This window comes from Falco cherrug, chromosome 10 (genome assembly GCF_023634085.1).
Source record: "Falco cherrug isolate bFalChe1 chromosome 10, bFalChe1.pri, whole genome shotgun sequence".
In the NCBI taxonomy this organism is placed as follows: domain Eukaryota; kingdom Metazoa; phylum Chordata; class Aves; order Falconiformes; family Falconidae; genus Falco; species Falco cherrug.
The window spans coordinates 8,533,239-8,646,484 of NC_073706.1; the positions used below are offsets into that span (position 1 = coordinate 8,533,239).

General features: G+C 45.4%; 1 protein-coding gene across 5 annotated transcripts; it reads right to left on the bottom strand.

Moving 5' to 3' along the window:
* Positions 1–6,668: 6,668 nt before the first annotated feature.
* Positions 6,669–107,868, bottom strand: NFATC2 (nuclear factor of activated T cells 2). Of its 5 annotated transcripts, XM_055722457.1 has the most exons (11): positions 99,685–100,232; positions 90,336–91,362; positions 88,817–88,985; positions 71,575–71,777; positions 69,397–69,569; positions 58,728–58,868; positions 43,907–43,962; positions 42,851–42,977; positions 40,565–41,260; positions 16,830–16,917; positions 6,669–12,430 (listed from the first exon to the last, which is right to left on the bottom strand). In XM_055722457.1, exons 1-10 carry the CDS (start codon positions 99,821–99,823, stop codon positions 16,874–16,876), a joined length of 2,775 nt encoding a protein of 924 aa, XP_055578432.1. In that variant the 5' UTR covers positions 99,824–100,232; the 3' UTR covers positions 6,669–12,430; positions 16,830–16,873. The 5 variants fall into 5 exon arrangements, with proteins under 5 accessions (XP_055578432.1, XP_055578435.1, XP_055578430.1 ...); XM_055722460.1 differs by lacking the exons at positions 16,830–16,917; positions 99,685–100,232 and adding an exon at positions 107,785–107,868 and having other exon boundaries at positions 90,336–90,845; XM_055722455.1 differs by lacking the exon at positions 16,830–16,917 and having other exon boundaries at positions 99,685–100,231.
* Positions 107,869–113,246: the final 5,378 nt, after the last annotated feature.

The following is a 113,246-nucleotide window of genomic DNA, read 5'->3' on the forward strand; positions in this document are numbered from 1 at the left end:
CATAACCAGATGGACTGTCCTGCTAAATAGTCACAAGCACGTGACTGTCTTCAAAAGAGACATCTTAACCTGCAGCCATTCTCTCATTGCTATGTCTAGAAATACTGTTTCAGTGTTCTTCTATTTCTGTTGCTCTTGGATTCCGTTGCCACTGAAAAAAGCTCTGGGTAAAGCGATGGCCAGGCTGAATACATAAGTCTAACTTTCAGCTCCACGGGTCAGCCTCCAGCTTTGCTTGCTTGTAAAACACCCAGCAGATGACTCATGCAGAAGTGAACTGGCCTCTTCATCACCCTCAGGTGGTTCTGCTCCTCAGAGACGAGCCAGTGAGCCACCATCAGGTGCTGCTCGTTGCAGGCTAGAGGCGTGTGGGTCTCAGAGGTCTCTAACATCTTTTCTAAGAAGCCCTGGCTAATTTTAAATGTTTGTTTCAGAAACTAAGAAAACCCCCACGGGCGTAGAAGAGATCTCATCAAACACACGATGGGCTCCAAGTCCCCAGGTAGGTCTGCATCTGTGTTAGAGGTAGGTTCAAAGGTTTTGAGCAGCCAGTTTCTGGATGCCATGCCTTGGAGAGTCAGCCTCTGGAAAGTCACATTCAAGCTCAACCCTATGAATCACATATTTGAACCAAAATGTGTCATCCAGGTTTGGAGGAGGGAGAAGCCTCATTGTTATTTCTGTTGATACATTTTTTTCCTACTGAGTCATGATGCTTACCAGGCATAATTTCTGGGAAAAAAAAAACCTAAAAAGCAATCCAAAACACCCTTGTCCTCAGACTTGCTGTTCATCCACCAGATCACTCTTATTTTCTTAAGTTCTCCTGATGGAGATCTCACTATGGGTAAAACAGCTAAGCCTTTGTCATTAAACTTATTTCAGAGGGCTTCACTTTGGCCAGCAAGATCTGGGTTTGTCTGACACAACTTTAGGAAAATGGATTAGTCCTGGCCTGCAACTAGCACAAAATGGACCTTCTTTAGATGCAGCTCCTCAGTTGTAAAAATTACATGTTTAGTTTAACCTGTTTCTAAAGAATGAAGGGATAATTAAAACAATGGTTAATTGTTGCCAGACCCACTCCCTGTCATGTGAACCAGAGATTTTGTCATATTCTAGAGGGTAGGAATCAAACCATACAGGGGCCAACACTCCATCCTTGCTGTGGTCTCCGTACCGGCTCTGGGGGTGGTGGCTGGTCCCGGGCCGGCTCCTGCTGTTTGCCAGGTAGGTTTGATGTGGTTTTCCCAGCTGTGAAATGGGGCAATTGGCTCTTGGAGTCAAAACCAGGAGTGTGCAGTGCTGGGGAATGAAGAAAACGGCTGGGAAGTCATGTAGCTAATGCAACAGCTGTGCAAATACTGGTTTAATCCAGGGCTGCTGTGATTAATAGAAAAGGTGTCATCTACGGTCACCATCCACTGTCCGGTGCATGAAACGGTGGCAGAGATCAGCCCAGCAGAACTCCCTGCTTTCTTACAAGGGAACTGGGCAGCACAAGGTGAACCAAGCTGCATGGAAGACTTGGAAAACAAGGGTTTTCCAGGCAAAACAGTTTTCACAATCATGAAATGCTTCCTAGTCTTGGCGTAGCCTTGCCAGAGCTGGGGAGAGATGTCTGGGAATCCCTGGAGGGGAGGGTGGGGGTGTCTGCCTGCCTGTGTCTCTCTCTGAAAGGCTGGCAAATGGCCCCATGCTTGGAAAAGTGCGAGTGTGTGTGTGTCTGTCTGTTGGGGGGTCAGTGCTTCACCTGGCGGCGCTTCTTGCTGCCTTTTGGTGTTGGAGTAGGGAGGTCCAGGGGAAGCTGCAAACTCCTTGGCCAGCAAACGCAGCCCGGTCACAGGCCAAGGCTGCAGTGGGCAAGGATGTGGCGTGCACAGGTGTGATGTGCAAGGCTGTGGTGTACAAGGGTGAGTGTGCAAGGCTGCGATGTGCAAGGCTGTGGTGTACAAGGGTGAGTGTGCAAGGCTGTGGTGTGCAAGGCTGTGGTGTACACGGGTGCAGTGTGCAAGGCTGCGATGTGCAAGGCTGTGGTGTACAAGGGTGAGTGTGCAAGGCTGTGGTGTACACGGGTGCAGTGTGCAAGGCTGTGGTGTGCAAGGCTGTGGTGTACACGGGTGCAGTGTGCAAGGCTGCGATGTGCAAGGCTGTGGTGTACAAGGGCGAGTGTGCCGGGCTCTGGTGTGCAAGGCTGTGATGTGCAAAGGTGCAGCATGTGGTGGTGCCTCCCTCTCCCCTAACTGCTGAACCCACCTGGGAAGTGTTTTCCATGGCCAGGGTTTCATGCTGCCTGCGGTGCTGCAGCTGTGCCTGCGCTCTGAGGGTCCCTGCGGGTGGCTCCCGCCGCCGGAGCGGTGCAGCAGCGGTGAGCCAGCCCTCCCTGCAGATGGCAGTGATATCCTGTGCTGCAACAAACCCTTTGCTGAATTTCCCCATACTTTTTTTCTGGCTAAGGGGGGGGGGGGGGGGGGGAGGGAGCGGAAACCAAACCACCAACCCTCCATGCAGCCTAAAGAGCAAATTTTACATAAACTTTGCTTTGTCCCCAGCCTGCAGCTTAGAGGGAGCAGTGCCGCTGTGAGGCAAAGTATTACATACCCCGATTCCCTGTAAAAGCCTAGAAAATGTTAAGATGTGTGGGCATGGTTCAATTACATTTATTCTTTCTACTTATTGCTTATGTTAATGGCCTTTTTAAAGGTAAATGAAGCCAATATGGTTTCTTGCAAGAGCCCTGTATAGATAACTAGCACAAATCCTGATTTACAGAACTGTTTGAGTTTAGAACTGGGAAAAAGAAAAAGTGTAAGGGAAGAAAGGCACCCCTAAGCTAACGGTAGGCTGAGCTAGTCACTGGAGACTTCAACTCAGAAAAGAAAGGTTTCTCCCCACCTTTTCCTTTAGTGAAGGCTAACATGAAAAAGCTTTGAAGTTAAACATCTGTTGGGCTTAGGTTTCAGTGGCTTGCTCGTGCTGATATAATCAGGCAGCTGAGAAGGCTTTCATGATACTGCTCATCTTCAATAAGGTTGTATAAAGAGTCCATGAAAAATTTACTCAAGCCACCTCAAACCTTCAGGACTATCCATCTCACCAGTGATCTAGCCTCACCGAGTATTTGACATATCAGGAGTATCCAGACAGAGCGGGTCAAAGCTAACACCTTAGCATCACTCCAAGGAAAAATAACCTGCCAGTCAATGAAGCTCCACTTTGATTCGTAGCCAGTGGCATAGAAAATACATACATTCCCATGAGTGATGTGTTCACGTGCTCTTACCTAGCAGGATGCAGACGCCGGCCGGCCGGTCATGCTCTGGGGGGCCCAAGAGCTGTGGTCGGCTGAGGTCCCCGTACAACACCTGAGCAGACCGCTGTGCTGCTGGCTGGAGGCGTTAGGGATGCCTGCGCATTGAAGCCACTTTATATATTGAAGCCTCTTCATACATCGAAGCCACTTCATAAATAAGCCCGGAAAACTCTGGGAATTAACGGTAACATTTCAGAGCTCTCACGGTAAGTAAATGATGCTAACAAGGCCCCATTTCCCATAGGTGTTTTTCTTATGTGGGGAACCCTTTAATTTTAATTTAGGATGGGGAAAGTTTGCTGGGAGTTGCAGTCCTGCCCCTTCACTTGCCACGCAGCACAGGTGTGGTCGTCACCACTGACTGCTCATCCTTCTCCAGCCAGTTTGTAATTTTTCTTTCAGCTAGAGGCAGATACATATTTTGGTATATAAAGGGCAGTGTTAGAGGCTTCAGCTGTAGTACAAATCAGGGCAAACTTGGCAAGGAATCAGGCAATAAGGCATAAGGAGGTCTGTTCTCGTAAGGCTGGGTGGGGGTCACACATACTTCTGAGTCTTTGATGGCTTTCGATGCCTTGAGTTCACCTGGTGTAAAAAGTTAAGGCACACGGGTTTGTGACAATTTCTGACATCATTGCAGAAAAAATGTAAATTAAAGGGGGGGAAGCACAGAGCTGGCAAAATGTCATTGATATTATCTGTCAAAACAAATGTGAATCAAACTTTACTCCTGTGATTACTCCTAAGCTATCATTACAGGCCTGCCACAAAATCACAGCGTGAATCTCTGCTCTGCTCTGCAGGGGCAGAGGCTGTAATATTTTCCCCTCGGCTGCGCGCTTGCTGCTGCTCCGATGGCCCCCACCAAGGGCCGGGAGGGCACGTGGGTGCAGGCAGTCACTGTGGCTTTCTGGAGAGAGGTTCCGAAATGTGACGTCCTAACCCGCTCCAAACCTCCAGCCGTATTTCTGACCAGGCGTTCCCAGTTGCTGCTCTCAGCAAAAGGTGGTGGATGACCCGGGCTGCTCCCGGGGGACCTTTGAGTCATGTTTTCTCTGCTCTTTCCTCGTGGTGCTGCCGGAGGAGAGGGCTCAGGGGGGTGATGGGGCTCCCTGCGTGGGGCCAGCACTGACCGGGCTGTCTCACCACCTCACCAGAGGCAGGGAGCCAGGGTCAGTGTCAAATGCAGGGGCTGCAGAGTTCAGCTGCAATTACTACCCGGAGCCCAGGGCACAGCCTAGCCCTCGGAGTAGTTACTATCACCTAGAAATGGCTGCTTGACTTGCACACCGTCCCACAGCCATGCCGAAATGCAGCAGCTGGCTGAGGACGGGCTGGTACGTGTTTAGCTGTTTGCTGAAGAACACAAGGCTGGTGTGGTGAATGCTGGGGGCTTGCTCCCCGTACCCCACCCCTGGCCTGAAAGTCCGTTTCATCAAAAATTCCCGAGCAGAGCTGAGCTCTCACAAGTAGTTAGCTAATAGACTGCCATGCTCAAAAAGAAAAAAAAATCCTTTTACTATTTATATTTTTCTATTTCTGAGCAACAGATAGAGAACGTTTGTTTCACATGCCTGCCTTCCCTGCTCAGCTCTGCCTCCGTGCCCTCCCGCTTGATTTCAGCTACAATTTTGGGCCTACAGTCCACGGAATAAAGAGGTGCCTTTGTGCTGCAGCCACCTCTAGAGCCTGGATATGGCCAACTCGTTGACAGCGCAGCCCCTGCCCACCTCTTCTGCCTCCCCCTTCCCTGGGCTTTTGGTTCCTCACAGCCTCGGCAATTTTGCTGCACCAGCAGCCTTGCCCTTCGGTTTAGGAGGAGCTCAAATCCTGTGCTGTGGTCTTCTTTTCCCTAAATAAAAATAATTCAAGCCCCTCTACAACATGAGTTCACGCAGGTGATAGCTGTTTGCAGGAGAAGATGGTCCGGCTAAAGCACAAGGTGAGCAGGGATCGGGAAGACGAGGACAGCATTGGGTGGGAGCTCATCGTCCCTGCGAGGCTCCCTTCGCAGCAGCCCAGTGGAGCACGGCCACCTGAGCAAGCCAGTGATGATGTATTCAGACAAGAATCTGGTATGAAGCTGAAATGCAGCTTCTTAATTTAAGTAAATTACTTTTGTACTTAAATAAATAATAAAAAAAAAAACCAACCAAACTTGTAAATCGCGTATTTACACAATGGAGCACGCGAGCAAGCGAGTTCTCACACGAAACCCAGATGTTCATTAGAAACACGAATTTTTTCTTCCTTGCTGCTACCATGAAAAGTAAAACTGGGAAAAAAGGCCAGCTGTGTTGAAGAGATATAAAGTAGTCAGTTAAGTCTACAAAATCCAGGAAATTTCCTGGGTTGGGGAACTGGGGTGCTGTTGTAGTCTTTTCATTTGGACCCAAGACATAAATTAAAGCCAGAGTATCAAGTCAGGTGCTCAAGTTCTCAGCCCTTAGCTGTGGAATTTCCAGGTTAAGTTACTTAAATTTTCCTGTGGCTGAATAAAGCTAAATTCCTGTGTGCCATATATTTGCTCATCATAAAATGTTCTCTCCTAGCCAGTAACAGCTTCTTTGTTGGCGAAGCCTGTCTGGTTTATGAGCTTCCCAGCCTTTGTACAGTGTACTGGGAGTTAAGAACTTCCACATGGTGCTTGCTCTGAGGCTTTTGTGAATAAGCAAAGCAAAGCAAAGCCCTTGCTCTGTGTCCAACATGCATCAAGTATGGTTTTAATTCTGTGTTTTTAAATGCAAAGGATAATATTGATTCTGTTAAGGTAAATGTCTTTAATTGTATGCTATATAAACTCGACTCTTACTGAGACATAATGGGCTCTGGGCTTTCTTCCAGCACAGCAGTATGAAAATGTATCTGTTTGTGTCTCCAGTAGAGAAATGCAGAATTAAGCTTTAGATGAACAAAAATTAAATGGAGTCCACACCCAGTCTCCAAAAAGCATATATTGATACAGAAGGACATTTGCACAGATAGAAATTAATGCTACTAATTAAGCCAGGTCAAAACTCTGGAGTACCTGTTGATGCGGATGGTTTAGTGCTTTTTATTTGGGTGGTGCTGGCGGGAATAGAAAATTCGATGAGGGAACATAGTAAGAGAAAGTGAAGAAGTTCATAAAACTGTCACTGCATGTATCAGTCTATCTCATCTACAGAAATGGAATGGGCTCTCGATGCAAAGGGGTACTGGGCATCTCATTAACAAAGTGGTGCTCCATGCTCCGAAATCCTTATGCACACCCCTCTTGTGAGTATTTAGGAGGGCGATGAGGAATGAGGACAAGATGACTATATTAGTTTATCAAAGGTGATAAAGGTATTTAAGAATAGACCAAACACTCATGCAGCAGATGATATCCTTTCATTTATTGCTAAACTACCATAGTACAGGCAATATATAAAAATATTTTACAGATAGCAAAAAATCATTACATTGGAGGTTAACATTGTTGTTGTAGGAATGTGAATGGTATAAAACCTTTTCCGATTCTTAAAGTTAGGTTTCTGAATGAACAGCTTGATTAAAAAGACATCTGCCAGGATGATTTCAGCGACAATTGCTCGCTCATATTTATTAACATATGGTTTTACCTGAACATAAAGGGTAGAACTTCAGCAAGGAGGCTTGGACTTCTGTGAGGAGGGGATCACTTCATAATTACACATAATCATACACACATGTACACACAAATATGTAAGTCCCGATTAGGCCACCATTATTAAGACAGAACTGTAGCTTGATTCTCTGTTGCCAGGTCTCACCACACTACTTGTGTAGTAAGGTACTGATCAGCATCAGGAAAATAAAGACAGTTTAATCCTGGAATAACTGATTATTCCAACACCACATCCATGGATTTCTGGGCTATTACAGACACATAAATCATTACTCATTTTTGTGAGTCAGTCATTCTAGAACTTTCTACCCGATTTTGCTATTTTCTGAGAGTTATTGAAATAAACCTCAAATTACTAGCTTTTCCCAGATAACCACTCATCTGCAGCCTATACGATCTTACACAGTACCAGCACCTTCATTTGAAATTTATTGCAATGTGAGTTGGGTACCAATATTATATATATTTTTTTGTACCCCAGGAACAATGAAAATGGCTAAACAAATCTTTAACAGACTGTAATAGATTAGATACTGGCTGGTAGTTGAGCAAATAGCTACCAGCTGTCACCCACTGCAGTTATAAAGTAGCAGACATTAAAGACAGATGTCAATCTTATGTCAAACATTCAAAGAAGTGGATTACTCCTTCTGAACTGAGATGAATAAAGAATTATAACTTTCCAGGTGTGATGGCAAATAGATGCCTTACATTTACAGGTAAGAAAACACTGCAATGTAAACGATGAGGAAAACAGTTGATTTCTGGAGAATTTGGAATTCACCCAGTCTAAATCCAACATTGGTGTCTCTTCCTATTGCACAGGAATACATAATATAAATAACAAACACTTAGAATAGCAGATAAACTGGAACATCTGATGATTTTAAGTGGTGCAAAATTTATGAAGATCTGAATCAACTTACAATTTGAAATTAAGAGAGTAATTTTCTTGAATCCCATCTGGCAGATAACTGTTCCTTATTAAGTAGCAATTTGGAAAGAAATGCAGTGGGAAAAGTCAGATTGAAATATTTAGAAACATATTTCTGAAGCATTTAAAGCTGTCTTTGAAGTCTTTGGAAAATTTATCAAATATTTCTTTTTAGAACAATAACAATTCAACAACAATTGCATAGAAAATTAATACACTTAGAAAATGAAAATTGATCCTTTATAAATACTATCCTTAATCCAAAAGGTGTTGCATATTTGGTCAGACAAAAAGCATAGACACTTTTTTGTAAAGATATGGATTACAAAATATACTTTTAAAAACATGCTAGCTAATCTGAGAACTGTTTTAGATACGTTATTAAGCAGCAGTATTTTATACAATAGAGAATAACATAGTGCTGGTTTTGGAAATATTCTACATTCAGAAAATGCTGTATTCCTACAAGAAGAATGGAAGTGATACATATTTACATGGATACAAATAAAGCAAGTGCAAAAACCATGGCTCTTCTACATTCTTTCTACCAATAAAAACACATACATTAGACACTTCGTTCCATCACTGTTGTTCAGATCTTACATTTTGCTCATTCTCATGGAGAAAAACAAAAACGGGACTTCATACTTCATTGCAAGTATCTTCATGAGCAATTACTCTCCTGCCAAACTGTACTTCCAACGCTCATAACTGACAAAAAAAAAGTCATCCTGATATCTGTCCACTCCCATTCCACTCTCAGACTGTTTACATATCATGAATGATGATTTTATTCTACGTATTCATATATTTGATGCAGAAGTTTATAGAAGCTCATCCTGTATTTGCAGCCAAAGCTTGGACGGAAAAATGGAAGTTAAAAAAATGCACACACACACACAAAAAAAGAAAGAGATGAACTTTTGAGTTCCAACGAGCCCCATGTACTTTGCATGGTATAACTTTGATGGAAAAATGCATTAGAGTTGTTCACCCTCTAGACAATATATTTGGAGGCCTTTGGTACAATGGCAGGAAGGCACTGTGGTGAAACATTCAGATAACTGAGGAAAGACAGTATTTCCTCATGTGCAAATATGGCTATCTTCCAGATAAAGTGAGAACAAATTACTCACAAAATGGTATTAACTCTTCCAAGGTTAAGCTAATGCTTCTACAGAAAGAGCGCAAATAAGTTGTACTAAGTAACAAAATATTAATACTGGAAAAACACTGCTCAGCAAGAACAGGAAATAATTTAGTACTGTATATTTTGAAGTTCTTCAGCCTAGCTATATAATTTTAACATACTGGTTTTCTTTTTAAAAAGAGACAGCAATGCATAACGCTATGTCTGAGGATACTCCTTTTCTCCAGAAATAAATATAAAGTTGGTTAAAGCTGTATTATTTGACTAACAGTTGCATGTAAAAGCAAATAGAGTAGCACAGCCTGACCTCATGTAGCTGTAAATAAAACCACTAAAATGTAGTCTATATTATATACATCTTATGACCCCCTCGATCCAGTAGCTGGCTTCATGTGCCTGCAGACAGCTGGCTGACTGGAGCCAGTTATAGGATCGTGACTCAAGTTTGTAATGGGGTTGTGTGTGTTCGTATATCATCATATTTATATAATATAGCCATATAGGTATATATGGTTATATTATAAAAATATGCATGTATATGCACCTACACAAACACACATACAGATTAATACCTATGCATTAAAAATGAGGAAGAAATACAGCTAATGCAAGCACAAGTAAAGCACTTGTAGCACATTTTAAAAAAAATAAAATAACCCTCTCCCCCTCTCTACAGCAAAGTGCCCAAAGGGACACAAAAGAGCAGTGGAAATTTTGTCTTTTGGTTAAAGAGCGCATGTTTCATGGGTGCATCCTGCAAAGTAGCTTTGCTGGAGTGTTCCAGGGGCTCAGGAGCTTCCCTGCCTGGGTCCCTTTGAATGCTGAAAAGCCTTTGCTATAAGTCCACATTTTTCTTGTCTGCTATGCACATTTATTATGCCTTATAGTAAAAAGGGGAGAAAGATGCTTAAATGATCAGTGGGGGATAGTGGCAAAAATTAAAAATAAACATGAGTCCACATCACGAACATGCATATTGCAATTGCACATTGCAGGAGGACTGTGAGTGGATTTGGTGTGTGGTTATCTGACTTCAAGATCAGCCACTTATCTGTATACAGAGGACTATTGACAAGCAGTTGCTATCGACAATCACTTAATAAGCAGCAATATTTTTAGATTACATCAGTGCATCTACAGATTTGAAAAGACGTTCATGTTCTTCTTTGATAATCTATTTAAAATCCAGTAAGAGAAAAGCTTGTCAGTTATTTGGGGTTTTATGTGAATGGGGTTTTTTTAAACTTCTCCTATATGTCACAGGTTTCATTCAGAGAAAACTAGATGTTCATTTTTGATACTTCCAAGCATGAATTCTGTGAAACCGGCAGACACATTCGGTCTGTTCTTTTACTCAGATGCAGCAAAGAACTTCTGACAGGCAACTTTTGGCCTGAGGAATTGCTCAAAGTGATGCAAAACACCAGACTGCATTAAAAATCCATAGTATATGTCAGATTCTGGTGAAGTGGCAGTTTTAAAACAGTCCAAAATAGCTTATTTGAGGCATGTGAGCCAGTCAAAGTACTGTATGAGTGCTGTTTAACAATCAATAATTCCCCTGTGCAGAAGTCATTTCAGCTAGTCTGAGCTTCAGTTTTGTTTCCGTAAAAGTCAGCAATAAACCTGGCCATTTTCACCTCTGCTGGTAACAGGCGGTCAGGTCAGGTGTTCTGGGGAGTCTAATGCTTCTGTCTCCCACTCTAAAACTGACAGATGACCTTGCAGAACTTAAGCACCAACTTTTAGCGGCAGAAAATGTATTTTTCTCAATGCTCCTGAAATGTTTTCTGTTGAAACGAGCACATACTCTGCAGGGTTTGTGCAAGATCTTTCTTGCAATATTGGGGAACCAGTTATGCAGCCGCTCTGCTGGTCTGCTGTATTCATATAACCTAATTCCTGCTGTAAGCATGTGGACACGTAGGTATTCAGCAAAGTTTACTGTGAAACAACTGAAAACAGCATAGTTTCACTTTTTTTTTCTAGAACAGAGCTCAGGCTCTGCACTCTTAAAAGTATCAGCGTTCCTCATTTACAAAATTAGGAAATATTACTATGTATTTACTACCATGTTATGGATATCCTTTCCTGTACATTGATTATCCATTCACGATGCCTTTTTATCACACTGTGGGAGCAATGACACACCAAAATGTTATAAACTTGCTAGCCGTACAACTGCAGATGGCAGCGGTTATCTTTTATCATGATAAGCATGTGTCAGTACAGTATATTCTAACACATGAAGCAAAACATACAAACATACTAACTCACATGGAAATTTAACCTTTCCAGAAATTGCTCGTAGCTTTGCAAAGCTAAAGAGACAAGGTGAATATAAATAAGCGTATACTTTTTCTGGAACATATGGCTTCTGTAAGATGCAATTATTTTCTTCTGCAGCTTGTGTGGTTAAATATTACAGCTGCTAAATGAGTCAAGTTATGAGCCAACAGCAGGTTCTATACGACAAGAAACAGCAACAATTTCTTAGAGAGAAAATAACTAAAATGTGTTCATACACTGCCTAAATATTAACAAGGATCAATCATAAAATCTTTGGATTTACTGTGACTCCTATATATTAATTTCTGTTTTATCTGGGTTTATTTTACCCTGGGACAGGCGTTACAACTGCTGAATTTCTCTTTTCACTGGTTATCTGTGAGCATCCCTCTCCTTCAATTCCTACCCACTTGGACAAGAAAAATGAAGAAAGCTCCTGAATTCAGCTGACATCTACTGTTTGAAATACTGATCACAGTGCTCAGTCAGAAAAAAGTGGCTTTTGATCCCAGGTCGGTTAAAGGCCAAGCAAGCTTGGGTTGCCTCAGTTTCCTACAACTTCAAAATTTCTCAGAAGGGCTTAAGAGACCTGAGGGCAAGTCATTGTTAGTGAACCACAAAATGTCATTTTTCTTTTATGGAATATATTACTCTTTCTTCCCCCGTTTCCCACCCCACCCAAATAAGCACTAATATATAACCTCCTTTGCTTTGTGCAGTGTTCAGGAGTGACCTATCACTTCTCCCTTATTACTAAGATAGATCGATACATAGATAGATATTTTGCAGCAGGCTTGAAGAGTTTCCTCAGACAGATGCTCTGTTACATGAGAACAATACGATCTTTGGACGAAAGGAAGGGTGTCCTTCTTGATGTTTACAGAGAGAGGTGGCAAGTTGCTTAGTCAAGGCTGTCAGCTTGATGCCAATACATTGTTCCTTGCATTGAATTGGTGCCTTGAGATGAACAGTTAAGGAAGCAGGAGGTTGCAGGGGCATTGGAAGGATCTAAGAGGTCAGTTATGGAAGGATTCAGTAAAAGTTGTCTCACAAATCTCTTCTATGTCTGATTTCTGGCAGGGAGTCCAGAAAATTCCTTCCTGATAATTTCATTAACTGTGAAATAAAAGAAAGAGGAAGAAATGTTAGAGCACTTTCAAAATCACAAGAAGTAAAAGCAATCCTTGAGCAGTTTGCTGTTAAGCTGAAAAAAATCCCCTCTGTATTGGTAACACAATATTATTAAAACCTAAGACTTTAAGTCCTATTGACCCAGATTACACGTTTTTTGAAGGCAAGGGGGAAGAAGCGGAGAGAGGTGGTTTACACTGTGTTCAGCGTGCTTTAAGTACCGTAAAAACACAACTGAGAGTGTACCATGTGTCCAGTACATGCCACATCCTTTACATACACAACACCTTCCCTCTTTCACAGACACTTCCTTCACCCGAGGTAAAAAAGAAAAATCTGTACATATCTAAGCATTTTAACATTTTCATTAGGCTGAAATAAGAGTATTTTGAAAAGAAAAAGGTCAGGTTTGGAGAAAATACAGTGGACAGTGCTGAAAACACAGAGATTGTAATTCAGGTGAAAAAGTGTTGACTGTTTTGTGTTTGGTTTGTTGCTGTGTTGGGGTTTTTTTGTTTTGTTTTGTTTTTTAAATCTTGCTGTAGACTCTATTTGCTCTAATTTTTATCCTAGTTTGTTTGTAGATCGTAGCATAAGCCAACTTCCATGCACCGCTATGATACCCTGAGAGGCTGGGACAGGCCTGTTAATAAAGCTCAAGAGACGACACTGAAGAATTTTGATCTCTGTTCAAAAAACCAAAACAATATTACATGTTACATACAACAGCCATTCTCTCCTGTCTGCCTTTCACAGTTATTTGCCTAAAGCACCCTTTGCTGTCTCCTGGAACAACAATTCTGTAAAGGCTGCACTTTCATTAGGAGAGACCTAAAACATGAGCGTTTTGGTGCAGAACTCCAAAACTGCCTGTTTTGGGGCTCCATTTCACATGCAGGTCCTTGGCACTATATTCACCAAGGGGGTCCACAGTTTTGAAACAGTCTGTCTACTTTACAAATTTGCCTTAAAACCAGAAGACCAAATTTTCTAAGGTTTCAGACCCCAGATCTAAATGATTTCTCCCTGTTGACATTTAAGGGCTAAGACAAGGACTAACTGAAACCGAAGATGACCCTCATCCAAGACTGATTAATCCTCAAGCATGCAGCTGTAAGACTTCTCCATATTTAGGCCCATTTCTAACACGAAATATGATAAATATGAAAAAAAAAATAATTAGCATGGTGTTTCACCACTTCCCACAATTAAAAAAGCTGATGCCCAATCTCTTATTGCTTCTGGGAAGGGGAACACATGTATTAGTGTTCAATAGTTACAACTAGTAGTTTGAAATCTCCCTCCACTCTATGTGCAATGGAATTTATCTTTGAGAAAGTAAAATCTATGTTCTGTGCAAAGCTCCACCTTATTACTGTACGGATGTCTGTTGTGGTGGGATATACTTCTCAAGAACTTAGTATTCACACAGAGCGTGGCACAGGTGCTTGACGGGAGGAGCAGGGAGGCAGCCCTCTGCATGTCCGCGTACAGTGAAATCTCCTGAAGGGACAGTTTCCATCCCTCCGTGCTCAAAAATCCCACCACTGACAGCCCAGAGTTTAACTCTTTCTAATTCCAGACAGGGAATGCCTGATTTCAACCAGACTGGTGCCTCTTGGAGAGGACAGAGGCAAAAAAGCACCACTGACAGCAGAACTCCTGTCCTCTCCTGCTGCCCAACTTTCTACTTGCCACCATCACCAGCTGGCTTCTACCAGCCTTTTGGGCTAGTTCTTGCAAATAAAGCACATGTGGCGTTTTTAATGTGTTGCTGCTCTGCAGTGTAAGCAAACAACCAGTGGGAGGTGAGGTTGGTCCACTTTCAGGCAAAAAAAAACCTCCTTCAGCTCAGCTAAGAGCTTCCTGTTTGCTCTACCCAGGAAATGAGAGGAGCAGGTCTTCAATGGAAATTTTTCACAGCCTCAGCTAAAAATAGCAGTGAGGTAAAAGAAGTGGGCACCCACTCTTACAGGGTCATTTCCTTTCTAAAAACAAGTGGGCTGAGACTGAGGGCCGCTTTATTTATCAACACGTTTGTTTTAGCAGCCAGTGTACCAAAAAATACTGTGCACGAGTTTCCTTTCATTTAATACAGCCACCACTCATGGAAATATCCGAGCCAACCGTCACCTTCATTTAGGAAGGGTTAAATATAAAGTGAAAAATGAGAAGATAATTAAATGGAGTTTACTAAACCGACAGTCTTTTGAGGGGTCCAGTTCTGGTTCTGTTTCCCTGCCTGAGCTTTAAGCAAAGTGGAACCTGTTGCACAGCACCAGCAGAGCAGGAGCCAGCGCAGGCCCTCTGCTCGCCAGCCCCAGGCAGCTTGGACGGCGTGGTAAAAAGCTTACTCAGCCGCAAACTTCACTTTCCCTCCTTATGTGTTGCATGGGAGGTCAGCAGTAGGGTTTGTGGGCTGAAGTTACAGGGGCATTACAACCTGCCAAGCCTTAAAAGTTGCGGGGGGAACAGTATGAAACATTAACCCTATAGACGGGCTGCAGGACTGTGCTCAGAGAGCTGGGCTTTCTCTGTGCCAGCTCTTATGGGTGGCAAATGGGGTTTTTGTTGTAAACCTCTGGATGACAAGAGAGCTCCCTCTCATCAGTTGGCCTGTAGCCACCCTGAATTTCACCTAAATTCAAATGGTGAGGGAAGTTAGGTGCAGTTTAAGCTGGGCAACATTAGTCTGGCAGCTCTAAGGGCAAGATGTGTAAGTCAATGATTGTCCCAGCACAAAAAGCCCTCATCTACAACCAGAGCCCCTAAATCTAATGAATATGTAAATGTAACAGGAATAGATTCCAAGGCAAGCATCTCTCTCTCAGGTCAGAGTCACCTCCGGACTAAGTCTAGTGAAATCACACACCTTTCGTGATCTGCTCCAGATTTGGGAGCACATAGATCCAGATCCGGGTGTAATCTCAGTGATCTGGGTTTCAATAGTAGGTTGAACAAAATCAGCAAACTGAGAGATACCTAAACTTTAGAAGAAGCCGAGATCATGCGCTGAACTTGCTGTTCTGAACTCCCACCTGTCTTTTTTTGGTAGCATGGTTAAAATGTATCTCAAGCATCAGTTCTCATTATTTGCTCATTTCTAGCCCAGAGGAAATGGAGATGATGTGATTAATAAATCAAAACATTGTTATTTAAGGTGCCTAGCATGCAGCAGCTCTAGAGCACACTGCTATTGATCCATTTAATGAGAGCAAAATGATTAAATGGGGCCATAAGGCCATACACAAAGATAATGAAAGATTAAATCATAGAAAAGGATATTGAAATTACAGCTGACGTCAGCTATCCGGACCAAGGAAATGCCTAGTTAGGCCTGAATCCCTTCAGCGTATCTCTGTTAGATACTGCTGTCATAGTATTACAACTGCCCCAGTGCTTGGGGATTCCCAAGTTAGCTGAATGCAAGAGGCTGGTTGAAATCATGGGAGAATCTCTGTGTTCCTCTAATCACTCGGCTTTGATGGGTTAGAGTCAGTCTCTCAGGCTCCAGTCCTCAAAGACATTTAAGACTCTAATTCACATCCTCTCAGATAGAAATCTGGAGTATATTCACTTGTGGGATGATAGTGGGTTGTATTAAATACCGAGCTCCAACTAGTAGTCCAGAGACAGAAAACAGTCTCCAATTTTAGCTGGCAATGAGTCAGGCTCTTTGTTATTGATTATATACGTGCACATACACTCATATGCATGCGTGCACACACATACACACACATGCACTGGAGTAACAACTTTACTAGTGTTATTCCACATATGTATCTGGAATAACACCAGTGAAGTCAATGTTGTCACAGCACTATACCCATGGCAGTGACTGGGGTCTTGTGCCCTTTGGGGATCCTGCAAGGCTGAGGGGTCTTGTCAGAGGAGGCAAAGCTCAGCTCCAGCGGGCTCCTCCCTGCACCGGGCAGGGATCCTGCAATATTCCATGTTTGCTCTGCTGATGCAGCCAAGAAATGTTTTTACATGCAGAGCAAACACGAGACATGCAGGGAGGAACTAATGGCACAACAGGGACTGGGGAGGAAAGTTGAACCCTGAATTTTTAGTGTGCCCTCAAAACGTGACCAGGCAAACCATGGTCTTAACGTGGTTCTAGCTGCTGCCTGGGAACGTCAGGATGCTTTAGCCCAGCATGCACAACCCCATCTCTCCTTCCCTGCCCACCAGCCCCCAGCTACTTCAGGACAGCTCTGTGGTACACAAATGGGGAAGAAAAAGAATGAAAAAATTAAATCAAATAAGATTTTAAACCCTTTAAGCCAAATAAAAAGGGGCATGACTTTTTAATTGAAAAAAAAAATAAATAAAGGTTAAGAGAAACACACAGCTGGAGAAAAGGCAGAAAAATACCAATTACCTTTCTTTTTGATTGCTTGGATCAAAGATCACAGTCATTCTTTTTCATATAATGTTTTGTATCCAGCTAAGGTGTGTATCTATCAGCTCTGAAAAAGATTTGCAAAACCATTTTTGAGAAAAAAAGGTAACCTTTGACCTATATTGCAAGGCCAAATGTTACAGTTTTCAGCTACTCTTTCATTTTCTGATTTAATTTATTAAAAGGACATTTCAGCATATACAATACATAAGGCAGAACTTAACCGCTGACCTTTCTGTTTGCTCAGATCCAGCACTAGATTTACTTTTCCCCCTCTTTCCTCAACTGATGTTATCTAAAAATAAGTACACAAAAAATAACACTCCTAAATTGATCACAAAACATGCGAAATGCTGATAATTTGATCTGAGACTTCAGAGTCACAGGAGGTCCATGCATCTTGTAAGTCAGGTCAAAGACTAGTCACTGCCTTTTGCAAAATGCAGTTATATTATCATCTTAGTGGCCCAAATAAAACATGACACATTTATGCCAGACTAAAAGTCAGTCCCTTTTAAATAAGAGATCTAACCACAGTGGCCATGTAAATTAGACTTCGCCTTAATTGTAAAGAACAGGAAAGGTATGTGCAAAGAAAGTGTGAAAGTTACAGTCTTTGCTTCAAACACAAAAGGATGACATTTTTTTCTCATAAAATGGCAATATTTAAAATGCTGTTTCATTTTCTTTCTGTCTTTTTAGATTTCTTTTGAATTCACCGTGAAAGCATTTGGCACTTCTGCAAAACCATATGGAAATTTTAAAAAGTAACTACAATATTAAGAAGGAAAAAGTGCTTCTTAAAAACTAAGTTAGTTTTAAGCACAAGATTCAGAAGTGTCTTTGCTGCTGGACTTCAGGTGACTATATATAGAAAAGAAATATTTTACTTGGCTCCCAGAGATTGTGCAGCCACGTATCATACACTGGAACCTACCACTCAGTACACAGCCTATTTTATATTCTGCATCCTGGAAAATCAGCTTTTGCACATGCAAGCAGAGCAACTAATTGACTAGTAAATACAAACGTAGGTGTATCAGGCAGAAGGAGCCCAAACCCAACAAACTGTGCTGGGGAAAAATACTGTGTGTGTGTGGTAGGGGGTTGTTTTATAAATCAACAGCAATGAAAGGCTTTTTTTCTGGAAAATGGGGATGTATAACTACTAAGAGGTTCTTAGCTGTAAAGCCTTACTTTAATTACATACCCAAAAAAGATTTTACTCCTCCTTATTGAAATAATGCAAATAGATGCACCCTGCAACTTTTCTTCCTTGTCCTGCTTGTAATCCACGTAGCCTGGGTAAACTATAAACCTCTTCAACACCATGCAGCCCAACAGCAACCAGGTCATCTCCATTAGTTAAGCAAACTCTTGGAAGAAGTCACTGATCTCCAACTAGGTGACAATTCAAGTCCCATGATGCATTTTTGCTATAGTAGTTTCAATAGACCCAAAACCCATCGGCATCTTTCCATGAATTTAACATCATAATATAGATATCTGATGGAAAACAGAATTTAAATAAGATGCATATTCTTGGCTAAAGTGTGTCCCAATTGAAATCAGTATCTAAACTTGTGATTCACAGAATCTGGATTTCATTCAAGACATTTAAATATCCTTCCCTTATATTTCAATATAGCTCCAGAGTGAGGTGCAAAAATAAAACAATCAGTATCTGTGGTACTATCCTACCCAAAATCTTTAACAGGAAGCTGGGTGTGCCTGTAAGAAAAGAGCAGAAAATAAAGATAGCATTTCTGCTAAAAAAAAAAAAAAAAATCCATGTCCTCAAAGCACTATACATCAAAACTATCAAGAAGGGAATACTCAAAACACAAATCGCCTGTGACACTACCCCAGAAACGTTAAGGATTTTCTAAGTACTTTCATTATTGTCAGTGTGCTTGCAGAAAAGATCAACAGCCTACCACTACAAAACAACTGCGTTTTTTTGCAGGAAAAAGCATGACCTAGTAGTTAGAGAAGACGACTGGATAGTGGGATTCCAGAGGCTGGGCCTCTGCTATAACATCATCTTGCCATATGGCCCTGGCCAAGTCCAATTATCCCTGCAGGACCAGATTTATTACAGGTTTGCTTTGGTCTGAAAAATGCAGAAAGACTGCGAAGGTCACATCCAGGGAACCTCAACAATGCATGCCACGCTAAAAGAAAAAACCCTGAAACGATGATGGCCTGCAAAGAATGAGCCTATACTAAGAGTGTGGATGTAGTAGAGAGCAGTCATTTTCAAAAGTCCTTATAGGGATGTTTTAAAGTCCTTTAGGTAGTTTAGATCTCAAACTACCAAAGGCATGAGGTGCTGAGCTCACTTAGGAACTCAAAATCCTAGTAGGCAACAATTTAAGTTACCAAGCTAAAACCTTTAAACCTATATATGTCAGACAATGTTGGAGTGCCCAGTACCTCTAAAAATTATGTCCTAAGTATTTCTATTAGAAAATTGAGCCAACATAGGTAACAGAGACCACTCTGAAGACAGTGACCTGTTCTGACTTTGCTGAACATCTAAAGTCAGGAGACTAAGGAGCATCCATCAGCCCTGGGGATGCTTTGTCCTGGGAGACTCTGCGGTACCACTTGTGACAAGCTGCACAGATGCTCTTTCCACTGAGTGTGTGGGAAGTCTGGGACTGGTGTCCCCAGCCAGTTGGTAGCTTGAGTATTTTCTTTTAGACAAAGAAGCCTTTGCTTTTGTTTATTCATGCATTATCCTCAGACAGAAATTGTTACTGCAGTTCCTTCCAGCCAAGCTCTCCTCAGTGATACAAGTGACCACTTACAGAAGAAAGAAAACAAAGCATTTTGCAGCAGTGGAGATAATGCGAAACCTGTGCTGCTCTCCCAGTACTACCTGCCATGCACAGAGCTGTTGAGTGCCTGTCCTATTTTGCCACGCTTCACTTCAGCTTGTTACACAAATGGTTACAATCTTGTAAATCAGTAATAAGTTGCACCTGAACCTGTAAGTGATTAGTAAAAAATCCTTACACTTCCATGGCCAGAGGACTTTCACATAGTTAATCAGTTAAGAAAAGAAATGGGTGTTAACTGGTTGTTTAATTCCCTGGAAGACCAGTTTATTGAGACCAGTAGCAAAACGACTGAAATCCAAAGTGCAAGCAATATATGGGAGAACTATATTGCTTACAAACGACATACTCCTGTAGAAACAGGCACCAAATGTTGCCCTAAAGTGAGCTGAATGGAAGAATTCTAAGGCTGAGCAGGTGCTGTTTGTGGTGCTTTCAGTTATTTAATCCATTTGATCCCTGTTTGAAACTAGTGGGAATCAATGAGTTAAGTTTTCTAGGTACCTTCTCCATGAGGCAGGAAAGGGGATTATGTGATATTTGCAGGACACACATGCGCACATGCATGAGCTTTCTCATCCTGGCCTGTTGACTGGAACAGCAAGAGAAAGAGCAATTTTTGCTCCAGAGTGTGATTTCCTGTTTGGTTGATGGATCTAAGCATTTGGTTGTTAACGTTTTATCAGAAGATTCTCAGGTAGGTGCAAACCCTGCCTATGCATCCACTGGAGGAAGAATCCGCACCAGCTGGCAATCTGGAAAGTGCACCTTCAGGCATAATTTCGTGCCCTTTCCCTCCTGCCCTGTTAGGCTTCAGCATATCACTGTGGGAAGCCCCTGGAACTCATCTGCAGGCTCAGTCCCCCTGCTGTAAACAATCCTTAATTTAGAGGAGTTGCATCTTAGTCACTGCATGAGTACAACGGGAAGAGACACCCCATCAAACTGGGGCGTTTCTTTAAATCTCATTCTCAGAACCTTTTTCCTGCCCGGTCCACAGCGCTGCACATACTGAACCAGAACCCCAGGGGTGGCAGCCAGGGGGGCACCCAGTGCCAGGCACTTCCAATCTCATTCATGGGTTACCTGACAAAGGACTGGCTCTGAATATTAACACTGACACTGTCGGGAACTATATGAATATGAAGCAAAAACCCTTGTTATTATCAAATTTGCTAAGATGATGATAAATACACTTTATTTATTAGATAAACCCTTTAAGTCTGTTTAATTGCTACACATAAGACATAAAGGGACTGCAACAAGATGTGAGAGCTTTGTGCAGTTCTACAAGTCTTAGCAGCAAGTTTGGGAAGGATACCTTGAAAGTGGAAAACTAGATCAGCCTGGGTGTGATGAGGAACTCCAGGCCACCGTGGATTTGGTTTGTAGTAGCTTTCCATAACAAAGTCTTTTTTTAACTGACTGACTTTCTGCTCACATATATTTAGATATGACTTTCATTCTGCAGTACTTTGATGCCAGATAGTTTTGGCTGAAATTGTAAGGGAAGGGACACGTGTTTGAGTCATGAAGTTGGCTCTCTCTAGTTGATAGTTAGCAAGTTACTGAGAAAAGATGAAGTTTGTATTTAGTTTCAGTTAACATGCAATGAGACCGAGAAAAATATTCTGAGTAGAATATGCACATAATAAATAAATATACAAAAACTTATACCAGAAGGGTATGGAGTACATTCTCTTCAACCACATTAGTTGGCTAAACCAATACAGAACTATTAGGCTGATAAACTGAAGCTTAAGAAACACAAGAAGAGTCTTCATTTTGTCACTTCTCACTCTTAATCTGACACTGCAGCAGCTGCTGCTCCTGCAAAGCACAAGGGTGAACTGTGCTCGCATCTATTTTTGTGTGTGTGGTTTGGACCTTACGAATTGCTGCATAACTGCTGAGATAAGCAGTGCCATTTGGTATTAAGACATACTTCTTCTAGATTCAAAACAGCAAAACCAAAGGAGGCTGGTGATGACTCTTTCTTACAGTAGCTTGCACCTCATGGTTTGAAAGCTAATGAAATTGGTAATAGATACCACAATGCCTCTGAAATAGTAACTGCCAGCAGGAAAAGCACACAAGCGATAGCACTATTTATTCACATGTCACTTTGCAGTTTCATCATTCTCCTAGACTTAACCTATTTACTAAGAGGCGTTATGAGTCATTCAGCACAGTGTTTCAAAAACAGAGAGAGAAAAGAGAATGGATGGGAGAAAGCTATTTTTTACAGGAAATAATTGGGGGGTAGGAACCAAAGAACAGTTACAGCATGTTCAGGATTAGCTGAAAGTAACAAGAATAGGCAATGGCGCTGCTTTTTTTTTGTTTCTGTCACAAAGGAACTACCAGAACAAATATTTAATTGAGGGGAAACAAACCATTTAACAAATACTTAATTAAGGGGAAACAAACCATATTACCCTTCCCTTTAGGCAGTTTTGCAGGGGATGAACAGTCAATAATGTAATCTATTTTCCTCCCCTGAGCACTAGCACTTATGTCTATTAATCCACAAAACTATTTACTGGCTCTAATTCTCTGGCATCTTATCTTCTGCTGTGTCTTAACTTCGTAAGCGTCCCCGCTGAAGGGCTTGTGGATTCTTGCAGAACCCAGGCCTCTCCGGCAAACCAGGTTTCCCTCCAAACGTGTCTGAACTGAATTTTGAGCCTGGTTCTCAGGAGAAAAGAGCCAGCAGAAAATCACTGTCCCAGGGTAACAGGGAAGATGCACAAGTGGCCTACGAAGAATTCTGCCAGACAAACCAAGCTCTCCTCTGCAACAGGCATGCAAATAACCTTCTGCTTGCAATTACTCTGCTTTCACAAACAACTTCAGAACAGTGGGCGCAAAGAAGGCATATGTTTCTTATGTGCTTCATTTTACAGAGGGCTACAGCCAGTAGGCACACTGTTCATAGCAAAAAACCACTGAGCAGGGGAACACATGAAATCACTTTCGTGCGGTGATTATTTTTCTATCATGACTCCGCATCCTTCAGCAAATGAATGTTTGGGGCCAGATTCTTCCCTGCGTTGAGTTAGGCACTGAATGGCGAGGGCTGTTTTAGGAGCCCTTGTATCAGAAACGGCCTCTGCAGGTGACAGAAAGCGACAGGCAGCGCTGGAGTGCTCTGCCCGTCTTGGCAATGGGAGTCCAGGACAGCTGAGCGCCTAAATCTGGGGCTACAGTTCAGGTTAGCTGGAAAGACTCCAGACCATTAAATATTTAAGTGGTTATTGACAGAGTGTTACAATGCACATGTAACAATGTCGAGGAGGTGCCACATACAAGATACTGCGCGTCTGCCCACATCCATCTGTTTACTTTTATTTTGTACTTTGACTCATTAAGTCCTTTGAGGCAGAAACTGCTTTTTTTCCTTTGGAGTCAAGACAGCATCTGCCACAACGGAGTTCTCATCCTTGCAGGGGTTTCTAACATAAAATAATGTAATAATAAAAATACTACATAATACTACAGAGTATATGTATAAATTGGAGACCATAATGAACTGAGAGAGCGAGCTAATTACCAGAGACACCTATAACTAGAAAAAGGAGTGCAAAAGACCATGGGGAGCAGATATTGTAACTGACTGCATCTCACTTCAAGATGGTCAGGAATGTCTGACAGTAAATAGTTTAAGAGAATAAGAAAAAGGTATATGCATCATCCAAAGACTTCAAACTTTCAATCTGAGTCAATGGCACAAACGAGAAAACTTTTGTTCTCAGTATGAAAAGAGAAAAGAAATGGGGGGTGGGGGGGGATATAAATTACCAGAAATAGAACTGAGCTCTTCAATGTCCAATAGCTGCTGAGGTGACTATCTTGAGCTGAAGTGCAGCCGGTGCTATTGAGGTTGGGCAATTCCCAACCTCACCACAACAGCAATAACCTACATTTGTTCAGAAATTAGTCCTCAATTATTTCCAGACTTCCCATCCCAGTTCCAGATCAAGATGTAGGAACAACCACCCAAAGAGACTGCCCCAGGGAATCCTTCCCTGGATTTAATGATGAGCCATCCCAAATTTTTTCAACTGTGAGGTCTGAGAGCTGTGTGTATCCCCACGCAACCCAGGCAGGAGGCAAAATACTATGCTCCTTGGAGTGTCTCAGAGGCATGCTACAAAATGCTGCAAGTACCTAGCAAGACCCTCCTAATCACTCCCAAGTTCTCATCAGCTGTATGACAACATTCTTCTTTAAACACGGGTTTGCACAGCCAGCTCACGAGCTCTGCAATTGTAGCTCATATTGAACCTATTAGTTTGCATTTAACCATCCATCGCTACACTTCCTGGGTGAATTCCAACCAAACAACGAAGGCTTTGGAACCACATCATGATAAAACAGCCTCTTGCCTAAAATAAAGATAAAACTTGCTTACGTTTGATATGATCTCATCTGACTACAGAACACACTCGGAAGCAATTGGCAGGCCGTCCCCTCGGCTAGGAACGCGGATTGAATGGGAACACTGTTTGTCCTGCAGTTGGGGAACTAGCCACAGACAGCTGGAAGACACAGCAGTAGCAAAGTTGAAGGCCAAGATCACCATAACTCTTTCTGAACAGTCTTGGAAGGAGAGCGACTGCCAACACGAATGAAATGCCCCAGCTAACACACACAGCATAATGAAACTGTATGAAGCCACCAGATATCTTCCAAAAGGCCAGATTTTTAAAGGTATTTTGGTAGCTAACTCTCAACTAAATCGCTGTGGATTAAGCATCTAGCCACTTTTTTAAAAAGTCAAGTACACAAAGAGACAAGCACGCATCACCTCTCAGAATCTGGCTTAGACCTTTGCCCTGATAGACAGGATGGAACAGGTGTTGGGGAACACCAACAGAGGATGTCCTGCAACAGGAACTGAGGTGTGTCCTTTAGGATGCCAAGAAAAGAATGGGAAGTTTTTGTATTACTAAGGGCTGACTGGGGAGGCAATTCTGATGCCTTGCATGCTCCTTGCAGCAGCAGCATGAGGAAGGCTCACAGTGTGTCTTTGCAGCACCATGATGTGACTTTTCACCATCATCACCATCATGGAGCGACACTGCACAGTGCTACTGTAATCTCTTCTCTAGGACATGGGAACAGCTCTGATGGCTGACTACCACCAGCTCCTGTGCTTTGCCACAGGCTCAACATGGAGAGGAAGGACGGTAGAGCAGCCATGGTGGGGAGACAGCAACAGGACAGCTGCCCATCGTAACCTGCACTGTCCTGTAGCTTGTGAGGATTGGAGACCTGGCTGTGGGCTGCAGCATGTGCTGCAGAGCCTGTCCCAGCCAGCTCCAGCTCTCACAGCGTTACTCAGCACTGCAGGACGGCCTGGCAGTGAGTGCAGGTGCAACACTTCGAACCACACTGGAATTACCTGCTGGCCATGGCATCACTGAGCCCAGCAACAGTGAAAAAGGCAAGTTCCTGGTAAAGGGAAGGGAGTATTCTAGGTACTACAAAAGAGCCACATCAAGCAACCTAAAAACAAGCTCCCCCATTTTGAGCTGACAGCAACCAATGACCTTGGGAGATCCCTGTCAAGCAGAGATCAGTTACGTCTCACAGCCAAAGCCACAGCCAACAGCCCTGCCGAGCCTGTCGGCATGAAGGGTGGGGTGGGAGCAAGCTCTGCCCTGGCTGAGCCACAGGTCACACAACGGGGCTTTCCTCTCGGGGGGTCCCCTTGACATGACTGTAATCAACACCAAAAATAACAGCTCAGTTTATATTTGGGCTGGAAATCACCACTGTTAATAGCAACAGTCAGCAGAGTCTCCAGAGAAGGTTTGGTCACTGCTGACCCTGGCTGAAATCTGAAGGATGATCAGGACTGCTGCAGCCTTTTGGCTGCAGAGACAAAGGCATTTTTTATGGTTCATGAGGGTGACCATCTCCAGCTGGCACTCTCCCCCTTCTCATCACCTGTGCTAGGTGCCCCAGAAACATCCCCCCCGGCTGCATTTCTCCTTCACCCACTTGTCTGAGGCGCTCAGCCTGGCCCTGCCGCTGCGTAGGGGCAGCATTGGAAGGAGGCTAGAGAGCAACATGAGAGCGGCTGCTTTGGTTTGGCCTTCTGGTTTTTTTTTTCCTGATTCAGAAATGTCATCTGCATCCAGCTGTTAGTATTTTGGAAATCTGCTGGGTTTTGTTTTCCTCATGTGGTTTAGTGTGGCTGATGCTCCAGCTGCAAAACCCTTGGCAGCCAGTGAGCCTGCTTAAAGCAACTATACATGAAAGCCCGTGTCCCGGCCAGCACCTCCTCTCCTGGGAGCACCCTGGGGCTCCCCTTGGGCAGCCTCCTCGTCACTCTAATGGGAACAGGGCTTAACTCCATCGCAGCCACACCAGATGAGAATGTGGTGATCAGGAACTGCACAAATAAGTACCTACATCAAATGATGTGGCAGAGAAAATATTTCAGCTGCAGCCAACAGCATCCTGACCCCAACTTCTGAAAGTATGGCAATGCTTACACTGTGAACTGCAGCATAATAAATACACCGTAAATCAATAAACTTCCAAAACACTTTGGCATTGCTATCCACTTTTAGTTTTTTTGCTTTTTTGCAGAGTTTGTTTTTTAAAATCCCATACTGCCATGAGTATAATCTATGTTATCTATAAAAAGACTGTGATTCAGCAACAAGGCAGGTTATACATGAATGAGGGTAATGCCTTTACCCCTGCCATTTCAGCCGGTTGGCTCTCTCTCGAGGTCACAACAATCCCCTCTTCTTTCCCCTATCCCAGAGCAGACACTCCTGCTAGAGGTGGAGAACAGCTGGATCCAGAGTGCCTTGAAACGGCAGAGGAGACTACAGCATGTTATGAGGAGGTAGGGCTTGCTGAGACTTGTTTCCAAGGAAAAGCTTTTAATGGGGTGTGGGTTATACATGTGAAAACACGATGATCAAGTAAAGTTAATGGACAGGGCTTTATTATTTTAACAATCCTTCCATTTGTCAGCTGAATCCCAAGTCCCCCATTTTTATCCACACAACTAATTCCATGCTCAGTTACTCAGTGACACGGACAAACTCATCCATTACTGAATAGTCAGGTAAATACAAACCACCACTAAATGTAGCCTGATCACGTAATTGGCCTTTACATGTCTTTCCCATCCCAAACAATGATGGAAACAATGTTGGGTGAATTAATAACCCCTGATGATTATATTTACCAAATAAGCTATAAAAGAAAGTATATGCAATACAAAAGTATATGCAATACAAAATGCAGCAGAGGTGTTCAGTGCCATGCTGAGGGGTGCTTCCTTGGCAGGGGCAGGATGCAGGAGGCAGTGATGCAGTGCAGGGCCATACTCCTGCAACATAGCCTCTACGTGCCCAAAGCCCTGGGAAAAGGGGTAGATAAAATCTTCTTTAGAGAAACCCTAACTCCTGCAGATGATAAGCACATTGTAGCTGAAGTTAAACAAAGCAGAAAAAATATACAGTGTGGGCTGCTTGTAAGGTCACTAAACCAGTGGAGAAGGGATCACTTTAATTTCCCTTTTACCTGGAAAGAAAAATAAACTGAAAAAAACCCAAAATAACTCTGCCACCTCTTTTAAGGGTTGGAAAAAACCCGTCTGAGAAGGGAGATAGTTGAAAATGCTTCATTGAACACACGCCGTTTTCCATCCCCCATAAGCAGGCCTTAGTGTGTCTTTTACCGCAGCTGGCCTGGATGCAGGCACTTCACAGTGCGGGAGAGACGGGGCGAGGAGCAAGAGGACGTGAAGTTTGCTGTGCTGTCCAGAAGATGAAAACACTAGTGCTGTTTATAGAGGGAAACCCAATTCGTCAGCCCAAATGAATTCCTGTGCTAATCCATGCAGGCTTCATGTTTTCCACCAGCCCCAGCCACTGTAAAGACTATCTTTAGGAGGCACTGTGTGTTTGGAAAGGAGCAGCTGGAAAGAGGGGACGTTTATGCCAGCTTGGAAGGCTTTTTGGTATGGAAAAAGAGGAATGCTCTCTTGGGTCTCCCCACAAAATTAAAGCATCTTCATCCAGAGAAAACCAATGCCAAGCACAACAAACAAAAGCGGCTTTCCCCAACTCTCCTGGGCAGCCTCTCTCCAGGGTTCACAATGGTTTCCATAGAACTTGTTTTGCTATCATAACAAATTCGATCTATCCAGGCGTGATGGTGTGCACTGTTTTCTAAAGACAAGAAAATTAATTTCCTCACTTATTTGTCTGCCAAAGCATTTTTGTCTAGGTGCCACAGACAGGGACTCCCCAGATAACTAGTGCATCTGCCTGTCAGTTGAATGCAGCGTACATCTTGAAAAGAAAAAGCCTCGATAGGTTTTGGTCCATGCGGCACAACGCAGGTTACCTTTGCTGCAGAGGCTGGGGGAGAGGCTGCCTTGGCTAATCACTCTTGTTCCTCAGGCTCTGATCCTCCCAAGCTGAGCTAGCCTCAGCACAGCGTGCCTGCGTGTGGCAACACCAGCTTCCTGTAATAAACCAGCCATTGACTGTGTGCATCTCTTGTTGCATACATGGGAGGAAATGAATGTCTTGTTATATTGACCACAATCTACCGAAATGTTAGTAAATGTTACAGCCTAACTGTGATTAAGGACTAGATTATTTGCATGTCCAGGACATGCTCCCCGAGAGCAAGAGCTGCACTGGAATGTCACACGCAGGAGGAGGTTTCTTCCAGCCTTTCCACAGAGACACTCACACTCAGCAATGGTTTCTGAAAAGCAGAGATGCTTTTCTGCATGACAGGAGAAGTTGGAGGGGCATTTAATGCTATATCTAAACAAAGACCATTATCAGAGCAGCCTGAATGTTTGGAAAGGCTTAATCTTGATCTAGAACTTCCACTATTTTTGAAGATGCAAAGAGCTATGAAATGTAATCAAATAGAAAACAAAGGTCCAACAATATTAATTTCTAAAACAGACCTAATAATAGGTTTGTGTGCTTTTTAAAATAATTGCCTATAAAATATATACTGAAGATTATTTGTATTAAAATCAATGGCTTTTTTTAAAAAAGGGAACATATCTGAAAACACAGTATAAGTTATTTGAAGACATACAAGTTGCAGGATAAGTTCAGGAGAAGAACTCTCACGTGACCCAGCATACCTAGCTGAAAATCCACCCTAGAGTTTGCTTGCTGAAAATCAGTATCTTGGGATGCTTTCCAAGGAATAAGACTGCACCCCACTCAAAGCAAATAAACATGTGTGAGAGAGAACCCAGACAAGAAAAAAAATGTAATTGTAAGGAAAAAAGACCGATACAACACAATGCAATTAAAAAATACAGCTACTCCATTTTGCTTCCGTTCTGGTTTAAACCAAGCCAGTTTGCTCACTGGACCTGGCCAATGCCTAGAATGGGCAGTGTTTGCAAACTATTTCCAACCTTTGCAAACATTGATTTGCACAAAATTATAGTTGCTTCCTATCAGGTGAGTTGAACTGGGGCACTTCCCCAGGTCCTAAGGACAGACTCCTAGGCTGGTGACCATCTATCTATAGAAATGTCGTGCCTTATTTTTAAGGAGCTTTGGCAGACCTGTGAAGGTAAACCAGTGCCCCTTTCCCTGGGAAGCAGCGGCTGGAGGCGCTGCCTGCAGGCAAGCTGGATGCACCCCACCACACAGAGTGTCTGAGGGCAGGTGGCTTTCAATGTTAGGACCTTCACAGACACTTTCAGAGAACAGCCTTGCTGCCTCCTGATAAGAATCAGAAACCCAAAAGTGGCTGATGAAGACCCAGCACGAGCACCGGGGAGGTATTTGACCATAAAGGGAATGCAACATCTGATGCATCATCCAGCTTCCTCTGGCCTTGTGGCTATGGAGTCTCCTGGAGCTGGGCTCTTACAAAATAACTGACGCTGTGTTGCTCATAATGACAGATACTTAACCCAGGGAGGTTTAACTGTCACAATACTTTCACCATTGACTCCCATACTTCTAAAGTGGCTCCCCCTTCATTTAGTCATTCTCACTCTTTCCAAAGAAACTTAGAAACCACCTAAATAAACCAGCACCCATTGAGACATTGCAAATGTCATAAGAGTCATTCATGTGTCTCACTATTTGTCCTACATTTGACTCTACTCATTCACGGATGATGAAGTCATTCATCATTAAGAAACCAAATGAAACCACACCACAATTTGGGAATCTTTGACTAGACTCTCCTGGCAGAGATGATCAGAGGGAATGATTGCAAACTCACACTCCTCTAATTTACTGCTGCTTTTGCCCTGGCCCAAATTATTCTTTGCATGTTAAAAGTGAGGGTTCAGAGTCCTTGCAAAAAGGCAGAGTAACACGTAAGCACTGAAAAAGGGCTAAACTGTGCTGTCACTTTGCTGTGATGTCATCTGACTGTTTCTGCAGGACCTCAGAGTTTTCTGGTCATGCAGTGCACACCTCTTTGGTGCACAAACAGTTTTGGGACAGACCCGCTGCACCACCAGCATCCCCCCACCACAAGTCACAGCATGCCCAAATGCACACAGCTGGGTGGAAGCAAGGGACAGTCCACTTTGACCTTCGCTTCCACACCTGACAATTATCCATGTGGAAAAATTCTCCTTCAGATGCAAACTTATCACTCACTTCAACATCCACAGGCAGAAGTCAATAATACTTTTCTCAGTACATCTAGCTGAACTACGATTTCACTCTAAAGAAATCATGTTCAGCTGACAGCAGAGTTTAGCCTATGTTTTGGAGTGTAAAGTTTCCAAATTAAAAACCCATAAGAAGACATGTCTTGATTAAAATGGGAACTGTGTGGATTAGGAGAACCTGCAGGAAGATGGAGAGTATTAGACCAGTTTCTCACTGAGTGAATTAGTGTTACCCTGCTGAGTCACATAGGCATCATTCTTGAAGCCCTCTGATCCTCAGTGGTTTTACTCTAGTTAACAGTAGCTGAAGATTTAACTCTTATACCTAACACTGGTTAAATCTAACTCAAGACCAAGTTTTCAAAGTAATTGTTATCAGACCATTAGTCATGCAACTATATAGAGATGAGAGATTTAATTGCCAGACACTAGCATTTCTAGTAGATGCACACCTAAACTGGAGGATATGAGTATTTTCAAAGCTGGGAGTACTTGGATTTAGGGGTTTTGTGCAGACCACTTTTAGAAAGAGGATCCATCTGTGAAATTCACAGCTGGATGTATGCCCACAGCTGGATGTATGCCCAGATTTCTGTGCTTGCAAAACTGAAGCATGGGGGGGGGGATACTTGGACCGATGATTCAGACACAACTGCATTGTTTATACATTTTAGGTTGGCTCTTACCTTCCTCTGTTTTTTTCTTGGTAAACACAGAAGTTATATTACAGAATGAAAAGGAGTGTGAAGGCCAGCAGCTGGTTGAAAATTCAAATTAAGAGCTAATAAGCTGGGAAAGGAGTTTTATGGTCTTCAAGTATTTTCTCTTCTTCCCTCATCTCTGACTCTCCTGCTGGCACGACTACAGATGTGCTGCTTATTTTTCAAACCAGAGAAGTAGGAATGACTGATCAGGTCATCTAGTACCTCTTGTAGCTAATGCAAGATTGTCTTCTTGTCCATTGGTCCAGTCTGCTTTTAAAATTCCTCTAAAAACATACTGCATCCAAATTAGAGCACAGAAGTCTCTTGGAAGTGGTGAGTAAGCAGCACTATAAAATGATCAGGGAATATCAGGCCATACCATCTTCTGCTGGGCAGAAAAGCAGCTCCCACTACTTAGAGTTCTCGTAAGAAAACTAACTTTGATGGGAAGTTCAGATGATTCAGCCTTATTTTTTTTTATTTAAAATTGGCCAGTGATCTACAAATTATAATAATTATATTTTTGTAAGAAATGCCATATGAAAAGCAGGTGGAAGAAAAATGGATTTTAAATTCATCACCTATAGGGCTTCATTCTTGTGAGAGAAAAAATCTATACAGACAAAAGTCCCCCATCAACTAACTATCCATGCTGCCTGGCAGGATGTGACCTTAACTGGTAAAGTTCTGCTTATGTGAATAATGCTGAGAATCCAGCTATTTTTCTGTAGTAGAAGTCTTTATAAATGGCTTTCAGTTTGCACCATAAAGAGACTATATATCTTTAAGATGGTTATTCTTGCCAGGCATTTTATTTCACAATAGTTAAAGAAATGTGCAGATGTTGTCCAAACTTTTCAAAGCAGCAGGGCTCTTCGCAGCTGCTTGCAAGATTTCAGAAGTGCAGTTCAAAAATAGCTCAAGCTGCCTTTTCGCTAGCCATCACAGGAGCAGATGAATGCTCCCATGTATTATATTGAGCTTTAAAGGGAGAAAAGACCCCTACCCTTTTCTCACCTTTGCACATTCTTAACATTAACACGGTTCATAACAAATGAAACTGTGAAGAGCACCAATGCCAAAGCCAGGCATTCAGCGTTCATGAGTCAGGCCTCTAATAATCATGAGATTGGTTTTTAAATCATGCAACTAACCCCCGCCCCCAAAGTTGCATCATTTTTGTCTGCCTGGATTTTGAAAGACCAAAACACCAAGGTTCATATTTTTAATGTTTTCGTTTTTCTTTGATCGGACTCAAAAATATCACTAAGAAAAAAATAACTCTGGTATTTTGCTGCAGTCACCTGCACAGGGACTTTTACATCGCTATAAATATTCCAAGACTCACAATGAAATTGCAAAGAATTGCCAAAAGCTTTGAGCTGCCATGGGGATGGGGTTATACTTCTTCAATTACACTGTGCTAATTTTAAAGCAGAGATAACAGGAGGACAAATACATACGTAGCTGCAGGTTCCCTATATAGTTTTAAGGGAGGGTACAACTACTCTCATCAAAGCATCTTTCTAATGAATGAATCCAGCCCATTGCATCACCTCTGCTGGAAGCTGCTAACGCTAGGATTCATTTTGAGGTGGTCAACATAACAAAGCAAGCAGGCTGAGCTCATGCAATTATTGCCCATGTGAAAATCCCTTACATTACATCAACTGTAGCTACCCCTACAAGTTTAGCCAGCTTAGCAGCACTGGCATTGCTGGTGGAAACCCTTCTTCCAGTGCAGTGTCATCCCAGTACAAAAGGTTTTCAGTTAAACAGCTGGTGGTGGTTCCCTGACTTGGCATAAGCTGTGCTGATTCCAGTGTTTTTACACCAACAGAGCTGTGTCTATACAAGGGCTTTTACCATAATAGGTGTGTTAGCAAAATAAAACAAAAAAATCAACCACCTTAACCAGCACAATTATGTGGTAAGCTGCCTAAGTGTAAAACAAGCCTTGTTAAAGGTTTCCAGAGAAGGCTTCTCTGGTTCAATGCAAAATGGGGAATCTGGCTCCAGGAGTTAACCCCCTTTTCTGCTTTGCACAGTTTTGTTATAAGCCATTTCCAACCCACACATTTCTTGCCCCTCATTCCAAGGCCCCACTTTTTAAAAATGTCAAAACAATTATTTTGACTGAACTGAAAGAATTTCTGTGCAAAACACCCAGCATCACCCCTAGTTGGCAGGAAGACCACCTTCAGCTTCCTTACATCCTGGGCTTGCTCTTGTGACAGCTTTGCTCCGTCTCCAGACTTTGCCCTAAGAAGCCAGAGTGTTTCTAATAGACACACCTGTTGTCAGTGACAGGTGGAGTATTACTAGCCAACAATCGATCATTCACTTCTAGAAAGCAAGTAGTATTCATTGATACGTACAGTATGAAAGGAGTGAGTCCAGTGGAAAGCCAGAAAAAGGAAAGAGTAGCTCTGACAATCCCTCCCTCTAGTGCAACATGTTAGAGAACATGCAGCTGGGGGGACCTGGCAGCCTGGGATTCCCTAGGCAAGTTACAGTTTTACCAGTGACTTTTTGCATCAGGTGGTGCACCTCACTTAAAAGCTCTGTGCCCTTCTCCACCCATCTGTAAGAGTTGGGGAAAAGCTTGTCTGCTTCTTTCTGCAGTGCAATTATTTTAATTCATTATAGTTTTTCTGCACTGGATGAATAGTGTCACTGGACTAAAAAATGTTATTTTTGTTATCCCTTTAAACTGAAAGTTGGTTGAAGGAATAAAAGTAAATGCATGGTCTATTTTGGCAGATGTCTTCCAACAGATGGGTGTCTATGGTCGTCTTTATAAGAGCTGTCTGCTGTCTGTGATTCAGACCATCTAAGGAATGCCATGAGCGTGGAGTAAATGGACAGCAAGTCTGGGAAAGGACTTTATTGTGGTTTAGAAGCTTTCAATTCCCAACTGCATGAACAAGTTCTTTTTTTCAAGTAACTCTTTGCCAGCATTTCAAAACTATCTGAAAATTGCTTGATGCCTTCTGAAAACGGAGCGCCTTCTGCTGATAACAGTCCGCTGGTTTAGCCTTCAAACGGTGGCATGCCTTCCACCAGCAAATAGCTAGAATTGGAGTTTATTTCGTGGTGCATCAGTCCGCTGTGGGACCCTGCCCATTGAGCCACCAAGAGATGGTTTTCACGTACCCATCCTGCAGTGTCAGTTCTTGGCGGCCGTGCCCATGGTCTCCTAATGGAGTCTGCATGTTCTTTTGAACAGGAAATGCTTTGTAACACAACTTGCCTGTGGGCACTTACTGCACCAATTAAAGATTCCTGAGCTCGAGAACAAAGAGGTGCCAGTGGATCTATGGTTTTAATCACTTGATTCATTTTCTTCCTTCCTCCACTGCTGATTTTGGATGTATGAGTTTTTCTTTTTCTTTGTTTTGTTTTGCATGTATTTAGGCAGCAGAACACTCAGAAAGACTGCTGGGGAAAGAGCAGTCTTGAAAAGGGGCTGAATTTGTCTGAATTTTTGAATGGCAAGTTGTCTCTAGAGGTGAAGAAAAGATGCCAGCCTGCCATAACAATACAAATACTTAGTTCTTATTCAGGTTTGCAGCATTTTTTTCTGAGAATCCATGTGAGTTTTAGTACCATGAATGAATTAAATGCTTAACTGTTCTAGAGGGAAGGATAGCAAGATACTGTCTAACAAGGGTGAACTGAGGTACAGGGAAGTTAAATAGTTGGCTGAAAGACCAAGCTCAGACACAACCCAGGAGACTTTCCTCCTGATATACCAATCTAATTCCTGCCAACAGACTACAGGGTTTTGGGAGCAGAACCACCTTTCTGTTCTCTTTTCATATTGCCTCTAGAAAAGCAAGACTCTGCCCTACAGCTGGGGCACTTATATCCTAATGCAACACAAACCCACAACAGCAGTGATCCAAAAATAAAGCATGTAGTGTACCCACGGAGCACTGTAAGGTCTCAACAGAGAACAGAAAATTTGGAATAATATGAGTCAGGGCTTCAAGAATTAGTCTGATGAATACATAGATTTGCTAGTGTTTGAGTGCAATGTTTTGGAGAACATACATGCTTCACTCTTAGTCAAACTCTGCCTGAGCAGAAATGACCACACCTTCTATGAAAAGTAGTTCTAATTAAAAACAGAGCATGGGTTTTTTTGATGCAAATTGTTGCTCTAACTGAACCACAGCCCATTTGCAACATTCAAATTCACTCCTGTCTAAAATGCCAGGAAGCAGGAATATTTCCCCTCTGCCCTGTATTGCTATTTTACTGTGTGCATGGACACATGATGAAAATAATTACAAACCAAGCTAAAACCTGCTCCTAAAGCCACCATCTTCTGTGCTCTCTGGGGATGAAATCAATACAATGTTAAGAGTGAAAGGCAGCTTCTCTACAGCCAGGCAGGCAGCTAGCTGGACCCCTGGCCCCTGGTAGTGCAGCTGCACTGCTCTAATGCATGGAGGGCTTAAAACTGCCTTCACCGTGCAGCTGAGGTTCCCCCAGCACAGGGAAATCCCCAGCTGGCAGCAAGCTGACAGGGCTGGCTTTGGGCCACCCCTTCCTCCCTACACCGTGCAGGGGCTGGGGAGGGTGAGCAAGATGCTCACAACGTGTCAGCACCCGAGCCAAAACCTTAAGGACCATGCTGGCTGCAAGGGGGGCCTCTGCGTCCCGCCTTTCCTCCTGGCTGTACTGACCCTCTCCTTTCATCCACACACGCACGTTGCTCTCCCCGAGGAGCACGCAGGACCAGCATGGATGCAGAGTGGGCTGCACACTGCGGTGAGAGACCAAAGCTGGCAGGAAAGAGCACAGTCCCTGACTGCTGCTTACTCAGGGCTGACACAGTAGCTTTGCTTCTCGGGTCCCCAGGAGACCCAGGGTTTCCTGGAGGTACACCATGCTCGGGCTTGTGCCTAACAGCTACCGGCCTAAGGAGAAAAATGCTGGTCAGAAAAGAAAGTTTCTTTTTGAACACAGAAGAAAGAAGGGATTTGAATTTCATTTCATGCCACTGTGAGGACAGACTGCGGATTTTCTTGTTATTGAATGAAAAACACAGAAAGAAAATCTAGGGATCTAACACACTACTAAGGGTCTCGGCTGACACCCATGGTTAGGGCAATGGTTCTTGTGGTGGGGAATAAAACTGCACAAATTAACCCACTGTTTGTAGCAAAGGTGATTGAAAGTGCTGGGTGATTTACAAGCAGCCCATTGCACACCCTGCAGATCCATTTTCTAAAGAAGTATCTGCCGTGTCTGAAATTTTCTGTGAAATACATGAGTTCACTATAAAACATCTCTGCTGATCAGCAGTCTGATAAACCACTACACAAGCATCTGCCTTGCTTTTCTCCTCCCCATCAAAGATTACTGGTGCACCAAAAATAATTTAGAGTTGCTGTATCAAGCAGACAGTTCTGACTGTCAGATGTGGTTAGAGAGTTACTATTTGAATAATGACAATCATTTTTGTTTGTGAAGTAAAAAACACACAACATGACCGCTTAACCGAAAAGAAGAACTAAATCTAAGGCAGGCAAGTTGATAACATCCAAGACAACAGTTACATGTCCATTATTTGTCTATGGAAAGAGCCTTGTATCTCTGTGTCCCAGATGGGGAACTGTGGCACACGGTAGCTCAGTGGCTTCCCCAGGCTACACAGGAACCTCTGGCTCTGCAGCACGAGCGTGGGCAGCCCAGGGCATGACCAGTGCCCCCAGCCCTAGGTCACCCTCTCTCTCCATCCTGCCCTACCAAGGGATTTTGGACGGTGCTGCAAAAACTAAGTTTTTAACTGGGTTTGTGCTTTAAAGAGCTAATCTGATTGCTCTGAAGGTCCTGGAAGAACTGAGCTCTGTTTGTCAACATATTTCTCTGGTTGGTTGTGTAACTTTTACTACTGAGGGTGGTTTTGGTTATGAATAATATTAGGACGAGGCACCAGCTGAAACATGCTAAGCATTCTCTCATCCTATGGCTTTCACTTGCATTTGAAGCTTATCACTGCTTGCCAGCATTAGCCTGGTCACCTGATGCATCCTGAAGGATCCCAAACATGGCTTATCTTCACTCCCAAATTACTTCCAACAGTAATGAATCGCTGAGACAGAGATGTGTAACAAAGGTTTCTCTGCCATTTTTTCAAGAATGGTCCCTTCCTCTGGGTATTCATCTTTACACTATTTGATATCAAAAAGGTATAGATATTTTTTTTTTTACAGGGAAATATGGAGGTATATGGAGGAATATATATATATATATAAAGGTATACATATGTGTGGCATTGTCTAACCTGCATCAGTCTCCCTAATGGCTGCATTTCCAAATCCAACTTCTATGACTTGATAGCTAGAGCCTTCCTTCCAGTAACCCTAAATTCTCTAATTCTGTCTGGGAGGGGAAAGTTGAGAAGTTGCAAGGGGGCTGCACAGCCTAGGCTAGGCACCTCTGGCTCTGAGGTAGCATCAGCAAAAGGAGAATAAGGGCAAACGTCTCCTTCCAAGAAAGCACATGGCATGTCTCTGTATCTGCAGTACAGTCAGAAATGAGCCACAGATACGCAAAAGTTACCATTGAGGTAGCCAAGATGGATGGTACCCTTTGTGCAGCTACTGCACAAGGAGGTCCTCACACGTGGCAAAACCAACCCAAGAAGATAGGTAAATACTTGCCATCACCTGCCTTAAGGTCCATGCTGCTTTGGCTACACTGCTGGTGCTATTCAACCTCGAGAGCTTACAGCTTTGTAAGCTACGGTCACACATTTGACTGTAATCCTATGGAGGTGGAACCAGCTCCTGTCTTTACAAGGTAGGAGGTAAGCAGGTTAAGTGTGTTAAGTCACCAGTATTATGTGCCCTGTGGAGCAGTGAAAGCTCTGAGCAAAGAACAAACCATGGCCTCAGGAAGAAGGACAAATCCTTTCTTTTACAGTGGGGAAGATAAGAAAATAATGAAGGGTCCTGCCACCAGTGGCAGCAGGAAGCTGGAAGGGGTACACAGAAAGAGCAATTCTGTTAGCTATGAGATGTTCTCCTCTGGTCCCTTCCAGGAGAGCTCAAAGACTGGGACAGCATACCCACTCTGAGAGGCAACAGCTTCAGGAATGAGGAACCGACAGAGTGGGGCTTGTCCCAGGTCACTCAAGAAGTTCGTGGCAAAGCTCAGAATAGAAGCAAAGTCCAGAACACCAAAGCTGTGCATTAACCACGAAGGCAGAGGACAAGAATTGACAAGAGGAGGTCACAACCATAGAAGGGATGAAAGCTGGACTGTCAGCAGAAATGCAGAGAAAGAAGAACAAAGAAGAAGGAGGAGGAAGATGGGGGAAGGGAAGAAGAGCGAAGGGAAGTGAGAGACACTGAAACAGTGATTGCCTAAGAGTCTGTGTACCAGCAGCAGTGCAGTGCACTCATGCCAAGCCTGGCTGGGGAACCATCATCTCTGTATCTAGCCGTGAAAAATCACAGCAAGACCTAACAGCTCACTTCAGCTCAGAAGAGCCTTCTGGATAAAAGGGATTTGACAGTAAAGCCTCCATAATCCTTTGGGTTTGCTTTCTTTTAATACTATAAAGCACAAAAATAAACTTTCTAGTCAGGAAAAATATGGCTTTTGTTATGTTCTGAGTCACTTTTCCCCAGCAGCAAACAAAGTGGCTTTTCAATTCAAGTCCTGAACATTTCAGAATGAAAATTGTTTGCAAAGTGCTGAAGTAAATCACAACTCTCCAAGTCACACTCCTAGCTAATGTAAACTCACTGAGGTCAGTAAAGAGACTGCATGTGACCAGTCTTGCCTGGCCTGACTTGGGTGGCATAATTGATAATCTCTACTTGAAATCAATTCAAGGTGATCCAGTCAGCCAAGCAGAAGCCTGGAATTTCATTATTAACTTGCTGTTATTCTGCCTAATGGCTCCTCTTAGCACAGAGGTCGAGTGCATCCCCTGTGAGCTGTACCATAGTTAGATGCTACTGGCCTGATTCAAAACCCAGTGAAATTAATTTTGCAGTCCATTTGGGGAATTCATTTAAGTGGACTTTGGCTCAGCTCTGAAGTTTGATAGGTTTTATTTCAAGATTCTTTCTTTTTTAGTTCTTTTACAAGGTTTGTACCCAGTATTTTTAGAAACGTGGAAGAATCTCTCAGCTCCTCATATTTAAAGTACCTTAAAACACAGTGTTCAATTTTGCTATTAGAAATATTATCTTGCTTTGTTATCGTGCCCCACTCCCTGAATGGGCAGTGGATTTTACTTAGTCATTTTCTTGCAGATCCAGCAAATCTCCTAAATCAAATTCACTTCTAAAACCCAATTCAAAATTCCTCTTCAGACAAGGGGACCAGTAAAAACTCTCCAGATTGTACTGTCACCAAATGGCACCAAAGCTGTAGCAACCACATTTCAAACACAGACTAACAGACAAAACCATCCAAACTCTACTCTGCCCACGAAAACAGCAATGAAGACTGCACATGATACAGCCACAGAGCACTCGGTACCCAAGATGAAGAAAGTAAACTTTCACAAGCGCAATTTCACAACTCTAGGTGAGTAACTACAGTAAAAACCCAAACTACTGGGTGCTTACAAAGCACATAACAATGCGCATTCACAAGATCAAACCATGCATGCAATTGCCTAGACTAAGAGGACAGCAGCTGTGAATATATGTGAAAATCACGTCTGTACTTCATGCATAGATCTGCAGCAATATATCCAGCAACCTCACTCTGCTCCCACTAAAATCAATGTCGGGTTTGCTACTGGCCTGTTTGAATGCAGCGTCCAGCTGCACTATTAACTTTGCATTGATTTCCTCTTGCAAAGAACATACTTTAATAAAAGAACCGATCAACCAGATTGCCAATAGCTGCCTACCTAAGAATAAGCAGGATATGTTCAAAGAAAGCTTTACGCTAACTTGTATTCATTTCTAAAGGCTAAATCTGCTGGCTCACAACAAAGAAACATCATTGTTTTACTTATCAATGTCCTACTGTTCATCTAGAACATCTGCAATAGTTTCGCCTGCAGCACTACCCCATTCATTACAGGCCTTGATAGACTGTTCAATGGGTGCTTTTTTTGGTACAAAATGTACAAAAGCATTTTACAAAGTGGACTGTGCCCTGATATGAATAATAAAAAAATAATTTAAAAGTGCATTTTGTTTCAGATTCTCCATTTTCCAAACTAACCTTTGGCAAATGGAAACAAAATGGCAACAGCTTGAAACCTGACAGCTCACGCCATGGCACAAAGCAAGACAGAGGGTTTCTGCAGAACACTATGTTTTTGCTCAGTTGCCAAAGTGCTTCGCCATTTACCAAAAATGCAGTTGATGAAAGACCAAAATGCAGCATGAGCAAACAGCAAATATCCACACCCATCAAAATGAGGCCACGCTGGTTTTGCGCTGAGGAACAGGTGGGATTTATAAGTCCTAAACTTCCCCCCTCCCTCCAACAAACCCGCCCATAGGAGAGAAGAACAGTGCTTACCATCATCCAGATACGCTTGGTCCAGATTTTGTTCCTGTTTTATAGTGACTCCAGCTGGTAACACTTCTTTCTGGTCGCTAACTGGTGGTCCATTTTTTGCTGCTCGCTGGCCGGAGGCTGTCTGCTGCTGAATCACTGTAGGGTATGAACTTGGACTTAACCTTTGTGCTTGACCGACCTGGGGCTGGCTGGATCTTGCAACATTGGATGTAAAATTTTCACAGCACATGATGTGCTGAAATTCTTGGTGACTTCCACACCTCAGTTGCTGATTGGTTGGAGAATAGTGAATCACTGGAGAAGACTGCTGGTTGCCTGGAGAGTGGTGGAGCACTGCAGAAGTTTGGCCTGGAGAACCAGCGTGCACCAGCACTGACCTATGGGCATCTGAAATAGCAACTGGAGTAGCCATCAAATTGGATTGCTGGTAGCCCAGTTGGCTCGGGCTAAGGCTCTTGCTTCTTTGGTATATTACAGCGGCTGGATTCTGCTGATGGTATCGAGAATCAGGAGAAGAAAGGCCTGAGCGCAACTGCTGGCAAGGAGCCATAGTGGCCACAAGACAGGAAGGGGATTCGGTGACCATTGTATGCTGTGAATAGTAAGGCTGTGTTACTGTTCCCAGACCACTGTGTACTGTATTGCAGATTAAGGCTGGATCATAGTCATCAATGGGCTCTGTTTTGATTGATGGTACTAGAATAAAGCATGCAAAGGACATTATTCGTAACAAGCTGATAAGAAACAGAGAGGTTTTCCTTGAAGTAATAAGAGATTTAAGCCATTTACAAGATTTGCGTGTGCAAGCTCATATCTCGCAGGCACGGAATTTAATAAATCACATATATGCAATCATGGCAGTCTCTCTTGAATGCGCTCTGTACTAAGAGGCTCTTGAAAATCTTTAACGAACTACTTAACCACAGATTTTTCAAAACTGTAAAACTGAATACTTTCACTCATATGTTAATTCATTTAAGGGTCATTCTGGAACATAAGCAAAAGAAGAAGCCATAGACAGGTGCTTCATGTAGTACTTCCATTGCAAAGGAAGACTGAATAAATAGAAATCCTATGACACATACAACTCCTCATTTTTCTGTTAAACACTTAACTAGTGACCAAAGGCAGAGATGAACTGTTCTAAATTTTCTTTTTAGTTCCTTTGCTGCACATAACTTCCTCACCACTGAGAGCTGACAACATTTCTGATACCATCATTTAAAAGACCACGATTTAGTAAGAGTTGTGTAAATCTTGGTCTGGATAAATGGTGGTCTTCTACAGACAAATTCTCATATTTCTAATGATTTTTTTTTTTTTGTCAAATCTTCCCCAAAACTCAGTACAGAAATATCATACAAAAAAACCCATATAATGGTCATGCAACAGGGTTGTTTTCTGGAAGAGTAAGGATTCCTTTACTGAAGTGGTCTATTTTAGGGATCATATTGAGATAACATTGTATTTAATACTATTCCACGGCAGAACAATTTAGCAAGTATACAACTGTTCACGTTGGTGATACCCTACACAGTTCATAAATTCAAGTAGAGGACCAGAAATTTTCAGGCTGGAGGAGACCAAAATAAGAATCAGAGTTAACGTTTGCCTGTCCTTAGAAACTAGTCAAATTAAGACACCATTTGAAGTTTGCATAAAATATGGTACTGTTGGTTTATGCTTTCTGGTTTCTGCAAACACAATACACTGATTTTCTCACAATATTTTTCTCCCAGACAAAGCTGAGAAATTCTGGGAATCTCATTAGTAATCCTATTGCATTTATTGTGGCATGGCTCACCAGTTCCCAAGAGGGAGGACATCAGAAAAGCATTCATATTTTTCTCAACCAGTCTCATTCTGAAGAATATATATTGCATGTCTTCCTCCATACCAAGCCCTTGTTACTTTCCCAGACCTGATGTTATCTTACTGTCGTACATGTCAGCTGGGGAAGGCAATGCTCATGGTTTTCACAGGGTCACATCATGTCACAGACTGAGTCTGTTCCCACTAAGGCTGGCTGTTGGCAAACTTCCCTCAAGTGAATGGGGCAGCATCAGCCTGTTACCAAGACAACTGTCCCCTTAAATTTATGGAAATTCCCCATCATAAATCACATGCATCCTTTAAACCAAACAGTTGTTCAGTGCTCAGCTGCACTCAGCTGAATTAAATTAGTAAAATTTAGATCCTCATATAACAGCAAGAAAACAACTTAGCAGAAAGTAAAATCTTGCTCATGAGAACTAGGCAACAACTTGCTCCGTCCTTGAGAATTACCTGGGTGATAGGTAAAATGCTGGGGTTGGCTTCTTTTTCTTTTCCCATTGATGACGTAGAAATTCACCTTCACAGCTGTGCGAATGTGCTTGTTACGGTACTCCGGTATTTCTACAAAAAGCATGCTCTGAAACAACAAAAGGTGACAATTTAGAATTAGTAACTGAGGCTGACCAGAGATTTTTGCTTGCATCTCCCATGTTACGCATCCAGGCATAAAGGAAGAGAAATCTTCCTGTTTATCCTATAAAAAAGAGTATGAAAAGAAGAAAGGGAAAAAAGGGCAGACGGTGAAAGACTAGAAGATTTTTGGTACTAGGAAGCTGGTTTCTGTGTACTCTAGCCTCTCTTGCATTTGATGTTGTCTTGAACTTGGAGAGAAAAGTCTCGGCTACAAATAAAACACACAAAACTGTGATAAATACAGCAGCCCTGTCAATCACACTGTGCTTGGCAAATGAGTATGTATTGCAGAATTCTCTCTTTTTGTTGGAATAAACTTGATTATTCTATAGGCCTTTTACTTATACACAACTGGATCCTGCTTCCATGGAAATTAACAGCAATTCCCCCGTTCTCTTCCGCAAGGGCAGGCATGGCCCATGGCAATGTAAGTGCTAGCTCCTAAATGCACTGAACAACTACAGTAAGGTCCCATTAAGCAATGTGAACAAAGAGGCTCATTCCCTTGAAAGATCAATGCTCATTTAAAACACTTTAGTACAAATCCTGCCCTGCAAAGCACAGAGCACCCAAGACTTCCATACAGGCGAAAGGAAGTCAGGACAGCCAGCATCCTGCAGAGGACTGGGCTGATACAATAGTCTTCTGCAAGAACAGAAAATCTAGCAGTTATTCAATTTGCTGTGGGTTACTGCTAAATGAATAGTTTCTTTTTGCAACACATTTACTGCTGAAGCATTTGACATTTGTTCATCACAGCAGTAAGATAGCTGCTCTTTCTACTTTTGAGACGCTCTTTGAAAACTACCCCTTGAATACAACTTGCTGTCTGAGAAGCTCAAGGAGAGGACATCCAATGTTTTGCATACTTACAGGCTGGCTTTTATCTTTGTCCACTGTTGCCTCCATTTCCCAGATCTGCTGCCCATCTAGAAGAATATCACAACATTAACCTCACCGTATTTTTTTTTAAATCATAAAGCTTGACTCAAAAAAAGGAGACAAATTAAGAGCATCAAGTTAGCAAAGCTCTCAAAACGGACTTAATTTTAAGCACCTTCCCAGTCCTAACCAAAACAACAGAATTTAATTCGAACACATCACTGAACACTTCTCTCGCCAGGAAAAAGCTTACATACATATTAAAATTAAACGTTAATGTAGAAATTAGCCAAACTGAGGAATGAAATATTTAGCACAGGTGCAACATCTGCTTTTTTAACAGACTTGATTTCAGTCAGCTTGACTGACGGAGAGCATCAGAAGGTCAGAGAACTTGTCAACGGTCACATTTGGTCAGCAGCTCAGCAAACTTTCCGCTATTTTAAGCTAAGACCACATGGCTCCCCACCAGTGTGGTTAAGTGGTGGAATGGGCGAGGAGGTGGTGAAAGGACTAGCTAAAAATCAGATCTCGTATGGGGTGCACGGAGATGGAAGCAAGCAAACTGAGCCACTTTGGGGCGGATACTTAGAGGTGCTGCACAGCGAAACTGGCAGATGCTCTGAATTCTCACAGGCGCGTAGGTTTTTCTAGAAGTAGTTCAACAGGGACAGATTCTTAACATAATTGGGAAACCAGGTATATAGAATGCACAATTTCTGTTACGCATGCCCTCTCACTATTTATACTTGTTTCTTAATACGTGCAATATGAAACCTCAGCACGTGATATTTAGCAATACATCTCCTCCAATCTAGGAACAAGCCCAACCTCTCAGACAGCAGATCCACACCTCAGCACCAGCACCACTGTGGGCTGTGACAGAGTGCCACCAGCAGTCACAAAGTCACTGTAAAGCACTAAATAGTCACCGTACTCGGTGTAAAAGCACCTCATTGCACGTGCAACAGCCTCTGCCTCTGAACCACTGGAAGCGTTTCTGCTCTTAATTACATCCATGCAGCTCGCCTCCGTTCTGAGTTACACAAAATTGTATTTATAGAGGAAAATAAAATTTGATCCCCTTGTATGGAATACCACCAAAGTAACCCCGGTGTTATAAGAGTCCATTGGTAGTGACAGGACATTTGTACACCGGCTGGGTGCTTCATCTGGCTACAAATGTTTCTTTAATCTACTGTCACCCACACTTCCCAGAAACATCTTTTAGCAATGCCTTCCTTATTACTGGTTTGTTGGTTTTGGTTTTGTTTTTTTTTTTTGTTAGATTTTAATCTCTATCCCTTTGATTCTTCTATTCTGCTGAGCCTTTTAGCCAAGCAATTTGCAGAAGAAAAATACTGATGGGGGGAAAAAAATTGCCTCATACCTTTCCGAAAGCTTGATTTTGATTTTAAAATGAATAGGGGACACGTATCCAAACAAATCGACGTGACTGAAAATCCTGCAGCCGCTAGGCTGGTGTTTGCTTTGGGGGGGAGGCAGCGCCGGGGCGCTCCGGCGGGGGTTCCCCAGGCTGCACGCCTGGGTCTGGCCCAACAGGGGTGGAAGGCTCCTAAAACCAGCCCTTCTCACAGGACTGTTTCTTTTTCCCAATTCTTGGAAATTCTGCAAGAGCTGCTTTTGTCCTCTTGTTATTTAAGTACTTCTGCTTCTGGCGAAAAGGGAAATGAAAGAGTAGTTTTAAATGCATTTTGCATTTTTTCTGTTGTTTTCCTCTTTGTTCTCTGCTGGGCGCAGAGGATGAGCTGACAGATGTGCTGGGCTCTCCGGGCAGCCCCTGGCTGAGGGACCCCAGCCCCCCGAGGCCCTGCCTGCCCCAGCACCGCGGCCCTTCAGCCCAGGGGTCCCCCCTGCCTGCCCCAGCACCTGAGGCACCTCTGCCACTTCAGGCCCTAAACACTGACAAGGGAGAAGAGGGGGTTTCCCTGAGGCCACTGAGGATGGGCCGGCTCCCCAGGGTGTTTGGGCAGGGTGTGCAGCTTGTGGTGGGGCAGGAGCAGGGCACAGCGCTGGCTGGGCCTCCTCATCCCCCATCCTTCCCGCTGGGAAAGCGGAGGCAACTGAGGAGCAGCTGGAAGTTCGGCCATCGGTTACCTGTGAGGAAAAGTCTCACAGCGGTGAGAGGGGAGAGAGCGCCCAGGCCTCCAGCACCTCACACAGCTACTGCCGCAGCGTTCTGGTGCAAGGAGAAAATGCCACATAACTCTGACTTTTTCCCTCTTTGTTTTTTTTGTTTTTGTTTTTTTTTTTTGTTTGTTTGTTTGTTTTGGGGTGGTTTTTTTGTTTGTTTGTTTTTTGGTTTTGTTTTTGTTGTTGTTGGATTGGGGTTTTTTCGGGGGGGTTTTGGGGGTGTTTTTTTTAAGTGTTTCAAGTTCCCCACAGTGAGTCAGTTGTCTTTTCTACAGGAACACGTGGATTAGTGACGGGCTGCTGGAGCAGAGGTGGCCTAAGCAAGCTCTGTAACTAGAGCCGGCAAGGCTCTCGCCCCCTTCGCTGCTCGGCCCTCACAGCCCAACGGGCCACAGTGCAAAGGAATGGAAAATACTTCATTATTTAACAATAAGCATTCACTTCGGCCGCTGCTCTGGGCTGTTGCAGGTTAGATCTATAGCACTGTTAACACAGCTAACTCTCCACCCTTGTTGAGATAGTAAATGTCGCAGGGAAGCGGGAAGCCAGCAAATACTGGGGGTTTAATCCAGGAAATACTAAATGTGTTGTGTGACAACAAGGCAGCAAATACTTCATGAGGGGATTCCTCTTCCAGGTGATCTTTGTGAAAAGAAACCATCATAGCATGCATTAAGGAACCTCTCCACACCCCTCAAAAAACCCTCAAAAGGTAAATTTTTACAGTTCTCTGAGGAAAAGAGGAGGGAAAAAGGAAACAACAAAATATGTCATAAAATAAGAGCTCCAACAGAGACACACATTGGGAACTGTCTAAGCAATGCAATATGAAGATGTCCTGACAACAAGGACAGCCAAGCAGGAATAGTTGACATTGGTTTTCCTCCAGGCAGAATGTTTTCATCTTTCTTTCTGTACTGCTAAATTCAAACAGTCTGTGCAGATACAACAGCACTAACTTCACAAAGAAGGTAGAAATTAAAAGGGTTTGTTGGTCCAAAATGCATAAAATAAAGGAGAAACGGGCCTCCGAGTCATTTGCTGCATTCAAGAGGCCTGTGAAGCACATGCAACCACAATCACAGCGGATTTGATTTAGTAACCAAGCCACTGAAACTGCACTAAAAGCTAATGAAGCCAACCATAAAAATCAAATGATGTTTAGGCTGAATCCAAAGTCTGTGGGGATTAAGAGTAAGGACGAGAAGAAGCCCAACCAAACAAGAAATAAATTCATCTGGGGTTATCATGCTAATGATAATAGATGCTCCTGTTTGGATATATTCATGCTCATAGCAGCTAAACAGGTTTCTAACAGATCTGTCAGCAGCAGCAATCCCTGTTCTTTAAGCACCGATGCCCTGTTGAATATAACCACTCTGCGGCTCACTCCCTGACCTTTCTGCTTAAATATCATGATGTGACTCCATCTGTCTCACTGCTTCACTTTAGCTTGAGACAATCAATATTTGCTTTTCCTTTAACCCCTCTGGATACGCACATTACGGTGAGCTTTTGGCAGAAGGATGACAGAGGCTATGAATAAAATGAAAAATACAACTGCATTCAGAAACCTCTCTCTACTTTAAGCTATCCTTTTTGCTGGTAATGAAAAGAAATCTTTTGATTGTGCACACTCAGAGAGTTAATGGAGAGCAGGAGGAATAAACTGAGAAGTCTAAGGCCCATCTGTAGGACAATTCAAGGAAATTTTGAACAGAGAAAACTTGACCAAACTGTCAACACATCATCTTTAGAATGTGCATAAATGAGAAATTTTTTTAGGAGGAAATTAAAGTGGATGTTTGAAGAAAGTCATCAGCAAAAATGGGATTTTTGTTGTAAGGATGTGCTAAAAATCATAAAGCTGATATGACGGCAGAGCACAGCCCCCAGTACAAAACACGTGTCACGACCTGGGTATGCTGAAGTATTCTCCAGTGCCAGTGTTGCAACCCAGACGGTGCCTAAACATTACAGATGCATTCTGCTTTGAGCAGGAAGCTGTGTTCAACAGCCTCCCGAGGTCCCTTCTGTCCTTAATTACCCTGTAAGTCTGCCATGCCACAAACGGGACAAATGACTGGTCCCCTCCCTGATGACAAACTGAGAAGATTAAGCCCCATCTTGACTAATAACTTAAAGTCTACAAGTACAGATAGCTGATTATCGCATATAATTAAACCTGCTTTGACAGTGGAGAGGTAAGAAACTACAAAAGAGCAACAGTATCGGTTTTGCTAAGTACTGTAAGAGTGTGAGCACACAGACACAGAGAACGTGCACTCTGTAAGTGGCATTCAGCACTGGGCTGTCCTGACAGCTGTGCACGCCACCCAGAGCACAGCAAGGATGTCCCAGTACATGTGTAGATCACACAGGAACCTGGTGCCAGATCCGCGTGTGTGGTGTGTCTCGAACTCTACCTCCACTATGGGGAATTCAATCTATGCCTCCGAAAAGAGCAGTAGTTCCACTAAAGATGATAAAATATTTTTGGATTTAGACCCTGAGGTCTTACCGGCCATGGCTGCCTCATGCAATATTTTTACTGTTGTGGTTCCCTGCTCATTTAATGGTTTGTCTTAGTTGGCAAGTTTTTAACACCACAGGTCAGTGAAATGTTCAGAAAACAGATTTTTGTGCTGCTTCAGGGCTATGAGACTTAGCATTAAACCCTGATGAGAGATCTGATTGTGTCAGCACTCTTTGGAGGAATGAATGAGTTGTTGGAAGAAAGTAATTCTACCCTCTCTAACTCAAACTGTGATCATACCAAAAGTCTTGCTTCAAACTTTGGGGAAAATCAAAACGTCAGCCTGCATTAGGAACATTTTGGGTGATTCTCTGCAGCCCCTTATAGGGCTTTTTTTAATTAGCCAATTAAAGGTTTTCTGAACCAGTTACAGCCTTTACACATTATTCACGATCCCTTACTCATGACTTTGGGGTCAGTAACTAGCAGAGAAACAAACTTACTACTTTATTTGAACAAGCATGACTGATGGACTGAGAGGTTCAGGAAATTTTCTTTGCAGTCCTCTCCAGCTGAAGACTAAGTATACTATTGTGCCGATTCTGTATGTGATTCTGTGCCTGCATGTGATTTTATGCTTGAAAATGTACATTGCTTTTTCAGTCAAGCATTACACAAATTACTTAACGAACAACCTGTTACCTTTTTCCCAGGCAGCAAACCATGCTAGTTCCTCAAAGAAACCGAGCCTGCTAGCTAGTGGGACAGCTGCTCCAACTCACATTTCTGCAGAGTTCGCTTTAGGCTTGCAACGAATTCTCCTTATTCACTGTGTTTCTTGGAAGGTTTTCCAAAAAAGCACAACAATTACCTCTGTCAGCTTTTATCAGTAGATGACAGGCATCTCTGGAAAATGGCCAAAGTTGTTTAGAATCATCCCAAGAACAAAGTAAACAACAAATGCTTTCCAGCAGAACAGACACCACTGCTGGGATGCAGAAACCTTACGGGTAGGGAAATGCTCACACAAAGTCTCTGCTGCTCTTTTCAGGGATGAATTCTGATTTCAGCTGGGAAGTTATTCTGCTTCATGTCAGTGCAACGTTGCCCAGCATCTGGTCTCAAGCAGTAGTCGCCTTCTAAGCTTTTACTTCAGAATAGTTTTCAAACTTTAAAGCAAACACAGCGTGAATGAATTTAAAACTCTGAAAAGTAGAGCTATTGGATTTTTCACTAAGTTTGATCTCCATGGATTTCTTTTTCTTTCTGAAGCAAGGCTTGCCACTGCAGTTAACGAAGCTCTGTTTATGATGAGTTGAGACCAGTGCCTTCATTTCACTGAGGACATAAGTTTGAGTCACCAAGGCCAAAGATACAAGTCAAGGTCTGGGAGGTAAAAGGCCAATGGATTAGTCATCCGCCATCCTGCCCAGCCCCAAATCTGACATTTTGCACAGTGAGAACAAGTCTAGAAAAGATTTCTCCCCATCTATTGTTGAGAAATTCAATTCACACTAAAATAATAAACATACAGTAGTTGAGTAGTGAAGCAGCAGGGGCAGTCTGTCATTCCAGAGCTCTGCCAAATGATTCCTTATGCCAGTTCATCAAAATAGATTTGTTGGTTTTTTAAGATTATATGTGTGTTTGTGTGTCTGTGTGTGTGTGTGTGTGTGTAAATTATTAAACAAAAACTTCTCTCAAAATAAAACCACTGGGAACCTCCATGTAATAAAATGAGTCACACCAGGATGCGATGACTAAGTGGGAGAATAGGGAATTCCACTCCCCATGCCAGCTTTCTACATGATCAATTTTCTGTCAACAGGTGATGGGAGCTTGTCTCTTTGCCTTTTGTTTATTCCAATAATTATTATTATTTTTAATATTCTTTTTAAACAATTAAGATTCAAAGCTGAATAATCAGGACCAGGCATACTTCCACTAGGCGCCCCCATAGTAAACAGCGAGCCAGGGAATGCAGGCCAGTAGTGGCTGCCTGTGTTAATAAGGATTTACCAGCTGTAAAATTCCAAAATCTTGTGTCATACGGGGAAACCTTCCAAAACACTGGATTCCACCCTGTCTCGCTGAGTCTCTAACAGCTATGGCAACTCCGTTTCTGCAGCCACACTCTTCTGCATTTTTGTGTGTGTGATCCTTAGATTTTTTCCTGTTTTGCAGTGTTTTTCTGGGATCCCCAGTTTAACATCTGACAATTGCCCCTTGGGATTACAAGAACACCTGGGCTAGGCAGCACATTCCAGCCAGGGGGCAAAACCTGTGTGCAGAAAGATTTGCTCAGCTTTCAGCAGCTATCATAGCAAGGAAAAGCAGAAGGTGTCCCATTTACCCTGAGCTTTCTAATTTGCACAACAGAAAATGCAAACTCTAATCCTCCTGATTAATACTTGTTACTCTTCAGAGTTCACAAATTGTAGGATTTGCTGAGACGTCTTCCTCTTTTGCTTAGAAAGAACAAACAAAACAGAACTCAAAGAGAACAAAACCTCCCTGATCCTCCCCAGTTCTGACATCTTTTTGCAGAGAGAACTACCAAGCAGGCCCTGTGCTCCACTTTGCTGCCACCTTACTTTGGTGCACTGCAAGGCATGAGCAGGGGAGATTAACCTGGAAGGTGATCACCTTTAGCTAATGCAAAAATCAGGTGGGCCTCCAACAGATTAATTTATTCCCCTGGTTCATCCCATCGCTCTGCAGTTTTAGTGGAGAAGATATGCATCCAGCTTCAAATGCAGAACTTCAGCCACAGACCGCATGGAGCAGAGAAAATGCTTTTTCTAAAGTATCAAGAAAATAGCAAGATAGCAAATTTATTTTATATACTCTCTGTAGAACCTCACATGCTGCAAATAAATTGAATCACTTAAGACTACAGTAGCATTCTCAGTTTTGCTAACCCTGTAACTATTCCCAGATATTTGTGCTTTTTCCTTAGCCTTTCCCTTTAAAAAAAACGAAATTATAGTTTGGGTTCTTTTCCCCAGATACTGGGCTTTTGTCTCAGGTTAAGATGTCTTAAAAACCTATGTTGTAATGCATGTTCAGCAGTGGATTGCATCTGTGACTAAGTTATGATCCTAGTTCTAAGACACATCCCGTTCTTCTCCATTCTCCCTAACTTAAACCCTCTATTTCAGTTCACTGATTTAGAAATTCAGTGAGAGAACTGGGGCTTGGAGCTTGCATTAAATATTTGAAGTTGTTTACTGAGGTCAAATAGCAAACATCCCTTTCGAATGGATCCAGGAAAAAACTGACAGCTTTGCAAAAAAAAAAATTTGGTATCTTTTTTATCTTAAATTTGCCTGAGAAAATTGCATCATTAATTTTCCATCACTAAGTTCAAAGAGATAATTGTTGAAAATATTTCGCTGTTTTCTGCATTCCCCAGGAGTTTTTTGATCATTCATGAAACTGTCAGACCACAAACAAGCATTTAGTTCCCTGTTTGGGGCACAGTTAGAAATTTCAGACTTGACACAATACAGAAGGGGAATATTGCTGTAGACAGTCTTACAATTTCCCGTCACATCTCTCGCAGAGGACCATGATACTCAGTCCTGGCTCCTCACTATCATCAAAACCAATACACAAGCCACCTTCTAGTCACATTGTACCTGCCATAATGCTGTTCCATTATAGTTTTCTATAGTGAATTGTCCTGGCCAGAAGATTGTTTCAAGTCATTTGGCCAATTTTGAGCAGATATATATCAACTTACACAATTACAACACATATGGGCTGTAAAAGGCATCTACTGTATAGAAGAGGCACTTGCAATAGTGGCTTTACTTATCATAAAATGTCAGCCAGAACATGCCTTGGGATTCATGGGTCTGGGGCAACACTTACTGTGGACTCAGCCCCACCAGGAGCTTCAGCTCAAAGTAAAACATCACTCCTTTTAACTTCTTGCTTGTCTAGGCTGCCCCACTCTTCCCATTGTCACCTGGCAGCGTATATTCATTGCTCCAGAACTGATTGCTGAGGACTCCCACACCCCAGTAACAAAGAATTTACCCCATTTCACTGAACTCTTTGGCTACTTTTCATAAGCGGGTCCCATGCCCAAACACCCAGAAGTATTGAGTTCTTGATGCAGCTGCAGGCCAGAGGGAGTGATGTAAGAAACTATAAATTCTTAATTTTCCATATTTTTTAAATCTATTGTGCCTTTTAACTCTAAATGTATAATTAACAAATCATCATTATTGCCAGCTATAGGTTGTGAATATAAAACCTTTCTAGGGAGCTGTGATTTCTTTTTAACTTTGGCAGGGGGAGGTACAGGAAGACTGATAACATCACTGGGTCCAACTTACTGTGCTTTATAAAACACAATTTTTTCTAGAAAGTGGAAATTCCAAAACCAGAAAACACTGCTGTGCTTATTTGCTAGTTTGTGATGCAGTGGGATACTGAAAAGTGCAAGTTTGAAAGCAGAATTGACTCTAGAGCCTGCTTGTTTGCTTCCAAAAGTGAAAGTAATATGTTTCAAAGAAATTATTTGCCCAGAGTTAAATAAGAAATGTAGAGAAGGGCTAGAAATCAGGGAGACTCTGTAAAGCAGTACAGCTATCATCAGACTAGTTATTAACATTATTGTTATTCCAGTGATAGGCTTGCCATTGCATAAGATGTAAACAAAGATATTGGGATAAAACAGGTACACGTGGCCATGGGTGCTTCTGAGCACACAAGCCACTGCAGTTAGCACAGCTGGATGCACAATGAAAGCCCATCTCCCACAGTGATCCCTGACAGACAGCAGCACATACATATACATCCGAGAAGCAGAGAGCCACCAACCTCAAAGAGGATGGGCACAGGCTGGACACTTGGTGCACATCCCAAGCAGAGTGATACTGCTCCTGCCGTGCATGAAGGCATGAATGCTACTGCGGTACCTGAAGCAACAAACTCTGTGAATCATATTTCAGATGTTTTAGTAAAGCTGCCAGGTATGCCAAAGGGGGTGCAGGATGGAGCCAGAGGAGGTACAAGATGGAACAAGAGGGAGGAAAGAAGAAAGACTTGTGGGTCTTGGTATCCTGTCAGTGGCACAAGCTCTGTGGTTCATTTCTAGGGTACAGAGGCAAGTGCCTCCATTCAGACATGGCATTTTGGGCACCATGCAGACGAAAGCCTCAACTCGCCACTGACACACTGAACACAATGGTCCCGATCTGATCCTGCCCTGTGGTGAGCTCTCCTGAAACCAATAGTCATCCAAGTATGTTCGAGCCCACCTGCTCTAGTTACTGGCGTCCTAAGAAACCACTGTCACAAAAAGATCACCAAGATGACAGACATGCAGAAACTCAAGGGAAAAAGAAACTAGAACTCCACTACTTGAATCTAGAGCTGGAAAGATTTATTTTTGTCAAATGGACTTTGAGTATCCTTGCTTCAGGGGCCTTGACAGCTGCATCGGTTCAAAGGGCACAGAGAGCACCACCTCTTCTCTTTACACTGCATGGCCAAATTGAAAGATTTATGGTGGATCTACTCCAAAAATGTACGCTTTCTGTTTGGGTTGTTCCTCCACCACCCACATTGTCCTAGCGATGATTCATGGTGTCCATGTGGCCACCATAAGAGTTTGGCAGGAGAAAGCACGGTCCGTTTGCACTTTTCTCCTAAAGAAACATGAAACTCCTCTATCACTCACAGCAGAGCAGCAGTAACCAGTACACAAATGGGAGTAAACACAATGCAACCAACAACATCTGACTTGCAAATTATTACATGACAATTAAAACAAATAAAAGGGGGAATTCCAAACCTTTTCTTTTTTTAACTGCATCGTAAGATCTGGGCCCCAAGCAAACACTGACACCCTTGACCTTTAGCATATTCCAAATCCATGATAGCCATAAGACTGCCTTTTAAGCTCTCTCTGCCAGATCAAAATTAAAAGAATACACGCACTTCAAACATTTCAACTGTGCAATCTGATCTAGTTGCTTCCCCTGACCTATTTTGATTTAGCTGGGCTCAGTTATGTGCCTTTAAGTTCAGATCTTAAAACTCCTTCAGCCAAACTCTGCTTTTGTGTGCCGGACTGACTGTACCGACTTCTGAATTCCCCTGGCTTACAGCAGCTACAGATTACAATCTTTCATCCGGAAGAGATAACCTTAAAAAGTACTCAAAACTGTAATGCTCACACGTTGGTAAACCTTATCATTAAGAAAATGAATGCTATGTATGCATCAGCATTTCAAATTACTTTATCCCCTCGCTCACACCCAGAGCACGGAGCTCCAGCCCCCTGAGTTCGCTTCCTGCTGCCATTTCCTGTCGCAAGCCTAAAATGAGAGACTTTGACAGACCTCTCATCGGCCAGCTCACTGCCACAGTCTGTAGTTCATGTAACACAAGGCAGTTATTTTCATAATGACATCCTAGCATAATGTGGGAAATATCCTTTATTTTCCGGGTATTTCAAGGGGAAAATATACATATCTGTAGTGCTGTGCAACAGGGAAATAAAAACCGTTCATTATTGTTCTTAGAAGTGTGTTGCATTTTGGTCACCAATATGAACAGTTCTACATTTCTCTGCTTTGCTAGTAGTGAGTGAAGAATCGCCTACAAGATCCAGAGGAAACTGAAATAGGTTTTGGGTGTCTGCCTGAGGGATAAAACCTAATTTACAATTGTGAGCCCCAACAGCAGTTTCTTCAGTTTGGTAAGGCACGCTGACTGCCACCTTCTCAGCACTTGCTTCATTGCAGACACTGATCCAGACCCCAGAGTCAAGGTGCACCCAGGCTTTGGAGTCTATGAAACAATTGACAGGAGAATATCTCACTGTACAAAGATACCTGCACAAAGATTTGGGGGGAAAAAAACAGTCTTGCTACTCTCATCTTAAACACTGGACAAAACAAGCCAAGTCAAGGAGCTCTATGGAGTACAGCATGCCAAAAGCTATTAGATGGTTATCTACACTACTGCTCTCACCCTTGTCATCACTAGATGGCAACTAGAGGCAAAACTGGTGACAAAAGTGGGAAATCCAAGTACCACTTGCTATCCCAGACAAGGCTTGTGAGCTGTCAAAATGAAACTCAAAGAAAACCATGTTTCTCCTGTGAGCTGAGTGCATCTTCCTGCCTTCACAAAGGTGCGATTCTTTCACAGGCTTGCCAGGGCAGCATCATGCTGTGGAAGAGGGCGCAACAACAACGGGGTCATGCCAGCGATGTGCTATCCACCCACTGGGATGTTTATTGTGGCTTACCTTGCTTCAGAGCAGCTTATCAGTGCTTTTTGCAAGGTGCTGTGCAGATCAGATCTGCAGCGAGTGAGCTCCCCGAGGCAAGTGCAGGATCCACCTCCTCCTTCCACCCAGTGACATTTCTAATTAATAAATCGGGCTGCAGAACCGGGCCTTTTTGTTCTGTGTTCATGCAGCCTAATACAATGACAACTAAACACAGCCATGGTAGTAATAATTAAAACTGTCTACAGTGTATAATGAGGGAAAATGAAAGTCACAGGTGCATAAGATCCCAATTTTCAGACAAGGTGAGACACTCGTTAACATCTGACAACCCAAGCACAAAAGCTTAATTCTCAATCTGCTGCCAGATTCATCGGCCAGAGTCTGATCAGCCTCTGCGTGATCTGCATATCTAGCTCAGCTTCTTAACCTTCCTCACCTTAGGATATACCTATCAAAGAAAGCAATCTTCACTTAAAAGCACTTCAGGGCATATCTGTAAGAGGCATCACTGTATCATAAAACACCGCATAGGTACAGAGAGAACTAGCTCGCCTTCAGCACGGAGCAGAGACCTCCAGATAACCCACTGCAAACTACACAGGCTTCCAATTCAGACCTCCCATCTGATTCTGGGCCTCCCATCCTCTAAAATCCCCTTCTGCCAAACATTTATTCAAAGTCCAGCAGACTGAGACTGCCTGCAGAGGCTGAGGGGCGGCGGAGGAGGCAGGATATGGAACACCAGCATGCAAATCCCTGCTCCAGACTGGGCACTGCCGCTGGGATAAGTAATGCCTCTCCGCTACCAGGAGGTAAAAAAAAGAAGAAAAAAACCCATGCAGTTTTCCCAGCAGTGAAGAAAAGCTTTAGATTTAGTGTGGAAAATGTTGTTGTTCTTTTTACTTTCTAACATCTATTCCAGCCAGAGCCTTCTCTGCTCTTATATGGAAACAGGGGCAGGGCATTTTGGATGTTTCCTCGAAATGGCATTAAGAGCTACCTCCTTTTAGTGTATCATCTCCTTTAGTTACTGCAAAACATTCTTGGGACAGGTACCATTGTGGGCTGCCAAGCATGTTCCCATGCACCTTCACGATTCGCTGACATCGACGGAACAGTGGCAGCACAGTGGGAAGGAATTAATACATGGGCTTAAAAGGAAATACAGGGTGCCAAGAAAATTGCTCGGACTGCACAGGCTCATCTGAACATTCGCAGTTCAGAGGCCCAGAGCCTTTCATTCTTGCTGTAAAATAGCATGGCTTGCTGGTGGTGTGGGAAGAAATTGGGATGCACAGCATGCTCTCTCCCCCCTCCATCACCAGCTGATGCCCACATACATTAATTTTTGGCTCTATTCTTACTCTTTGCCAAAGACATTGCCCCATAAACCATGCACACACTGTTCACTTGGGCAATGTAATTTCTTAAATCCCTTGCAAGTCACTGGATATATGGCTTAAGCTGCCTCTACCCTAGTTTATCAACAGAAAACTTAGGAGCAATGTGTTTTCTTAACAGCACAAAGGGAACACAAAGTTTACATAAAACAGGCTGACGCATTTTCGTACTGCAGAGCGAGTCCTTTGTCTTATTGAAATCAACAGGAGTAAAGGATGGCAGAGTCTGGCCCTTCATATTTGCAAAGTGCTTTTTTTGATCCCCAGACAACATTATGATCCTTCCAGAGCACAGTATTTCGAATGCAAAAATCAAGCCTAATGAAGGGTAAGTTAAACAAGTCCAGACAATTTACAAAGAAACAAATGTCCCTTTGCAAAAGCTTTAGAAAATCCAATAAAATACACATACTGTTTAGTGAAGTGAGATGAAATGCCTGCATGCATATGATAGTAGGAAAGAAACAATTCAGCTCTGAAGAAACAGGTAACTACAGCAGAATGCATTTTTTTTTCATTTCCTCCTGTAAACAAGAAAACCTGGATTTCTGCTGCCCACCCTAACGGTTAGATCACAAGCATATTTTCTGCAGTCAGGTATTCTTTGAGTTAGAAATCAAGTGATGTTTATTATAGCATGCCATTATGAAAACACAACACAGAAAGCTCAGGAAAGTCAGTAAAGGTGATGCTAGGCATCTAAATAACTCTCAGTAACCTTCTTTCTTCCTGTTATTTATTTATATTCATCCAATAATAGTCAGGACTTGGGACCGTCTTGTACTAGCTCTGTGCAAGTAGAGCAAGTGAGCAGACAAGACGAAGAGAGAGAGAATCTACTATCTGCCACCCATTCCCCCTTCATCGTTGCTCAAGAGCTAGCAAAATCACCTGAAAACTTTGTCAGAAAAAACTTTTAAAAGAAGCAGTTCTAATGGAAAAAAGGTAGCACTGGGCTGTAACGGGGCTTTTCTCTTTGAATTGAATCTGATTTGGTTTGCTACACTCTCAGCCTATATAAAAAGACCTGAAAAAATACGGAAGATCAAGTGATGTATTCCTGTATTTCAGTATGTGTATAAAAATAATTTTACTTTGATATAAAAAATACACACCGTATACATTTTCCCCCACAGACTTCTAAAGCGGAGACAACACAGTCTTTGCCCGTAGTTCAATAAAATCTTCATTTCCATTATGATTTCTACAATAGCGTTCACTGAACATGAGATCAAACAAGCACAGAGGAACATGTAATGGTGATCCTGTTTCTTTGACAACACATCCTGTTCCTGATTCCCAGTGTCTGTATTTTTGTGAATCAATAACACAAATATTTGTACCCGAGTCTAATTTTACTCACATGGTTAATCAAGTGATTTGGTTTTACTTACATGAACTTGAATGGGATTACTCAGTCGAGTAGAGTTACTCACGAGCACAAATCTTAGGATGAGACGAGACACAACAGCACTACAGATCTGTCTTATCCTATCAGGGAAAGTTAGAAAAAAAATGCCTTACCTGATGTTTTTTCTGTGAACACCACCTTGGACTCTGCTGTGAAATTCTGCCCTGTCAGGATCATCTGTTGTCCTCCATAAACGAGGCAGCTATCAATGTCTTGTCTTTCAACCATTGGAAGTTCATGAGCAGACCTTTGGGCTGTGGACAAATTGCAGACATGAATGAAACCAACTCCATTTTACCAGGACTTTCCAAATCTTCCCAGAACTGTCCACAGATCGATCTTGTCATCGTTACCATCCGTTGACTGCCAAAGCAGCTTCTCCAGGGTGCTAAATTTAGGTTTGAGAGGGAAAAATAAACTTACTCAAGGCATTTTATTTGGAAACATTCAGGAGCTGGCTGCAGCGTTTCAGCTGTGCTGGCCTTACTCCTTGTCCTTGAGAAAGGACAGCTTGGATGAATGAGCTGGAACTTGCCCATGCCTTTTTCCAAATAAATGGCCAAATTTTCAAGTGCAGGCACACTACCACCCTGGAGCCCAAAAATTCCACCTGCAGAGAGGATTCCACTGAATAACACTGAATTCCTTCAGGGGAAAAAAAATAATAAAAAAAAAAAGACAAAACCAACATCAGCTACAAAAGCCCACTGCCTCCTACAGAACAGGGACTAGGCTGGGCCTGGAACAGAACGTTTGGCAACAAAAGCACCATCTCCATGTGCAGGCACTGAGCCTTGTGCACACAAGAGGGGCAATCACAAAGCCACATTTGCGAGCAGGAATGGACTACTGCAGCCTGGGCTCTTTGCAAACATGTTTTGCAGAGGCCTGAACGTCTGAGGAGCAGGGCCCCGTGTTGCAGGCTGAGTTTGATTATAAAAGGCAAGGAAAGAAAAGGTAGGGCAGAATCCAGAGAGACATGTACGTGATCAAGGATTTCTAAGGTCTTTACTGTTCTTGGCCACAAACTTGGAGCATGACTTTGGCAAGTTATTCTCTCTTTCCCCAGCCAGAAAACCAGATAGCACCATCTCTCAACCTACTTTCTTCTCATCCCATTAAAACAGCCATTTGCATGGTCAGAAAAGCTTCGGAGAATCCCAGTCACCATCCCTACAAGCCCATTCCAACTGTTTGCTAACAAGCGTCAGGAGCCGAAGAAAGTGAAGATGTGAGAACTGTTCTCTGTAACGCAGACAGCTGGAAGATATCATGAGCTTCCCTGTGACCAGACCAGGTGGGCAGCAGTTTGGGTCTGGTGAACTGCGAGTTCATGACCTGCACTCAAACTCCTCCAGATTCATCCACCCCAACTGGAAAGGCCTCTAGAGGATGCCGCTCATCTACTTAACAGCTGCCTTGGCTGGATTTTAACTTTCTTTGACAAACAGCCTGCTCCCAAGAGACCCTGAGCACTTGTGTCTTCCCTTCACCAAACACCATTGGCTGCCGAGCCAAAAATAAGGAATTATTATCCTATATGTTCAGTCCCGGCCCTCCACTCACACACAGGCAAGGCTGTGCTTTCTGTGACCTGGTCCCAGCACCGTTTTACCGCTGTGCAACCTTTAGAAAGCCAAAAACCCACCAGCTCTTGGCCACGGTGAGAGCTGTACGAATCCCCTCAGCACATGAAGAATATTTGGTGGGAAAATACAAGCATTAAACCTTTCAGACAGGTGTCTGTAGAAATGGGGAGCAACTTTTCTAACAAGGACAAGCTCAGCTGAACCCTTTCTGCCAGTCATGACAGAGTTTTTTCTCTTGTTAAAAATACAGATAATTCAGTATTTGTAACTTTACTGTGCCATTTGAGAGGCATTTTTGGAAATCTATTTAAAACAACCTTATGACTCATTGTTCCCTTCAAATATATAAAAACAGCTGGGCTAAGATACTGCCAATTAAGAATATACATTCAGATTATTTTCACAGAAGCTGCTAATTTCTTTCACATGGCTGTATGATTAATTCCTTTCCCTAAATTCTCAAAATTTTGATGAATTCATAATTGGATTTATCACAAACACAGATCTGTAACCTCAAAGGCTTAAGAGTAAATAGCAATCATCAAAAACATTCCTACAACAGTCAAAAGAAAATTAATTTCAGCTTTGCCTTGGATGTTGTTTATTCCTATTCAATCCCCAACTTTCACTCCTAATGCATCCCAAGTCATCAAAATTCCAGATTTAACCTACATCTCCAGACTTCAGTGTATTAATAGAGAGCTTTGTACCTGACATCCCACAGACCAGTGGTTCTCAAGGCTTTTTCAGGACGAGGAAGGACAAATTTTAGCCTGGAAATAACTGTCTGACTCATCTTAATTACATTTGGATCTCAGCAAGCTGGAAATCACTGCTGAAGACCAAGCCTCTGTCCAACTTCCATAGAGCGCAGTGTTTGTGTATGCTGCGACCTACCAGGGAGCCGGGGAGGACAGCCGGTTCACCGGGAACGTGCATCCCAGCTCTTAGGAAATGCCAAAACCCCTTCTGCCATCCTCAGCCGAGCTGGGACAGCCTCAGCAGCACTGCCTGGAAGCCTGCGATGGGCAGAGGTGTTCCCCGATGCAGCTCCGTGCTGCCACAGCCCCATGGCCAGTAGCAGCCAGGCTGATGCGGAGCTGTGTTCTGGGATGGCTACACACCAGCAGGCTACAGGCATCTCTAAAACTGCTTCTGCCCTGACCCAGATTTGGGTGTACAAAACTTGTAGGTGTACAAAACTTGTGCATGCTTTATACGTGCTGCAGAATAACACCATTTGGAATTGTTTTAGCTGACTTTCTTAAAGCAGATAGCATGCTAAAGGAAAAGGTGGAGGAATATAGGTAACTACCAAGCACCAAGTTTCCTCTGTCCCATTCGCCTGCACTCTTCTCCTCCCACTTGGTGGTTTGCAAACCCTTTTCTAAAAAAAAACACTTTTCACTTCCAAGATATTTTTTTTTACCCAGGCCCATAAGAAGGTTTCAGCCCATTCCCCATTTCCACCAGTAATGAGTCTCAAGGTTCAGTGTGGAGCTGCCTCAGTAGGGTTACTTTTTTTTGCTCTGCAAGAAATATTAATTGCCAATAAATCTCCTTCCTCTAAGGCTCATGATGGGTGGACTGCATGCAGTAATTTCACACTATTCCTTCTCTTCCCCCAGGGGTTGGCACTTCATAAAGTGACCTACAGCTACTGGAGTTTATGAGCTTTGAATAAACAAAACACTGTTGATTTAACCAGTTGGGGTGTTTACTTTCAATAGCAACAGTTACTGACATAAGGCAGCAAAGCAAATGCTATAGAAATACTCACACTTGGCCTGAAGCAGTGTGTCAACCTATTAACAGGGGACATTATTTTTCTATTTTATTTGACTGTCTGCAAATCAAGATGTCATGGATACATGGTGCCAAGAAATACAATGCATGCAGCAACATAAGAGAAAGAGAGCTGCTGTCTCAGAGCGTTGCAGCACCTCCAGCGAGGCTCAGTCTGGGAGGGGAGCAGCCCCTGAGCTGCCACCCCTGCCCGTGCCACCCGGCAGGCCCACTGCTACCCACAGCCCACCCAGGCTCGCCTGCACCCGCTGCACGGGCACAGGGTGCTTGTCGGGGGCTGAGACACTATCTCCTTCCCTATGCCAGCAGGTGGAGGGAAGGTTTAGAAGGCCTGATCCTCTGGGTCAGCAGGCTGAATGCTTCACATGGGATGCACAAGCCTGGAGGCTGACTGTAAGGAAGTGGGCCAAGGCAGGGCAAAGGTGTTTCTGGCTTCTCCACCTGCCCGCAGCACCCATAACCATCCCTTTTTCAGCAGAGAGGCTATTGGGTTTCTAAAAAAAAAAAAAAAAAGGGATTATTTTGAGACAACTAATTACCTGGATAAGTCTGTTGTGGCTCCAAATCTCCCCCAGGAGAGTGTTGCCCATTGCTGCTAGCAGGTTCCAAGTGACAACCTCAGTTGTATTCCCTAATGTGCTCCTTAGGTAATCCCAGATCCACCTGAGTGCCCCTTTTGCTCCGTGCCACCCAGCTCTCCCCATCAGCACTCCTCCCGCACGCATCTTCAGGGACAAGCAGTTCTCGCCCTGCCTGAGCATCGTGTTTCCTTCCACCAGCTTGGAGGGCTTCCAAGTGCAGCCCTGTCTTGCCCAAAAGCTGACTCGTTTTATGAAAAGCCTTAACTGACGCTAAATGTCTCTTAACAGCCTCCAGAGAGGAACAGTCTCAGCAATCTCTCTCCCGCATGTGCAATACGGATGAGGGCTGGATCGGGTAATGTAAGCCAAGCAAAAACACTAACGTGATTTGCCTCTCAGGAGGAACGGGCTTGTGAACTCTGCGCAGGGCAGTGCGGGTCTGACCGACACTTCCAGGGCAGAGATACTCTACAGCCTCCGTGTATCCACGCACCATCTCAGTGCCACCTTCTGCAGGGTGGCTGGAAGCCTCCGTGAAAACCTCTGTGTAAATAGAGTCAAAAGAATAGCTGCTGGAGTCAAATCTGCTCTATGCTGTCTTTCTGACACCTGCAGCACTGGATCCAGAGCTTAGCCACAGCTGGCTAGCGTTCAGGACAGATCTTACCCTGGGCAATCACAAGAAGCAGGATTGAGGCTCACCTGCGGCAAAGCTAGCATTACCTCAAATTGCCATCACAAGCCAAGTAAAACCAAAAATGTGGCTACTTAAAAGAGGTGGGGTCACAACTTGCACCCCCAGTGCAGTAGCCTCCCCAGGGCAGATGTCCAGGTCCCTCTTTGGACCCACCCTGTCCTTACCCTGCCCAGGGCAGCCCCAGCCCATCTCAGCTTGCTGGAAGCCTTCAAGCTGGGATTCACCACGTCTGACATGTCTTTCCAAACCACCAAAGGCTCTTGGCTCTAACCACTGATTTCTGTTGGATCTGAGAAGAGCAGATAGAGCTGGGAGTCTGGTGCTAAAAAAAACCCAAACCCTAGAAGCAATAGCAGAGGCATAATTTGTTGTGGGATTAATTCTTCCACCTCAGTGCAAACCTTAATGAGCCAAAGTAAGTATTTCATTCCTGCTGTCACACTCTGTTTATTTACCACAAGCTGCCTGCCTGTGGTAGGACTGATAGGATAAGAGCTCCTGTGCCCAACGCTTATCCAACGCATTAATGTCCTGAGAGACTTTGATCTCATCCATCACAGGCTGAAGTGCCCTGAGCTCTCTGGCGGGACAAGGGGCAAAGGCTGGGGAGCTGCAGTATGGGAGCCAGGGAAGGACCAAGGGCAGGAGACACCTTTAGCAGGCAGGTGGCCATCAGCAAGGTCCCCTAGAGAGCAGCAGTCTTCTAATGGGTGGGATGCAATGATTCACCTCCTGGTAGGAGTATGGGACAGTGGATGGCTTAAGTGAGGATCAAGTAAATAAAGCAAATTTCCAACCCTCGTGATTAGATGGGAAACCTTGGAAATGTGATCTAAACGCTGTGAAAAGAAGAACCCAGTATGAATGACAACAGTTTCCAGTTTGTTGCCAGCAAGACTTAATCAGCAGTTTGTGCAGAGCCATCCAAGAAAAAAGCACCAAAAATAGAGGGCTTTTCTCCACCTTCTTCCCTGCACATAATTTATGATGTCCTTACGAAGGAGGAGTGACAAGCACTGATGGCAGTAGTGTCAGATAAGTATGATACTTTCTATGAACTGCAGCCAGCTCACCAAACCAGCGTGTGATTAATGACAGGAAAACCATGGCCTCGGTTCACTTGTCTGTCAATCATCTCTGTGGGTATGCACAGCACTTCCCTTTAATCCCTTGTGGAGGAGATCCACCGAGCTTAAATTATGCTCGGAAATCCATGCTCTGCGTAATATGCTGGGGTGCTTGCTTTTACCAACAGCCATATTGCAAACACAAAAAGTAAACAGGAGTTTATCCTCGCAGCAAGGCTTGCAGAGCCTGCTAAAAGGGCAGGCATTTTCCTTCTGTCTGACTCAGACTTTCCAGACTGAAATATTTCGGTTGCACATTAGACGTGGCAAATGTTGACAGAATTAGCTTCTAACTTCTGTGCTTTAGGAGAGAGAAAAAATTCACTTCAGAAAAAGCACTATTTTTTGTGTCAGCTGTATTTACAGCAAACTGTGTGAGTGTCTTGAAATGAAAGGGGCAAAAAATAGCCTTTAATTCAACTGGAAACCACACTACTCTCATAATAATCATGGTTTATGGTTAAACCTGCACATGGGTATCTCCCATGTGCAAAGAGACCATTTGTTTCAGCCTTTTTATCTCAATAAACTAGGGTTTCTTCTTGCCTGCCATTGTATTCCAACCAGCACAACTCCCAGTCGAGGAAAAAGCACTCGCTGGTTTGCCAAGACAACATTCTTTTACATGACTAGCTCTTTCCTCTGTAGTTATTAATGTGTCACATATCATAGGCTCAGATTGTCTAATATTATGGGAAAATCTACTAGAAGGAGAGAAAAATAAAGGAAACTTCCAGGGAAATTGATTAAAGGGAAATAAGATATTTTACCCAATTTAGTGGAACAAAATATGGTCAATAATAGAAACTATTTAAATTCCTCAGATGGACACACAGTTCTTTAGCAATAAGTTTTGTTTGTTTTGTTTTTTTACCACCTCGGAATATTTATTATAAGAACAAGATTTCAGACTTCTCTCGTGCCAAGTGCAACTGTTTGCATTTTAAGGGATTCATGAGCACAGCTTTGTATCAGCCAACACGGATTATACGAAACACAAACTGTGACACACATCGGGAGAGTTTAACCAGGTTTCATTAGAAGAAAAACTGTGACACAGCGTGGATGGTACTGCCAAGCCTACACTCACATCTCGCAGACACTTGCATAAAGCAGTCTTTGGTTGCAGACAGCATGGACTAAACCAAGCTGCCTTGCAGGTGCTTATGTGGCAGCTCTGACCTCCCTTCAGTACTGCTCCTTCTCTGCTCCGTGGATGCTTCAGCCCAGGGTTAGAAACAAAACTCCAGAGACCAATCACTCACTGACAAATGAGTTCCAGCTCATAGTGAAAAGTAAATCAAAGCGAATCAATAGAACTAATGTTACAGAAATTATCTTAACAGTTTGAAAATAATGATCAGGTCAGCAAACAGCAAACCCCTCCACGGGCAATGCGCCAAGTGGCTTCTCATTATTAGGGCAGTATTTGAAGGGACAAGTTAACTCCGTAACTCTTCACACCTGCAATTTCACCATCGTCTGTGACAGCAGCCCTGTGACAGCCCTGCCTGGCCCAACACGAGCTCACCTGCACGAGCCGGCTTATGCCTGTGCCTAAAGCACGGAGCTGCACAAGCAGGGACGGACACCGGGGCATGCACAGCTGCAGTAGGACTAACAGCGCCGAGGTGCGCAGGGGTGCGCAGGCAGGGAGCGGGGCCAAGCAGCACGCTGCTGCATGGGCCCATTGGCTGTGCATCCTGGGGTCACCTCATGTAGTGCCTCTGGTGCTTGCTGCCGTTTCATGGACTGAGCACGGAGGAAGGGATTTTTCTCAACTTTCCAGCACCACACCTCCAAGACAGTGGCTTTTTAACCCTAAGTAAGTGATGGCCTGTTGCTACAATTATCAGAGGGCTTTCAAATACCTTTGCCTCCTCAGTGGCTTCAGAACGAATCAACAGGCAACAGGAGAAATAATCTGCAAGCTGCTGAAGGCGCAGGCTTGTCTGGATATGAGGTCGATTTTAAGCATAACTGATCATTTAACAACATACCACCTCCTTGGTCCTCCCACACAGCTGCCTGGGGAGGAACTTGCTCCGGATGATGCTTTGAACCTGTGAAATCCCCTCCTAAAACCTGTCAAGTGCCGAATGTGACACAGATGAGGTGGAACAAAATCGCCCCGTGAAAAGCAGATACTTCACAGTTCTTGCTTCATTGCAGCTAATGATCTGCTGACACCGGTGGGAGTTTTCAGCCAGGATCAGCCTCTGCTGAGGAGAGTGCTCAGATATTCTGTTGGTAGCAACAGTGCTCTCAGGGGAACCCCACTGGTAGGGAAATGGACAGTTATCTTAGAGCTGCTACTTACTAAGGCTTTCCCGGTGGGATATTACTAACAGCTACCAGACAGGAGAGACCCCGAGGATAAGGGCTCCCAGGTGCCCATGTCAAAAAAAAAACGAAAAGTGAACAAAGGATCCAAAAAAAAAAGAGAGAATCCCAGCAGCATGTGAAGGTGAGAGGTGGGACACAAAGAGAAAAGCCACAGTGTGCCCCTTCTTGGCAGGGCACCTGAGCTTACCCGGGACTGTGAGCTCTGCAACATATGCACATTGGGAGACACTGAGATTACCATCTCCAGCATGATTTCGCCTGCATTACTAATGCTGGCTGAATCAACTGATGTTTTTAACCATCTTCCCAGAACTGGGCTGAGATCAGGAAGTACTACTGAAATGCAAAAACGTTGCTAACTATGCAAAAGGAAGAGGCTTATTACTCCAGATCACTTTATACGCTGCTTCCACGAGTTCAGAAAAGCACAGTCCTTAACATGTCTCTGCAAACTGCCAGTATATCCAGTATTCCAAAAACAAAACGTTTTTTTTTCCTTGGGGAACAAATAATTCTTTTCTTGTAGGAGCTTTGCTATCTGCTGTGCAGCCAATATTTTCATATTTTAATGATAAAAAAACATAAAAATAAACCATTTACACTGCTATCTCCACTCTTGGCTTTTTTATGCCCCTAAGACTCAACAAAGCAAACCTATCTCAGAATAAATGCCTACACATCTCAAACAAGCCATTGCAAACAGCAGTCATTGCACAGGCAACTCAGGTGTGCACATACAATTCAGAAAAATGTGATCTTACTCTGGAAACTGTGACTGGATTTCTGCTTGAGCGCTCTTCTCTTTGGTGATGGGCACAAATACAGTGTGCAATTGCAGAAGGGTCTTAGAAATGCCTGGCTAACTCATATTTGCTTTTCCTGTGGGAGAATTTGAGCAAGTGGGGTGTGATCCGCAGGGTTCCCTGCACGACCCAGGGACCATCCATTCTCTGCTCGGGACTCATGCTGTTTTGCTGTACAGTGACGTAGGAGTTACACCTGGAGTCTCCCCACCCGAGTAGTTCCCCATTGTAGGCAGGAATGGGCCGTTTCCACTCAAAAAATAAACTGAGGGAGAAGCCAGGTGATCCTTTGCCACAATTCCCTTCCTATCCACAGAAGCTGCAATTTACTGAACGCTTCCTTTAGCAAATGGGCCTTTGTTTTGGCAGGGACAGGTTTGGGGTGGAGGCCACTATTGTTTCAGCCATCTGGTCCCACAAAGGATCGTAACTGTTTCCTATGGAGAAAGGTGGTGGCTACTCCCACTGTTCTCCCTTCCCCATCACAGTGCCAGACCTCACTCCGTTGCTAAAATGCTCTGACAGTTGGTATCTTCTCATAAACGTTGCCAGGAGATCACACACATCCATCATCCTCTCCTTAGCCTTGCCTTGTTTATTCATTCCTACTGTTTTTTAAAAAGCTGCCATCAATAATTCAACTAGCCAGTTTCTCTTGATTTCCCATCCAAAGTTGACTCCTCTCTCTTCTTCTAACCAGTTGTTATTTAAGTAAAGCCTGCATCCCCATAAACAAAACTCACACATGAGAAACTTTTCAATGACTTTCTTCACACGATTTATGGCAAGACAGGTTCTGCTAATGAGGTGAGTCATTCAGCAAAGGGAGAGGAAAACTGTTCATTATGTATTTGTGAAATCCCCAAACCGCTAAAAAGGCACCATTTACCAACAAAAAGCATCACAGGATGCACACGAACCAGCAAAGTGGGTGGAGCCCTTCCAGAAATGACTGTGACACGGGAAAGGGGGGGGGGGGGGGGGCACCTTGTCGGAGGCCTCACTTTCTCAGGATTCAGTACATTAAAATGAGTGGGAGGTGCAGGTTTCTCAGCTTACAAGCTTATAGGATTTGCCCCTCAGAAATCAAAAATGCAAGTTTTCTTCTGGCCCTCAGGGGAATACCAGAGCAACCCGGCCTTTCCCTGCTTCAGCTGCAGCCTGAGTTGTATACCTCTTTGCACTGACATCTAGAAAAAACAATAACCAGGATGCGCCTGAGCCTCAAAATCAAACATGTTTCCCCATTTCAGTTGTTCTCCTAGCACAGCTCAAATCAGAGGACTGCAGTCACTCCTTCAGCAGGCAGGACCGGCCACAGCGCTAGGATCTGGCCCATAGTTGAATTCAAAACATCCAAACACCTGCCAACTTGTGGACAAATTCTGGTTGTGCCTCCACTCATAATAAAACCACTCGCAGGAAGGCAGGCAGCGTGCACACTCGGGCACAAACAGGGAGAACGTGTACACACCCCTACACACACATCCACGCTGGCTCCCTGCTCCCAGAAATGACCTGCTAGCCAGAGGGCTCCAGCAGCAACACGCTAATAAATAAATTCGCCGAAGCCCCGAAGTCCCTCACCGTCTTCACAAACGCTAAGCACTGCAAAGAGCCACCTGCCACCCAAGCTTGTGTCAGGAGAGGGAGTGCACACAGGTGAGAGCCACAGGTCACTCAAACGGTGGCACAGACAGAGACACTGGCTCCTTGCGTTTGCCAAGCTGAGCAGGTTTGGGGTTTTTCCCCTCAGTGCTAACCTGGAGCAGAGGGACAAGATGATCGTTGTTGCAAGAGATGGAGAAGGAGTAAATCTCAAGGGATACTTACAGCATTCGATGGGGTTTGATGCTGCTTGCAGAGAAATGATCCTGCCATTGGACTCGGGGATGTGCACGCGGAAAACAAGCCGGACGCGGGTGTTCTTCCGGCCGATGTCTGTCTCTCCCTTGCGCAGCTCGATGTCTGCATTCCTCAGCTTCAAAATCCCCGCACAGTCAATGCTGCCAAACACACACACCGTTTAGCTTAACATTCCTGCTCTCAAACAGCTTGGAAATAGGTGACAGTCAAGAGGATTAAGCTGTTTTGCTTCAACCTCCGGGTTAAAAGCACTTCCAAACACTTGTTCTGTGTAGGATCTAGATATGGCCATTTCAGCAGTTACAGGGGAAGAAATCCCGGACGTGGCGAGTGAGGGACACTGTTGGATCCCTCCCCAGAGAGTCTGGGCCCAGTGGCTCAGCATGTCCCAGGCACGTCCCAGCCAAGGGCTAGGGGTGGCCTTAACTCTGGCAACAGCAGAAGACAAACATCATCTCTAAACTTCATAACCCCGAGTCTTATTCCCCTCCAGTGCTAAGCACGAGTGTGCACAGTGGGGCAGGGAAAGTGATTCAGCACAAGGAGGGCACACAGGGCAGGCAACCAGCTGAGCCGGTGCCGCAGCCCTCGGTGAGCTGGGGACCATTAAAGCCTCCACCGCCCGCTCTACCAACAGCTCAGCACCGAGACTGCACAGCAGCTATTGCCTGCACGTGGGCAAATTAGTTCAGCTCCATGGAGAATCACAGCGGTTGAACCAGCTAATTGCGTGCACCACCCAGGCATGTTTTCCCCACGGTTTGTAATGCAAGCATCGAATTCATCTCTGAAGCAGGAACCAAACCGTTCTCTCCTACTTTTGGACAAACTAGGTGCTACTGCTAGAACTGGGCTCTCCAGCCCTGGCCCAGGTCACCATGTCATCCTCCAAAGCCCTGGGATGTTGGTCCCAGCCAAGGCAATAGCCTGGAAGAGCAGAAAATGGTTCTCCTGCACAAAGGGAGCATGTAGGGAGCAGAATGGGGCTGAGCAGCAACGAAATGTTTAAGATTGCTCAAACCAGCATTGCAACTGAATACTGGTGCAAGTGCAGGTTAACTTCCTAAGAGTCCAGCGTGACCTAGCAAACACGCCTGTCTACATTAAGAGAATGTGCCAATTAATATTTATAGAATCCGAGATCTTCAGCTCAGCAATAGTCCTTGGAGGGTGCAGTGAGCACCGTTATTAAACGGGCACTGCCAATCCATTTTGATACCAGTTTTAAAGACACTCATTTTTCTTCTTTTGATATGAATTAAAATCACATTTTGGGAGACCCCAAACTGTTTCCTTCCTACACCCACACTGTTTCTTGCCATTGCCTGTGTGCAGGGGTTTATTACTCCAGCGTTACTTGTAAGGAATGAGGTACATTTTCTGAAAAAAGATATAAAGAAAGAATGTAGAATTTGCGATGAAATAGAGGGGCTTAAAAACATAGCTGCTCTGCCAATTTTGTCAGTATCCTCTGAAGGATGGAGATACAGCTCTTCCCTCTGCAGAGCAATCACTCTCATGCTGCCTGGCACACATTCAAGCCTGAAGCTTCAGACTGGTGCCCACTTCATCCCTCTGCCTCCATAAAACTGGAAGAGGTAATATAGAAAAGATGTGCCTGTGCTTGCTTTTCTGTTAACCTATTACAACAAGAGAGCGCAATTCCATGGCCAGAGCACTTGGCTGAGCTCAGAAGAGATGTTTTCTATTCCAGTAAATGCTATAAAATGAATCGTACACCTTTCCTCCATTGTCTACTGCTCCTTGCTTCTCACTGTGTCCCTGCAGCATAAGGACTTGAGATATGAGTCTTGTTTTGCTTAGTGCCCTACAAACCCATTCTGACTTCGAAGATGAACGATGATTACAATATAGTCACCGCAATTGGGGTAAAGAGCAAAAATGCCTGCATGGTCACCTGATAAATGGTAACTCTTTAAGCATTTAACCCAGGTGCTTGCAACTGCTGCTCATGCTTTTGTAAAACAGGTCTTACACTCATATATCTTCCTGATGCTTTGGAAAGGGGAGTCCCTCCAGAGCAGGCATCATTATTCATTTAAGTGACTCCTTTCCAAAAAAGAAGGAACTTCATATGCCAATTTAATCCTGCTCAATTTTGCTAATAAAAAGAAATATGCTTACGTTGCTTTCATGTTGTTTTTGGGTTCCAATGGAATCTCTAAAACTTTGGTGTTGCCAATGATTTTTTCATAGCTGGTGGTGGTGACAGTTTTTCCTGTAATGCGATGGACTTGATAGAAAGCATGAGGTTTAAGTATCCGTTCGTCTGCTGTCCCAATGAAGATCTGAAGACCCAAGGGTTTGTTCTCCATGTAACCGTGAAGCTGGCAAGACATTAAAAATCTGTTATCGAACACAGAGCTTGAAATGCCTTCATGTCAGGAAACCAAGTAGATATACAGATATGGAGATATAGATATTCATAAAGGTATATGTAGTACAGACTCTTTCTCGCTCTCAGAGACAGACATCCTCTTAAGAGTATTTGCTGGAGTCCGTGATACATAGGGAAAGAAGACAATGGAAAGGATTTAATTAATGATGGTAATACTAAATATATCAAGAAGAAAAAAGAATATATTAAGAAGAAAAAATTCCAGACAAGCTCTCCATTACCAGAAATTGTTGGTTGTCAAAACAGATTGATAAAACCCCTCAAAAGATAAATTTCTGAGTACACTTGTTTAATTTGCAGTGACTGTTTCCTAAATGAGGTTCAAAAGATTTTTCTCTGTGCGGTGGATAAAGCTGGTAAGCTGCATTGACTCGTCACACCAGCAGCCTTGAGCAGCAGCAAACACAGCAAGGACAGAAGAAAGTCTCTTACTTGCATTTGGTATATACGTAGTACTCCCATATGCACCTTCTGCAGACCTTAGCAACGCTAATGGAAGATGCCCATTGACAGAGGGGCTTTAAATCAGTCCCTACGTGACATCCAACTTGGAAACCCTCGTTTCTCTCCAGCCTAACATTCAGTAGAATGACTTTGCCTCAGCTCAGCTTGTGATTCCTACTTCAACTGCAGTTAAAAAGTATTTCCCCCCCTAAACAGGAAGTATCTAGCAAATGTGTCTGCAATTTTGAGAACTGAAATGTTAAATGATGTATAAACATTTCAGAAATTAACGATCCCTGCCACATCCCCCTCTCTGGCCTTGGCACACGCAGTCTTGCCCCAGCTCACATCCATTTCAAATCCAGCTGGAAGGACTGTCCTTCCAACCTCTCACTTTGCTGACATCACCCTGAGCTTCACATCTCTCCAGCTTCCCCGTCTCCCTCATACCAGACATAAGGTGCCTGCCTTTATCGTCAAAGCTCTGCTCTTCTCTTTGCCCTCTCATCTCTCATTTTCTACCCAGTTATCAAAACCTATTTCCAAACTTCCCAAATCCAGCGCCAAACACCAGCATCAACTTCTTAGATACTCACAACATTGCATTTTCTGCCCATCAGCCTCCTCCCCCAGGGGGAATGTTCCCTTTTAGTATCTACATCTTCACCTGACAAATCTCCCTGTCTGCAGAATTCTTGAATAGTTGTAAACAGAAATACGTTCTTGGCCTCTTGAAATCACTTATGTGATTTCAACCAGCATTGAGTCGCTGCTCTTTAAAACTCATCCTTCCCTCAGCTGTTGGTTCACTTTCAGCCATTCCTCTTGCACTGCATTAAAATACTATCCGTACAGGTAGATGTGGGGTTTGGTCTGTCTGTACGGTACAAGGAGGTCTTAGTTACACGTAGAGACTGGGGCCTTTAGGGTTCAGGGACATAAACACACTCTTCTGTACTAAATAACGTTTATAAACAGCATTTGCTGCAAGAGAAGCAAGAAAGCCAGAATGCCTCCATAGGCCAGGCGACAAGGAAATTTCTCCTTCTTTATTAACATGCAAAATTACAAATAAACCATCCTAAATTTCTCACATAACCAAAAATGAAAACCAGACATTTATCTACCGCATTGCCAATGATCCAGCTGAAAGGGAACTTTATGGTCTGAGACATGCTAAATTTGTTTTCAATTACTCTGTCCAATTCAAAACCTTGATGAAGCCATACAAAGCAAATAGTACTGGAAGATCAGAGAAAAGGAAGATTAAGTTAATAGTATTCGTGGCCAAACTGGTGGGTTTTTTCTTTTTTCTTTTCACCAGTCAGCAGGAGGTATCTCTGCGTAGAAGGATTAATTCCCCCCTGGAAGGGGACCACATGCAGCATCAATGCAATCCTGGCAACCTTCCTTCAGTATGGCAAATGTAAAGCGACACTCACTCTTCTGAGCTATCATTACTCATCTAGCACATATTTGCGAGGCACACAAAGACAGGGTCTATGCCCCAGAGACCTTACAACCCAAGGGCCCGAATTTGCAGCCTCCACTCACATGAATAGCTCCATTGAAGTCAACAGGCTATAAGTATGGGTTGTGCAAGAAAGAATTACAGAATCCAGCCCAGCTGCAGCTCAGACACCTACGATAACTCACTCGCACAAGCGCTCTGGGAGATTGTGAGGAGGAAAAACAGGGTACGAGGCTCTGTGCAAACATGCCAGTTGGCTCTGGGAGCGAGGTGGAGGAGGAGCGGAGCTGGACTCCAAGCACAGGGGTTGGTATTGGAGAAGCCGTGTTGCCAAGAATGTGATAAATACGATGGCAGCCAAGGGGAGTTTTCGAAATGTATAGAGTGTATAGAAGATTAAAGGCAACAGAGGTCAAAATGACAGATCTGCCAGGAACAGGCATGAATGTAGGAATCGCCCCCCGTTTATCCATGGAGGACCATTAAGCCCAGGTCCTCTGGGAGCCATACTGAAACCCATCCTAGGTATGGTACTTTCAAACTCCAAGATTTCCTGGCCTTCAATGAAAAGCCATCTTGTCTTTACAAGGGGAGAGAGAGAAGAAGAGTAGTTTTTAAATACTGAGCATGTTTATTGTCATGTCTGACAGAGTAATTTGAGTAATTCTTCGTGGATCCAGCTAAGATGACAAGAGGATCCTTTGGACTGGAACAGTTACTACAGTGACAACAAAGCAGCTTTTGCTCTACCCTCTGTGTCTTGGCAGAACAAAATCCCAGAGTTACAGGTGGGAGACTGGAACGGAGGAAAACAGATAATAAATTACAAAAGAAAATTTGCCCCCAGTGAGCACAGTCAGTAGCAGCTACAACAGAACCAGCTACATACACAGTTTTTAATACTGGCCACCTTTAAAACTAATTTTAAGTGGTGTTTGCTCATGTACAGAATGAGTTCCCAAGGCAAAACTATTCATGGTCTTCTAATAATATGTATGTCTGTGGCTGTGTGTCTGTATAAATGTATACGCACTTCAAGAGAGAAATTGATTGTGTGCTCGTATGGCAATGTTTGTATCATCTGCTGGACAAGGAGGTACAAATCACAGTAAAAAGCCTTCTGGTCCTCCACAGGACCAGATTTTAAATTAATTGTCTGATCAGGGGAAGAAAGTAACATAATTATTTGGTAATTTATGGCATTATGGCAATGCTTTAGGATGACATCACTGTAAAATCAAAATAGCGTTATGAAACACAAATACAAAGAGAAAAATACATGTAAAAGAGTCAAGTATCCCCATCTGAAGGTGTGTGTCCTTTTCTTGAGTTAACTGATTATGTTTTAATGGATAATATAGGTGGTCATTTACCACAAGAATTTCCCTCAACCTTTTGCTTGCTAAGAACACATCAGAATGACTTAGGAACAAAAAATTAAGATGACAGCCCAAAGAAATGCTCCAGGAGCTTTAACATCAGCATTTTACAATCAGCTCTGCCAAAAACTTACTACATAGCTTTGGTCATGTCATATAACCTCTCTGTTTACCTGTAACAAGAACAGCGATGCTAACCCTACTTTGCAGGGATAGAAACAAGTTAATATTTTGTGCTGCATTTTTATATAGAAAAATTCATTGTGAGCTAGAATGAAAGCACACATTAAAGCTATGTTTCAGATACGTGTCTCTCCTTAAAACTGAACTATGAGTGACTGTTACTCTCAATAAACACTCACCTCCACTATGCTAGGTGGCTGCTTTAGTATTTAACCACAATGCTGATCTTTCCTTTGGCAGAGCAAAGGAGTAGAAATAACCCTTAAAGAACCCTACAGAGAAGTGAAGATGTAAAACATTTTTTAAATAATAACAACTTTGAAATGCATTTTTTCCTCCTTTAGCAACAATCAAGCCACTCTGAAGTCTCAGTTTTTCAGGTCTACTCTTCTGCTCATCTCAGGGAAGGGGGGCAGCGGCTCACCCTGCAGCTGCCCCGGGCTGGGTGGGTACAAACCCCGCAATGGCAGTTTCAGCAGCGATGAGAACAGAGGACCAGCCCTGTGCCAAGGTGTTCCTTTACTCTTTTTCACTCCTCTTTCCACGAAGAAAACGAAATCATCTGGATTTCGGTTTCAAGAGAGTGAGAATCAAGAAAGATTTATGAATACAGAACTCGGGGAGGAAATATTTTTGTGTATTATAAGGTGACCTACTCACAATAAAACTCCCCCAAACTGTATACAGATCGAGCTGGAAAAAAACCAACTCCTTTGAGTCACATTTGCCACAAGGGGAAAGAGAAGCCAGACATGATGTGTACCTTTCCATACTCTATTTTGGGATTTTAAGATCCTATTTCTTTCAGCTGAAAGATTTTTCTAAAACTTTGCTTTTGCATAACTCTTATAATATTAACATAGCCAGACATGGGCTGGTCTGTGACCTGAAGAAATGCAAAGCACTTTGGCAGATAAACAAATAACATCATTCAGAAAACAAGGAGACTTTTCTTGTTTGGTTTGCTGCTACGATTGGGTTTCTAAACAAAATGGAAATGTGTGGCATGATTAAAATCATTGGCTCACCTCTGCACAAATAAAATTCATTCATTCTGCACTCCATCCATGGATCAATACCAGTCAAGTTTGGAAGAGGGGGGTATTTAAGTGCCATTTTCAGGAAGGCACATATGTAATTCTGCATGCAAAAAAAATGAGCAGATGTACCTTTAGCTTCTGTGCATTGGCCGCCCAGTCACCCACCTGAACACAATTCCTGTGATGGTACCAGCAACTGCAGCCATCAAGACCATGCATTAGCCACATTAAACAACACGGGGTTTTTTCCTGCACTATTTTAAAACTCAGGTATTCTTACAAACGGAGAGTCCAGCTCCAAACACACAAGCACTTAAGGCCAGAGTTTAAAACTCACATCTAAAGCAGTGCCTACCCCAGTGTTCAGATGAACCGAACCCTGCATCAGCACAGTTGGCATTGCCGCTGGCTGTGGGGATTTAAGACCACAGGTTCACCTTCGCTGTGCTGCATGAACAGCAAATCTCTTTGCACAAGCGAAGCCTGCAACACTGCTTACTTACGCTGTCCGGTAAACAAGTGATAAACTGACAACAGACTCAGAAAGGAAGGTAGCTCCTTAAAGATTCTGTAGGTGGTCAGCTCTAGATACACCATACGTATATGCAGGGGGAATTTAGTGAAACCTCCAGAATTTAAATCTCTGAATCTTAGACATATTTACTTGAGTTTAAATATTGTTATATTTTATATAGAATGGCATTATTAGCAAGAGGAAAGAGACGTCACAGGAGGTAAGAAAGACAACTTTTTTATTCTTAAATGGGGAAGCCGGCGCAGATCAGTGCAGGGATTTGCTGGGTCTCATAAGGGACAAGCAGCCAAAGCGCAGTGAGAAACCCAAGGTCCCCCTCCCCCTGCGCGCTGCCTTGCTGCAGGGGTTGCCAACCTCCTTCTGCAAATGGCACAAACGTGCGGCAGGACTGCTTGCTGGCCACAGCACCTTGGTTTTCACTAGTATCGCAAGCTTCTGCCTTTGCCTTTTTAATGGACAGGTTTCAGAGCTAAATTTTCTTGGGGATTTCTGGTTTGGGTATTGCACATCTGAAAGTCTGCAGGCAGACAGCGATGGGCTTTACAAGACAAAAGCAGGAGCATCTGCAAATCTTATGGGCACCTTTGAAGAGCTGCAGCAAGAACCTGCGCAATACAGACACCAATTGCCTTAGAGTAGAAGGGAGTAATTTGTTTCCCATTCATCCCAACAGAGCTTTGCTTGTCAGGAATTCAGGTCTTTCTCCCATGGGATGTATAAAGCTGCATCTTTAAAGCTGATTGCACACATCTTCCTGTCTAGACAACGCAAGCTACTGCCAGAAGGAAAGTATAAAATTGCAGAATGAATTCACTAGTCTTGGTGATTTTATTTGCTTGAAAGTAATCAGCTCTTTTGCTTGTTTCAGCTCACTGTAACATGAGGCTTAGTCCATTAACTGCTGCATATTACTTGCTATCTCCCCATGGAAGTCACTCCAGCTTCCCTCCGACCAGGATGTGCATGTGTGTGGTCAGCTTTGAAAACAGCACTGGGGTGATTCAGATAGACCGTCCCCAGCCGGTAATGAAAAGTGGGAAAACACAGCTCGACTAGCAACGTTTAATTAGAAGCAAATACAAAGCCGCGTGAGAAATCACTTCCTCCTACTGCTTCCCTTTTCCTGCTGTACACAAGGAGATAAGAAAGCACTGAAAGGTTCACCAGGAGCGGCACGTGGTCACGGCACCAGCTGCCCTAGGAAGGAGCCCCAGCTCACCCAACGCCCACCTTCCTCTGCAAACTGCAAGAGGCTGCAGACTTGAAGCCGTGTCTCAAAGCTTTTGACACCACAAACTATTCCCCTGCTCGGACTCTTCATCATTCCCGAGGCTGTTTCACATGCCAGCAGGCGCTCCCAGACACTCGGCAGCGGACAAGAGGAAGATGTGCTTGTCAGAATAGCCCCAGCTTGGCACAGTGTTTCTGTCACGCCTGTTCAGCTCCCTTCCTGGCGCAAGCAGCTTTGTGTCTTGGGTTTTGATCATTAATTGTCATCATTGATACCTTTTGACTGCAACAATTTCAAGGGGTTTTGGGGGAGGTCTTTACTCAACAATACTCCTACCAAGATGGAAAATTTTACTGTGCTGTCTCTGGGAGAGTTGCATATCAATAGCTGTCAATAATAAAGACAAAGACCTCAGCCAGACACCGGCTCATGTAGCAGCTTGCCTGCCTGCTTCAGTTAGAGCTGACACTGAGCAACAAAGTTGAATCCTGTCACATGTTTTTGTTCAATTTAATGTACTTGGGACATAGCAAAAGAACGCAAACCAGAAGGAAATCTCTGCCCTGGTTCTTTTTGCTCCTTACCAGAGCAGTCTAAAAAGGCCTCCAAAGATAATCCTTTGAACATCTGATTCTGTTAAATGATGAGGTTTTATTCTACCCAGTTTAAAGTGTTTCTTATTTTGGTGACAATTCTGTCAAAATTCCAAGGACTGAATCTCATTTGCTCTGCTGCTCCTTACAGTAAACGACAACCAGACTCCCAGTGTCTAACTGGGATTTCTGCTTTCACACAGGGTTAACATACAGGTCTGGGATGCAGGCAGCAGCTCTTGGGAGAAAGCAGTTGGGGGTTTTGTTCCTGGCTGTCCTGACACTAACCTTACACTGCAACGTAAGCAAGTTGCTTCCTCTCTGTGCCTCAGTTTCCCCGCGCCTATGAAGAGCTGATCCTGTTTTCAAGATGCTTTGACTATCTCAGCCGAAAGTTTAAAAGAAGAGGCACTATGCATCTGACTACCACACATGCACAGATATGGGGATTTAGAGATCGGGTTTTCACAGCTGGGTGAAAAAATGAATTGTCTCCTACTAAGAAAAGCAGCTGTGAAATTAAGAGAGCTTCCATGCACACTCATGATGAGAGACTTAAAGTTCCCCCAGCATGACAAAACTCTGCCACAAGTAGATCAGAGGGTGCAGATTTGCTGATTTTGACAGCATTGCACTGGGGGAGTTTCTTGACATGGGGCTTTGCCACCAGTTACCAGAGCCAATCCCTTGCCAGCCGTTGGAAGCACTGTGGAATCCAGCCTCAGCCCAGCTGGAGCAGAACGGAGGGTGGCAAGCAGAGCTGCTTTCTTATCCCCAAACCTCGCAGCTTCCTCTGCCACAGTCACTTCACCCCTCCCAGCGGGCAGGTGAGGCAGCAATGCTTCAGGTGCATCACGCTGTGCAGCCGAGATGTGGCACAAAGCTTGAGAGCAACCACGCAGACAAGGGGCAAGCTGGGACAGCAGTAGCAGCAAAAGCATCTTGGAGTTACTCACTCCAGCCTGAGCTGATTGATTTGACTGCACTGAACCAAATCCCCAGAGCTAAGCCCTCTGCCAGGGCTTAGTGCTGTGCCTCCTGTGAGGCGGGTTTAGGGTCCAGGAAGCATACCATGGCCTTTGCTCAGGCACTGGCTCTTTGACTGAATGTCAGCAAGATTTTGGAAAGGATCTTGGCTGAAAAGCATTTTTTGGGAAAAAGAAAAAAAAAAAAAGAAAGAAAAAAAAAAAAAAGAAGAAAAAGAAGCAAGCCCCAGGAACCTCTCTCCTCCCCAATTTCTTTCTCAAGCTGAAACCCACAACACAAGGCATGCTCAGAGAGAGAATAACTCAGGTCTGCTGGAAGCATCAGGGTTTCAACAGTTGTTTCAGAATGAAATAGAGACCCTAGAAAATTTTCACCGAGCAGCAGCAGGCAGGAGTCCAGTCCCTTTCCCCCCAAACAGCCATCAGCCTGGCGAGCATGATGCTCCCCTTGGATGCAGGAGACGCAGGTGCGAGTCCTCGCTTGGCGCAAGGCGCTTCCAGTTCAATAGACATTGGTCTTGAGAGAGGAAGGGAGGAACTGAAGGCTTATAGCTGGACAGTAAAGCCCATGAACAGAGCTCAGATGTGAGTTTACAGGACACTATCCACTCCGCATGAAATTCTGCGCATACTCAAGTGTGCCATGAACAGGATGAGTTATGTCGGCATTACTGCTGCGCTGGAAGTGTCCACATTCACGGCAACCAGCCAAGAATCTGAACTTTTGTTTACTGCACACTGACTCCCCCATACACAGTCCTGGAGTGAGAGCATGCACGAAAGGGTAACCTAAACCCTGCACCTGCCTAATCCAGGTGTATTTCTAATCCGAGGAATAACCCCAGCCTTCTGCACAGCACAGGCATCACCCTCAAACCAGCTGGTATACTCTCCTTCCCCTCACCCCTGCCAAAACTACTTTCCATCAAAAGCAATGTATTCTGAATTGGGCTCAAAAATTTTCAGTGAGAGCTTTTCCTTCACTTTTAACTCAAAGCAGGTTGGCACATGCAAAAATCCCACGGCTCCCTCAGGTACACAGTTCTGATCATCTGCCCTGCACCCTAACCGTGCCATGGAGCGATCCTGCCTGTCCTTCTCTTAGGGGCGAGCTGCACTCGCTCAGCCATAACTTCTATGTGACAGCATCCCTTTCACACAGAGGGATGCAGACCCAGTTTAAAGACTTTAGGAAACAGGGAATGCAACTCATCTTCGGTTAAATTATCCCAGTAGCTAATTATCCTCACTGTTATCCAGCAGTTCTCTTCTTGCATTAATTAGAGAAAACATACAGGGGTCAGCTCTTCCTCTAATCTTGGTTTACTAGATATCATATTTTATATTCCCTGTTTTTCAATCCAGTCTCGCATCTAAACAAAAGCAGATTTCAGGCTCACCCATGTCTTCCTACACTACTTCTGATTTAACTGGCTATTTCCTTTCCTTAGTGGCTTCACTGAGCTTTCAGATAGATAGATCTCAAGGTGCAGCTGTGCTATCAGCATGTTAGCAGTATAGTGGGAGGGGTACTGCCCTACCCTTACATTTGATGGGATACTAGTTTTGAAAAGAATTTCCCAGATGTACCTAAAATCTGCGTTTTCAGCATTGCACATCTAGCCCTGCAACAGCACACGTAATGGCAGTAAATATGTCCATGACCCAACAGCGCAAAGCTCAAGAGGCGCCTACAATCGCCACAGTTGTGCAAACAAGCCCGGTAGTCCCGCAGGTAAATGAGGCATGAAACGCACAGCCAATCTGTCATATGCCGTTCTTGAGCTGGCAGCAGAAACCCCTGCAAGAGCCAAAAGCTGCCGAGAGCCTGCGCGACGCTCCCACTTGCTAGAAAAGGGAAGTTAAGTCCATGAGAACGCTACAAAGACGTTGCACGGTGCAAGCCAGCGCTTCTGCGCACATCCAGCACTGCCTGCCCACAGAAGTGCAAACATGCAGGGGTTCGTCCCAGATGTTGGACTTCCCCTTTGCTGAAGAAGGGGGAGTTGGAAAGATGGGCAGAAAAGGACAAACTCTGCTCCTCTGGCATTGCCCTCAACAGCAAACTTTCCTGGGCAGGCAGGCTTGGGTTTCAGCAGGAGCACATCTCCAGCCCAGCCCTACTTGTCAGCGCGTGAATCACGGCACCAAGCTGTGATTTGGTTTTGAGTTTCCATCAAAGGTTCTGGTTTCACTAATACACAAAGGAATTAATTGAATGTTGGAAGTTACATACAGCTAAAAGTCAGGGCCCCACGGGAAGCATAGGCTAGAAAACAATGTCTCCCTTGACTCAGAAACCACAAGAAAACACATACAGCAAAATTCAAATATAAAAGGAAAGTGGAACATACGTTTGTTATTGTAAAGCAGCTCCTGTATGCTCCATTAACAATGCTACCATTCCAGCTTCTTTTTAATTAAAAAAAAAAAAAAATAGGCAGTAGAAGTCACCACAGTTTTAGAAGTTAAAACCTAGGGGAAAGTTGGGTCAGCTGTGCTGCACAGGAGCCTCTCTCCATACATCTTTCCTGCTTTAAACGAAGCGAGGGGGAGACTCGTACACACAGTTGTGCGATGGGTTGGGTGTGCCCCATGCCCTCCCCTTGAGCATTGGGGCTTGGTAGACCTGTCTACATTTGGATGTTGTACCCAGTTAAACAGTGGGGTAATGTATTTAATTTTTACCATTACAATCAAGCCAGTAAAGGAGATGTAATTATGGCAGTAGGATGTTAGCTCATAGCAGAATTACCTCCTCCCTTTTGTTTCTGAAATGAAGCCCATGGGAGAATATCCTTTTCCCATTCACTGCTGCCAGCGGAAAGCCGACTTGTGCCCAGTTTGCCCATTACTGCCACACTGGAGGTTACTGCTCCTGAACTCTGTTAGAGGGAATGTCAACAGCTTTTGATGTCGTGTGTGCCAAGAACAGAAGAGACTGAAGGCCTCACCGATGTCCAAGACACCTGCATTGGCAGGGCTTTTGCTAAATAAATACAACTCCCATGTGATTTTAGGATAGCGGCAGCAGGCAGGGACTGAAGTCTGAGTGCACTTGTGGTATCTTGCCTTCTTGCTGCAGGGAGGATACAAGGAAGGAGTCATCCCTGATGCTCTGACTGGAAGGAAATACTCCCTCCTCTCTCCCAGCCCTGTTACACAGATTAACCCACCACACCTGATGAAACAAGGACCCCAGAACTCAGCAGCAGCCGAGGCAGGTCACAGGGATGTTGCCCTCCTGTCTGCAGGGGACCACGGCTCTGGCAGAGGCAGAGACAGCTGCCGCCCATTGCTGCACGGTGGGTGGGAGCCTGTGCGAGCGTGGGCTCAGCCCCACTGGCCAAGGAGGGTCCTGCTGGCTCCCACAGCCCAGGAAAGTGCCCAAACTGAGCCATTTCCTAAAGGCAGGAGGCAGCAGCCCCACCAGCCACAGGGACTGCTCTCTGCAAGGGTCCCGAACAACACTCGCCCCCAGACACGGGCTCAGACCACTCGGTGTTGGGCTGAAACCTCCAGCTGCAGGAAAGTGCAAACCTCCTGGCTGAGGAGCGAGTTTTTCCCCACCCTGAGCCAGGGACCACCGATGCAGGATGCGCTCTGGGCAAGGCGCCTTGGAAAACTGGGCTGCAAGTGACCAGCATCCTCAGCTGCTTTCGAACACTGCAGCCTCGGGTTGTGCTGAATGGATTCAGTTATCTGACACAAGCAGTGGAAAAAAGCAGGTTTGTTGATGAAGAACTGGGTTAATAATGTGGTGGAAGTGAGAGAAACAAAGCGAGAGATGCAAATGAGTGACTGCTTATGCGCTGGTTTTCATTCAGAAGTATTTGAGCCTTTTGTAAAGACAAGTTAGAGAATGAATACATTGGGGGAAGGATTTCCTAAGATGGCAATTAAAAAAACACCTTAAAATGACAGTTAGGCACAACCCTCTCAGAATATGACTACAAATTACTGTGCTGAATAGCTATGTAAAACACCAGCTTCCTCAAGGACTGTTTACAGCGAGGTAAGTCCAAAACACACAGGTTCTTGGGGGAAAAAAATAGAAATAATAAGAAAACCAAAAAGTAGTAAAAAAGTGTATATTTACTCTTTGACCCCAAGACTCAGACAAGCTCTCATAAACAGATTTTTAACAAAATAGCATACCTCAGCCTCTCTACAGTCCATAGCAGAGGCACATCTGAAATCGATGCCCTGTGTCACCTCTCTCGATTATACGAGGTGAATGCAGCAGCAGATCACACATCTCTCTCACACTGATCATCTCCAAACACCCCAGAGGACTTCAGAATGTGGGAAGATTATGATGTGAAATGGGTTTGTCTCATTTATATCCATGGGCTGCCACACATGTAAAGGCAACAGCTTCCAATGAAACGAGTACAGATCAGCTACCCAGAGTATAGCTGGGCAATCATTTGCATAAATCAACTCCCCATCTTCCCTAAAAGCTTTTCCTTTCCCTTCCGCTTCCCTTGCGGGAAGGACAAGAGTTCTGCTTAGAGAACTCCCTGGAATACCACTGATGGAATATCATTTCCATCTTGGAAAAAAAAAAAAAATCTGGCTTCATGCAAAGCAGTAGGACAAAAAAACAGAACCACGGAGTGCCTTCAAAATAATTATTTTATGGCTTTTTAAGTACCATAGACTCTGCTTTACCACGGGGTGAAGCTCATCCAGACTCAGCCTTTGCTACTGAAAAGGTTTTTCCTTCTCATCACTGCCTTAAACAGTTCAAAGACATGAGAATCTTTGCTGAAGAAATTAAAATATCTCTCCCCCTGAGGCAGAGACGTTCTGATCACCACATTTTCCTGCAGGCTGTAGGTGAAAGACACCTTTGCCAGCACCCAGTGTTCCTCGAGTGCTACCACATGCCCTGTTTCCCCTGGACAACAGGACAGTGAGCAATGCCAACAACCCAAAAATTTTACTTTCCTTTATGGGTAGGAGCTCCTAGAAGGATTATTGAAAATAATGCTGGCAGACATCTTCAAGGAATCATCTAGTTCATCTCTCCCGTCCCAAGCAGAATTCAAATAAATCCATGTCCTTCATAGCAGTACTTGCCCATAAGCATGTAAAAATGGAGATTTTTACCCCCCTGGGCAGGGCGCACTGCTGTGGGGTGAACACGGACATAACTAGGTTTGCCTTTGGATTGCCACCTCTATCCCAATCACATCCATAAGCTTTTTACACAGGCACAGTCACTGTCTTTCCCAATGGACAGTCTCTTCCAGAGCCCTGACTGGAGCAGCTGGGTACAAATAAGCAGCTGTCCCTCAATGTGGTGACAAAGAGCTGGAAATCAATCATGCCTGCCCCTCCTCTCCAGCCTCAGGGACCGGCTGGACCTGCAAGACAGTAGGTGCATCCAAACTCCAGCTTTGGCCTTGCTACGCAGGATTTCCTTGGCGTTCTCAGAGACTTAACGTCTAGGGGATAGTCACACTGGCATTCAATTTACATCCCTAAAATAGCAGCCCGAGCTTCTCTATGGTTAACAGCAAGCTGTAGTTTCCTCTCAAGGGTGACTCGAAACACTTAAACTGGGAGCCTGTGTTTCTCCATGTGACTCCGGCAGGTCTCCGAAGTCAGATGGTGTGAAGGTTACATGGCATGCATGGCTTCTCCCCTCTTCCTCCAGGCCAACAAAGTAAATGCCCTCTTCCATGTGGCCCACCTAGCCAGAGGTTCTGATTAACCAGACTCTTCCCCTCCCATACTTTGGAGTGCAAAACTGGTGCAGAGTCTTGTGCACAAACTCTAGGGGCTAGACATGTGAAGAAGAGGAAGCAGCATCAGAAAGATAAACCACAAGATAAGGCCTGGAGGATATGAGATCTGCTGGTCTGTAGCTTCAGAGTACTCAAAAGAAGAAACTTGCATGCAAAGCCCAGTTTTCAAAAAGTAAATATTGCAGGCCAACACCATGCTGCAACAACTAGCCAACTTCTCTTCCAACAGAAGGTTCAGCTGCATAATTAGTCACATGAAGGGTTAATTTAATGGGAAATTTTTCTTAAATTATTTTTTTAAGAGATTGTATTTTAGAAAAACTAATTAAAATAGTGGAAAATCAGTATATCAAAAGTGGTTGTAAAATGTATGGGACACTCAGCTTTAGTATAAATTCCACCGCTGTGGGGGGCTTCTCCCACTCCCAATTGGCTTCTCAATATTTAAGTCCAAATATCTAAGAAACAGCACTGGATTCAAGAAAGTTGCTATGGAGAGGTCCTAGTGCTCCAGAAAAATCCCAAGGGTGGTGTGTTCATCTCTCATTTGAGAAGCGCTGTGGGTCCCCAGCACCAGGTCTGCCGCCTGCAGCAGAGCCCCAGCCCTGTCACCCCTGGGCCAACCCTGCGGTCCCTGCTCTGGGGCTGCACACAGATAGAACCTGTTGAAAACAATTTAATTTCCTTGCAACCAGTTGCCTTTAACTCATGCAAACTTTCCTCAACAGTGCCTACCTTTTAAAAATCTCTCCTGTTTCATTTTCCCTGTTTCTGTACTGTTTGCATCTGACAAGAACACAAAAGTTAAAATTCACTAACGGGAGGGACAGGCAGGGGGGGGAGGGTGGAAAGAAGAGACCTAAAAGCCAAATAACTTATGACATGAAAGCTTTGGATTTTACTATCCTTCCCAAATTTCAGATGTCATAAACCATACAGGTGCAACTACCTCATTGCTCGGCACCCATATGAACCTTGTTATGTTAAAGTGAACACAAATCCAACAAATACTTCCAGGTTTACAATAAACCTTCATAAGGAAACTGTCCATATTTTCCCCAGATGCAGGCACAGCTGTGCAGAGGCACATCTGCTCGGGAAACTAGTGTGGATCTTTGAATTTATAGTTTAAGATCCTTAAGCTTGACGGCAAATTATGATAAAACCAGGAATACCAGTTCCTGTCTCCAACAGAGAATATAAATCCCTCTTTGATTGGTATTGATTACAGGAAGGAAACAAAACACTTATATTTCCCCATGTCACAAGAAACTCCTTCATTGCAATAAACATCCGGTTGATAGGAATATCTCGGGAAGGTAAATGATATTATATTTGTAAGCAAACCAAGACAAGAGCAAGTGCTGATTGCCCGCATAGTCCATACATCCATGTACCTTCAAACGCACCACAGCAGGCTATAAGTTTGTCGGATTCATAAACTAAAAAGATTGCATATATTAAGGTATGTCAAACGTGACTGCTCTTTATTATTATCCTGCCCCCTTTACTCAAATATCCAGTCCATACATGTAAGCCCAGCTCAACCAAAGTAAACAGATTCATTGATTTAACAATTTATGGTTTGGTTTTAAAAGAGAGCGAGCCTGCAGGGGAATATCTAACATATGTTTGAAGTTAAGCACAAATCAACTCAGTGAAATTAGTATTGATCGCATGCTTAAAATTAAGCATAAACGTCAACATTTCCCTGGTTTACACTTGCCAGAGCAAGTCCTGTGACAGGCCTATCTGTAGGATGCACCCCAGCCTTGCTTAGCGCTGGCTGACCCATATAGTCGCCATACGTCATTACCAGCAGCATCGCCCCGTCGCCTTGCAACCCTGACCAAACGGCACTGCCTGGGACAGGGAAGGAAAGGAACGGAAGGACTGATGCGGCCCCACAGGGCTACAGTGCAGCTACTCAGCCGCTGGTTCACGTTACCCTTCGGGAGGTGAAGAAGAAAAGCCCTTCACCCTCCGCGACAGAGTAAGGGTTCAACTCATCCACCCCTCAGGTCAGCAAAGGGCCAGATTTTGTTACCTCCATCACTGTCAGCTTGGGTTTTGTTCACTGGTTTCAGCAGGGTGAAACCAGTCTCACAAGCATAGCTAGGACCAGAACTGGACTCTTTAGGGCAATAAAAATGATATCTCAAAAGAGATAAAATTTTTTTTCTGTAGTGACATCAGCCCAAATCACGAGGGAGCTCCTGCCTAAACTCGTTCGCCCCTTTTCTCTATATATTTACAGCTTCATAGACACCAAACATTTTCTTGAAAGCATCCCCACTGCTATGCAATTATCTTGCCCTGCTGTCTCCTTATCACATGGCTACTACAGCTAGTACAGGTTTCGTCTTGGTGGTGCATACCCAGGACAAAAAGGCAGCAGCGTTCCCACAGATGACAAGCAGAACTGCATGAGGTGTGACATGGCATCAGCAAGTTACGCATAAACCAGACACCAGGTTGAAATGGATGTACTGAGTGTTCGAATTACACACGGGTGAAATTCTCTGACCTAAATTTAAATGGGCTTAAAATTAGAAGTTCTACCATGTAACCAGAGGATGGGGTAAGGAAAAAAAAAAAGGAAAATTGCTAAGGGAAAAGCAAAGGCATGACAGACATTTCTAGCAAAAGGCAGCTGTGAACTCTGGGGAAACCCCAGTTTAACATCCCTGCCTTCCCAATCCAACTCCAAGCAAGGTGAATGAAGGCTGCTTTGCCTTTCTTCAAGAGAATATACAGTTTGGCTGTACGAACCGGAGAGGAGCAGAGGTTAGACACAGCCAGAAACACGGGCAGCAACTCTGCCGCATGGTCTTGCTCTGCGGAGCGCAGGGAGCACAGCTCCGACCCTTCGTTCACTGCCCGCAGGACGCGGGGCTGCGGACCGAATGCCGTCTGCAAGTTATTTGAAATCTGCCTTTGGCAGGTCACTGCACTACACTGAGAGCCAGGCTTGACGCTTGCACATTCTGAACCTCACAAAACGCCCTAGTTTACACAGAAGAGTCTATTGCCAAGATAAAACGGGCTCAGCTGGAATTCAGGACAGCGGGGCATCTCGTGGCAGAGTTGGATGGCAGGAGGTTTAGCACAGAGCCCAGGAAAGGTGGCAAATGTTTTGCCTAATTTTCTGAGCTTTCACAAGCTAATCCAAACCAACCTTCCAAACATCTAGGACTTCACCACAGATCAACTTCAGGCACTTGACACACACCTACAAGCACACCCAGGTTCACATGGTCCTCCTCTTTCAGGGTCAGCCCCCAGCAAGACTTTCAGAAATGAACTCACCCCCCACCTTTCCCCTATGGACTCGTTCTCCAGTCCCTTACCTGGACGACTGGGTGGCCTCCGGTCGGCGCCTTGACGGCCCCTCGGCTCCCCTCCGTCTCGTAGTGTGCCCGGTGGTGGGGCTTCGGCTGCACCTCGATCCGCAGCTCGTAGGAGCCGGACTGGCTGGAGAGCGGCCACTCGAGGGGCGGGAGCGACTGGACCGGCAAACTGGACAGAGAGAGACCACACACACCAGCTGAACCTCTTGAGCACTTGATCTATCAACGCCCTGATCCGTTCTTCCCCCAAGCACCCCACCGGGGCTGCTCTCGCTGAAACATTTAGTTTCAGTGAGAGCTATCTATTTTCAACGAGAACATGCTCTCCTGCTCATATTTGGTTACAACTCTCCCAAAATTCAGGAGATGGGCCCATCTCCTTGTAGGAGAGAATAAAATGGAATATTTCTCTTTCTTAAACAGAAATATCTGTAGCAGTTACATTTTTTCAAAGAGCCCCCTCTTGTATCTAGCTTTTGCTTGATCACAGAACATACACTGTGGAATATGAACTCCTTTCACCATTACTTACCAGTTGTGTAAATGAACAATGTTTATTATTTCCATAAATATTAAAATGCACACGAACAAAATGCTAAATATCCTTACCTGATACTAGTATTCCTGTTACCAAAGCACACAAGGGTTTATAACATGAAATTAATACATTGAAACGTACAACTAGAGCTTGCACTGGATTTTGAACAACTCTTATTTTATTAGTACAAAGCGCTGCCAGGACCAATCTAATAAGCCAAGTCACAGCCCGCGTTCTTTCACTCGCAATTTGCATTTAGCAGGTTGGGAGCAGCGTGGGATAACGTCAGCATGGGGACAACCTTGCCGCCAAGCGGGATGGCAGGGCTGCCAGGCTGCCAGCAGTGACGGCAAGTGGAGTCCCACACTTGGCAGCCCCCACTCTGGCAGCCACGCACCGCCCGGGGTCCAGACCTGCGTGTCGCCCCTGCCAGACAATGGAGGGAGTTGATGAGGGTCACACCAACGACAGAGACTGGGGTTAAATGACAATTAACAAATTAACAGCCAACAGTAAGTCAATTGGAGTTGACTGAATGCTCAGTCTGACTTGGAGCAGCATGCTCTATTTTGAATCAGGAAATATTTAAAGTATTTTCATGCTTGATGGAAAATTGTAAGCCAGACGTCCTCTGAATTTAGAAAAGCAATCAATTTTCTTTAAAAGCAGCGGGACGAAGTAAGAGTACTCAGCCTTTGTCAAAGGCTGTCTGCAATCTGCTTTTTAGACAACTAATACGGAAATTTGAATTTGTCACATGCTGTGCTACCAATGAACCACTTAGATAATGTTTCTTTCAAACCCAGATGCCATCTCTCAGACTCACAATAGAGTGGGCTCCCATTAACCAGTGCTGTCCCTGAGCACTTAGCTCTGGTCTGCAGAAGGACCTGCCCAAGGAAACATTCCCTAAGGATCACCATGCACGACAGAGGACATCATGCCATGAGAAAACACACGACCGCAAGAAGCATTACATACCTGCAGATAGGTATTGCAGGCACCAGTTGCTTTGTCCAGGATGGAGGTACCAACAAAATTGACTCTGGGGCTGAGTTTCTCCTGTCCTCCTGCTCACAAGGCCCATGGAAGTCAACAGTCTGAAAGACGTGACATGGAATGCTGTTTTTGTGGGAAGGCATTGATGAAGGATCAGGGCTGGTTTTCCAAATTTTCGTGGGAACACCACAGGAAGGATCTGTAGGAAGGCTGTTCATAGCATCCATGGAAAGAGGAGCGCTGGGCAACTGCGTGTAAGTAACTGAAGAGTTGTCTTCTCTCAAGGGGATGCGAGGAGAGGATTGTGGAGAGGGGGTCCTTGACTGTCGTGGAGAAGTGGAAGGCAGCTGAGTACTGTAGAGCTCAGTGCAAGAGTACCTCCGTTTTGCACCTGGTGATGAAGACCTTGAGTTGGGACAGGGTGATGGTGAATGTCGTCCCAAGCAGGTTTCCTCCGTGATGCTTGTTCGTGGTGACATTATTGGAGAGGTTCTAGGAGAATAATGAGTATGGATGTTTTGAAACTGTGGACAAAGGTCATCACTAGGACCATTATTTGGTGAAACACATGGTGATGTGCAAGGAGATACATTTGTCTCTGAAATGAAACTTGCAGAGGAGCCGCTACTAGCTGGGCTCAAACACAGTGGTTCTCTGTAGCCCTCAAAGCCAGGGACAGGCAGGGTAACCCTTGGGCTAGTGGTAGCTGAGTTTGACTGATGTTCTACCAAAAGAACATCTGTGTCTCTGCTGCGGAAGGGACCCCCTGAATGAATCAGTTCATGATATGGAGTAATTTCAATCCTAGGGCTCGGAGCAGAGGCCCCTGCAGCGTTGGCAGGGTGTGTAGGTGTTGTCCCTATGCTATCTGGCTGTCCATATCTGCCCATGGGATCTGCAGAAAGGCTAGAAAAAGGCAGGGGGCATGGCTTGAGGCCACAGTCCAAGACATCATGAGCGTATGTAACTCCAGAGGGTGGGCTGTTGGTTTTATGTGGAGTCGGTTCTTCTGGAAAAAGAAGGGTCTCTTTAAGACTATAAATATTATTACAGAAGCTGAGCAATCATGGATTAAGAAAAAAATATGCATATTTATAAACTGGTTGTGATCTGATATTAGGTAAATATTTGTTTAATTCTTTTTAACTGCAATTAATGCTGGTGAAAAGTACTAGATTAACAGCCAGGGAAGCTCAAGTGCTCAGAGCAGATGCAGCATGGACAGAAGCGCTGCAAACACCTCCACACTGCCCGGCCGGGCTCCCGCTACCTGAGCCCTGAGCTAGCGGGATCACCTGGGAGGACTGGCAGCAGCCTCTCCATCCATTCCACGGCTGGCCTTCCAACCCTTTCTGCCAAATACACCCCTTAGCACCAACTGGGGTGTGCTGACTTTGGTCAGCTTTGGTCGACTAGGAGCTGGACTGAGACCATCACATCACAAAACCACTTCCAAATCAGTCTGTGTAACACCAAAAGCTTGCGGCACAGCTTCTGGTGAAGCCTTCTTACGCAGCAAAGCCCAGCCAGAAGAGGCTTCATGAAATCGAAGCTGAGTTCAAGCTTTTTAATTTAAAAGTCAGTTCTGTGTGATGATTTGTTTGGCTCCATATCATGTCAAAAAGTTTTGGTGACAGGTTTCACATGAGAAAGCACCAGATGATCAGAAAACACATGCACAGATATTTGGGGGGTGGGCAGACAGGATCCAGCCCCACGGCTACAGGCAATCAACTTTCCAATTTGAGCTCAAGGAATGTTTTGGCCAGAGAGGGATTATGAAATACACAATAACAGCCAAGTGCTCAGTGCAACCCTCTCTCTTGGTGCAAAAATTTTCAGAGATTTTCAATCTTGCAAACTATCCCCAGGACTAAAGAGTGTAGGGAGGCTTCTAGGCAGCACAGAATTCCCACCAGCATCACTGATCCCAGCTCTGATCTCATCCCACCAGATGTCTGATGTCAGCAGCACCTGAGAGAGCAGAGTCATGCCAGGTATCCCTGGGACAGACCCCTCTGTGTACATCAGCTCCTGCAGCTTCCCCAGCCTGGGAGCTGAGTAATACTAGTCATTACACAAAAGCATGCGAAGTACTATCAGGATTTTTTTATATGTTTTTAAAGATTTTAATATATCCAGCAGGAAATACCTGAAAAAGCTCCACAGACTGAGATTAACTCACACTATCTGCTCACCCCTGGGCACACATCAGTGTGTGTCACAGACTATTTCAATAACTGTTCCAGCATCTTCTCTAACTCCTACACTACATGAAGCAGCATTTCCCATGAGCAAATAAGATTGTACATAAAGCCAGGCAGGAGGTGACTGTGCTTTCTGCAAGAGCAGTGAAAGTTTGCAGTGAAACTTTGACACACAGAGAGATTGTGATTTAATTTCAGGGTGTTTCTGTTCATTTTCAGTTTTGAATGCTTCTTAGTGTGAAAGAAAAATCATCCACTGATTTTTTTACTACTACTGCTTGTGCTCAACGTTTTGCACAACCTGAGGAAAACACAAAAAGAAGAAATGCAGCAGGAACTGCTGAGCCTTCATGTTTAGCGGGAAACCCCCGATGGCCAACCAAACAAACCAACACACAGAATGTCTGTCTATTGGACGGGATGGGAGATGATGGGGAGAGTCCAGCTTGCAGATTTCTTAAGGTTCCCTCTGGCTTTTAATCCCAGCACACAGCTGTTTTGGGGATGGGAAAACAGCAACGAGTAACTGACTTTTGAGCCGAACATATTTTTAGCTGTTGATCTCAGATACCAGAGCTTTGGCAGTCACAGGAATAGTGTGTCATTCACATCACTCAAACTCTGACGCATCGAGCCTAGATATCGATGCTACGATTCACTTTGCATAAAACTCATCACTCCTTCGGGCTCAATAGAGCAACACACCCCTCCACAGTCACACAAAACAGCACTCCCACCGCTTTCAGAAGAATCACTCAGATTTAAGCTGATGCAAGGGAGTAAAATCAGCAAAATCAGCAGCAAGCAGAGCGAGGCGCCACGCCAGGATTTGAGGCAGGATCTGTACAGCGACGGGCAATCGCAGAAAAGCTCCCCAGGCTGAACAGCTTCGCATCAAGGAACAGGTGACCATTTCAGCTCCCCACCCAACACACCTACAGTAAAAGTTGCCCCCACCGTAACACGTTCAACCACGCTGTCTGTGCCAGATACACAGCCAACAGGTAAAGAATTAAAACTCCTCCCAACACATTGAGCAGCAAAGCTAGTGTGCGCAGGTTTGTGTTAAGGGGCATGGGAAAAGCAAACTTATTTATACGTGCACATGTAATCTCTAAATTCTTCTGAATAACAAACACACCACCACCACTTTCTGCCCATTAAAACCTGGGCATTAGATAACCTAAATTTTCTTTGCTTTTCCCTGAAATACTGTGTTTGAATGAGCACTTTCATCCTTGGCATCCACCCCCCAGGAGGATCCACGTTCCAGATATTAATAACAACATTTACGCACAACAACAAGCTGCGACGTGCCCTGCCTTTGTACAGCGCTCTCGCAGACTCTCCTCTGCGGCGCTTTGTGGGTCCTGCAAACCCGGATTGCTCACAGCAGCCAGGCGGGCACCCTTTGCCAAGCAGACAACACCCACAGCCTGCCGTAGAGCAAAAATATTTAGTTTCCCCCCACCATGGCAAATTATCAATAAAGGAGGCAGCAGCACAGGAGTGTGGGCAAGACTGCAGACAAGAAAACCTCGGCTCGTTTGAAGAGTTCCCGGGGAATCGTGCCAGGCAGGGATGCCCAGAGGCTGAGGCTGCGTCTCGGGCAGGGGAGAGGCTGCCAGCCCTGACTCATCGGCACGGCTTCGTCAGGACCCGGGGCTTGGGGGGTTTGGGGAGATCTCCTGACCAAATCCCAGCCCTGCATAACTCCAGAGGTACAATGAAATTACTGTCCCGTGTGCTATTGCTCACGCCTGTGATGTCAGGGCCTGTCCCCATGGAAAAGCTGGTGATGCTACAATGCCAGGCTCTGACCAAGGGGAGGGAAAAGGGGCAGCTGGGTGAAGCAGCAAGTGCTGCTCTCCAGAAATAAATGGCTCTTCCATCGAAATCAGGAGAAATTCTGCTTTTCGCTTCAGTAGAGGGGACAGGCTGGCCCGCTCCTGGCCAACTTGGCTAAGGCAGGGTTTGGAATCTGCTTGAGGAAGGGGCAGACCAGAGCCAACTTCCCAGCTTCCCCAGGCGAGCACCACGGGAGTTTGGTTTTGTAAACAATGTCAAGCTCCTGCCTTTGAGAGGGGGTGGGACGGGAAGAGGGTGCTCCCCGGCAGCCTGGCTCCTTTCTCTCTGCATTTGCAGATACAGTGGGAACGTGGAGCAGCCCAGGGCACAGGAACGGCTCCGGGCAGATGGCCCCAGCGATACCCACGCTTCTCCCTGAGCTGCCAAGGTGAGCTTGGTTAGGGCAGCAGGAGCTGAGGACAGCAAACCTCACACTGCTGCCCTCCGCCACACTGGGGGGATGGCAGGGAGCAGCTCAGCTGCCCACCAGCTGGGCTCCCCAAGGAGGTGAGAGCCCATTGCACCCCCTTACAAGAAAACAATTGTGTGACAGATCAGCCTAGCAAAAGTGTTTTCCAAGAACTGAAGCAGCTGTGAAACCTTTGTGTAGAAGTCCCAGAGGTGTAGCTTTGCAGCCACAGTTGTGCCACCTTGAAGGGTTCATCCATTCCATTGCATCCCAGAACGCAGTCTGAATACTCCTGCAAAGGCCTGTCCTCTCCACCGCTTTGCTGATGGACATCTCAGCGAGCAGCACAGCTTCAGCTCAGCAGCTTCAGCACAGCTCCTCCGACACCCCTCTGCATGGGCAGCTACAGAGCTTCCCCACCCCCCTTCGCTCCAGCATTTCCCAGCCTGAGGTTTCACTGCTGGATCATCCCTGATTCAGCACCAAAAGACCTTCTCGTTTGACAAGGGGTTAAAAGAAAGCGAGCTTCACCCCCAGACAACACTAGCACCTTCTCACATTCTTCATCAGCTTTACCGTTGGCAAACAGCCTATTCCCCTGCATCACCCAAGTCCCCCGAGTAGGGACTCCTACCCTTGAGCCCCCTAGGACACCCTCCCCCAAGCTGCCAGCTCTTATTCCCCCCTTTCCCCCATCGCCTTTACCCAGTCACTAGTTCACAAGAACATCTCCTCTCCTCCCACCACAGGGAATGTGACAGCAGGGCTCTGCAAGCCACCGTCCTGCACCCAGCAAAGCAGCCCTGCTGCCAGGCTGAGGGGGCTGCAGGTGGCCCCAGTAGCCATCTGGTGCTGGCCAGCCTCCCCGGGCGGGTGCCCCCAGGACTGCCCTTCATACCGAGGAGCCAGGAGAGTGAAAACACAGGTGAAAAAGATCAAGGGATTTAAGTTTCAAAGGACTTCACCCTTGAATTAAAAAAACTCCTTTTCACACACCTCTGAACAGCAGAAAGGAAAACCCACACCAGGTCCTGCTGGGCTCCAGAGCGTTCCCAAGCCGGACGGGACGCACGCCAGTGTGCGCACACAGGGCTTTGCACGGGCCCACCCTCCGCTGTTTTTTCAACAAGGCAGTAACTTCAAAGCCATGCAGTCAGCCAAATGTGACCTTGCCAATTAGCATGAAATTAGGGAATAACAAATCACCCCAGCAACGGCATTCCGCGATGGGTTTATAAAAACCATCATCTAGGGAAAGCTAAAGATAGCTGCATGTGGGACGAGGGAGGGCAGGGGGAGAAGTTTCGTTTTGACCTCACATCCGTTTGCTGCAACACAGCTCCTGGGATTTAAAGAGTTCCTTATTTGCATCAGTCAAAAAAAATTTAATTCATTTGCTTATTGTCATTTGAAGGGACCAGTCCCGAGTTTTTTTGCATTTTTCAAGAGCCAAGTCGCCTGTTATTTACACTGGCTGCTTGGAAGCTCAAAGTGAAAGCTCGTTTCCTGAGTGTAATCAGGCATTCTCTGTGACATGTGCATGGTTGTTTCTCTACTGCAGGGCTGCTGCTGAACACTGCCTCCTGTGTCACTGAGCCACTCACCAGGACTGAACTGCAAGCATCTTTTTTTTTTTTTTTTTGGCCTGTTAATAGCTTTGCACTGGGGAGAAAAAAAAAGGAACAAGGCAAATTATACAGGGCTTGACACCTACAAGACGTGGCAATGTCCCTGGGAGCCTTTCTACACACAAGCAAGCATTCAGAGGAATATTAATATTTATGGATGCTCCCTGCTTCCTCTCACTGTATTACACATACACAGACCGCGTAGATTTGTATCACCAGATGCAACGCAAGAACTTGCTGAGGTGCAGCAAAGGCTTGAGTCTATGAGAAAATACTCCTTCCCATTTGCATTCTCACCTACTATCTTAGGGCAAGATTTTGCCTTGAATCTTACTTAAAGATGGGTTTTGTCTGGATTTTAAGTTTCAAAACATCCCTTGGAGGGCAAGGGTTCACCTCAAATATCCAAACTTACACGGCAGCCTTACCCATCAGCAGATCATCACCCACTGAACACAGAACAAAAATACATGAAGTGAGCTGCTGAAGCAGAGCAGTTGTCTGGTTTTTCAGTATTTTGCCTGTCATAGTGGCCAACGAGAGGTATGATGAAATAATACACAAAGCAGTTACCAGAACTTACTCATCTGGGAGACCTATTTGTAGGAGCTAGCTCAAACGCTCATTAACTTTCTGTCAGTCTTCTCCCCTGAGAGACAAGGATATTCAGCACTGTCAAGTTCAAAATAAACTAAAACTTGGGATACCACTAGCAATACCTCCACATGTATCTCCGAGGGAATGCACCTAACACTTTTTTTTAAAAAAAGGAGACAGAAAACATCTTCAATGCCCGAGTGAAATGAAAATTTCAACCTACCAGCCAGGACACCTGCTTTGCCCAAACTTCCTCAAGCCTGTTCACCTGGGCACACCTCTGAGTTCAGTCTGCAGAAGGCAGGTGTTTCTGGTTTGTAAATGCTGAGAAGATAGCTAAATGAACTCTGACTAGTAGGGGTAAAAGATACATGGTAATACAGCACTCTTGCTTTTGAAAATGGTTGGCTTAGAGAGGAATATCTAATATTACAATATTGACCACAGGATTTTTATTTACCCTTTTTTCCCCTTTGCTTTTATAGCAGCTCATGTTCCTGTTGTGACAGGCACACACACAAGCACTACTGGATGCTAGCTGCTTTCAGTAAGGATATTTCTGGCATTTCCATGGCAACAAGTTGTGATATAGATCCTACTTCTAAAACACAAGCTTAGGTGGATACCATCAAATCCCAACCTTGTATAAAACTGTTTCTCAGAAATAAACTTTCATCCCAATCCAGTCCTAGAGCCCCAAAATTGCGTTTTTTTCCCTAAAATAATATTTTTTTTAATATTATAAATATTTAAATAAATATTTAAATAAATATTTTTTAAAAAATCCCTTACACCATGTTTACAGAGATTTGTTATTATAGGATGTCGTCAGTGGTGGGTGGAGCAGGCCAGACTCTGAAGACACCAGAGCCTCTTTCAAATGGGCTTTGAATGTAGGAACCAGGCTGAAGTGCTGGGATCCACAGACACCCCTATGGTTTTGGTTCCATTTCGAATCCTCCACCGATAAGGACTTGTTTTCCCAACTGCGGTTCAGACAAGGCCAGAATCGCACACGAACAACGAGCATCATTTACCACCGGCATGTGGATAAAGCTCTTGCTCGAAATTTGAACATTTTCTGTTCTTGTGTAAACATGCTTTAATCTTTTGTACATTAAAGGTCACGGATGTATACCGGATTGCTTACAGACTCTAACTGGTGCCTTTTCAAAGCGAGGGAGAATGTTCTCCAGATTACAATGCTAGTATATATGGTTGTGATTTTTTTTTATGCTAATGATTTCCATCTTTGGAACAAACAAAATTACTACTAATTATGGTTTCCAGTCATTCAAATGTGGAGAAAGCAGGCTCAAGAAGGAAGTTATTTCTACTGCAAGCATACACTGCTCTGCATTTATGTGGTTTGAAGATTAAACTTTCTACCCCCCACCTACCTACTATTATATTCTGTGGAACTTCCCACCTCAGGCTTCACAGCAGTACTCTCTACTATAAAGATGTGAAAAAACTGAGCATCTGAAGCTTTCACGGAGATTTAATGTATTTTCATTAAAATCACTGACCTCTCCGCATCGTGGACTTATTTTAGCACAGTTTGATCTATCTTAAACCTTGAAAGAAAACTCAGCTTTGTACATTTGATGACATGAACCATCCTCACTCAGCTTTGACGCTGGTGCCCATCTGTATGTTCAAAAAAGTACACAAAGAATAAATCTCAGTAACTCTCCATATCACTAATGATACCACAATTCATGCCCAGCGGGTGGTCTCCTGCACCATCCCCTAGGACCACAGTGCCTCTTTCATCAGACACCCTAAAGAAATGCCACCTCTCAGCCCGCAGAACCAAAACAAATGTATCTCAGAAACAATGCCCCAGCAATCCTTCCCACTGAGTCCTCTCTTGGCTTTACCTGGTTTACACAAATCTGTATTTTATGGGATAGGAAGTACTGCTTTTTAGTGCCATCAACAGAAATATCATTTCGAAAGTCCGGGAACACTTGTCACAGTGTTTGTAGCATCACAGGCTTGCATGAACTCTGACCAGCAGGAGAAAGGTCTGCAAACCTTTCCTGTTTTTCTTTTAACTTAAGCTTATGGCGTTTGGACCCAGACTGGAAACTGGATCTCCCCAGCTCCTCACCATCCAAGCAGGATGGTGAGACTCATGGCAGGATGCCCTCGGGGCTCCCGGCGCGGTGCCCAGGGTGCCTGGGGGAGCCCCCAGAACCGGCTCCACCGTGCCCGTGCCGCCCCGACGCCGCCAGCCGAGCTCCGCCGCTCACGGCCGCGCTCCCGCACCAGGGTGCGCAGCCCTGCCGTTAACGGGAAGGTCCCACGGCCGCTGTCTGACACGCCACCACCAGACGGGACCGAGCCACTCGCTGCAGTGACACCGGCCGCTGGCCAGGGCGGCCCCGCCGAGCCCGGCTCCCATCGCCGCACCGGCGTCGGGCGGCCGGAGCGGGCCCCCCGCGGGGCTGGCGGCGGGGAAGGGGAGGCGGGGGGCAGGGGTCCGGCGGCACCCCGGCTCCCCCCTGCCCTGCCAGGGGCTGCCGGAGGGTGCGGGCAGCGCTCGGCCCGACCCCCGCAACCGCTCGCTCCGGCAGAGGCGGCCCCTCCGCCCCGTCGGGGCGCGGCAGCGGCTCCTGCGGCGGCTCCTCACCAACCTTCAATCGGCTTCAGGTAGTCGTAGTCGAAGAGGATGGAGAAGTCAAACTCCTCCTGCGGGCTGCCCTCCCGGGCCGGGCCGGGGCCGGGGCCCCCCTCCTGCGGGTCGGGCTCCGGAGCCGGGGCGGCGGCGCTCATCGCGGCAGCGGCGGGGCGGGCGGCGAGGGCAGGGGGGCGCGGGGGGCTCGCCGGCCGCCGAGAGGAGACGGAGTGCGCCTGCCGCCGCGAAACCCGTCGGGATCCTTCCGAATGCAAGTGGAGAGGAGTTAGAGGGGAGAAGGAAGGGGGAAAAAAAAAAAAAGAGGGGAGAAGGGGGGAAACAAGCCAGAGGCTGGTGCGGGGGTCGCTGGGGCGGGCGCAGCTCCCCCGACGGCGGGTGCGGCGGGGAGCCCCGGCGGCGGCACAGGCGGGGGGTTGGCGCAACCGACGGTGGCGGCTTCCTGCTGCCGAGCAGCCACCTGCCGCCGGGGCCGCCCCCGCGGGGAGGAGCCCGGCCCGGCCGCACCGCACCGGCCCCGCGGCGGGACCGCGGCCCCGCGGGAGGGGGGGGCCCCGGGGAGGCCGTCCGGGGCGGGCCGGGACAGCGGAGCGGAGGGTCTGGGAGGTGGGCAAGCCGGGTAGTGGGCTTGCACAGGGGTGGGAGCCTGCGGCAGCCCCGTTCAGCCCCCCTTCGGTGTGCTGCCTCTGCCCTGTTACCCCAGACTGAGCACAGCTGGCGGGCTTGCACGCAGCCACCTCCTCCCCAGCTGTCAGGCCCCTTTCTGGTGAGGTTTCCAGGGTCTCCAGCACCTCCAGGCAGCCCAGGTGTTGCCATTGCCTCCTCCAGGCTTCACACGTCCCACACCACCTGCTCCTGCCTCCCATCACAGGCAAGTTTCTGGGTGCATCTCGTTCAGCAATCACAGGCTAATCTCTCCTAACTGGAGCACCTTGAGAAACATAAAGGCCATGATGCACAAGGCCTCTCTTCTCCTCCTGCTTTGCTCACAAACAGCGTTTCACAGAAGGGGCCCTTGCCGCCTTCCCTGCTGACCACACTGCCGGTGCTGCCAGCTTCCCCAGTACCTGAACCGCCCTCACCACATTGGCTCTATTCATCAGCATCTTCCCCAGGCCCTTCACAGGGTGCTGGTCACTGCCTCCTGACAGCCTTCTGCCTCCCCGCCCCCGACAGCAGCTGCAACCAGCAATGACTTCACTCATGGGTAGCTGGAGGTCCTAAATTTGTGTGTTTAGAGCACCTGTGGTCAGAAGACTCTGTTCCCTTGCTTACCTGTTTGTGTGGTCCCTTTTATTAGTGTACAGATGGCTGTCACCAGGTCTAAGTTTGAAAAATGCTCTTAGTCTGCAGACAGGGAAGGGAGGCAAAGGGCAGAGGGACCAAGATCATTAAAAAAATATTTTGGTGTTTACTTCAACTTGTTTTTATTTGCTAAGCCTGTTAGCACGACAGCATTAACTACATTACAGCTCTGACCCTAAGTTACTTGCCTGAGGCCACAGAAAGTCTGTTCCATAGCACATATAACCAGAACCTCTGCGTTCATGCTTACACCCCATCACCTTTATCATTCATGCGGCCAAGCAGTGACAAATCACCCTCTCATCACACCCTTTTGCTCTATCCTTTGCCAGTCCCAGAGTGCAAGAGCCTGGACTTTTCCTATGCTTTGAAATCAGTTTCTATGCTGAGCTGCTGAAGTGGCTCCTGGCAGCGAGCCCTGTGCTGGCCGGGCATCCCGCAGCAGCTCTGGGGCAAAAAAACCACGCAGCGTGTTTGGGTGTGGAAGGGGAGCACGGGGAATAGCACACGCCACTGGTGCAGTTGCGGCAAGGCAGGTGGGGAACAATCAGGCTGGAATTAGGTCGTTATAACATTGAATTTGTTACTGAAAAGTGCCAAGGGACAGGGAAACCTGACTTCCAGAAAGGGCGGGTGACCCCGCAGGCGGCATGTGCCAGGGTTTTTACTGAGGTATTTACAGAAGGAGAGGGTGAGCTGGAAATACTGGGAATCCTACTGGTCTATTCACTCTATAAGTTTCCCATTGAAATGCAGTTTAAATGGAGAGGGGAAAACCCATCATTCCGTATTCAGAGCCGCTAGATTAATGAGTGATTTCACTGCAATCAATGCCATACTTTAACTCAGCAGAGACTAAAAGGACTATTTTTTCTCACTGATGCAAAATATACATAGTAACGCAATAGCTTCCTTGGACCAAACGATTTGAACTTTCTCCTGCACATGCTGCCAAAACAACCAGGAATGGCACTGTGCTGGGTTTCCACGTGGTCAGCACACAGCCCTGTGTGCACGTGCACACACGCGTGTGAGCGGCGTGAAAAGGTCAGAGGCTGTGACCGTCTCCTCTCGTGCAGCACGGTGCTGCTCCCTGACCCAGCGTGGCTCCTTGCTCGGGGCAGGGACTGCTGAAGCCTATTTTGGAAAGGATCCCGTGCTCGCTCTGTGGTTGAGCTGGAGACCACAGTTCAAGCCTACCTCATCTGCTGCAGCGGTTCTTAATACTACACAAGGCTCTTGCTCTCTGTAGTTTTGTAGTGTCTGGTTCAGCCAGAAACAGGGCCCTGCTGCCACCGGGCACGGACTGGGGAGCCAGAGCAGCCGGTGATTAGTGGTCTTGGCTACCAGCACTCAGAAATGAGGCCACCCCCGAAAGCTGCAGATGGGGTTGAGCTCTTACCCTCAGGAACGCGAGTGGGCAACAGAGGCTGCTGGCCCCTTGGGGAACACACGCTGCTCTGTCTGAGGGCTTGATTTGCTCTGAATTGTTTAAACGTGAAGAAAACATACACTAAATAAGCCTATTTATAGATCTGTTCTAAAATTATGCTTACCGTTTGCTGGAGCGCTAGCTTTTATCATTGGCCCTTCTATTTAAAATTCATTAGAAAAACCAAATATACTTGCTGATCTTGGCATAGCACTAAAGAGAACTGTCATCCTTGCAGCTAACACCACATGGAGCACGATTGGATAGTATCATTTGTATTAGCCACAGAAAGAAAAGACATGAACAATAACATTGGCCTTTTAAAGTAAGATATGGGTGATTGGCAGGAGAGCGTGGGGAAACGACCCCAACTTCTGCTAAATCTTTATCCGACCCTTTATCCTTTATTTCCTAGCTCGCCTGCAATCCATTAAGCATGTGAAGTTTCAAACTTATCCTCAGCTACTCCTAGAATTAGTAATACTCCTCAAATGGAAAATGTACCTTTTGCTTTCCAAGATGACCATGTCATCTGAAAGAGTTTCACTGCTAACACATGCAATCATAAATCCTGACACTGGCAAGGAATTAGGGTGACAAGACAGCAATGAGAAAAGTGTTAGAGAAACATAGGAATTAGCTCAGCTTATAGGCTTCAGCTCTTTTGCCCAGCAGACAGCTTGACAGACATCAAGGAGCAATAGCCACCGGGCATGCAATCGACTGGATTCCCCCTGCTCCCTTCCGCAGCTCACAGGGCACATGAGGACATTGGTCCCATATGACCACTACGGCACATTGTACAGGAGTAACTGTTTCCACACGCTTTGAGTGCACAGGGGTGTGAGTTACAATACTATATGCTGCGAGCTGTGTTGCAACCTACTGGTGTGTTATTTCAAGCTGAACTGGGGCAAATCCACAAAATACAGATCTGGCCTAAATAGTAGAGATGCATGAAACTATTACTGGGTGCAAGCAGCTGCAGAATTCAGCTCAAGTGACAGATGTAGTTTTTGGAGCCCTCCAAGGGCTGAGCATAGTTCAGCTTCGACCCAAAACATGCTCTCGAGCCAACAATGAGAATAAAAGATTACAAATGGTTTAAGTTTTAGATGTTATAACTACACAACTGACAAATACTGCCCACAGTCTGTCATTAATAATTAACAATGAAGAAAAGGCAGGGCAACTACTAGACTGAAATAGATTGTGGACTCTTCAGCTCAATACACACACTCAGAAAAAGCATCCAGCCACTCCAAATGAAAGGAAAAACCCAAACAATGTGACAAACACTTCCCAATGCTTGTTTTCCAGTAGGGCTGGAGCAAAAGGCTGGAATACAGTGTCCAAAGACTGGAAATACTAGTTTCCCTAAATCTCAATCTTTTTCATATCAGAAACACTTCCTTTCTACAAGAATCCTCCATTTGTTTCTCCTATTACCACTATCAGAAGGCTGACATGCCCACAACCCCCAGCCACTGGTCACCACTCCGGCTCACAGCACTCACATTAGAGATCTGGGAGGCAGCATTAGCTCCTATCTTTTTTTCTGTAAAGCTGTTTTCATGAGCCAAAAAGGTGTTTCAAGAACTTAAGCAAAGCCTGTCCTTGGCAGCACTAACAAAAATTGCAGCCACGTCTACTTGCAGCAGGCTCTACACAGAGCAGAACTGGAAATACACTGTGCTGCCATTTCAGGGAACTGGAGAATGGAAGGAGTCCTTTTCCACATAGTTGGATCAGTGCTTGCCTTTGGCAGGGCTTTGCTTTAATAAACTTTAAAAGTATGTGAGTGCTGGACTACCTAGGTACTAGGGGACAACGCATCCAAAAACAAAGCTAAGAAAGAGTAGTTTCTAGTGTAATACAAACTATGATCTAAAAAGTATTTAACACATTTCTCAGTGTTTAAATTTACTGCAAATATAATTTATCATTTACTGGTTTCACTTTCTACTTACACAGTTCCCATTGCATTCCCTGTGCCAATAACTTCACTAATGCAAGTGATCAGATGATGCTCTGAGCTGAAGAAAGTTTTAGACGATCTTCTCAGAAATATGGTGGTTCTGTAATACTGTAATACCCTCATATTAAACTTTTTAAAAGAAGAAGAGGTAGAGAAAAGTGGATTAAAAATGCTGCACATCTATTTAGCAGCTAAAACCCAAAGAAAGTATGAGTCAATGCTGTCTTAAAAATCTAAGTGTTCTAATGGTGTATGTGGCAGGCATTAGAAATTTAACAGGCAACTAAAACTTGCACATGGACTTAATCCAAGCTCTTTAAAATGAGCTCAGACTGAGAGTGACTAGTTGCTTGGTCTGGAGTGTGGGGAGTGCTGTTAGAGAAAAAAAGGAGAGAGGGGAGAAATATTCTGGTACATCCTTTGAGAGGCACACAGGCACACACGCTGCTATTCAATTTTGGGGTCAGGTTGAGTCAGAGATATTACCCCCCAATTTCAGGCTTAAAGTGGTTTGGCAAGAAAGGACAATGGAAAAATTGCTCCTATCTCCGTGTTCCCATTAAGTTCTGAAGTCTGCAGTGCAAACCAAAGGAATGCACATATCATAGTTCTAAAAAATAGATTAAGCCAGTAGTGGAAAAGAAGCTCTAGGATATTATTATCCTTGGCTATTTAAAAAAAATGAATGATGAAACATTTCAGTTAGAATATCTATTGGAATGTTATAAAAGAGTGCTCCAATTATGTCAGTGTCCCATCTGTGAATGCGATTCCTCCCCTGTACGAAAGACTCTGAAATCATCTGCTGACTGTTAGCTGGTATAACTGTGTCCCACGGGGCAGGCTTACAGATAGAAAGGGGCTACCTCGAGTGGCAAAGCATTACCAGATGTGGAATAACATGATGACACAGGGACATACGGTCACCTGATGAAAATCCCTGCTGTGGCTGGTGTCTTCCTGACACTTGCAGAAGCACAGCTCAGGAGCAAAGCTGCCAAAGCATCTTTTTGCTAGCAGGGTGTTAGGCTATGCAAAGTCTTCGTTCCCCATTCCGAGCCTGCTCTAATCATAAAAGGGGGCTAGGTCCTAAAATTATTAACACATCATCGTTTACACACCCTATATTAATGAGACTCTTGCATTTTGTTGTGGGTGCAGAAATCCTCCCAAAGCCAGAGACTGATCTCGAAAGTGCCATGTGCTATTAAACCCTAGCAGCTTCATGCAGCTCGCTCTTTGTAGAAAGGCTGGGAGCAGACTTGTGACACAAAGGCGAGTGAGTGCCAGGTCTGCTCTCATCACCCCTTGTGCCACCAACAGGAGCGAGCATTTTGCATAAGGCAAAAACGCATGCAGAGGCCCAGGGGCATATTCTTCCTGAACCATACCATCTCTGGGCTCTGTCATGCAACTGACTGCACCGCTCATCTGGCTGCTGTGGAATCAATTATTTTATCGGGGGGGGGGGGGCGGGGAAGTGATCAGTGCCTTTCATTTTGGTCTGTGACTGCAGGGCTCTGGGGAACATCTACTCTGGGGGAAAGCAGAGCTGCGCAGTTGTGGATGGAGTTGTGGCAGCTGCCACTGGAGTGCTGCCTTGTGCTTTGATCCGCTGCAATCCTGCAGCAGGTGAGAGCGGGACCTCGGCAGCCCTAAGAGCAAGAAGCCTCCTGTCCTTCCTTCTGCTCGCTCTGCAGCCACGTAACTTCTCCGGGATGTTGAGAGAGTGACTAAGAGCAGCTGAAGCGCTCAGGAGAGAGGGAGTTTTGTCTGGAGGAACCGAGGCCACACGAGGCAGGGCAATGGCCTGATCCTGAGGCGGTACAGAGCCGTCCCATTGGCCTGCCCGAGGATGGGAGCTCTCGGCTGATCCCCTTTGGGTGTACGTGCTAATGAGTGTGTTTTGGCAGGTGCCTGGGGAGCTCGCTGCGGCAGGAGAAAACAAACAGCGGCTACTGAGGGCCCTTCACACGAAGCCCTGCGCTGCTGGCCGCATCCCCCCGCACCCCCTCGGCCGGCCCCGGGAGCGCCCGGGGCGGCTCTGACTCAGCGGCGAGCGGCGGTGCCAGCGCCGGCGGGGCGGGGAGCGGGCGGGCAGGCTCGGCGGCGGCTCCCAGGGCGGGGCGGGGGGAATCTAACATGGAGCGAGTGGATGGAGAAGCGCTTCCCATCTGCACCTCCTGCGCCTTTGTCCACGCTGCTCCCCGGCCCAGTAGCCCTGTGAAAATTGCAACTCACCTGCGCTTCCCGCCCCGCCTGCGGGGTGCAGCGCCGAGCACCCCGGGGGAGCGGGCAGGCCGCCCGGGCAGGGGGCTGTGGGGCCCGGCGGGGCAGCCGGGCGCGCTGGTCCGCGGGTGCTTTACAAGAGCCGGGCGGCGGGCGGCGAGGGGGTTCCCGGCGCGGAGCATCCTCCGCCTGGCTCCGCCGCCGCCGGGAGCTGCAGGCACGGCTGCGCCCGGAGCCCCCCTCCCTGCCCGCTAACATCGCCCGGCGAGGGGCCACTTCCCCTGGCTCCGTGCCGGCACCGCACGGCCACTGCCGTGCCCGCAGCCCCCTCCCCATGCAGGGCCGCTCCCGGCGCCGCGCCCTCCGCCGGAGCCCACCGCCTCGCTCGCCGCGGCGGGGCAGGACGCAGGATGCCGCTGCCCCTCCGGGACGGCTGCCCCCTGCTCGGGGGGCCGCGGCGGGGGAGACCCCCGCTACGGAGGGGATGACAGCGGGGGTGGGAGTGGGAGCGGCCCCCGCGGGCGGCGCGGAGCGGCCGCGCACCGAGCACTGACGGCGGGGCAGACTCCGCCTCTCGCCGCGCTTAACTCTGCCTCCACCGGCACCGGGGAGCGGGGGGGGGGGGAGGGTGCACGGCGGCCGCCCCAAGCCCCCCGGCACGGCTGACCCCCGCCCGCCCCGCGGGGGTGCCGACCCCGACGGGAGTCCCAGGCATCCCCGAGGGCCGCGGGGCCGCCGTCCCCAGCCCAGCGCTGCCGCGGACTCCGCCGCGCCCGGGGAAACCGCCTGCGACGCCCCCGGCCCCCGCGCCGGGCAGGCGGGGAAGGGTTAAGCGGCCGGGAGGTTAGTCAGCCGGGCTCCCGGGGTGAGCGCTTGGAAGAGGAGAGTCCCCCTGGCTGAAGTTGAAAGGAGGTTTCTGCAGACAGAGTTGTATCGCCATCGCGGAGCGCTTCAAACCAAACCTAAAGCCAGTCCAGTCCCTTCCCCGAGGCACCTTCTCGCCACGAAACCCTTCCCGCCTGCCCAACCCCCTGCGAGCGAGCTGGCCCGGCGGGGTAGACCACCTGGCCCGAGGAGGGACCTGCGGGGACCCCCGGGGGCGGGGGGCGCACACACACACACACACACACACACACAGCGCGGGAATACGACCCTACCTTGATCCATAGACCTCATGATGTGGTAATGTACCAGCCTGCAGGCAGTTTCTCGCTGCATCAGGAATTTAAAAAAAAAAAATCAATAGCAGAAAAAATGGGAAAGAAAAAAAAAAAGAAGAAAAAAGTCTTCTTTAAACCATGTTCGACCAGTGCCGCCCAGACAGAGGGAACCCCTCTTGCTCGCCTCCTCCGTAAGTGTTTGGAGGTGCAAAGAGGGATCCGAACTGGGCTGAGCTTGTTCCTGAAGTGAAGTCAGTTCTCTGCTCTGAGATGAGGGTTACTAGAGAGGGAAAGGCCACTTCCTTCCCTGCTCCGAGTGTTTATAGTCTTTGAATGCTATAAAATAACGGGATTCCCTCACTGTTTCCTCCTGTTTATCCCAGTGCCATGGAAACCACTGGATCGACTCCATCTCCCAAACTGAGGGCTTTCCTGCAAACTTCTCACTTAGGAATCCATGACGTCTCCCAGCTCCCGGCCAAGGCAGCTCTGCGGCTTTCTCAGTCTGCAGCACAAGCGCCTAATTGTTGAGCAGAAAGTTAGAGAGCGAGAAAGAAAGAAATATGGATGATGTTAAAAATCCCAGTGTGTGCTTTTTAAACAAAACTTGCAGGAACTGCAAAGCCTTTCAAAGCAACGGGGCTTCTGTGCAAAATTTTTCCTTCTTCCCAGCAGAGACAAGCTCGGACTGGTGCTGCTTTTACCTTTGAATAAATCTTCAGAAAACCGAAGCCCCCAGCTTATATTTATGTCTTTTAAACTCGCCAGCACCCTATTAATACCCATCTTGTTACTGGCACAGGTTTTGGCTTCTAATTACCACTGGGTAAATTCTTCATACAGAAGACGAAAAGAAAAAGAAAAAAACCGGTTAATTTGTTTAGTGGCATTTCACAGACCTCTCTCTGTTTCTATTTTTGGATCCATTTAGAAGAGAGGAGCAACCCCATGGATTTCCATTGATACACGTGGAGCTTAGCAAGAATGAAATAGCCAAGGAAGCCTCGAAACCAAGACAACCCGTGTGTGTTTACACGTACTATGTATAAACAGGAAAATAAAGCAAAAGAAAACAGGAAAATAAAGTCCAAGATGTCATGAACTGTGAGCTGCATTACAACGTATAGTTTTCACTAGTGTGTTAATGAGCATCTGGCGCTTGGTACAGTGCTGGGCTCGGTGCGTCCACGCAAGTGGATTTATATAGGTTGGGGGGGGGGGGCAGTGGGTGCACGTGTGTAAAGGCTGCTCCGGGGGCCGTGGCAGCCCCCGGTGTTGGTGCACAGCCCCGGGTGCGGGGTCAGCCGGAGCGCGGGGCAGCAGCGCGGTGAGTCACCGCGGCGGGACCTGGCACCGCGCCGCCTTTCCATCCCTCGCTCCCCGAGCCCCGGCACCGGCTCGGAGGAGGCATCGCAATCACACTTTCTGCTGCTCCGGTTTGTTGTCCCGCAGGCTAGCAACTGCGGGCCGGCCAGGGAAACTCAGCGCACCTCACTTTCCTAGCCTTTGTCATTGTTGGACGCGCCGAGGCGGAAATACCTTCCCCGGCTCCGCCGGCTCGTTATGCAACCAGCTGCCACCGACCCCCGGGGCAGCGCCGGCCCGCGACCCCGCAGCTCCCCCCGGAGCAGCCGCCGCCGGGACCCCCGCGGTCCTCCCGGCCGCACACGGCTGCGGGCACCGCGGAGCCGCGCCCGGCGCTTGGGCTCGCCCCCTGCGCGGCCTCCGCAGCCCCCCGGCGGCCGCCCCCCCTCGGGGTCCCGCCGAAGCCCCGACGCTCGCCCCCGCGGCCGCCCCGGCCCCACGGCGGCGGTGTCGCGCCTGGGCTGGGCTGCGCGGTCGCAGCCGCTGCCGGCATCAGGTGGGGCGATGTCGGACCCGCCTGATCGCCAGTTCGAACCGTTAAAGGGAAAGGGAGGTCGCTGCTCTGCTTCAGAGCGAAGCAACTGCTAATTAATTATTACCCGGGAGAAATCAGTGATTTGGCCCGGTTTCCACCGCCCAACTCCCCGCTGTGGCACTGACCGGTCACCCAGCATCACCCGTTGTATTGCACTGGGAAATGCAGAGAATAGGAACTGGGGAAGGGGCTCTAGACAGGGAGCACTGAAGCAGAGATGAGAGGGGGCGAGCAAGAGGAGCAGCCGGGTGGGGGACACACACACACAACCTGGGGGGGCCCAGGGCACCGGGCCCTGCCAAAGGGTATCCCAGAGCGAGCGGAGAATGGGCGACCCTGACGGAAAGCTTCGCCTCCTCCCACGCTGAGCTATAATCGGGGGAGCAGTCCCAGCTCAGCGGTTATGGCACACAGGTTGGCTTCCCTAGTCTGGACCGTTTAAAAATACAATGTCTTTCTTTTAATAGCTCAGTTTGATCGGCTCCCGCTAGTTCACATGACAGGGTTTTCCTAAAATATCTTCTTCCACCAAGTTTTTTCCAACTTAAAAATGCTGAATCCTGCTACCCAAATTAAACTCAGTGCAGAGCGAAAAAAAAAAAAAAATAAAGAAAGAAGTGAAAGAGGGCTGGCGGCTGCCTCCGGACTGCTAGCATTCCCCAAACCAGCATATGACACAACTGTAAGATTTCCAAGGCTTTTGGAGAGTTCAGCGAGAGAATCGTGTCCTCCACTGGCTGCAGCTTCCCCGCTGAGTTAAACTTTCCTGATGGAACCTTTCTCCATCTGGCTCCGGCTCCCAGCGCGTTGTGAGCGGCCGCGGAGGAGCAGGGGGATGTAGTTCAAGTCTTATATAACTGTGCAAGCTGGATGCGGGGGCAGAGACTTTCCCTAGAAACGAGAGATTTTTATATATATATAGTTATTTTTAGCTTCCTTTTTCAAAGGAAGGCCAAATACCTCCGACTTTCCTTTGCTTTCTTATTTTGGTATCACTAAGGGATTTTATTTTTGGAGGTAAGGAGCTATTAATAACTAATATTTTTAGCTATTTATTCCCTCTTTAGGAGAATACTTCCTCTTCCTTTCCGGGGCACATTCTGGACCACATCCCTACCCCCCAAAACAGATCCACCTTTTCCACTGTACCCATGGCACCCTGTGGGATTTGCCAAAAGGATGCCCAGGGTTTGGGGACAGGGGAGGGGGCACATGTCCCAGCCTTGGTGCTGCCCCCCCACCCCCTCCACCACCCCCCAACCCCCTGGCTCAGGCAGTGGGCTTGGAAACCGACCTTGTCGCTGTGAGCAGCCCAGTGCAGCCCCAGTGCTGGGCTCCCAGCCCAGGAGGTCGAGCAGGCAGTGCTCAGCTACATATGGCTGGGGAGCACCGGCAGCTGGCCCGGGGGCTCCGGGCAGCTGGATTCTCGGGGTGGGGGGGGCTGGCGTCGGGGGGGGACCCCTGGCAGCTGCCTGCACCATCGCCCCACCACTGGGCAGGGCAACTGCAGCTCCCGCTGGAGAATGAGTGCTCCCCAATGGCTCCATGCTGTTAATTGGCAATAAAAGTGATTTTACTACTATTATTATTATTTCAAATTTCACATGCTCTCCAGGAGATAAGGCATCAAGGCTTCCTGAGGATGTGCTCTCAGGCCATTGGGGCAGCTGCCCGGAGTTTATCATCATAGACTTCACGGAGACATCTCTGTTTTCCACTTGCAAAAGGTATTTCGGGCTCACAGCGACAATAAGTACTTTTGACAAAAGCTCCTCACTCTTCCAAAGTAAATACTGTTCTCCTCAAATCTGCCATCGCACACAATGCGCTCCCCGGCACAAACTCGCCATGTCCAAGACATTCAGCAGAGCAGTGCCCAGGCACCAGCGGTGCACCCTGCCCGTGCCCTCCCCACACCTATCCAGGGGTCCTGAGCCCCAGCCAGGACCACACTGTCCCGCGTCTCCAGTTCAACGCGCTGAGGTGATGCAGACCAGCACCCCCCCTCTGTTTCCATAACAGCTCTAGAGCATCAGGACTGCATGTTACCAACTCAGGCTTATTCCTGACAATGCACTTGTCTAAATAACATGTTCACTCACTTCATTAAGTTGCAAATGGAGTGTCTGATCTCGTAATGAGCTCCACGTGGCCCGGGGAATCCACCCACATACAGCTCTCCGAGATTGGAACTAGAACTGCTTGAATTTTTCCCATCAAAACATTTTTTCCAAATGAGAAATAGCTTTTCATCTACAATGAAAATTGGTTGAAATTTTCTGTTTTTTCAACAAAACTCAATAAACTGAAAGGCTATTTTTTGAGTTAAAGTATTTTTGCTTGGCTTTGGGGGTTTTGTTGTGTTGGGTGTTTTTTTTCCCCAAAGAACTGGCTTTTGGTAAATGGATGCTGTTTGTTAACATTAAAAAATAATTTTTAAAAGTGAAGAGTGATTTTTTTCTTTATTTTACTTTTTCTTCAACAAAGGCAACCTCAGAAAAAAACCCCACAAATAAAAAAAGGTAGTGAAGAAAGTGTAGAGAGCACTCTTTCTCTTCCCTCTCCCCTCGAAAATTTCCTGTAAAGGAAAAAATAAATGTCTTTCAACTCATTCATAGAACAATAGGGCCCCACTCTCACTGTCTTCAGTCAGGCAGCTCTTGAATTAGAGTCCCCTTATGGGACCAGGAGGATGTAGTTAATCCGGCTGGCCTGATACAATACCATCCTAGGCTGCAATTTCCCGTTCTACCTATTGCTGTGTCTGCCTCCCAGAGACCTGCAGGATTGCAGACAGCAAAGCCCATTTGCAAAGCAGTCGCACACGTTCATAGCCGCTTGTATATGGAAATGTCTGACACGTGAAAGCGTTACCAGATTGCACCTGCAGCTGTAGGAAAACCTGTTTGGAGCTTCAGCCTCCTCAAGAGCCTGGATTTTTTACTGGTTTTTTACCCAGGGAGAAGCCAAACGGCTGAGCCTGCAGCTGGGAGAGCTGCCCAGAGGCTGCCCAGACCCACAGCACCCAGAGTCCCACAGCACCCAGGGTCCCACAGCACCCCCAGGGTCCCACAGCACCCCGAGCTGACCTATGCTGTTACCCAAACATCAAACATCGTTTTCAGGGGACACTTAAGCCCTTCAGATTGGCACTACCTTACAAAATACTTCCACTGATGTGAGCAATAAAGAGGCGTTTTGCAAATGAGCGCGTAGGATAAAATTGAACTATAACCTTCTTTTAAAAGCAAGACTAATCGAACAAATAAGGACTTTGGATGAGGCTGTAAAGATGTTAGTTTCTTGCAAAAGATATTAGCTCTTTAAGATTATAAAACCATAGGTGGTTGGTTGTTTCTGTTGTTTGTTTGTTGGGGTTTTTTTGTTTCATTTTCCAAGATTTTAAGCTAAGGTTCAGAAAAAGAGACAGCCAAACAGAGCAATTACTTGCTGGAATACTTCGGAAGAACATTAGTCACGTTGGGAGCTGGAGAGGTGCTTCTCCATGTGGGCAAGGCCAGTAAGGCACATGCTACCACTTACCTGTTTCTTGCAGAGC

What these genes read in the sequence shown, in the direction of transcription:
- NFATC2 (XM_055722455.1), bottom strand. Translation starts at nt 99,823, where the DNA reads ATGAGCGCCGCCGCCCCGGCTCCGGAGCCCGACCCGCAGGAGGGGGGC. An exon ending in CTACCTGAAGCCGATTGAAG is followed by an intron (nt 91,363 to 99,684) that starts GTTGGTGAGGAG and finishes TTCTTTTTCCAG; the next exon opens with AAGAACCGACTCCACATAAA. An exon ending in ATCAAACCCCATCGAATGCT is followed by an intron (nt 58,869 to 69,396) that starts GTAAGTATCCCT and finishes ATTTGTCCACAG; the next exon opens with CCCAAAGGTCTGCTCATGAA.